General features: G+C 45.1%; 3 protein-coding genes across 10 annotated transcripts; 2 read left to right on the top strand and 1 right to left on the bottom strand.

Moving 5' to 3' along the window:
* Positions 1–22,586: 22,586 nt before the first annotated feature.
* LOC111155117 (collagen like tail subunit of asymmetric acetylcholinesterase) lies at positions 22,587–77,358 on the top strand. Of its 3 annotated transcripts, none has more exons than XM_022515179.1 (17): positions 22,587–22,692; positions 48,277–48,389; positions 49,533–49,634; positions 53,192–53,236; positions 53,570–53,596; positions 55,385–55,447; positions 56,856–56,918; positions 57,410–57,436; positions 58,074–58,118; positions 58,307–58,342; positions 61,323–61,403; positions 66,230–66,335; positions 72,019–72,158; positions 73,228–73,347; positions 73,769–73,889; positions 75,274–75,376; positions 77,289–77,358. In XM_022515179.1, the coding sequence occupies exons 1-17, from the start codon at positions 22,587–22,589 to the stop codon at positions 77,356–77,358; spliced, it is 1,368 nt and encodes a 455-aa protein (XP_022370887.1). The 3 variants fall into 3 exon arrangements, with proteins under 3 accessions (XP_022370887.1, XP_022370890.1, XP_022370888.1); XM_022515180.1 differs by lacking the exon at positions 22,587–22,692 and adding an exon at positions 42,536–42,611; XM_022515182.1 differs by lacking the exon at positions 49,533–49,634.
* An 8,348-nt stretch (positions 77,359–85,706) lies between these two features.
* On the bottom strand, positions 85,707–100,336 carry LOC111155036 (ELL associated factor 1). The gene is made up of 6 exons (XM_022515050.1): positions 99,967–100,336; positions 97,967–98,061; positions 95,999–96,135; positions 93,595–93,785; positions 91,725–91,958; positions 85,707–88,954 (listed from the first exon to the last, which is right to left on the bottom strand). Exons 1-6 carry the CDS (start codon positions 100,334–100,336, stop codon positions 88,908–88,910), a joined length of 1,074 nt encoding a protein of 357 aa, XP_022370758.1. The 3' UTR covers positions 85,707–88,907.
* A 25-nt stretch (positions 100,337–100,361) lies between these two features.
* LOC111155037 (methyltransferase like 6) lies at positions 100,362–114,868 on the top strand. 6 transcript variants are annotated; one of them, XM_022515052.1, is made up of 6 exons: positions 100,362–100,481; positions 101,231–101,654; positions 102,496–102,630; positions 108,678–108,848; positions 112,505–112,646; positions 114,505–114,812. In XM_022515052.1, exons 2-6 carry the CDS (start codon positions 101,430–101,432, stop codon positions 114,684–114,686), a joined length of 855 nt encoding a protein of 284 aa, XP_022370760.1. In that variant the 5' UTR covers positions 100,362–100,481; positions 101,231–101,429; the 3' UTR covers positions 114,687–114,812. The 6 variants fall into 6 exon arrangements, with proteins under 6 accessions (XP_022370760.1, XP_022370762.1, XP_022370764.1 ...); XM_022515054.1 differs by having other exon boundaries at positions 100,362–100,459; XM_022515056.1 differs by having other exon boundaries at positions 100,449–100,465.
* The last annotated feature ends 28,039 nt before the right edge of the window (positions 114,869–142,907 follow it).

The raw sequence follows: 142,907 nt of genomic DNA on the forward strand, positions 1-142,907 counted from the left end.
TAACTAAGAAAAATATTAATGTACTAATAGAAGAATGATCAAAGGGCTTGAATGTATAATTAACAGAAAAATACAATTTAAATGAGTATAAGTAAATGTGAAGGAGTATGAATAAATTTAAACATGTAAGTTAGACTAAAAAGCTTTATTTTTGCTTATCCACTTAGCAAAGCACTTTTAAAATTATGATTCTCAGAGAGGGTGTCAGTAAAATGAAGATGACATTGCTATGCTATGGTGGAAGTTGAAACTGGTAAATTTTCAGAGAGTAATTCCAGCAGTGTTTGTATTTGGAATCTTAAAAATGTTCATATGCCCTAACTTTTGATTCAGTGAGCCTATTTGGAGAGTGTATCCTAAAGACATAATAAAATAGTCAAATATTTACAAACAAAGCCATTCATCATAGTGTAGGAACAGTGCCAGTGTTTAATAGAAGACATTGTTTAGGTATATTATGATCTGTTGACCTGATAAAATAAAAATTGTGCCAAAGAGTATGTGTAAATGGAGGAATCATCACAGTATAATACTTGTGAAAAAGACAAGCTGCAGAATGGATGGATACAGGTCAGGGTGTACACCTATACTCTTGCACACATATGCACACAGAAGAGAAAAGATGGGGACAACAAAACCAAGATTTTAATATCCTTGGTGATGGAATTATAGGCAATTTTTATTTCTTCTATTTTTTTCCTTCTTTTACAGAATTTTAAAACTAATCATGTAATTTTTGTTATCAGAAAGACATTTTATTTTTTATTTTTTTAAATGGATTTTTTAAAAAAGATTTATTTATTTATTTATTTGACAGAGATCACAAGTAGGCAGAAAGGCAGGCAGAGAGAGAGGAAGGGAAGCAGGCTCCCCGCTGAGCAGGGAGCCCGATTCGGGGCTTGATCCCAGGACTCTGGGATCATGACCTGAGCCAAAGGCAGAGGCTTTAACTCACTGAGCCACCTAGGCGCCCCGAGAAAGACATTATTTTAAAAGAATATTAGAAATGGAAAAGTATCTTCAGGGTCATTCTTATTATCTGCAATTTTATATGAATTGGAGCACAGGACTTTATCTCAAAGTTCAGTGGGTTTGCGTCCTATGCATCAGACTTGTCTCCATTGGCTACTTAGGGGCATAAGTGACTTCTGCAGAGTGGACTCCAGCTCTGAGATGTCAGTCCAGGAGATACTTGTGGGGAGCTGTGGTTTTATGCAGCGAGCCCCTGAAATTGGGCCCAGGCAGCAGGTATTTTTTTTTTTTTATCTATTTGACATAGAAAGGCTATAAGACAGGGAGCAGCAGAGGGAGAGGGTCCGAAGCAGGCTCTCCACTGAGCAGAGAGTCCGATGTGGGGCTCAATCCGAGGACCCCAGGACCATGACCCGAGCCAAAGGCAAATGCTTAACTGACTGAGCCACCCAGGTGCCCTAGCAGCAGATGATCTTCTGTACTTCTGAGGTACACACTAGAGAGCCTGGGCTGCGTAAAAGCATAGAGCATATCAAGAGGAGTGTTGAGAGTGGGTAGATCCTATAAACCTCATCAGTGTCCTACTCTGCCCATGGACAGTTGCCTCTGGTGGCCAAGTGCAATACAGGATTCTGCTGCAAAAGAAGTGTGGAAGTTTTGATGAATAATCATGAATTGAATTATATAAATCTAACTACCAGATATAGTTTGGGGAAAATGCTTGCTCCCTAGCCATATTTAGCTCAAGAGGGGAAGAAAATAATGTGTTAGTGGACTATCCAGCAGAGGTCAGTCTGAGCATTTGAAGACCAGATTAATCTAGGAGCCCTCTGATCACACTGTCCACTGACTGCTTATTTTATAAAAGTAGTCTAGAAATTAGTCTCCTTTTAACAGTTTTCCCTGGGGTGCCTGGGTGGCTCAGTCAGTTAAGTGACTTCAGCTCAGGTCACGCATGATCTCAGGGTCTTAAGATCCAGCCCACAGTGGGCTCTGGCTCGGTGGGGAGTCTGCTTGTCCCTCTCCCTCTGTGCCTCCGCATGTGCATGCCCTCTCTCTCTAAAAAATTTTAATTGATTAATTAAATCTTGAAAAAAGAATTTTCCCTTAGAAGGATAAGATGTTGAAGAAGTCCTTCTAAGATGAATCTGTTGGTTGATAATCAAACTTACTTTGATAAAACATTTTTGCACTCCCTAGTCTAATAATTAACACTTAGGGGTCCCTGGGTGGCTCAGTTGGTTGAGTGTCTGATCTTGGTTTCATGCTCAGGGTCGTGAGATCAAGCCCTGCGTTGGACTTTTGGCTCAGTGGGGAGTCTGCTCTCCCTCTCCCTCTGCCCCTCTGCTTTTACTTCCTCCTTGTTTTGTTTTTTTTTAAGTTTATTTATTTAAGTAATCTCTACACCCAGTGTGGGGCTCAAACTCATGACCCCAAGAACAAGAGTCATATGCTCTTCCAACTGAGCCAGCCAGGTGCCCCAATTTTAGGTCTTTATATAGCCACCTGTTCTGCAAGTGTTCACTAAATAATAGTTGGATGAGAATTCATAATGGTTGGAAATAGCTCAGTGGATATTTTCTGTGGTTATTTAACACTTTGGCATTTGAAGTAGCTTAGCGTTATTATGTGAAGTGAGTCTCTTTTCCTTAGGAAAAAAATCTCAACTCTGTACAAAGCAACAGTAGGACTATTGCACACCAAAGGAAAATGAAAATATGGAATCCAGCAATGTTTTTGTTCCTTTACTGTTTGCAGCCACTTGGCTAGGCAATGGGGAAGTAGTGTGTTCCTATGTAGAGTGCCTCATGACTGAAACAAATGGAACTTAGAGTGACTAGGTTAGCATTTCATATGAATATATTAAGAAAGGTGGAAACTAGCTAAATTCTGGGTGGGAATTATGACCAAGAAACCCTGATCAAATGGACTCTGCTGACTGGAGAGTGAAAGGTTACAGAAATCAGAATCATCTGTTGATTCCTGGTTGCATTTGCTGCTGCTAATCTGAATAATGGAGTAATGTGGACAGAGGAAATTGAAGATCCTATTAATTCCTCCTGTAGATAAGGTACAAATAAAAGTATACCTTATTTGGATTCAGATTTGACAAGCAGTGATGTCTACACCACTGGTTTTCACTGGATTGTCTTAGATCTTTCCTCCTTTCCAAGGCCTTTTCCAGGAGAGAGGCTAGCCAGTCAGTGAACCCATAGTAAATCCAGGTTGAATGCTTACTCCAGTTAGGGAGCAGAGAAAGGCACACCCAGAAACCCCTGGATCTCCAGTGTTAAAGTTTAAGGAAGCACTTTAAATTTTGACTCAGGCCTGGAAATCACAGAGATGGCATTATCCACAATTTTGTTCTTTGTATCAGTGGTCACTAGAATAATCTGTGTGGTCTATGGAATGGTTAACCTACAGCCATGTGGCTCATGCCCTGGTTCCAGCATGTTGCTGGGAATTGCCCTTTTCCCTCCACTGAGGAAGGTGGGCTCAGGAAATCAGATTCAGTTTCACCTTAGCCTGAGTTTTGCTCACGCTGTTTCTACTATAGGGCCCTGTGTACACGTACCGATTTTTGCCATATGAAATCAGCTGTATCTTTCAACGTCTAGCGCAAAAGACATCTCTTCCATGGAAATGCCCTTCCTCCCTGCACTCCTACAGCACCCTGTGGTGCCTCTGTCACTACTCAGAATGTTCACAGTAAATTCCCATTTTTCTCCCCCACTCAGCTGAGTGTCTGTGTACCCAGATGTCACCCAACCCTCGTCTTCCAAGGCCTGTGCCCTCTTGCTCCTTTTTGACAGGCTCCTCTGTGAGTTCACTCTTGAAGAATCTACCTCCACATGGCATACAGCAATATAAACATCACAGACATTTTCTTGAAGAGGAGGTGACCCAGGGTGGGGTTTATATCACAAAAGCTGCAACAAAGAGCCTCCCAATTAGGACGCATGGTGGGTACAGCAGCTGCTCAGGCTCAGAAGCCCAGCCCTGATGCCTGGATATTAGCTAAGCCCAACGGTTCTTAGAGCAATGTGGGAGAGGGTGGTTGGGACCATGAGGCCCTGACATGACTGAATTAGTTTCCACCCTGGCAAAATGGAGGATAAAATTGAGTTGAATTACTAAAAATAAATATTTCTTTCACACTTGGGTACTTTGAACTGAAATTTATCCCCACCATGTTCATAAAGCCATTTCATAATACAGTGCTATCCCTGCCTCCCCCTACCCTTCACCAACCACTCCAGCTCTCTCTGCACTGCCCTATGTTATCATTTTTCAGAATTTTCATGGTTTTCTTCACTTGATTATTTTTGAATATTAACTTCACTAGCACATACACACACAAATCCACTGTGTGCTTTAAAATACAGTGTACTGGGACACCTGGGTGGCTCAGTTGGTTGGGCGGCTGCCTTCGGCTAGGGCGGCTAGGGTCGTGGTCCCGGCGTCCTGGGATTGAGTCCCACATCGGGCTCCTTGCTCGGCGGGGGGCCTGCTTCTCCCTCTGCCTCTGCCTGCCACTCTGTCTGCCTGTGCTCACTCTCTCTGACAAATAAATAAATAAAATCTTTTTAGTAAATAAATAAAATACAGTGTACGAATAGAAAAAGTTGAAGTTCAGTAAGGCCAACAGATCAGGAGATAATTATCTTGAGAAGATAGCTTCCTTTCTTTCTTTCTTTTTTTTTTTTTTTAAGATTTTATTTATTTATTTGACAGAGAGATCACAAGTAGGCAGAGAGGCAGGCAGAGAGAGAGGGGGAAGCAGGCTCCCTGTTGAGCAGAGAGCCTGATGCGGGGCTCTATCCCAGGACCCTGAGATCATGACCTGAGCCAAAGGCAGAGGCTTTAACCCACTGAGCCACCCAGGTGCTCCAGGAAGATAGCTTCTTACTCACAGTTCCTAAAAGGAGAATGCCACACCATTCCAGAAGTCACTGAGGTCGGTCTCAGGTGTAGGGAGAAAGGAACTAGCAGGCTGAAGCCTTTATTGTGGTCTCCTAGGGAAGAAAGAGGTGAGGCACAGTAAACAGGTTTAGGACTGGCCGGTTTGAATAATTTCCAAGAGCTCTGGGGTGAAGGGGCAGCCCTGGTTATCTGGTGCTGGTTCTGAGGTGGTTAGGGCAGGAGCATAGGGGAGTGTGAGAGTCTCTACAGACTGTGATAGGGAGGAGGGAGTGTGGGCTCCCAATTGGTTGGTTTGCATATGAAAGGAAAGTTTATTTGTTCTTTCTAGGAGTTAGCTAACCTGGGAGGGGCAGTCCCTGGAGACTCCTGGTGTCAAAGCATCAGAACTACAGAGAACAGAAAGACACAGCTAATAACAGAGTGGCATTAAATCACTATATGAAACTTGTTCATATGATATTTGGACGATTGAATTTTAAAGTATTGTTTCTATTCAATGCTAAGATATCTTTGGATTTTGGAAAATGTTTTGTTTGGTTGGTTTTTTTTGGTCCCTCAGTGAAGTTGTAATGTTTTCATCATATTAACCCTGCCCAATTTTTGTGAATTTTGTTCCTAGACGCCAATCTGTTTTGTGCTATTGTAAATTCTATATTTATAGTGAGTTACTGTTTGCATGTTTTGTGTATTAATTTCATACCTTAATGAATTCTCTTAAGTCTCTTCTTTCTTTCATAGAGAACTAACTGAATGTTACCAGAGCGGAAGGGTGATGGTGGGGGGTAGATAGGAGCAGGGAGGGGGTGAAATAGGGGATAGGGATTAAGGAGGGAACTTGTCCTAATAAGCACCAGTTGCTGTATGGAATTGTTAGATTGCTGTATGGTACACCTGAAACTAAGATAACACTACGTTAACTAATTAATTAAATGTAAACTTAAAAAGTAATAATTAGTCTAGAAAAGAAACACCTCTTCTTCCTCTCTTTTGTCTGGTGCTTTGCTGGTGCTTCTAGAACAATGCAAAATGATACTGGTGACTGTGGTTACGCACCACTTTCATTCTAGGTGTCTTAGAATCAGCATAGGTATGGCTTATCTCCTTTCTTTTTTCAGGAGGAGCAAAAGGTGACAAGAAAGTCTCCCTACAAGGAGTTACTAAGGATGTGGGGTTTGAATGTCTTCCCCCAAAGGATATAAAGTCGGAAAAGAATCCCCAGCCTTTCCACGTTAGTCCTTATGCTTGTGGACACCTGTAATAAAAGGTAACTTCTTAGCAAATGACTTAGGGCTAGTTGGGGTGCTAGTCAATCATTTGTTGCCTAGGCTGTCTTCCTTCACGGCACCAATACCACTGACAAGGGCAAACACACCGAGAAACCTGTTCCTCTGTAGACTTCACCTTCACAATCTCAGACCACGTTCCCCCAGAAAAGTTAGGAGAGGCTGACCTCCTTTCCCCCCACAGTGATGTGTATATGGCTGGGGGCACCAGTGGGGAGGGGCTTTGCATGGGATTAAACACATCGAAGATTTTATTCAGGGGACCACCCTTGTGAGCGTAAACAGGGAAGGAACAGGAAAAGGCTGGGGGAACCATCAGACTGCTGGGCAGACCTGACCCTGGGAAGGGAGGGAGGGAGAGGGAAGGTTGGGCGCAAGCATCCCCGATGCCCGCAGTCTGAGGAAGATGTGGCAAAGCTTCCGTCACAGTCCCAGGTCTCCCAGAAACAGGCCCCCTTCGTATCCGCCTGGGCACAGACATTGGAGAGGAGTGGCCTGGTGCCTGGGAGATGTGGCCTTGGCTCAGCTCAGGGATGGATTTCAGAGAGTAGCAGCTGGGCATCTTGGCCATTGGCCTCTCACGGCTGACACAGGCACTTCTGGAGGTCTCTTTGCTGCTGCCTTTAGACTGTTTGGGCTTAAAAATGGGGAGACAAATTCTGTTCAGCGGGGCTTAAAATCCAAGGATCAGATCCAAGTCCGTCCGCAGCTTGTTTTCAGCTTGAGGACTCAGCTGTCCCTCTTGGAAGAGTACAATGAGCCCGAGGTTCTATCCTAGCTCTGCATTGGTGGTTATACACTCTAAGTCTCAGTTTCCTCATCTCTATAGGGGGGATAATAGAATGCCTAACTCATAGAGTTTTCTGGAGCATATGCTGTTCATAGGAATGCATAGCACAAAAACCTGGCACAAAAGTACTCCTTGACACCTGTCAGCCCCTCTCCCTTCACTCCCTCTTCCTGCTTCAGGCACCCAATACTCACAGAACAAAGGGTCAGGAAAAAGCTAGCTTTGTCCCTCTGTGGAATCTTCTGGTAGGAGAAGTCCCCTCGTCTGTATAGTTATTGTGTGCTTTGGACAGCTGGGGAACTGACCGTGGTCAATATTGAGTATGGCTGCTTTCCTCCCACACCTCAGCACAGGCCTAGGCTGTCAGTGTAAACTCAGGAAAAGGCACATTCATTTGAGCCAAACTAAATTAACCAGAACAGTCGGTGGCCGGGAAGTCACGTGCTGCTTTCCCAAACCAAATAGAAATTATTTTTAGATTATTCACTGTTTGGTATTATCCATGCCACAGCTCCCTCCTATTAAGGCACATCAGAGAAAATTGGCGTCAGCCAATTAATGGATATTTTGCAAGCCATTTGTCAGTCTTGGGCCTCTGTTCTCATTTGTGCAAAGAGTGGTTGAAACTGACCAGCGGTTCTCAATCCTGACAGCAGATGGAAATCACCTGGGGGTCTTGAAATTCTTGAATCCTAGGCCATGCTCTGGCCCAATTATGTGAGAATCTCTAGGGTGGAATCCAGGCATCAGTAGACCCCCAGGTGATCCCAGTGTGCAATGCAGCTTGAGAACCAGTGGAAGAGGGTTTCAGAACTTCCTTCATCCTAGTTCCACGGATATGACCTTGAAGAGGTACAGTCTGCTTCTAATTTAATTCATAAAATAGGAACTCTGAGTGAATATGCCAGCAGTTTTATAATTTTATATTTTTAAATTCTCTGCTCACCATCACCTTCCTCTTTGGCATCTTGGTCTGTCCATGTTTAAATTCATAATTTTACTTTTTCCTTAATAAATTTTTGTTTACTTCATGCTTCTATTGTAATGTCTTATTTTCACCTATTAGTATGTTTGTGGCAGGTATATATTTCACAGAATTGGTTAACTTTTATTACTCTATAATAGAAATCAGCTGCTGAGCTCGACTTTTTTTTTAAGATTTTATTTATTTGTCAGGGAGAGAGGGTACGCACGCACACAAGCAGAGGGGAGCAGCAGGCAGAGGGCCCTAGGATCATGACGTGAACTGAAGGCAGAAGCTTACCCGACTGAGTCACCTAGGTGCCCCTATGTATTTATTTTTAAAGATTTTATTTATTTGAGAGCAAGAGAGAGAGTGAGCACAAGCAGCGGGGAGGAGTAGAGGGAAAGGGAAAAATAGGCTCTCCGCTGAGCAGAGAGCCCAACATGGGACTCGATCTCAGGACTCCGGGATCATGACCTCAGCAACAATAACATGTGGACCATGTGCAACTGAGGCTACTCCTCAAATTCCTGGCAACGCGATACTCAACAGGAGATCGTTTTCTTTTTTCTTTTTTTTTTTTTAACCACTTTTTTTTTTTTTTTTTAAGATTTTGTTTATTTGACAGACAGAGATCACAAGTAGGCAGAGAGGCAGACAGAGAGGAAGGGAAGCAGGCTCCCTGCTGAACAGAGAGCCTGATATGGGGCTCGATCCCAGGACCCTGGAATCATGACCCGAGGCGAAGGCAGAGGCTTTAACCCACTGAGCCACCTAGGCGCCCCAGGAGATCGTTTTCATAGGACCAGTAGACAAAAGGACACACGAGAGACTTTGGTGTAGGGGTGTTTGAAAATGGCTTCTCACTAGCTCTTTTAATTAATACAATTTGATTCTTCTTTAAACCATTGCATAGTAAACACTTTACATTCATTATTTTTTAAAAGCCATATTCCATTCTAAATAGACCACTGGCTGGCCAGAGAGAGAAAGAAGTAACAAAAAAAAAAGAAAAAAAAAACAATGGAATATATGGCCAATGTCAGAGAAATTGCTGCTTCTGTTCTCTTCTATGAGTTTTATGGTTTCAGGTCTCTAATCCATTTTGAGTTCATTTTTGTGTAGGTATGGTGTAAGAGAGTGGTCCCATTTCATTCTTTTGCATGTTGTTGTCCAGTTTTTCTAGAACCATTTGTTGAAGAGACTATCTTCCCCCATTGTATATTCTTGCCTTCTTTGTCATAGATTAATTTGAACATATAATCTTGGGTCCATCTCTGGGTTCTCTGTCTATTCCATTGATCTATGTGTCTGTTTTTGTACCAGTGCCATACGTTTTTGATTACTGCAGCTTTGTAGTATATCTTGAAATCTGGAATTGTTCTACCTCCAGTTTTTTTGTTCTTTCTCGAGATTGCTTTGGCTTTTTGGGGTCTTTTGTGGTTCCATACAAATTTTAGTTTTGTTCTTTAAAAAATCCTGTTGGTATTTTGATAGGGTTTGCATTGAATCTGTAGATTGCCTTGAGTAGTATGGACCTTTTAACAATATTAATTCTTCCAAACCATGAGTATGGAATATCTTTCCATTTGTTTATGTCATCTTCAATTTCTTTTATCAGTGTTTTATAGTTTTCAGAGTCTAGGTCTTTCCCCTCTTTGGTTAAGTTTATTCTTTTTGGTGCAGTTGTAAATGGAGTTCTTTTCATAATTTTCTGTTGCATCATTATAGAAATGCTGCCAGTTTCTGGGAACATATTATTTTCTTTTTCCTTTTTCTCTCAATATGTTTATAATTGCACACTGGGACTAACAAGTTTGAGCTATTTGAATATAAACCATTACAGCTTTCTTTGACAGTGTGACTCAACTTAGGCAAATAGGGTTGAAGATGATCCAGAGAAAAGTAGAAAAAATTGGCTATTTATGGAGCCAACTACTAATAGAAATGGAAATGCTTGTAGCACATGTTCTTTCCAGGAATCTCCCAGACTAACTGAAATAGGGCAAGAATAAAAATGGAAAATTATTTTAGAAGGTCATTTGCATATTGGATGCTACCACTTATTGGTTGCCTTGAGTATGTAGAGTTTCTAATTCAAGAACTGTTCAGTTTTAAAAATGGACTTCAAACTGAGATGTAAGGGGGGAATTGTAAAAGAAATTTGGGGCAAAAAAAAAAAAGTCATGAGATGTATTTTTAAATTGTCTTCAATTCAAAATATATCTTTGAATTTGCAAACCACAGACCTCTTCCAGAGAATTCTGCATTGATAAAGTGAAATATAATTACAAACTGGAATGTGAAAATATGGTTAGATATGTTTTTAGGGTAGATGTTCTATTTAAAGGGAGGGGAGGAACATGGAGAAGACGAGACAAGAAGAACACTGCTACAAATTAGAATTCTCTAGGGAAGTTATAAATTTGTCCAAAATTCCCTGCTGAAATGGTCATCTGGATAATTACACCACAATAATTCGATCACTGTGAATACCCTCATTTTGCTGACTGAACCCTTAGACCAGTGCTTCTTAAAGTGTGGTCCATGGACCAGCAGCCAGAGGACCTTGAGTTATAAGAAGTGCAAATCCCACCCAACTTCCAAGACATTCTGAGTTCGAAACAGAAATCCGTGTTCTGACAAACCCTCTGGGTGATCTGGTTACTAAAGTTAGACCTGTTTACTACAGATTCATAAGTTTTTAGTTTTAGGCATCCAAGAGAGAAAAATTTGGCCCATTTTTCTCCTGCCTAGGTGTGTGTGGACTTCTCGCCTCCAAATATGTGAGAAAATGCATTTGTTGCTGAAGCTCCTCAGTCTGTGGTCGTATGTTACCGCAGCCCTAGCAAACAAATACACCAGGTTCATGTGTTTTCCAGGCAGCATGTGGAGAATCACAGACGGTAATCAAGAGAAGATCAGTGTCGTCCTCTCTGAAGACTGTTTCTAGGGGTTGGTGGCATTTATTTCCCAAAGCCAGACGTGGGCGGAGCGCGGTGTTCAGATACCACGTGGTATCACTGACACGGGTGGGGTCTAGCATATCATGGAGAGAGCCTGGGGGAGGCAGATGGGAGCCAAGGCACTCACGAAGCCACCGATCAGAGAGGGCTCTCTGGAACCTCACATTTAAAGGTTGGACTATGTGCCAGCTGCTTTACATGTGTCATTTCATTCAAAGCTAACTCCCCTCAGCTGCATGAACTCACGGTTCCCTTGGCAAGAAACAAGTCTGTTCCGAGACATGACAAAGGGCATCTTGATCCAGTCAGAATTACTGTTCAGGTTTTAGATCCACTGCAGTGCAGTTTATCTATCTTGTGCGCACAATGCAAACCAACTCGTTAACTTCTTCAGCACTTTGAAGACCAGCTGTGTATCTGAATTGACACTTAGGGGGATAAAGGGATGAAGCAGTCATGAGCCTTGTGCTCAAGTAGTTAGTAATTCACTCAAATAAAATATAGCAAAGTCACATGTTACAAGGCTGAATACATAGACCAGAGCTACACTTATGTCTGCATATATACTTACACATGAAGTGTTCTTATTTCTGAAGAGTTTAGATTGCTCCTGTTAGATGAACTATGAGAGACTGTGGACTCTGAGAAACAAACTGAGGGTTTTGGACTGGCGTGGGGTGGACGGATGGGTGACCCCGGTGTGGGTATTAAGAGGGCACCTATTGCATGGAGCACCAGGTGTGGTGCATAAACAATGAATCTTGGAACACTAAAAAAGTAAAATAAAAAAAAAAAAGTATCACCAATACTCCAGAAACCCCTTCATACCCCTTTCAAGCCTTACTCCTCCCACAAAGGTAATCACTGTCCTGCTTCTATCAGCATGGCTTAGTTTTGCCTATTTTAATACTTTATATAAATAAAAGGGTACATTATACACTAAAAAAAAAAAAGGTTGTTCCTGTTATGTGGCGAGGCATTGTATAAAGCATTTTAGAAGTGGTATATCAAATCCATACTGTTAAAGAGGAGACCTCTCTCCCTACACTTCCACCCTGGGCCACTGTCTTGTAAGTTTATGTCCCCATGCCCTCCGGAAGGAAAGGAGTTATCAGTCTGATTAGTCAGAACCAAGGACATGAATTGGGCCATTTTCCCCATGAGCAGGGTCCCTCTAAAAGATCAGCTTTGTGGCAGATCCGCCAGTCTTTTTCCTGTACATGGGGTCAGAGGCTTCCTAGGAGCTGCTCATCTAGGTCTGGCATCTGTCCCATCTTCCTTACCCTATTTCTGTAGGGTAGGCAGCAGAAGCCCAAAGAAGCCTGGTCATCTTCATTCTTTTTGGGAAAGAAACAGGCAGTCTTCTGTGGCTTGCAGGCCTAGCCAACATCTTCCAACTCAGTCTTTGCAAGACTCTGCCTTGGTTGGTTACCACAATTAATTAAATGTTCCTGGGGCTCTTAGGTGGCTCAGTTGGTTGAGCTTCCAGCTCTTGATCTCAGCTCAGGTCTTGATCTCAGGGCTACAAGTTCAAGCCCAACACTGGGATCCATGCTGCATGTGACACCTACTTAAAAAAATAAAAATAGAGTGTTCCTGAATCCCACCTGGCTGCTATCAGGCTTTCATGGAGGCCCCTAACCAGGAGTCCTGAGGTTAAAGAGATGAGTCCTGAGATCTGGCTATTCCTAGTCCAAGGAAACTCAAGGTTAATTGCTTAAACTTCATAGAACATCCGGGAATGTTCTCTCTCGAGAACTCCTGAAGAGTTTCCCCATAGTGAGTGGCAGAGCCATGATTTGAACCAGCTACTGTCTGACTTTAAACCATAGCTCTTGCCACCACGCATACTGCCAAGAATGAAAATCAACGCACTAGGGAAACTCCCTAGCTGGGGGAGTCCCGGGGAGTGGGGGGACACATTCCTCCTGGCAAGCTCTTCGTGGAAAGGAAGCATTTGAACTTGGGAGAACTGGGAGCATTTGGACATGAAGGAGTGGGAGCATGGCCTTCCAGGAGGAAAGAAGCACAGGTATTCTGGAATAAGCTGTCAGGACAGGGAGAACACAAGGCAAACTGTCCCTGCCAGCAATTCCCAGCAGGAGCAGGAGCTGGAATGCTCCTGTAAAATATTCCCCAGTCACGTCACTGTCCAGTCGTTCACATTCGGAAGTGATCTTCTGCTATTCCAGGCTGCCAGAACATGCCTGTGTCTAACACCTAGGCTCAACTTGTTCTGTTTCTTCCCTCTGAGGACTCTGGCCCATGATGGTCCAAGTTCATGCCCACTCTGAGCCCTGGGCTGGAGCAGTTGCCCTCACCTGCCTCTTCCATTCCCTGAAGTGTTTGGACGGGGTGCTGACTAGTGCGGTGTGAAGAACCCAGGCTTTGGGGTATGTGGCCAACTTTGTACTTTAGCTCTGTGGCCTTGGGCAGGTGACCTAACTGCCCTATCAGCCCCTGTTTCTTCATGGAACACAGCAATAGTAGCACCTACCTCATGGGGTTGCTGTGAGGCTTCACAAAAATAACATATGTACTAGTATAATAGATGCTTAGTGAACAGGGGCTCAAATTGGTATTTCCATTCCTTAGGGTCAGAATTACCTCCAACTCTTTCGTAAATCCCTCCTGAGAACTAATTTCAAGACTCTTCGTTACCTCCTTCATTTCTTTACCTTTTTCCACCCTTCATGGAAGCCCTCTTGATCGATTATATCTTTCCATTATTCTCCCTTACATTGAATAACCCTGGACTTCTATCCTATATGTTTCTTGTCTGTCTTGAGACTCCCATGAGACTGTAGGTCCCTGAGGTCAAGAAATTTTACATTTGATTTGCACTGAATCCCCAACTCCTGGGTCTTTGCCTGGGGCACAGTAGGAACTGAGTAAATATTTGTTGAATGAATAAATGAATGCTTTGGCCCTCCCCTCATCTTCCTGAATCCTTCTTTTTCTGTTTCCATCTTCTCCAGTTTAGCCTTGTGCCTCCGCTTCCAGAGGACACAGGACGTTTTGTGAAAATGGTGCAGTTATGTTCAGTAACTCTGTGTGTCAGGAAGCAGGTAATCATGTAATCCATAACCAGGTGGAAAATTTTTCTCTCTAGTGCTTAAAAAAAAGTCACCTCTTCTTATCGTAGATTGTATAGGTAAACATTTGGCTTTGCAGACAAACCTTCCTTTTGTGGCTATTTTTAAAGGACTTTTAGACTTCAAGAAGTGGGTTACATACAGAACATACTGTGGCCCCTAGTTTGTGCTTGTTCCGCTATAGCCTTCAGGACAGAGAATCTCCTGGTTACAGGAACATGGACCCCAAAGAAGCATGTGTATACTCTCCTCTCTGTCATAGCTTATTGTTTCCTAAGAGTCTGTGATTCTAAAACACTCCTCAGTAGCTTCCAAGTATTGTTCATCTTGGCCAAGATCTCCCTTCCCAGAATGCGATTGGAGGATGTGTCATTATACGTGACACGGGCAGTGCCCTTTCCCACCCTTTACTTCAGAGCCTGGATCATAATGGGCCTATCAGTGTGTTAGGAATGGTCCTGTTCTAGGACCTTGCCATACAACACAGCCATGTGCCTTGACCTCTCCCTCTGGCTGTACAGACACAAATCATTTGAAAATGCTGCTTTGTCGGGGCACCTGGGTGGCTCGGTCTGTTAAGCACCTGACTCTTGGTTTTGGCTCAGGTCTTGAACTCAGGATTGTCAGATTGAGCCCTGCGTTGGCTCTGTGCTAAGATTCTCGCTCCTTCTGCCCCTCCCCTCAACTTGGCCCATGTGCACATGCACTCTCTTTCTCAAAAAAGAAAAAGAAATAATGCTTTGTCTTTACCGTGGACCAAATCAAATTGTGAGGTGGCCCTTCCTCTGTACTCCATTCAGTCTCGGAATACAAGAGTTACCACTGTCTCTAGGTGAGATTGTTGTAGAGGTGATGTGATGGGGCAGTGCGGTTGAGGTAAGGGGGAGGCAGTGGGGTTGAGGTGGTAATGTTCTTCCAATAAATACATAAAAATAGAATTTTGCAATGAATACATGGTAAATGCAAATAGCAATCAACTAGGAACATGCATTTGGACTGGCTAGAAGAGAATGTCAACTAAGCTTTTTGGAATTCACTCTAGCAGAAATTTGGGGCAAACTCAACCCACCTTCAAGAATGGGGCTAAGGTTTGTTATGACCTTTGGTGGCTTAACAATTATTTTGAAGGGGCACCTGGGTGACTTAGTTGGTTAAGTGTCTGCCTTTGGCCAAGGTCATGATCTGTGGTCCTAGGGATCAGCTCCACATCGGGCTCCCTGCTCAACAAGGAGCCTGCTTCTCCCTCTCTCACTGCAGCTTCCCCTGCTGGTACTTTCGCAGTCTTGCTCTTTCTCATATACATACATAAATAAAATCTTTTTTTTTTTTTTAAAGATTTTATTTATTTGACAGAGAGAGAGAGAGAGATCACAAATAGAGCAGCAGGCAGAGAGAGAAGGGGAAGTAGGCTCCCTGCTGAGCAGAGAGCCCAATGCGGGGCTTGATCCCAGGATCCTGGGATCACGACCCGAGCCGAAGGCAGAGGCTTAACCCACTGAGCCACCCAGGTGCCCCCATAAATAAAATCTTTAAAAAAAAAAACAATTATTTTGAGTTCGTATATTTCTATGATTCTTGAAATAAGCAACATCAGGAAACTGGTTTTGCTTGGGAATCAGGATGTTTTCCCTTCTTACAGGTTCAGTTCAAGAGTCATTGCTCTTTAGTTGTCGCAAGCCAGTTGGGGATCTCCTCTGAAGTGTCCAGCCCTCTCTCACTTCCTGCCATAAAAACTTTCCTGTCTCCCTACCAAGAATGTGGGTCTTGCCTCTTCAGAGCTGAACGATTCTTGAACTCCCACCGTTCTGAGGTCCAGTTTCAGGTAAAGACAAGTTTGACTGGGCGCCTGGGTGTCTCAGTGGGTTAAGCCGCTGCCTTCGGCTCAGGTCATGATCTCAGGGTCCTGGAATCGAGTCCCGCATCGGGCTCTCTACTCAGCAGGGAGCCTGCTTCCCTCTCTCTCTCTCTCTCTGCCTGCCTCTCTGTCTACTTGTGATCTCTCTCTGTCAAATAAATAAATAAAATCTTTAAAAAAAAAAAAAAAGACAAGTTTGACTGACATTCCTTTTTAGAGCAAGTCCAGATCTGGCAGCACTGATGGCATCTGGCTATGTGTACCAACATGAGGGCCTAGGTCCAGTCTTGCCAGTCATCACTCCACCTGCCTGATACCTGCTGCTATCCCCAGAGCCTCACATAAGCCTGTTTCCTTATCTGTAAAATGGGAATTATAAATATAGTTACACTTCTTCCATCATGGAAAAATCAAGGGGGAAAAATGATAAAAGGATTTTATAAAAAATCTAGCCCAACATAGTAATTATTTGTTTAGCACATCAGTAACGTGCTTGCTGTATAAAACATAGATAAAAAGGGGAAATCAAATAATAGGAATTACATAAAAATGGGTTTGAGAGTCAAATACATTTTCGAGGAAAAAACGAAGTTAGTAGGTTTATTTACCACAGAACTTCCCAATGGCTTTAGTATATACTGTAAATTCCCAAGAGGAACATAAAATAGACAGTGTTTCTCAATTTATGTGAAGTACTCTGCTTTTTAAAAATTGAGTGTCTCTTAAAATGTGTGTACCTCAAGCACAGTTTGGGAAACACTGAATTGGGTAAGATTATTGTTGCCATTATCGTGATTGCATCCAGGTAGTTCCAGGCCAGCTCAGTGCAAATCTCTTTCCTGAAAGTGAGCATGACCAAGCTCTCCGCCCTGGAGATGGAACCACAGGCTCAAGGCCTGGGGGCGTCTAATTGGTCTCATTATACTTTCTGCTAGTTCTTCTGGTTCTCCGGTGGGTCTTCCCATTGCATCCAGAGCTCCATGGGTTCTGGCTCTGATTTCAGCTTGAGTTGCCAGGAGCCAGGGAGCTTGTGAGGAGGGACTTTCCCTGGGCTTCTTAGTTGCCCAGTCTAATCTCTCTCCTGCTGATGCAGCCATCAGTGGGAGGTGGCCAGGGCCTCAGCATAACCAAATCATCCTTAATTCCAGGCCAGAACATGCTCAGAGCTCCATTCTCTGGCAGGACCAGTCAAAAATGGTCTGTTTGTGCCTCTCAGCACATTGGCAGGGACTTGTTGGACCTTATGCATGCAAAAAAGTCACCTTGTTTCCCCTTTTCTTTATCCCAAGAATTTGATTTTGTTAAGAAAATCATTTTTTGAATGACAGATTAAGGTATGTCCATTGTAAAAACTTCCAATAAGCCAAGTACGTATAAGATTAAAAAGGAAATTTCCCTCCTTCTTATCCCATATTCTTCCATGCCCAAGTGTGCAGTGTACGATCTTCTAGATCTTTCTCTCTGCACATATAAATAGTTGGTAAACAGAATTGCTTGTTCAGATGTTTGGTCAGATGTACTGCATCTTTCTAATTTTACTCAGTGATTCTCTATGGAGAGCCTTCCATGTCCAGGCATAAATGTGAACTATCTTTGCCTTTTTTTTTTTTTTTCAGTCAAGTTTATTGAGGGGATAATTCACATAAAACTCACCCTTTGTAAGAATACAGTTTGATGAGTTTTGACAAAGTAGACAAAAAACCACTCCAATAAAGGTAAAGAACATTTCCATCACCACCAGAAGTTCCCCTTGTAGCTGACTCTCATGACCATAACTGCTGGTTACCACTGAGCTGTTCTCCATCCCAGTAAGTTTTGCCTTTTCCAGAATGCCTTATAAATGAAGTTATGCATTCTGTAGCCTTTCGTGTTGGCTTTAGCATAACACATTTGAGATTCATCCATGATACTTGTTTCAGTAGTGTTGTTACATTTTATTGCCATGTGGTATTGCATTGTACACAAGTGGTTATACCAGCTGATAGCCATTTGGGTTGTTTCTAGTTTCTTGTTATTACAAACAAAATAGTTAGGAACATTCACGTACAAGTCTCTTTTGGTGGATATGGATTCATTTTTCTTGTATAAATACCAAAGAGCAGTATTGTTGTGTGGTATGATAAGTGTATATTTAACTTTACAAGAAACTGCCAAACTGTTTTCCAAAGTGGTTGTACCATTCTGCATATTCCCACTAGCAATGCGAGAGAGCTCCAGGAGCTCCACATCCTCACCAACACTTGGAATTGTCAGTCTTTTTAAACTGAACCATTCTAGTAATACATAGCAATGTTTCATTAAGATTTTAATTTAGATTTCCCTAATGACTAATGATGTTGAATATTTTTTCACGTGCTCATTTTGCCATTCATATACCTCCTTTGGTAAAGTATTGGTGTTTTGCCCTTTTCTTTTAATTGGGTTATTTGTTTCATTATTATTGAGTTGCAAAAGTTTTTTATAAATTCTGATTACACATCCTTTATCATATACATGTATTGCGAATCTATTCTCTTAGTCTTTGGTTTGTCTTTTGACTTAACATTATTTTTCAAAGAGCAGAAGTTTAAGCATTTTTATGAAGTCCAATTTAACACTCTCTTAAATGATTGGTGCCTTTTTGTCCTACTTAAAAAAGTTTTTTCATAGAGAGTCAAATGATTATCAGGGGTTAGAGAAGGTGGGGAAAGTGGAGGATTGGTCAAAGGGTAGTGGATTGGTCAAAGGATACAAAGTTTCAGTTATATAGGATGAATAATAATGGACAGCATGGTGGCTATAGTTAATAGTATTGTTTCATACAGTTGAAATTTTCTAAGAGACTAGTTTTTAAGCATTTCACTAGGAAAAAGGTAACCATAGGAGTTGACAGATATGTTAATTAGCTTGACTATAGTAGTCATTTCATGAAATACATGTGTATCAGAACATCATGATATATACTTTAAACATATACCATTTTTATTTAAGAAAAAAATTTTTAATTTAAAAGGAGAAATCTGGGCGCCTGGGTGGCTCAGTGGGTTAAGCCTCTGCCTTCAGCTCAGGTCATGATCTCAGGGTCCTGGGATCGAGTACCACATTGGGCTCTCTGCTCATTGGAGAGCCTGCTTCCCCCTTTCTCTCTGCCTGCCTCTCTGCCTACTTGTGATTTCTCTTTCTGTGTGTCAAATAAATAAATAAATAAAATCTTTTAAATAAAAAAAATAAAAAAATAAAAGGAGAAATCTTCGCCTAACCCAAGGTCACTAAACTTTTCTCATGTTTTCTTTTAGAAGTTTAACTAGTTTTCACTTTGACATTTAGGTCTATGATCTATTTTGAGCTAATTTTCACATATGAGGCAAAGTAAGAGTTAAGATTATTTTTGTTTTGCATATGGAGGACTCATTTTTCCAGCATCGTTTGTTGCAAAGACTACTTTATCCTTTGCAATGACTGTATAATGTTACACTGAAGAGAGGTCCCATGATTTATTCAATAATCTTATGTTCACAGAAAGTCAGGCTGTTTTAGATCTGAAGCTATAATGAACATTCTTGCACCTCAACCACTGGGCAGTTGAACGAGTATTTCTGTGGACTTTCTGGGTCAAATGACACGTGTAAGTTGTGTGTTGATGGTATCATCGGATTGTGCACCAGTATACATACACTCTTACCTCCATGGCCTGCAAGAGAAAGCTCAAGTTTTGATTGGTTTTATTGTTGTAAGCCTTTCACAGATCTCAAATAATTTCCTTCTGGATAATCTAGTAGCCTGTGTTATTAGATTCTGAAAGATTGAGAGCGCTTCAGGAGAGTTTGAAGAAAGATGATAACTTTTCAGTCAGGGCAACTCTGTAAGAAAAAGGCTCATAAAATAGACAATCCATGGGAAATGGAAATTTGCAGATCTGTTTCTTAAGTATTGGGGCTTATCAGTACCTGTGTTGTGCAACCTCCCGGAAGGGCAGAGGGGACTCACACCCCAGTGGCCTGAATGTATACATGTAGCCTCTCCTGGCAGGCCCTAACTCTTCGTGGCTGTCTGTCCACACTCCCTTTCACTTTCTCCCCATCCTCGCCAAAACCCTGTCTTGTACCAGACCCAGGCCAGCCAACTGTACGTGCAAAGGCACAAAGAGGGGGCTGGGAAATGCAATTGGCTCAGTGTGCCTGGAGCATAAGATCATGCCAGTTTTTCCACTTATCTTTTTATCCTATGGTGCTGTGTTTTGATTGAATTAACTGACATTGTTGAGGATGAGGTGACAAGGACCGTCTTGGGGTACACAGAGCTATGGGACAGTGTTCCGTCTTCAGGGACATTAATACAAGTTAAATAGCAATGCAAGGTAGTATAGAAGTAGCTCAAAAATTGTAGCAGAGGGTGTCACAGGACGGACATATTGATCTACCTTGTGCCGACTACACAGTCAATGGTGAGATCCAGGTATTAAGAGAAGAAAGAAATGAATTTGGTTTCACAGGAGGAATCTGAGCTGGATGGTGAAAGTTCAGATTTTTGGCACCAAGTCACTCAAGAGTTACCTTCCTCCTGGGTAGATCCCACCTTCTCCAGGCCACCAAACCCCATTGTTGGGACTACAGGTTTCAGGAGTTAAGGAGAACAAGCCTGAGAGTTTCCTGGTGGGTTCAGCCAGCAATCACAGATCCTTCCGTCAAATAGTTTGGGAACAGCTAAAGCTGTCCTGTTAATTTTGAATGTAACCCAAGTTTATTTTTCATGCTTTCGAAAGACTTTCTTGTAAACCCTTTGTCAGTTAGCTCTTGCTACATAACAAATCATCCTAAAACTGAGTAGCTTAAAACAACAGCCATTTTATATAGTCACGAATCTGTAGTCTGGGGTGGGTTCACCTTGGCAGTTCTTCAGCTGGTCTCGCCAGGGATAACTCCCGTGACTGCCTCTATCATCTGGAGACCTGCGTGGGACTGGCTGATTCCAGCTGTCCTTGCTCGTGTGGTCAGTGCCTCATCTGAGGTGGCCGGGCACCAGGGGCTGGATGCTTTCCCGTCCCTGTGGCCCGTCTGACCGCCCTGACTTCTTGTGTGGCAGTTTCTAAGAAAAGACAAAGGTAGAAGCTGCCAGGCTTAGTAAGGCCTCAGCCTGGAAATGGCACAGTCTCCCTTCTGCAACACTGTATGTGTCAAAGCCAACCCCAAGGCCAGCCCGATTCAGTGGGGAGGCAAGTGGACGCCACCTCTTGCTGGGAAGAATGGTAGGAACATACAGGGATGGGAGACTTTCAGTGGCCATCCCTGCGCTCAATCCACAGCTCCCTGGATTTCATTTTTGCTGTCTCTGTACACAGATTTTAACTCATGTCTGATTCATCCCATGTTACCTCATTTAACCTTCCCAACAAACCCTTAAAGGGAACATGGCCTCCATTTCATGATAAGAAAACTGAGGCTCAAAGATGTCAAATGTTTTGTCTGCTGTTACAGTGGTGCTGGGAGTCAGATGCACCTGGTGCAAGAAAGATCTGGGGAGTGTTGCCTTACACTCTGCCTTCCCCCTGGGATGAGGATCAGTGCTTTTCCCCCAGGAGGCCCAGCCCAGAGTCCAGTAACTACCAAACCATTTCTCAGTGAACTCCCATGAGACACTGGGAGGACATTATGTAAATTAAACTAAAATGGACAACTCTGTAGATTATTATTTTCATCATTTTAAAAACCTAGGGGTTGGGACGCCTGGGTGGCTCAGTTGGTTAAGCCGCTGCCTTCGGTTCAGGTCATGATTCCAGGGTCCTGGGATCGAGTCCCACATTGGGCTCCTTGCTCAGCAGGGAGCCTGCTTCTCTCTCCACCTCTGCCTGCTTGTGCGCATGCTTGCTCTCTCTCTGACAAATAAATAAATAAAATCTTTAAAAAAATAAAAAATAAATAAAAATCTAAGGGTCTCTGTAACAGGGTTTATAAGCTCATAAGAGGTATTCATTTAAGGATGCTGTAGTTTTTACTCGAATTTTGTCTAGCCACAGATCAAGTCATTGATGCCATTTCTCCAAATATAGTTTGATAATCATTCACTTTCTGTCTTTTCACTTATTTTGCTTTGGATGAGATAAAAGGTTGCTGCTTCTGGAGAGAGAATAAACATTTTTTCCTAGAGAAAAGGAGTATTTTAGAAAATATGCCTCCCCCATTTTTAACTGGATGATTAAAGAAAAAATAATCCAAGGTCCACTTTATGTTTGTCACCCAGTGGGTAAAAAAGTCACAGGCCAACAGTAGAGGGATTGATTGGTCTCTGTGGAAATTCAGTTTGAATCAGGAAAGCTGATTCTGTGATGCTGTAGGACATCTCAGTTCCAAGCAGGTAGCTGCTGGTGGATAATGAGGAAATCGGTCTGCCCTTTGAGGTCTGCTTCTAGAGAACATTTGAGGCTTGGCTGCCTTTTCATCAGCTCCTCAGTAGCCACTTACCTCAATGTCCAAAAGAGAAAATTCTGACATATTAATTTTAATGTGGGCATTTGATCCAGTGCTTGAGATAAATATAACCCTGTGGAGTACGGAGAAGGTTTAATGGGAAATGGTTGGCATTCTTTCTTGGTAAAGGCATGGAGAAAGGAGAGAGAGACAGGAGAGAGGGAGAGGGGGAGAGGGAGGGAGGGAGAGAGAGAGAGAGAGAGGCGCAAACAGCAGTAAGACAAAGGCAGAGATAAGAGAGGCTTCACGGCAGCCTTGCCTTGAGAACTTGACACTTGCCAGACCCCAGCCAGCATGGTTGTCCTGAATCCAGTGACTTTGGGAATTTATCTTCAGCTTTCCTTCCGCTTTATCATGTCTCAGCCTTCTTTCATCAACAGCGTCCTCCCCATTTCAGCAGGTAAATGATGACCACAACTTTCCTCTCTTCCATCTGTTGGGGGCAGGGGGAGGAAGGAAGGTTGTTTTGCAATGTGTCCTGATATTTTCCCCATTCTGCTCTCGGAGGAGGGAGGCTGGAGGGACACAGCCACCCCTGCAACTTCCTGTCACCCGAGCTGTCTCCGCAGCTCCCTCTATCCTTGTTCCAAACAGCCCCCACCCAGCTGCTCAAAGCCAGAGACCCTTTTTAAAATGACTTCTGCCTCTCCCACTTCTCCCCATTTGCTGCATGATTTCATTTTGACTGGGAATTGTAGTGAGCTTAAAAGAGGCACAGAGGAGTACAAGTGAGAGAAAGGAGTCCCAGACGTTTCTATGAATACATCCCCGACCCCTTCCAAAGGGGGCTTGACAGAAGGGGCACGTTGTGGGGCAAATACCCCTCTTCGGAGCTTGGGCAGTGTGTACCTCCAGGACCAGCCCACCAGAGGAAGGGGGAGTCCAGTGATTTTTCTGTGGGCCAGGGGTCCTTGGGAGGGATCTAGCAAGAATCACTGACCCTCTAGCCCTGCCTGCTTTCCTGTTGTGCTTTCTTCCCACTGAGAGCCTTCTATCCAAATAAGGCAGCTGGAGGTCCTAGGAGATGGGAGCTTTCTGGGGAGAGGTGGAGGGTTCCAGAGTGACAGCTTGGCCTGGAGTAGGCTGTGTCTGTCTGGTGTAGTAGGGCTGGGTGATTTGGGGCAGGGGGCTTTTTATGCCAGCCTGCCAAACTTCTCTAGGGTGTTGGGCACCAGGTTGCCCTTGTCCCGTCTGACCCAGAGCAGGGGAAGTATTGTGTTACTGGCAGGGCCTATTTAAACCTTTCTGAGGAAACTCAAATATTTCTGGAGGGCTTGAGGGAGGCAAGCTTGCTGCCTGTCCCTGCATAGCCCCCCTCCATTCACCTCCGCCACCCCTGGCTCCCCCGGCCCCCAGCAAAAGCAGTTTCAGTCATGCCCTCTAACTTGAGTCTCATACATACTTTCATGGAGGCAGAAATTTCACTTTCATGGCCTTTGCTGAAAACGCAGGTTTTCAGAGAGGACATATCTCTGAATCCAGTCCCCAACCTCTCTCTGTTCCTCAGTACAGTTTAGCAACAGGTTATGCTCCAGTGCCACCAGCATCTGTGGGCCCTGAGTGAGTGACTCGGAGAAGAGCACGGGGCTGATTAAGAGGGTGTGAGGAGCTAAAGGAGCAGGCCGGGGCGGGGTGGTGGTGGCAGGATCTGGGGAGATCTGGGGAGTGAGGAGTAGGCAGAAAAGGTGAATGGTTGTGTCACCATGGGTGTGTGACAGTATGCCCCCACAAATTTCACTTGAGAGCACCACACTTCCTCTGGAAGCTTGTGGGTCATTTTTCTTCTACTTGATGGGGAAGCTGGTAGTTAATTTGGTCTAATTCAGTGGACTCTTAACCTCATTTGGGCTACAGAGTCCTTTGAGAATCTGCTGAAGGTTCAGTACTCCATGTTCTGGTTCTAGCTCTGCCTCTGGTGGGCTCTGGCTTCTGGGAGACAGTCAGTGTTAGACTGTAGCGCTGTGCGGGCGGGGACTGTCCTGTACACCATCCCTGTTTCCCCGGGGTCTGAATAGTGCCTGGCACACGGTAGGTGCTCTGTAAATGTTTGATGAATGAATGAGTGAATGAAGGAATAGTAACTTTTCTCTTCTCATCTGTAGATTGAGGCTTGCCTTCATTTTGTATCACGTAATTTAGATAGAGCCAAATGGCTACTAAGTTCTGAAAGCTAGAGAGAAAAGAACCTCTAATTTTTTTCCGAACTCCTTGCCCTAGAGAGACCCCTGGTGCAGCTTAGACATTTCTTAAGTAGGACTTTATAGATTGTAGCAGTCAGGATAACAGCAGGAAAAAGAAGTACTTCAGATGAAAAGACTTAAACGAAGGGACCCCTTTCAGAGTGTGAGCGGGGTTAAGGGAACTGACAAGGAAAGTCGAGGAATTAGCAACCTTGCTGAGTCTTTACCACCCTTGTGCTTGAAAAGGTAAGAGGAAGAAATGGGGAAATTGATGCCAAGAAGATGTGGAACCTTAGAGGAGGGGCCACCTGAGGTACAGCTATGACCACAGAGGGACCCAAAGAAGGGAGAAAGGAGAGAAGAAATACCCCAACCTCTCTCCTTCAGTCCATGTACCTCTCGGCATTGCCTTTCATTAGCCAAACCCAGCCCAGAGCTGGAGGGCAGGGGTACCTCTGGATGCAGTCTGTGGGGTCAGCTTCTGGGGTGCAGAGTGAGGGGGAGCAGTGGGAATGTGGAATCGCTAGCCCAAGCAGCCATCGGCACTTCCTGAGGAATTTCTAAATCCAGACCTTCTGCTTGTGAATGTGGTCTTTAGAAATTTGGTAAAACAATGGGGATAGACTTAGGGGAATCACTAAGGTAGCAGCTCAACAGAGCCAAAAATACCTGCTTTCACCTGTAGAGTCCCTTGGCTTTGTTCCCACACTTAGTTGCCATGGCTTCTTCATAGCATGGTTCAGAAATAAACTCAGGACCCCAAATGGCAACTGTTCTGTGACACAGGACAACTTGAATCCCTCAAAAATATTTTCCAATAATTTGACGTGAAATGTTCTATATTCAGAAGCTTGTAAATTCTTACTCTGCTGAAGAAGGCAAGCCCAGTGCTCGTAGAAACCAGGGCGACCCGCCGTACCCTTGTGCGTGCCTGCTGTGTGCCAGGCACTGTTCTAAGGGCTACAGAGGACACAGAGACTAGTCGGATCCTGCCTCTGCCCTGGGGGATCAGTGGGCATCCGTTGCTAAAACACAGGCAGCATATGCTAACAGGCCCAGGAAGGCCATGATGGAGGAAGAGCTCCTACAGGCTTGGAGGGCAGTACTTTCCTTCATAGCTGAACCCGTCCTTCACTCTCTTCAGGAAGGACTGGATTCTCACAACTCCAGACACAGCACCAGCTGTCTAGATCAGAGGTTCATTACCTGGCAACCTCCACTGCCGGGTCCCACAAGAGAACCACAGAAGGGAGCAAAAAGCCTCAAAGAGGCCAAAAGTGATAATAGAAATCCTAGGACTAAAGCACATGCATTTGATACACAGGAAACTAGCTTGGGCCCTTACTCCAAATCTACTAACTGTTACTTTAGACAGCATTCTAGCAGACTTGCACAGCAGGTTTCTAGAAGGTTGGCAAATTAGGTGTGGGGCATTAGACTAGGGAGGGTGAGTTCCTGCTTACAATGGACACCAGGACAACAACAAAAAAAGACAGCTGACAAAGCTGATTATAAGAGAAATGACCAATGAGCAGGGACTAGTTCTGAGATCAAAAAGAATAGTAGACTGGAATTATTTCTAGAGCCCATGTTCTATAGGTATCAGCACTGACTTATAGCACAGTAATTGTTTTTCACTCTGTGAGTATGAATGACCCAGTGAAGACTGAGTTGTGTGCACTTAATTTTGCTTAAGAAGGCAGATAAGGGTCAGATATATTTTAGAATGATTTCTATTGAATATGGGCCTAATGTTTAAAATGTCTGGAGCTGTACTTTGGTACACTGTTTTAACTATTGCTCAGTAATGAACCATCCTAACACTCAGTGGCTTAAACAACAATCATTTATCATTGTAGTTCATGTGTTTGTGGGCCAACTAAGGTCAGCTGATCTAGCCTGGGTTTGGCAGGCCCTGGCTGGGCTCACTATGGGTCTGCGGATTGACTCAGCTCCAAGATCCATTCACAGATGTAGCTCAGTAGTTGTACAATTTCTAGAATGTGGTGGCACAGACCCAAGGACAATATTTATAGAAGGGCAGACCTTCCACACACTTCGATTTATGTAATTCTCACAGCACCTCTGGGATGGGTGTGGCATGACTTCCACTTTTCAGCTGAGGATGTGAAGGCTCAGAGAGGTTAAGTGACTTACTCAAGATCACAGAGCTAACATAAGATGGGGAGAGCTGGAGACTGGAAGCCCACCCTCGGACTTTAAGTCCAGGGCTTTTACTAAGGTAAACCAATATCCATGGACAAATAGTGATACTAGCTTTTCATGTCCTACAGATGATCTTCCTATCCTTCAGAAACTCTCCTCTAGATTCTTTATTCTCCATTCCCTCCAGCCTTCTCCTCAGCATTTCAACGCCGAAAGCTCTTAGCAAATGATTGAAGACTACCCTATACTAAAGTGTATAGGACCAGCCAGGGTACAACTTTATCCCTCTTTTGAAGGTATTTGTATTTTAATGGGGGACTTAAACTAAAGGATGCTCTAATAAAAGAGCTTCAGCCAAGGTATTTTCAGAGAGGAGACCTCCTGGAACCAGGGGAATACCACTACACAGACATTCTCTTCAGACACTCTGAGCCAACCTACTCTAGGCCCACCACAGAGACACATGGCTTCCCTTTTCTAATACAGGGTTTCCCAGCTAGGCAGGAGCTCCCCAGATGATGTTTGAGTCTACAGACCCAAACAGACCAGATGCTGAGAAGACCCAAATGTAGTCTGATAGAGTGAGATCATGTGGAAAGATGTGAATACTGTCTGGACACCAGAATCTTCTGTTGGCTGCTGGGATATGACCCAGAGCAGGAGTTTTGTAGCTGAAAAGACCTGCTGTCCAGTTCTGCACTCCCCTGCCTGGAAGCCAGCCAGGGTACCACTTGGGAACCTTTCATGTTCTGGACAGTAGATTATGGCCATTTATTTGTGTCTGATGTTGATCAGCCACTGTCTAATGTTCCATAATGCACTTCCAGCCATCTCTTCTGATTTAGCTTTTCCTATTTCCTCTGCATAATCCAATCAGAGAGGGCTCTTAAATTAGAGGACTCTCTGTGGGTGCCGGTGTCCTGCTTTCGCCTCCTCCCAAGCCTCTGAATAAAGCCATAGGTTCAGCTGCAGCTCACAGAGAGAGCTGGGTGTGAGATGGGAGGCTGTCCTTTCTGCTGTCCGGGGCCGGGCCTCTACATCACCACCTGCCACACTCATGCCTGCTTTCCCCAGATTCACAACCACACAAAAACAACGTAGCTCCGAAATGACTAGAAAGCCCCTCCAGCTTCAGTGAGTCACCAGATAAGCTGGCGTCCCATCTTCTTGACATGTAGTTCACATTGTAAGCACCGACTCGTGTTACTCTTTCGTTGGTATGAATTAGCCCCAAACCTCTCATTTTGCAAACCAATTTCACAGCTGCATTTGTATTGGCTCTTCACAGTAGTCCTTATGGGAGGGGTCCTGGGTTTGAATGCTGATCGAGCTGGTCATGAGCTAGTGATTGCTGGGAGGTCACTTCACTGCAGTGAGCTTCAATTTCCTCATCTGTCAATGGGTGTCAAAGTCTGTCTCACAGAAGGGCTAGAAGTATTCATTCAACAAACACTAAGTGCTAACCGTGTAACAGGACCTGGGATGCAGCAGTAAGCAAACAAGCCTATTGTCCCCCATGGAGCTCTGTGATCACCCTGAAAAGAACTTGGCCAGGCTGGCCCGCTGGGTCCCAGAGGGGAATGAAAGACACCCACGGCACAGATGGGGCTCAGAGACAGCCCAAGGGCCGAAACCAAGCTCCATGTTCAGCCATGTTCACACTTCATGTGGTAGATGTTGTCGTGCTTTGAAAAAGAGGAATTTTTTCATTGCCTTGTTTGCTAACATTTAAAATGGAGTGATTTAACATAAAAAAAAAAAGTTTCAGATGTCTCTTAATAAAAAACAACAACAACAACGACCCCTTGAGAAATCCAACGACCTGGCAGTCCTGAACCACCAACCATATTCTGATATGACAAGGATTGTTTGGAATGCAGTGCTGGGTGGCTGCTCAGCCCCAGCTCCTTGGATCCCCACTGCACCCCCTTGTCTTAGGCCTGGTCTACTTTCCTTATTACATTTACCTGTCTAACCCCCTCAGGGCATGTGACTTTTTGGCCTTTGGGACCAGAACCCCTGCTGGCTTGGACTCCGCCTCCTCCTTCTTGAGAAGTCTCAGGTTATTTTTCCAGAATTCCCAAGCTCAGCGGAGTTCAATTTGAAAGTCGGTGTTCCAGATCAGCGGTTCTCAAACTACAGCGCTGGTTCTCAGCCCTGGCTAGACCCAAGAGTCATTTGGGATGTTTGACAGAAACCCAGTGACCAGACTGAACAAACCAATTAAATCACTCTCTGGGACATGTGCTCAGGCATTGATACTGTTTAAAGCTCTCCAGATGGTCCAATGGCTAGCCATCGTTAACCACCGAACTGTAGCCAGCAAGCATCACCCGGAGGGCTCAGTAAAACCCAGACCACTGGACCCACCTCTGGAATTTCGGAGTCAGTAGCTCTGGGTCAGGCCCAAGAGTTTGCATTTCTAATAAGATCCCGGGCACTGCTGATGCTACGGGCCCAGGGACCACACTTTGAGAACACTGCCCAAGTTTGTCTTGGATCTACTATATTAGTTTCCTGTGGCCACTGGAACGAATCACCCCAAAGATAGTGCCTTAAACATTTATTCTCTTACAGTTCTGGAGGTCAGAATTTGAAATCATTTCACCTGGCAGAACTCAAGGTGCTGGCAAGGCTGTGCTTCCTCCATAGGCTCTCTGGCAAAATGTCTTATCTTTTCTAGTTTTAAGCTATGGTCGTTGCAATCTTTGGTTCCTGGCCCCTTTCTCCATCTTCCAAAACCAGTAGCATGGCATCTTACCTTCAGTGGTCATATTGCCTTCTTCTGTGTCAAGTCTTCTTCTGCCTCTCTCTCTGTTTTTTAAAGATTTTATTTATTTATTTAGAGAGCAAGAGACAGAGAGAGAGAGTGTGTGAGCAGAGGGAAGGCCAGAGGGAGGGGGAAAGACAGAACCTTAAGCAGGTTCCACGCCCAGCGCAGAGCTGGATGCAGGGCTTGATCTCACAACCCTGAGATCACGACCCTGAGATCATGACCTGAGCCATAATTAAGAGTAGGATGCTTACCCAACTGAGCCACCCTGACACCCCCTTCTGCCTCCCTCTTAAAGGACCACTTGTGATCACATTTAAGACCCACTGAGTTGATCACCTCATCGTAAACTTCTTAATTTAATCACATCTGCAGAGTTCCTTTTGCAATAGAAAGTAACATGTATAAGTTCTAGGGATCAGTCTGGACCTCTCTGGGACTTATTCAGTCTCCCATAGTTACCTTTTTGCCAGATAAAGTGTCCTATGAGTATTCATTAAGTAACATCAGAATCAAAGACGCAGGTGTCTACACTGTCTTCATTTGGATTCCTCCCAAAAGCAGACCCTGAGACAAGGATTTGGGTATCTAGGCAGTGATCCCAGTAGGGCATGGGGAGGTGAGACAGGGAAAGGAAGGTAGTCAGCATGGAGGGAGATTAGGAGCAGATTGGTGCTCTGGGTCTCCAGGGTTCAGTTCTCCTGAGACAGGGAGACAGAGAACTGGGATATTTACCCACCAACTCCTAGGGACATGCTTGCCCCAAACAACTTACATGGCTGGTGAAGCCTTCTGGCAGTCACAGGTATATGTGGTACAAGCCAGAAGCCCATAAGGCCTAATGGATGCTAGGGGATCTAGCAGGGAAGCAACTGTGTCCACCATTGCTCCCTTAGGAGAGCTGTACTAATACGGCTCTCTTGCACTGAGCACCCTCCCTTCGGTAGGCTCTTTACATATATGACTTCTGATCTTCACAGCAATTTCACAAGCCAGTAGTACCCCCATTTTACCAAAGAGGAAACTAACATTCAGGGAGGTGTGGTCACTTAGCTGAGGTCACACCGTGCCAAGGTCAAAATTCCAAATCAGAATTTACTGATCCCCAAACCACTGTAGAGTTAGAATATTCTGGTGGTTAGCGATAGGGCCTGTGATGCCATGCTGCCAGGGTTCAAACCTTGTGTTTTCTTTAGCTTTGTGATGTTGAGCAAGCAAATGGCCCTCTCTGTGCCTCAGTTTCCTCATGGGTAAAATGGGGCTAAAAGCAGGGTTTAACTCAGAGAGGAGCTGTGGAGATGAAGTGGGTTAATGGCAAATGTAAGGTACTTAAAATAGTGCCTCATATGTAAGGTGTCATTATTTCTGTCATTATTTCCAGAACCTCACAGTGTCTGTGCACATGCCAACAGGTCATGATTTCCCCTAAGATGCATTTGTGTTAAAGGCAAAAGTTTAAATACAACCCACACAATAACTTATTGCTTAAACTCTCTAGTGAGTTAAGGCAAAAAGAGGGACAAGGCTATTTTCTGTTTTGCATTTGTGAACCAGTCCCTAAAGCAGGAACACGTTGACCAGAGAAGAAGGCTCTTCTCGTGGTGACCAGCTTCCCCAGATGGCTTTAAAAATACACCTGGCCCTAGTCCATCTCCCAGCCTAGGAGCATTTAGCTCCATTCAAGCCCACACTTACGTTTCCACAGCAACCAACATAAGCACAAGCATGAGGTGTGTGTTGGGAGCTGGCAACAGCTGAAGGAGAGGCCTCAGGGCTGCTGAGGGCTTTGCACTCTAAACCAGCTGGGGGCTGAAAAAAGAGAGGAAAGCAAAGAAGGACACATGAATGTGAGTTGGACAGTCTCCTTCCCTCCCCAGGCCTCCCTACTCCTTTCCCCACTCATTCCACCCTGCTGATCACCTGGCCTTTTTTGGTATCTTTCTGAGAAGTCTGAGAAGAAGTAAACCCCAGGAGCTTTCCTGTTACAGCTACTAGTTCACTCTGGGGACACATGCTCCAGGGGGTACCTTCCACAGGTCTCAGGCCTAGCATGAGGCTTCTCAGGGACCCAGGAGGGTGGGGGATGCGGTGAGGATGGCCATCCTACCTATAGAGACCAGCCCATCCGCCTGGGGCTTTCTTACTTTATTGTGACTGGGGTTTTGTTCGAATGTTTCAACTTGTCCCCAGTAGGAAGTTTCTGTGGGGTGGATCACTGCTGAAAGTTAAAACTGGGCTGCCCTTTTGTACCCAAACAGAACTGGTTTAGTTTCTGAGGTCATCCATACTGGGGTGGACCTCACGGACTAGCTCCCAAAAGGCTTCCCAATTCTCTGTAGTCATTCAGAAACCAAATTCTGACCCATTGAGATTAGTGTTCAGGATTTGGGGGGCTCTGAGCAAGAACAACGGCCCTCCCCCCCCCCCCGGCACATCAGCAAGGTCGTGGTGGGGAAAGTGAACAGAGGAAAAGAGGAGTATCCTCTGTGTCCAGGGAGCACGAGGACCCAGAGAGAGCGGTGTCCTTTTGGGCGGCCCTCTCCTTCACGCTCCATGTCTGCCCACAGAAAGTGAGGAGTGGAAGGCTGAGATGGCTGTCTGGACAGTTTGGGTCCTAGAAATTCCCCAGAGTATGTGAGGAAAAGTGGGGTTTTTAAATTTTCTTCAGAAAAATTACCAGAGTCAGTTGCTCTGGCCTGCACTTTCTCCACTGGGAAGCCCTGAAGGAGCGCACCATGCGGTGACTGCTTCTAAGATTCTCTTGTTTGGGTCTAACCAGAAGGTGGTACAGGCACATTTAGTCAGCGGCTTCGGTAACTTGCCTGTTCACTGGTGTTCTTAGAGAGACCTTGCAGTGCAGTGCTGAGCCCTGGGGTAGAATTCAAGAAGCAGGTTATTTCTCTGGACCTGCCACGAACTCCTAGGACACATGTGTGGGGTTGGACAAGCTGTCTGCTGTCTGTGAGACTCCATTTCCTCCTCTATAAAGGAAGAGGTAGACCAGATTTCAATGCTGGAGACATTCTCTGACTTTGTGGCTAGTGAGTTGCTTGCTAATTTATGGAATTACCTCCACAGTGAAGGGATTTTGGCACGGTTACTCTTGGGAGCCCTGGCCCCTGAGAATCCATGGTGTGGGCATAAAGGGCATGGGGTTCGTGCTCAGACAGCTGTGGCCTTGAGTGACATCTTCGTGACCCATTAGCTGAATGGTGTTGGTTTGATATCTCAACTCCTCTGTTTCCACCTCTGTAAAATGGGGATAATGAGAGTACCTACCTTATTAGCTGGCAATGAGGACTAAATGAGCTAATAGGTACAGAGCTTTGCACCTGGAACATGGCTAAGCTCAGTTACTGGTTGCAACCATTATTCCAAATGGTGGTAAGAGGGTTGGAATCCAGGCTGCTTGCCTCCTCCTGGGAGGCCTCATTTCTATTATAATCCCATCTGCTTTTATTGAGGCTAGAGAGAATTGCTCATGGAGCTGAAGGTCTGTTTCAGAATTCTCAGTTCCCATCTAAAGCCAGAGGTTGAGGAGGGGACATCTCAGTGCATAGCATGGCTTTGGAATTGGAAGTCTGGGCTCAGAAGCCCTGCTCCAGGAGACCTTGAATGTCAGAGCCAGTTTTTCTCACCTGTAAACGGGGTAATTTGAGGGGCTGTTGGAGAATCAAAGGAGAAAGCATGGGAGGGCCGGGCTCTAAGCTGGTGGAGTATGTACTCAGGCACTGTCATGCCTCGAGGGGTGACACTAGACCTTCTAGACGTGGGGGACACAGGCTCACACTTGAGGACAGTGTCTCAGCATACTGGCTTCTCAGGGGAGAGGCCTACTGATGGGCAGAGTCCGCCACAGGCACCCTCCCTCCCCAGATGGAGGTGAGCTTCCTGGGAACCCCTGCAGGTCACCGCAGTCCTGAGAGTGTCCACCCTCTGGAAATTGTGCAATCCTGTGCGGAACCTAGCTGGTAAGACAAACCACTTCCTGTATCCAATTCATCCCTGTCAGGAGAAGGGGCCCTCCGTCTTTGTGGCATCTGCCTTATGTGGAGTGACAGTCTTGCCCCTTTCAAAATGGACGGTGGATGCCAAGTGAGAGGAAAGTTAGTAAGTATGAAATTTTCAAATAGAAGGCCAGCAAATGGTGGCTGATTTGACAAGATGCTCTATTTTCTTTCTTTCTTCCTTTCTTCCTTCCTTCCTTCCTTCCTTTTTTAAAAAAGATTTTATTTACTTATTTGACACACATAGAGAGAGAGCATGCGCACAAGCAGGGGCAGAGGGAGAGGGAGAAGCAGACTCCCTGCTGAGCAGAGAGCCCAAAAAGGGACTCCATCCCAGGACCCTGGGATCATGACCTGAGCCTAAGGTAGATGCTTAACTGACTGAGCCACCCAGGCGTCCCAAGATGTTCAATTTTCTGACCACATACTCATCTACCACCACTTTGCATTTTGTTCAGTTTTATTTTTCCAAATGGGGCAATAAAATCCACTTGAATTGATTCAAATTCTCTGTATTATTAATAGTAGTATGTTTAAATCTGCCTCCATCTCTAAATTAATTATGACAATTACTTGAGATATACAATTTTTGATATACTTCCCATAAACAGAAAGGCCAATATTTACTGCACCTCCTACTATGTACCGGACTGTTATAGTGAAGAAGAAGATTCATAAGACTAACTCTAGGAGCCCAGAGTCTGTCTATGATGTTAAAATAACACAAATAAAATGAGTAAGGAGTGGTGTCTCAGGCTACACAAACAGTTGGAATTTGTGTGAGAGCAGAGCAAGGAAATGACTGAGCTGGGTTCAAATTGTGACTCTGTCACTTACCTGGACACTTCTGTGAGCCTCAGTTTACTTTTCTGTCAAAAGGAGAAAATATTAATAATACTTAAGGTAATTGTGGGTTAGTGCTTAGCATATAGTCGGTGTTCTGTGCATGTTACTGAGTATGTTGATCATTGATTTTTCAGGCTATGTAAAGATTGTTTACAGAATGTTCTCCCTTTCTGCTTCAGGTAAAATGTTCCCAAATGAAGGAATATTATGCAGCCATAGAAAGGAATGTAGATACATTTTATGTAGTTATAGAGAATAATCTCTTAGAAATACTGTGAAGAAACCAGGAAGGAGTAGCATATGTATAATTGTATAATTAAGTAACCCCTTGAGGAAGAAGGGGAATATACTATACCTACCTATCTGTTTGTCTATGCATAAAATATTCCTGAAAGAATACACAGGAAACTAAACAATAATAAACAATAGAAATCAGGGATGCCCGGGTGGCTCGGTTGGTTAAGTGTCTGCCTTCGGCTCAGGTCATGATCCCAGGGTCGAGTTCTACATTAGGGCTCGAGTCCTACATCAGACTCCTTATTCAGCAGGGAACCTGCTTCTCCCTCTGCCTGCTGCTCCCCCTGCTTGTACTATCTGTCTCTCTCTCTGACAAAAAAATAAATAAAAAATCTTTAAAAAATAATTGAAACTGGTACAGAAGCAGGAGAGTTTTCATGTATGTTCACTTTACTTTCATTTCAGAATTTTGAATCACATGAATGTATTACCTATTCTAAACAATTAAACAAAATCCCACTTATGCACACAAAACAGAATCACTTATCTGGAGCACATAGGATGGGATTTTTCTGTCTTGAAAAGTCTTTTAGACCTAAAGTGGCAATAGAAATTGAGATTTCAGAATGGTAGTCACATAGTTACTTGCGGATAGCCTAAGGCTCATCTTCCCAGCTTGTTTGAGAAGCCCTATTGCTCAGTTGAGTCCAAAGTGGTTGCCTGAGATTCCCCCACTTTCTGGAATCCAGGGGTTTGAGTGATTCAGCGAGACCAATACGTAGAAGTTCTTGTGCTGAGGGGAGCCGGGGGCTCTGAGCGACCGTCTTCCGTCCTCCTCACTTGCTGTGGAAGCTCAGACAACAAATACCGAAGGCGGTGGGGGCAGGGATTGGGGGGGTTGTCTAGGGAAAGGGCTAAGTAAGCCAGGTGGTTTTGAATCACAAGTGTCAACAGAGCTAGAATGTCACCATGGAAGAATGAAGGTGTGGGAACATAGTGGCTAGAAACACAGGGTCTTTCCACTTGGACCCCGTTGTCAGTGGGTGTTGGAAATAACCCACTCACTGGGCCAATGTAGCTGAGGAGTTTTATCTCTGACCTATGGCCAGATCTCCTGAATAACTCTACAAACTTGGCCTTCCCTGTCAAGCTGTAGCAGAAGATTTAATAGTGCTTGCTGCTTCATGCTGGACACTATAATCAAATTCAGAGCCAAGGCGCAGCCAGTCTTGGGGAAGTTTCTTGATGTTCCCTTGGCTCCTAATAACATTGTCTCCTCCTTCCATTCTGTTTACCACATGCCATTTTGTCAAATTAGAACTTGAACTCAAAAAAACAGATGCCTTCCTTCAGATAAGGTCGAAAAATTCCCTTGTGGAAGGAAAGGGGGCTGGGTTTTCTCTTGAATCTTTGCACAATCCAAGGAGTCACCTTTGATATATGACTTACTGTAAAATAATGCCAAATATGAGAAGATTTTCTTGCATCCACCTAACTAGGGCAGACCTTCCTCCTTGAGGTGTCCTTACTGGCAGGGGAGGGGGCAGAAGAGAACATGTCCTTCATGGGGATTCGTTTTCCTGCTCAAAGTCTCCTAATGAGTTGCTGCAGGCTTCTCCAGGCAATGCTGGTGCCCTAGCTCTGACCCACCCCCAGTCCTAACCCTTGTGGAGGGTTCTTCTGGTTCTTCATTTCCTACTTAAAATTTTTTATTTTATTCTTTTTTATTATGAAAAATTTCAAACATTGAAATGAGTGGGAAAAATTGTCCAGGAAATGCCAAAATGCCCACATTTTGGGCTGAATTGTGTACCCTCCCAGATTCATATGTTGAAGCCCTAACCCCCAGGACCTCAGAATGTGACTGTATTTGGAGTTTGGGCCTTTAAATGAGGTGACTAAGGTTAAATGAGGCCTTAAGGGTGGGCCCTAACCTGATCTGACTGGTGTCCTTAAGAGGAGATTGGGATACCTAGAGACACCGGGGATGCTCAGACAGAAGACAGGCCATGTGAGGACATAGCCAGAAGGAGGTGGCCATCTGCCAGCCAAGGAGAGAGGCTTCCAAAGGAACCAAACTTCCCAACACCTTAATCTTGGACTTCTAGCTTCCAGAACTATGAAAAAAATTTCTGTTGGCTAAGTCACCCTGGTACTTTGTTATGGCAGCCTTAGCAAACAAATACACCCACCAAATAGATTCTGCCATTATTATCATTTTGCTGTATTTACTCTATCACATATCCCTTTGTCTTTCCTTCTTCTTCTTCCCTTCCTCCTTCTCCCCCTTCTTCTTCCTCTTCTGCTTCTTCTCCTCCTCCTCCTCCTCCTCCTCCTTCTTCTCCTTCTTCTGGATGGATTTCAAAATGCGTTGCAGATTCATTGCTCACTTTGAAGATTAAACTATTCAACAGAAAAGGTTGATGTTTGACTGAAGCCCACTAGCACACACCATTGAAGCTTCTGTGGCCATGATGGGGGGGAGCAACTAGGATTGTCTATTCATGTGAGTCTACAAACCAGGAAACTAGGGCCCAAATGGTTTGATTTAGGTTTGATTAGAAAGGCATGGAACAGGTGTTGGTAAACTTCTCCAAGCCCAGCTGGCTGAGACAACAACTGCCATTTTTTTCTAAGCTTCCCCGATCGTTCTGTCTGGCTGGTAGCTGGGGAGAGAGGTCACCACTTTGTGCTGGTAACAAAATCTCCAGAAGTCTCCAGTGTCAGACATCTGGATTCAGGCCTGGCCTACTACCTACTGGCTGTGTATGACCATAGGTGCATCCTTAAATGAGGATGATAATACTATTTTGTATGGTTGATATGGGAATCAAAGAAGGATAGTGAATGCTCACAGAATAGTTCCCATTGTTGATGTAATGTTATCTGCTATAATGAACAAGCACCAGCATTGTGGTGACTTCATCTAATCGAAATTTATTTTATGCTCACCTAACAGTCCAGTGTGCCTGGTTGGGGGCAGCTCACCTCCATGCTGGCGTTCAGGGATGCTGGTGCCTTCCATGTGTGCCTCCACTGTCCTCTAAGGTTTGAGTGCTCTGCACTCAGGCAGAACCGTTTGTAAGCACGGTCACAGTCTTGTGCCCCCAGCTCTTTACACTCCAGGGGGTTGGGAAGTACAGCCACCTCTCAGGGACAGCTCTGGCCTCTGGAAGGAGGAGCCCACATCTGGGAGAGTGCAAGCCTTCTCTGCACAGCCCCAACTCTGAGGAGGTCCTAGATGTAAAGTCAGTGGTGGGGAGTTAGGAGCCGAGTGAGCCTGCTAGCCAGGGTAGGGCCAGGTCAGAGGGAAACTGCCCTGCTCTACCAAGGCAGCAGTGAGAGAAGCAGGTGGGGCAGGAGGCATCTGCATGGAGAGCCATCCCTCAAAGACAGGGGAAGTTGGCCAACAAGAGGGCACCTTCTCACAGGGCTGTGTGCAAGATCCCTTTTGAACTCTGACTCCAGTTCTGTACGCTCTGTGTGGCCTGGGCCAAGTGATGGTCCAAGAGTTCTTTTCTCCTCTATAAAATGAGGATAGTGCTGCTTCAAAGATTAAATGCAGTGGTGCATGGAAGTGCAAGGTTGTCCTTGTTTCATGATGAGGATTTTGCTAAACCAGGGTCTATAAGTATGTAGCACAGGTGTCATGCCTTCCTCTGATCTCAGGGAGGCCAACACTGTTAAGTCATAACCCTCTTTCCTCAGAGTCCTTCTTAACACAGTGTTCCAGGAAATCTCTACCGATCAGTTCCCATTAGCAGATAGGTTGAAAACTCTGACCTCCAGAGGCTAGACCTTGGGCTTATTCATTTTTATATCCATTATCTATATTCATTTCTATATCCATAGCAATACATCCATTGCTATATCCATAGGCACATAGGGAGTGTTTGACAAATGGAGCAGAATGTGTTCTAGGGCTCTCTTGGAGGTGTTTACTTGTTGAGATGGTACAGAAGACTCTGTTCAAGACTGTTGCCCCAGATGGAGAACCAGTATCCCTTCTTTTCCCTTTGATGGGAAAGACATTGGACTCAATTCTGAATGCAGTAGGAACAAGTGGGGATTTATAGCCAAGGAACTATTTGGGGGGAGGGGATTGGTGGATAGAAAATTCCTAAGAGGAAACATCAGGGCTAGGGGGATTCTTGCTAAACCCAGTTAAGATAATTCTTGCTGAAGGGAGGCCAGGGTGCTAAGATATCAAGGGTAGGGGGATTGAGGAACTTGATCAGGTATCAAGGGTGGGGATTCATTCTCAGTGGACTTTGCTGGATTCTTGCTAAAACTGAACTCTTTATGGACAGACACAGAAACCCAAGTTCAAGGCCTTGTTAAGAACCTGAACAGGGGTGCCTGGGTGGCTCAGTGGGTTAAACCTCTGCCTTCAGCTCGGGTAATGATCTCAGGGTCCTGGGATCGAGCCCCGCATTGGGCTCTCTGCTCGGTGGGGAGCCTGCTTCCCCCCCTCCCCGCCTGCCTTTCTGCCTGCTTGTGATCTCTCTCTCTCTCTGTTAAATAAATAAATAAAATCTTAAAAAAAAAAAAAAAAAAAGAACCTGAACAAAGTTTGGTCAAGGAGAGAGTCTTTGTCCCTGGAAAGGTAGAACCCATATCGTCCAGTCTACTTCTCTGCCCATCTGGGTTTGGGGATGGGACAGCAGACTTGAGCTACCCTGGGGCTGGTGGGATCCTAGGCTGTGCCTTTAAACATTCAGGAGTTTTTGCCTCACACAGGGGACTCTGGGTCCTTGGGGAGGATGCTGACTTATCCAGGCTTCAGGGTGAGAGACACAGGGCGGTGGGGGAGACACACAGAGGACTCTGCTCTGGTCTAGGACAGCGGGGAACAGGTCTGCATGTGACAGCAGGGGGACAGGAACTTCTGGATCAGCGCCCAGGGAGGCGGCATTCCAGAAGTGGACTTCTGGCCTGGTTGATAAATACCAGAGCTGCAATTAAGACAAAATACTGTGAATATGACACCTGCTGACAGCTGCTGGAAGGCCCCGGAAACCTTTTTTATGAATTAGATTTTGCAGGCCATTCTGCTGGGGTGAGCTGGTGCCTGGGCCAAGGAACCAGATGGAACTCGGCAGGCCGGCTGCCTTGAGGGCACGGGATGGCTCACTGGGGGAGAAGGGGAAAGAATGATCTTCCATTCCTGTCCAGAGTCCTATGAAGGACCATTTAAGTCTCAGAAATCATAGCCCTTCAGAGACTGGCTGGAAAGGGCTTAGAGCTCATCTGGTCCAATTGCTCTCATTTTATATTTGGGGAAATCAAGGCCCAGAGGGGAAATGAGTTGTCTAAGGTCACACAGCAAGTTACTATCCCCACCAGGGTTGGAGGCCAGGATTCCAAATCCTAGGCTGGCATGCTTGGCTGCAGACCAGTTTACAGTAGTCAAGTGTACATCTAGGCATTTGATTCTAGGAGATTCATCTCTTAGTGCTTGGAGAGGCAGAGACAGAGAATGAGACAGAGTCAGAGACATAAAGACAAAGAATGAGATGGAGTCAGAGACATAGAGAGAAAGAATGAGACAGCAAAGAGAGTTGGAGGAGGAGAGCAACATGGAAGAGACAGAAAGAGACATTCATGGGCCTGAGTCGTCAGGTTCAAAATAGAGATTCGAAGAGCAGCATACTGGACAGGACCTCAAGGACCATCTAGGCCAGCCTCCTTCATTTTTACAATAATTAAAGTGCAGCTGAGTGGTTTACATGTGTAAACCATTTTAGGAACAGTTTGACATTGAATGGTAAAAAGGAAATGCCTTTGATTCTAAAAAGTGACAAAACTTCCATCTCCAAGGGTTTTTGAATGGGATTTGAAAAATGAAGCACTGTGGGAATATGACCCAGCACAGGGGCATTTGGGTATATGTGGTGCCACTGCTATTTCCACAACAGTCTGGGATTTAGGACTGAGCACTCCATGCCCTCCATGCTTTCTCTGAGGTCTTAGGCTCTGTGTTTCTGAGAACAGAGGGAAATGCTCTAGAGAAGGAACAGAGCCTAAACCCTTTCCTCCCTTACTCCTTTCATCTTGGTACCAACAAATCTTCTCTGCTTTCAAAGTTCAGCTCACTTCTTCCAGGAAGCTTTCTCTGATTCCTCACTTATATCCCTCCTCCAATTGGTACCCATCACTTCCTGCTCTAAATCCTTCCAGACATCCCCAGCCCTGTTAGCCACTTCTCTTTTTGCTTTTTAATGCAAAGTAGTTATTTCTGAAAATGTTAATTAAAGAGCCCCTATTCTATTCCAGGAACTCTGAAATCCTTAGCTCTCATCCTCACAATAAACTACCAAGGTGGGTTTTGCTTTACCCATTTTACAGATAAGAAGACTGATGGGCACCTAGGTGTCTCAGTCATTTAGGCATCTGCCTTCTGCTCAGGTCATGATCCTGGGGTCCTGGGATTGAGTCCCATGTCAGGGTCCCTGCTCAATGGGGAGCCTTATTCTCCATCTGCCTCTGTCCCTTCCCCTTGTTCCCAACCTGTGCTCTCTCTCCCTCATTCTCTCTCTCAAATAAATAAATAAAATTAAAAAAGAAAAGAAAAAGAAAATTGAGGCTGAGAGAGAGTGAAAAACTTCCTCAAGGTTATGGACCTAGTAAGTGGCAGCCTGAGTAACTCCAGGTTGGAGTTACCCAGGGGCCTATATTCTTTCCATGACACGGAATGACAGGAACTGTCTAGTCATTGAGTCTTGCATATATTTGGCATTCAATGTGTGCTTCTGAATGAATGAAACAGTAACGGAATGAATGCACACAAGGAATATCCTTTCTTCTGAAGGCTATAGCTCAGAGGCTTGCCGCCTACAGCCTGCAGGCCAAATCCAGCCGGCTTCCTGTTTTTGTAAGTACAAATTTAGTAGACACAACAACATTCCTTTATTGTGTTTGGTTGCTTTCGTATATAATAGTAGAGTTATGTTGTATCAGAGACCATGCAGCCCACAGAGCCTAAAATATTTGCTACCTGGCCCTTTCCAGAAAAAGTCTTTCGACTCCTGTAGAAGCTTATGATTTTTACTAGAATTGTGTGTGTGTGTGTGTGTGTGTGTGCGCGCGTGTGCGTGTGCGCGCGTGCACGTGCACGTGCACACGCTTGTGCACTGGGTATGTCTATAAAGTTATCAGGCAGATTCTACACGTATCTGGTACATGCCACTTCATTATTTTACACACCGGCTTCATCTAAAAAGGTTTGCTCCACCAGCCCTTTTGAAATTTTATATATATATATATAAAATATACATATATAAATATATATTGATTATATATTAACTAGAATTAAATTATTTATATATTTATATATTTATATATATTAATTATACATTTAAAATAATTGTCATTAATATATTTATGTATATAATATCATATATATCATTTATATGTGTATTTGTATACAAATACATATATATGTACAAATACAAATACAAATATATGTATTTGAAATTTGTATAATTTTAAAAGTTGAGTTTAGCTTGCTGGCAGCACCGTGGCACAAACATGATGCGAGCCAAGACCCTGATATCAGAGGTCTTCCCTGAAGTAGAGGAGGGCAGATTCCCCCAGAGCAGTCGCAGTGGGGGTGGACTTTGAGGCTTGCCAGAACAGTATTGACAGGGGCAGTTTCTGGCTAAATGAAAAGCAGCCTTTTAGACGGGTGACACTCCCATTTCCTCTTGGCTGGCAGGGATGATCAGGATTCTGGGCTCCCAACCTCACCTCCTTCCCTGGGACGGGGGCACTCTTCCTCCCGCTAGGGTCCCCCCACCCCCACACCACCAGTGCACTCTCTTGTGAAGCCAGAGCCCTGCCTACCTGTTCCTGCTCCTGGGAGCCGAGGACTGGCCTCTGGACCCCTGGCATCTGGGCGAGAAGCAACACCAAAGCAGGGATTGGCTGACTCCCACCCCAAATGCCCAGCTGGGAGTGCTCGGAGGCGTGACAAATCTCAGCCTGTCGCCAGCGTGTGTTCCCTGGCCAGTCCCTCCTTGGGCCTTGCCCACAATGACCGTTCTATCACTCAGCCTCACTCACCTGCTCACCGTCTCAGGATTGCTCCTTTCCTCAGCTTGCTGCTCCGGTGAGTTGTGTGTGTGTGTGTGTGTGTGTGTGTGTGTGTGTGTGTGTGTTGTATGCCTGCATATGTGATGTGTGCATGGTTTTAGAAAAAAGGCTTGAGAAGCAGGCTTGTTCTGGGTGCTTTTAGCCTTCTTAAAGTCTTAAACTTCTCGACCACTGCTAGAATTGCTCATAAAGGGGTTTGATGGTGGAGTTGGTGGGGACCTTGATATACACACCCATGTGTGTACATTTGTGTGTGCCCCTCTTGTGAGGGTGCAGCTGCTGTCTTCTTTGGCTTTGAAGTAACATCACATACTGTGGTCTGGGCCAGCCACGGTATTGGGTGGCTGAGACATTGTCCATTATTCTCCACGCTGATGACTTGGGTCATGTGGCTGCTGCTCCAGAGACAGTCGCCACCAAACTGCCAGATCATCTCCTCTGCAGGCTGTGCCTTCACCTGCTCCCCATGCCCACACAGGGCCCACTTGCAAGAGGGCAAATGCTTACCGTGGTCTTTCAGAGACATTCAAGTACTTTCAACTTGTAGCATCAGAATTTGCTTTTCAAGGTGTGTGGGATATGTGAGTGGGGGTTAGAGGAAACGCTTCTCTGGAATCAGTGAGTCGGGAAAAACTTGGGGCAAACTAAAGCCAGTTATCTTGAGAACTTCACTGCAGCTGAGACATCTGGCTCATGGTCAGGACACTCGGTGCCACTTGGAGCACGTGCCCTTCACCTCTTCTCTCTTCTCATTCTTCTGGTGCAAGTTCCAACAGAGAGGGAAAGGCCCCAGAGTGGGAGGAGGCAGAAGGAAGAAGTCGGGCACTCCCCCAACTTTGGGACAAAGTGCAGAATAGTTAGCAGACGGCTGCACCTAGAATTTTCCTACCCTACAAAGGCACGAGGCTTAGGTGATTTGGGTGGCTTCTTGGCACACATTTGCTTGATTGGGCAGGGTGTAGGCAATGCAAAAACGGGAGGCAGAAACAGAAAGGCTGTCTCTCATACACTATGGGGGTGCTGGTCTCGTGAGTGGGAGGTGCAGGCAGATGGAGTGGTGATCCTGGTGTCGTATGCACGAAAACAGAATGTGGAGATGATTTGGGCCAAACTCCTTAGGGTGTAGGAAAGGAACCTGTGTCTCAGAAATGAGTCGTAACTGGTCAGAGGGTCACTTGTCCCCAGACTCATACTCTTTGATCCAAGTCCCTGTATTTCCAGGAGTAAGTTCAAGTGAACCACACTTTCCAAGTGCCCCAGAGTCAAGTGGGTATTGAGGGCAAAGGGCAAAGGTGGCATCTACAATGGTAGACAAAACAGAAACGAAAACAAAAATCCAACATTCGCCACAGGTCTGCATTAGACCCAGCCTTATTTCTCCCCAGGAACGGGCGCTGCAGCAGTCACATACAGTATGACTTCAGTGTCTTTAAGTGAGGGCAAGTGGTCCTGAAATTCCTTGGGAGTTGGCATTTCCAAGGCAGCTGCCTGGGCCTGAGCCACGCGGCACACCCAGGCTCCTGCCGGCCCCGTGTTCACGCATATGTGGTTGTTTCCATTACCACAGAGCCCGCTGGGGCTTTTCCAAGCTGGACCCTGGGCTTAGACATGATTCCATGGAGGCAGCCTAGTCCTGAGTGAGACCTGCAGGCCATTCGGATGACACCAAAATAGACATGTGAAGTCCTGGCTTAGTTGACGGGAGCTGTTCCCGAGCACATCCACCTGATGGAAATACTCTGAGCTGGAATGAGCCGTAAATAAACTAGACTGTGCTAAAAACAAACATCTCCAGGGAGTCGGGGGGGTGGTGGGCAGAAATAGATGCTCTTCACCTGCTGAAATGAAGTCAAGGTCAAGGGGGAAAGGGCGAGGAGGAATGGGGAGAGGTGACCAATGCAGATGCCTCGGCGGGAAAAGCAACTGATAATTTGTGTTCAACGAAGAGTTCTCCAGTTTCCAGGAAGAAAGAAGAGAATGGCTTTAAATGATTCAGGGTCTCTCATCCAGGAAGACCACAGAGAATGTGGGGTAAAGGGAGGCCATATATGGTCTGGAAAGATCAATGGTGCACATTAGCCATGTGAATGCCAGGCTCTCAGGTGCTCCTGGCAAGCAGAGGCTTTGCAGAGAACCGCAGCCTCAGCCCTTAGCTGTCTGCTGAGGCCAAAGAGCAGCGAAGGAGAAAGTGCCGCTGGGGGCCGTTGAGAGGGTTCTGGCCACCTTCACCACCCACCCAGGGCAGGGATGCGCAATGGAAGCTGCCCGTCCCAGCTTACTCAACACGCCAGGAAAGACACTTGAAGGAATTTGAAGAGGAGTGTGATTGGCATTGATGTCAAGTCTTATAACAATATAGCTGTTGTATTTTTCCCCCTAAGAAAGAAAAAGCAGCCCGTGACAGATAGAATGGATCTGCCTCTCACCACTAGGCCATGGTGTTTTGTTGAATGAAAGCCATTTCATAGAACAGCATCAGACAAAGGCCAGTCTGGGACGGTGATGACCCAAGTTAAAAACAAGGCCACTGTGTCACCGTATAAGACACAAAAGACCACCATCCAACCAGAAAAATGGCCAGCCATCCCTTCGTCCTTGCTAATATGAGTGAATACTGCTGCTTTACTACCCACAGCTTCGGTCTCCCTGTGCTCTTCTCTTTTTCTGGATAAGAATCAAGGTAGTTACATACTAACTCTCGCTTCCCAACTGCATCCAGTCCAGAGCGAAGCCAGACTTGGCTTCCTCAAGAGTCTCTCCCAGCATCATATAGTGAATGCCCAACTCCCAGGACAAATCCTTTCTAACACCTTCTTATGAGATACTGCACAGTCCTCTGGGGTGCGTCCTCCCTCACAATGAGTCAGTAGGGCCAGTTTTGTGCAACTACACGTGTCCTCCTGATGCTGTTGGGTTGGAAGCCCTCGATACTATATATTTCAGGTAGTTGTTATGGGAGCCCCTTGCCTTCTTCCAAGCTCCTGACTTGTATTTCCACCCACATATGGAGGTGTGTGGAGATCAAGAGGAAGAACCCTAGAAACAGGCTGCCGGTTGTATGACCTTGGGCAAGTTGCTTCACCTCCTGGTCTCAGTTAACTGATCTATAAAGTGGGGATGATGACAATAGCATAAACTCTCAGGGTTGCTGTGAATTTGCACTGAAGTAAGTGTCTGAAGCACTTACTTCAGTGGTGCCTAAGCAAGCATGTAGTAAGTAGTTGGGTTTTTGAAAAGTTATTATTATGAATTCAGCAAGCATTTGTGGAATGTCTAGTGTATGTCAGGTACTGGGCTAGAACCTGGGGATTAAAAACTGGCTCCCATCCTCTCAGAAAGCACTGTAGTGAGTGAGAGACAAGGAACTGTTTCATCCCACAGGTAATAGTGAACATGGGGGTAAACCCAGAGAAAAACATGGCAGAACTCTCAACCTTGGCCTGGGAAGTCAAGGAAAGCTTCCTGGTGGAGGCAGCACTTGACAGTTCTTGATGAATGAGTAAGAGTCTCCAGGATTAGGCTAGGTCTGGGTGCAGGGGATGAGTGGGATATGCGCAGAAGGGCCTTGGCAGCCATTCCAGTTCCACAGGCCTTGCTGTCTGCGGGTCAGGAGCACCAGTCAGGCATCTTTCTGCACTCACCCACCCCCCTACCCCCGCCCACCACAGCCTGGTCCAGGCCTGGCAAAGCATGTGCTTCAATGAACAAATGTTTAACACCAAATTTGACAGCTTTCCCCACAAATCAGTGCCTCCTCTGACTTTTCCATCTCCTACTCTGATCACTGTGGTCCCAGGTCCCTGCAACCTCGAAACCATCCTTGACTCTCCCTCCTCTTATGCTCCTGTGACACATTGCCCCGCCTTCTGTTTCTTCCTCCTCAGTAATGTTTGCATCCGTCCCTTCCTTTTTGTCCTCACTGCTTCCCTGGCCCGGCCACGCCACCCCCACCTCTGGCTGCTGCAGGACTGTATTGATTGTTTAAATTGTGTGTGTTTGTTATATTTTTTTATGAATTGCATTTCAGGACAATGAAAGGGTCTTCACCAAATATTTCTTACAAAAGGAGGCACTGGGGTGGGGAGGGCCGAGGGCCACTGGCACAGGCTCGTGGAATGCTCCACCACTGGGGAGTGAGTGTGGGGGGGTGGTGCACGGAGCAGCCATTCCTGAGGAGCACCAACCAGCTGCCTGATGTCCATAGCCAGGTCCTAGAGCCCAGGGTGAAAACAGGAGGCAAGCATGGGCCCCAAAGAGATAAGACTGAAACTGGGTTCAGAACCGAGAGAAATGTGGTAAAGTGACCTGCCTGTTTCTGTGAGACCAGAGGTTTGATGAAGGGGTAGAGGTGAGGGTACCATCATGAGACCCAAACTGGGAACTGTAAGGTGACAGCTGGTGGCAATTATGGGCATTACTGCTGTGAATATTCTAGTACGTGTGTTTCAGTGAACATATACCCACTTATCTGTTGGTAAATACCTAGGAGTGACATTGCTGGGCTGTTGGGGATACCTGTATCCAGGAGACAATACCAAGCAGTTTTCCAAGGAGGTTGAACCAACTTACACTCCCCTTGGCCAATGTATGAGTTCTGTTTGTTCCACGGTCTTGCCAACATTTGTTATTTTCTGTCATTTTCAGTTTAGCCATTCTGGTGGCATATGTAGCAGCTACCAGTCCGATGTTCAGCAGCTGTGGATTGGATAAGTAGATTGTGGTGTAGTCACACGATGGAACTCTAGTCCACATCAACAGCCACAAGCAGCAAACGAATGACCCCCGCAAACGCTATGTTGAGCAAAAGAAACAAAACACAGGAGTTCGTATTGTCTGATTCCCTTTATAAAAAGTTCCAGAGTAGATACAGTGACTCCCTGGGGTTATAAGTCAGGATGCTGAAGAGGGAGGAGCGCAGAGATCAGGCAGGAGCTGATGGGGCTTGTGGATGCTGGGGAGTGATTGTGTGTTTTGATCTGGGGATGTGTTTCCAGGCTGTGTTCCTTTGCAGGAGTCTGTTGGGCCGTAGACTCATAGCCTGCATCCTTTCTGTAAGGTATGCTTCAACATTGAGCACACACTAGCATTGAACAAGGGCAAGACCCTACGTTCCATAAAGCTCTCAGGGGTCCAGGGCCCTCCTTTCATCTCCTCACACCCATGTATTGAGTCACTAGACTGTAAACTCTTTAGTCCCCATGTGACACCAACTGTGTGTGTCTAGAGTCAAATAGATGTTTTAAGTCAGGGCTCTGGGTCTCTTATAATCAACGGCACCTCGGGCCCTGGCAGCCGGCTCCCTGACCAATTCCCTCTGAGCCCACTGTCGAGATAATTACCAAGCACTTCCTTCTCCTCAGCTGTTAGAAGTGCATCATAAGTCTGAACTTTGCCTTCCTTGTCACATCTACAAAATGACAAGTCCGTCCCTGAAGAGGGAGAAACAGGCTTCTAATGATCACAGGGTCCATACCATCTGCTTGTTTATTAACCACCCCCATTCAGCGAAGGCTGGGGAGGGTTCCATCAAGTAGCAAACAGAAGGTGTGCTCACAGCTAGCGGGTTAGAAATCGGATTCAGAAATCTGGCGTGTCCACCTGGGTCTCTCCAGGGTCCCGTGGGCATGACAGAGGCCCCAGCAGTGCCCCCACGCTAATGAGCAGCAGTTTTCTCTGCACAGCTCTTCCCGGCCTGGATCAGAAGAAGCGTGGTGGCCACAGAGCATGCTGCCTCCTGACGCCCCCTCCCCCACCACTCTTCCCACCACCTTTCTTCAGAGGGAGCCGAAGTCTGGTGAGTACCTTAGAAATGCAGGCTCCCTAGTGCCCACTGCACAGCCCCTCCTGTCCCCCCACTTGAGGTGAGCGGCCTCCAGAGAATTCTTGAGGGATCCAGCCTTTCACTCTCACGCAGCAGGCTGACCCCTAGGATGGGCATTTTGCAGTTTCTGGTGTGTGTCCCTTCTCCCATTGTCTTAAATAAGTTATAGAGGGAGATTCTTCTCAGCAGGAAATTGGATTTGGCACAGTGTCCTGTCTTCCTGAGACCAATGAGGTAAATTTAGAACTTTGGAGGCTTCTTTCAGCTGCTCAGATACGGAATTTCTCCTTTCTTCCCAAGTGCTTATGAAATTCCCTTCCACCGCCCGTATTGAATGTAGGCTGTTTCTGTGAGGGGACATGGGAAATGGTTCCTCGGTAGCCATACTGAGGTGTGAGAGGGAACAGAATTTGGAAAGAGGGAAAGAGCAGGATTTGGGAAGCTGAGCTAGAAGACAACGGGCCAGGATATCCTAAGGACTTGGGATTCTCAAATTTTTCCAGAAATTCTAAGATATGTACTGCCCAGTGCAGGAGCCACTAGCCATACGTGACTTAAACACTTTTAATGCAGTTCGTTCCAGTTGGGATGTGCTGTCCGTATATAATACACACTGAATTTTGAAGACTTAGTATGAAAAAAGAATGTAAAATGACTCATTAGTAATTTTTAAATATCGAATGTATGTTGAAATGATAATATTTGGGGCATACTGGGTTAAATATATTATTGAAATTAATTTCACTTCTTTCTTTTTACCTTTCTTTATGTGGCTACCAGAAACTTTAAAACTACATATGTGGCTTGCACTGGTGGCTTCCCTTATATTTCTGTCGGACAGTGCTGTCCTAGACATTGGATAAAGGCCCCTGAAAATGAGCTTCCTAACTCCATCCAAAGTGGCTATTCTATCTCTATAATCCATTCAAGCCAGGTATGTCTCAAGAGAGAACAGGAACTTGGGGCCCAGAAGGTCTCTTCTTGGGACACCCTTTGGGGTGTCAGGGAACCACCAGCCTTAAGGACTGGACTGGGGAGCAGGTCTGTGTCCAGGGTGGTTACCCTTCTTCTGTGCCCCAAGTCTGACCCATCACCATGTGTTGCTTTGCATGGAAGCTTCTCTCCCCAGACATGAAGAATCTTATCCTGGAACTGGAGACTACGCCGTCCTCATGCGCGCAAGGATCGCTCGGCTCCCCTGGGCCGCCTGGCCCCCAGGTTGGTGCATTCCACCAGATCCTCTCCTGCTGTCTTCTGTTCAGAGCAGGGAAGCCTGCTGGAAAGAGTCTCTTGGCACTGCCCCTTTTAAAGTGATATGGGCACTGTTTTTCCTTCTCTCTCTCTCTTTTAGAAGATTTTATTTATTTATTTATTTATTTATTTGTCAGAGAGAGAGAGAGCACAAGCAGGGGAAGTGGTAGGCAGAGGGAGAAAAGGACTCACTGCTCAGCAGGACCCTGGGATCATGACCTGCGGCGAAGGCAGACGCCTAACCAACTGAGCCACCCAGACGCCCCTGTTTTTCCTTCTCTAGCTCCCCTCCAGCTCCAGGGCCATGTGGATAGCACACTGAGTTTTCCTCTCTGGGTGAATTTTGGCCTCACAGCCTCGATTGCCTCCTCTCTGCAATGGGGATAACAATTACCCCTGCAGTACTGGATATTGGTGGTGGTGAGGGTCCAAGCGAGCGGCCGCCTACGTGGATGTGATGGTTACTGTAATTACCATCAAACACTTGGTGACACTGGGTTGTTCCTTCTGTGACCATTGACCCTTGCAGTAGCCTGAGAAGTGCCTGCATTTGGTGCAGGAAAGTGGAGGTGATGGGGAACTTGTTACCCTGAACTTCATTTGGCCCCCAGATCCTACAGCCAGGCAGCCCACCACTCCCCACTGAAGCTAAGGGCAGTGTGAGGAACAGGCACAATGTTAGAGAAAGGATTTTCTAGGCAAACAGGAGTACCCTCCAGAGACCCTGTCTCACAGACCCTGGCTCCTCTGGCCTACCTGGGAGCAGGGGTCCATCAAGAAGGAACACCCCTGGCTGGGGCTTAGGGCCTGCCATGGGATGGGGAAAGAGGGTACAAGCAGCCGTCAGTTGCCCAGGTGCCTTCCAAATTCTGTCACCCCTTCCTTCCTTCCTGTGGCTTCCCATCATGGGACACTAAGCACCAAACTCCTCACCCTGGGTCCCAGAGCCTCCCGTCCCCCGGACGACCCTGCCTGTATCTCCTGCATCAGCTCAGACCACCAACATTGCCCAGCTGACGAGCATCTCCTGGGTCCTGATGCATGTCGAGCTCATTCCAGCCTTAGCGTCTTTGCGCTTGTGGCCCTGGCTGTGTGGAATGTTCTTCCTTCTGATTTTTACCTTAGAGACGCCTTCCTCAACCACTGGAGTAGACTTCCCCATCCCTTTCCGTCCCGATGGCTTGTTGTAATTCTCTGCATCATTTTCTCATCTTGTTATAGTGTTCTTATTGGTTTTGTTATTGTCCTTGGCCTCTTTGGTCTTCCCTTTGTAAAATACAAGCTCTCTGGCAAGGACTGACCAACTGTGGCCTACAGGTCCTGGTGGCCGTCTGTTTATGTAATCAAAGTTGTACCGTCTCGGGCTGCCTTTGTGCCGCCAGAGCAGAGGTAAGTGGTTGTGACAGAGATACTGTATCCGAGGCAGAGTCTATGAAATTTGCTATCTGCCTCTTAACAGAGACGGTTGGCCCAGCCCTGGTCTTGAGAGCAAGGACATCACCTATCTTGTTCACACATTGTGCCCAACTCACACCAGGGCACGGGTTGTCATAAACTTACCATAAACATTTGTCAAATGCAATATAAACAGGACTTGGGACCCAGTATTGTCCAGAGGCTGCCACAGAGGGGCTGGGAAGTTTGCAGAAAGGCAGGATGGGCCCTGAGAGGCACCTCTGCTGTGGGTCTCCATCTTCCTTCCTCTGGCAAACTCCACCCCATCTCAGTGCAGTGAGGACCACAGGGGATGGGAACGAAAGGGGGATTCTTTGCTCACTTCACACCAGGAGCTCTCCAGCCCTGCTTGCACATCTGGACCCTCGTGCAATCCCTTTGGGTCCTGCGGAGAATGTGCCGCCCAGCTGGGGTGGCGGGGACTGGATTTGTAGCCCCCTCTGTTGCCTTAGAACACAGCATAAAATGCTGTTCCCAAGTAAAGTGAGATCACCAGATGCATTGGCATCATCTGGGAGCTTCACACACACACCCCTACTATCAGAATCTGCATTTTAACAAGACCCCCTATTGAATTTCCTGCACATCGCAGCTTGAGAAGCTCTGAGCCAGAGCACAATGGCCTGATAATAAGAAATGAGGGAATGGAAGAGTATTCACTCATCCTGCCTGGCATGGGCATGGTCCTGGGGCCCTCTGTCACCCTGGGCTCCCGGGCTTTGGAGGAGCAGGGAACTTCTGCCCCGCTGAGTCACACTTTCTGGAAACACTGGTGCCCCCCCAGGCTTTGATCCTTGAGGATTTGTATACCCTGCACCTTGCACTATCCACCCAGCCTGGCCCACACAGCTCTGAAGTGAACGGGTGCAGCACCTAGGGTTAGATGGGGGGGCTGGTGCAGTCCTCAGTGGGTCCCTGGGTTGGGGGGCTGGGGAGGGAGGGTGGTGAGATCACCCTCCCAGGAAGCCATCTTTCCACACAAGGATGCCCAGACCAGGAGGAGTGGGGAGAGAGAGAAGGAGGGAGGAGGAAAAGGTTGAAAGGGAGGTTGAAAGAAGTGGTGAGATGGGGGAGGGGAGGGAGAGAAGGGGAAGAGTAAGAAAGGAAAGGAAATAACTCTCCCTACTTACCTCCCTTCCCCCAGACAGGAGAATAAACCAAGAGGGTGGTTCCCAAACTTATCTATTCATTCGAATCCCCTGGGAACTTCAAAAATCTCTGATGTCTGCGCCCCTCTCCTTGCACTTGTGATGGAATTGATCTGGGGTGTGCCATGGCCTTTGGGATTTTCAAAAGATCCTCAGGGAGTCTCAGGTGATAGGTGTGGGAGCTGCTGAGGGGGCTGTTTGGTATTTGTACAAGTCTCATAGGAATCAGATTTCAAACAGGCTTTGCGTTAGGCATGTCCACCTGTAGATCTTGGGGATGAAGTAGTGACCGGCTGGGGGTTGATGGATGTCCTCTCTGCTGTACTAGGGAATTTGGAAAGCAGTTAGCCAGCTGAGCATTTCGTAGACCATGTGAGCACAAAGTAGCTACATTCTGGCTGGGGGTGTGCCAAGCTTAGTGTAGTGGGTGCTAGAATCCCTGAGCTGGAATCAGCCCCACTCCCGTGGCTGGGCAGTGGGACAAAAATGCACCATTGCCCACGTTCTTAACATCTCAAGGAAGGCTTTCGCTGCACCTGGTGCCCATAGAGCCAGCACAGGAATTTCTAAGTTGGCTTTCCTGTGTGCAAAGCAGAATGTCACCCTTATCGGGGCCCCAGGAAAAGTTGGTGAAGGCAGCTAAAAAGATAAGAGAGGCCGTGAAGCCTCTTGCTTTCAGCAAACAGCATTTCTTTAGTTGTAACCATGGCACCACTGGAAACATAGAGAAAGCTGGAAGATGACAGGGAGACTGGGTTGGAGGACACAAGAGGGTCCTTCATGGGGTCCTTGGAGCCCTGAGTCTGCCCAGGAAACCAAACTGCTGGAGGATTCCAGTGCACTAAAGGCCTCCCTCCCAGCCCTGCCTCCCTCACCCACTGTCCTTATTTATTTCTTTCATTTCTTGTCTTGATGGTATAGGGTCCACCGGGACTTCCTGGCAAGATAGGACCAAAGGGAGAAAAGGTATGAGCCTCTATTTTCTTCAGTCCGCCTCTCCTTGGTAATTCCAGCCTGTATCCTGGGGATGCCACTGAGAATTTTCTGGTTGAGATTTCAAAGCATGTGCTAATTCTGCCTTAGTGCATGAGGATGGGCTCCATAATGATGGGGCTGCTGCTACAGGTGTGAGATCCCACTGGTGTGTTTCAGCTTGGCCCACTGACATGGCAGGGGTGCTGTGAGCGGCCAAGCAACCAAGCCACATGGTCATGCCCAGCCATCAGCCCTACTAAGCTCTGTGCTTCCAGAACTTCTCTTCCAAAGCAGCCTCTGCTTACCTGTCTTCTCCATCCACAGGGGGAGCTTGGCCTACCAGGAAGGAAGGTATGGTCCATGCTGTTCTGTCAGCATTATATGGGCAACTGTGCTTTGCGGGGGTTGGGGGGGTGTTGTATGCACACCTAGGGGTAGGGGGGACCAGCAATGCACTTCCTTGGGCCCCAGTTCCCAGGCGGACAATGATCACACTGCCATTCTGAGGATGACAGTGGGCTCTTTCTGCTTGTTCTTTTGCTAGCTCAAGCCTGCTACTACCAGACATTTGGACTTCTCCCAGGGGCTGCCAAGTCGGGCCAAATTTCCCCAACCTCAGACCATCTCATCCTGCCACCCATTAGAGAAACCCTCCACCCCAAGCTGTGGCACAAAATGACTCTCACTGTCTATTTAGTTATACTGGAACAAAATACAAAACAGAAACAAATGTCTTTTGCCTTTCGGCCCAGCTGAAATAAATGGGAGTCACTTAAGGTCACGGGCACTCTGAGTGAAGCAAACACATGTCATCAAGATTCTCATTCATGTCAGGAAAGAGTAAACCAGCAGCCATTCCCTGGGGTCAATGGATGTTGGTACTGAACCTGTGGTCTCAGAGATAGCAGAAGGGGCAAGACTTTGGCCAGAAAAGATGCTTATAATTCTAAACATAAATTACTATTTTTCTGGTTGAATGTTTTACTCAAATGGTTTCACTATCAACAAAAGCCTCAAACAGACCTTCGCAAAGCAAAATTTCATTCCCCCAGGGCTCAACTCATAGCTCCAGGGTAGGCACCGTGGATATCTGAAGTGCTGGGCTGCAAAGGATGCTGGGATGGTCTCCATGCTTAGAACTAACGAGGACCCTGATAGATCAGTGACATCTGCCATGAACATGGACGGCGAGAGGAGAAACCAGTACACATGCCAGCATTTGTGATCTCTGGTTTAGGGATTGAGCCTTCCACGTGTCTGGCTAGGCTAGCTGTGAAATTAGCCAATGAGTGCAGAGGTTGAGATGGACCCCAAGTCCCTGCTCCCTCTTTCTCTTCTAAGGCTAGCTCTTCCATAGCTTCTGGCTGAGGCTGGTTTCCCTAGAAGCAGAGGTGGAGGTCACATGTGCAAGTGAATGACTTATGGGCGCTCTCTCGGGTGGATCCTGAGGGGAAGGGCAGTTGGGTGGTGCAGGGGAAGAAGCCCAACCTGGGCACGGTGTCACAAGAAGTCCACCTTCAGCCTCATTCCTAGGGCAGTTTGTCCTGCCTTGAGGTAAGGGAGTTGGGCTTTTGGCTGCAGGGAGAACAGGTACATAAATTGTTGGGGATCCCAAATTGCCCATGGGCAAATTCCGCAGTTGCAGGTTGCAGGCGTGACTTGTGGCAGCAAGGCAGAGAGTCCCTGGGGAATGGACACAGCGAGCAAGGGGAAAAGCTTTTGGGGGAGTACCAACAGCATATGCCAGTGCACCCCAAACAAAATCCTATCCCATTCTACACTGTATCCTTGGGAAGAACCTATTGCAATGCAAGGAACATTTGGATGGGTGGAGTGATAAAGATCAAAAAGCCAAGAAGTTTAGAATCCCTTCTCTACCACCTTCCTTTTTCCCCCCACCTTCCATTTCTTGGATAGAATAAGATCTTCTGTGTTGACATAATGTGATACCGAGGACTTGAACTTACATCTATGTGACACAACTTCCGAGGCTACCAGTCTTTGGAGGGTGGGGATGAGGAACCCAGAGGCCATGTTTAGGGACCCCACAGTTCCCTTTGAGCCCACCAAACAAATCTCATTTCCTGGAAGGAGGGAAACAAACCCAGTCGTCCTGACTTTTGTTGTTCACTTTTGAAGGGTAGACCCGGCTCCCCGGGTGTTCCTGGCATGCCTGGGCCAGTCGGCCCTGAAGGACCCAGGGTAAGTTTGGTACAGTCTTGGGGCTCATGTGGTATCAGAACATGAGGGAAGAAAATATCAGCCTTCTTGGCCTTTGGCACATAGTGAAACTCATTTCCTTTGGAGGAAGGAGAATAGAAGATGAGCACTGCCCAGAGGTCCCCAAATACTTTCTCCTTCACTTGGACTACAAGGTCTTGGTCTCTCCAATAGCTCTGTGCCTGTTGGGGGCGGAAATGAGGGGCTGCTCCACTCTCTCACAGGGGCCCTGGTTCTCTTTTGTCCTCAGAGTTAGCATGCAGTTCTTTGGTTTCCCTGAGATGTTCACAAGAGGGGCTTGTGTCTGGAAAGCTGTTGGCAGGATACTGGGGGTTAAGGGATGGGCACTGACCTGCTGGAAAAACTGGAGTCCTACATTTAGACAGGGATTGCCTAATGCCAATGAAATCCCATTCTTCAGACAGATTATGGGAAGCTGACACATCCACATCCGTGCCTTTGTTTGTATTCTTCTCACTTTGGTCACAGACTGTTGGGTGCAGACTTGACCTGTAGAAATCAGGGATGGGCAGGCGAATGTCTATAGGCTCTGATTCACTTACCAGCTATATTTATTATGGGAGTAGAAAACTGTGTTCCCAGCCCTCTTAGGAAAAGTCCCAAGGAAATCTTAATAAAGATCAAATATTTTGGATGAAAATTTAATGCCTGAACTGAGATGTGATTTAAATGTAAAATACACAACAGATTTCAAATATTTATTATGAAAAACAGAATGTAAAATACCTTTTTAATTTTATAGTGATTATATGCTTGAAATGATAATCAGATCAAACAAAATGTTATTAAAGTTAATTTCACCTGTTTTAATGTGACTTCTAAAAAAATTCTAAATTAAGTTTAAGTATCTTATATTTCTACTTTTTAGCCCTGGTATGGAATTTTTAGCACAGACGGTTCAGAGCCTACCCATGAGTCTTAGTCCCCTGTCTCAGTAATGCAAGCTCAGAGGCTGATGTTCTCTCTATTTGGCTGCAAACCTAGAGTGAAAGTATATGGAAATGCCTGAAAGGCCGTCCGTCTGCAAAGAACAAAGCCGGTGAAGTTTTCAGGGGTGCTGACACTTAGGCTTTGAGGCCCCAGTGCCCCCAAGCTCTTTCCCCACCCTCTCACAAGCCACTCAGAACAGAGGGAGCATTTATAGCATTTTAGCATTTAGTTTGGAGATCTGCTCTCCCTGGGGCAATTTCATTTTATGTTTAATCTCAAATACCAGGATGAAGTGCAGCCTTGAACCCCTGGGAGTGAACAAGGGAGGATGTGGGGTCCTCAGATTCACCAGCCAGCCCTGATGGCCCTTGTTCCATCCTAATCCTGCCCATGATTCTCCAGTAAAAGTCACTGTAGGTCCTTTTTCCCTTCTTCACAGGGTGAAAAAGGTGACCTGGGTATGATGGGCTTGCCAGGGTCAAGAGGACCAATGGGCTCCAAGGTCAGTGTGTTGGTCCAGGTGGACATTCCCAGGTCTTCTCTCTAAGGTTCTGGAATAGCTGCTCTCCACAAAGATGGGGACTGGGTGGGGCTGCCGTCCCAGGTGTGGGGAACATCAGAGATATTGGAAAGCCCAGCACCAGAGTGCTTGCCTTTACCAGCCCTTTAGGGGACAGCATCCCTGGGACACGAGGCATAGAGATGTCTTTCCTGCTGTTCTCCTGGGCAGGGAGAGTCAAGCTCCTGAAACAACAAAGCAGATGGAAACCTTGTTCAGGCTTTTGTGAGTAAGAAAAACAATGTTCTTTTTAGGCCTGGGAGAAACATAACCCTCAGGGACATCTTTGTGTTTACTGTTAAAACCCCCACTAAAACTTGCAGCACGAGGTGGGGACACACCTCACCGTCACATTCAGGGATTCCTTCTACTCTTGCATCAAACCCAAAGGTCCTATAGAGCTGATCCTAAATGCACCTTTTGCTTTCTTTTAGGGCTACCCTGGATCCAGAGGGGAAAAGGTTAGTGTTTGTCTCTGATGGCTTCCCAGAACCTGGCCTGGGCTATTGGCTCTAGGGCCAATGATGAGCAGAGGACAGGCCCAGGTTTCTCTTAAGTTAGTGACTATAGTGACCATTCCTAGATATTCCCACAGCCTTTGTCATTGGGCTGAGAGAGCAGGGAGGGGTCTCCTGAGGCAGGGCATGTGGGCAAGGGAAGAGCTCCAGTGGAAGTAGGGCAGAAGAGCAGTTGAAAGTTGTGCCTGGTGGAGAGGGAACATTGCTTGCTTGAGGGATACTGGAGGATGATGGCTGACATGTGTCTTTAAGCTTCCATCACACAACCTTCTCATCTGCCAAAAACCAAACCAAACCAAATAAAAAACCCAGCCAGAACCTGGGGACCAATTTCCTACAAGATGAGAGAGGATCTGGGACACAGAATTTTCTGTGAGTTGTCTTTTATTAAAGCAAAAGGTCTTTGTGGTCCAAATAAAAGGTAGATCACAAAGCGTTCCTTCCTTGGGCAAGTCACCTAAACTCTGAGCCTACTTCTTGGCCTGTAAAACGAGGGTGTTGGCTTAGGGAGCTTTCATTGTGAAATGCTCCAATTTTCCCTCCCACGTATTAACTCTGACTCTCTGTGGTTTCCTCCTAGGGATCCAGAGGTGAAAGAGGTGACTTGGGTCCCAAAGGAGAAAAGGTAATGGCCTTTGCATAGAATGATAAACTACAACGAAGTCGTAGCCCCTTGTGGGCTGTCCAGCTTACTGGCTGGCTGGCTGACTGGCTGACTGGGCTCTTATCTTGAAAATGGCCAAGCACACTCTTCCACAACTCTCTTGGGCCCTCTCTCAGAGAGAATCACTCTGTGTGTTGCTCTCTTCACAGGGTTTCCCAGGATTTCCTGGAATGCTGGGGCAGAAAGTAAGTACTATAAGTAAAAATAGGCCTTGGTAAAAAAAAAAAAAAAAAAAAAAAAAAAAAAAAAAAAAATCAGACTTTCTACACACTACACAAAGAGCTCTGCCTCTCTGTCCAGAGAGAAAGTGGGTTTTGCCATGGAAGGTTCTGGTTTGGAAGAGGAGAAAGTTGCCGTGCACATTGATGAGAGAGAGTGCCAGTATGGTCTGAGACCACCCTCCAGTTCAGTGGGAGGGAGAAGACCCACCATCCGGGTAGAGAGGGCTTTCTATGTCTTCCTGACTGTTGGAGGGCCATGGTAATGTTCAGAAGCAGAAGGCATCATGACAGAGGGATCAGATCTGAGCTGTCATGATCAAGGGTCCCAGCGTGAGGCACAGGCATCTTTGGCCTATGGCCATTGCTGGTGACAGTCAACTCAGACCTTCTTTGAGAGCAGTACACAGAGTTATTTTAGCTGGGTGACAGCAAAAGTTTTTTTCATTTGATGGTTAATCTTTTTATTTAAACAGTTAAGTATTTAGTGGAATTTCATGGATATCTTGCTGGGAACAATGCTTGCTAAAAATGGAGTTCATTCAGTTGACTTAAAGAAAAAATATCTAGCAACTAACAATAGAGTGGTGTCCTGATATGACAAAAATTATGAAAGTAGCAATGGACTGGCAGATTTCTGGAAACTTCTATGTAGGGTTAGGGCCTGGGGAAGAATGGGGGGTTGGTGAGAGGAGGTGTCAGGATAAAGAGAGAGCGTGAGAGCATACCTAACTGGCCACTGAAAACTCCTTTATCTAACGTTTTAATGGTGGTTCCTCACGCTGAAAGCCATTGACCTTGGTGGGTGTCATTTTTCCTAAGCCTCAGAGCATAGTATTCTTCAAACATGCAAATGCATGCTTTCTTAGAATCCTAGTGGTTTTTTCAAGTTTACCTTAAAGTTTTCTTTTCCAAACTCAAATAAACAATTTTTATCTGACCTCCAGCCAGGAGAGCATATTTAAACAATTTCAGTCATCTCTTATTACTATTTATCACTGTCTTAAGCTGTCAAAAACTCTGTTCCTGTTATTCCCTAGCTGGAATGTTGGGTTAAAAATAAATAATTGCATAAGCAAGTTAAAGGAAACATTAAAAGGGAAAAAAATAATTTGATTAAAAAATATTTAGGCTAGGTTTTCATTCAGTGCAAGAGTGAACATCAAAGAATAATAAATTAATGTGGAATTAAGGATGACAACATCTTTGGCCTCTGCACCGTTTACTAGATTTGCCATCTAGAGTTCTCTTTCCCTTTCACAGCAGGCTGTTTTAAGACAAAGATGATATGATAACGATAATTAGGTCTTAGAAATTAGATCAAGAACTTACTGGCTGCTTCCAGTTGATGAAGAGAGGGGCCACACTTCCTTCTGCCAATCTTTAAAAAGAAACAAAAAATGAGGAGCGCCTGGGTGGCTCAGGAGGTTAAAGCCTCTGCCTTCAGCTCAGGTCATGATCTCAGGGTCCTGGGATCAAGCCCCTCTTCTGGCTCTCTGCTCCGCGAGGAGCCTGCTTCCTCTCTTCTCTCTCTCTCTCTCTCTGCCTGCCTCTCTGCCTACTTGTGATCTCTGTCTGTCAAATAAATAAATAAAATCTTTAAAAAAACAAACAAACAAAAAAAGAAAACAAAACCACTTATACCATTTATGCGGCTGTTTTCTCCAAGCCAGACAAAATACCCCATGACCCCCTCTAAACAGCCAAGGAAAATTGTACAACATAGAATCCATGTTATCCTCCCACACTTTCCCACTGCCTAGATGATGGAGGACATGACAGGCTGGAAAGAAAGCACAGGTTTAAGAACAGTTCTTGGTGTGGCAAGATGTTAGTGGCTTGGGTAGGGACAAATTTGTTACATTGGCCAAGTGACATAATTTCAGAGTTTATGCTTCATCCTTACTCTGTATTAGTGTGCACTGTATTATACTTCCTCTGACTTCCACGTGGAGAGCCTTCTGGGTGTTTATTGTTCTCTCTGAGTGCCTGGGGTAGCTTTTCATGGACACTAGCTGCTGACTAACAGAAACTCTCATGGTTGCTCTTTTAAACTTAACTTGCTGGTGGTGCATTCTGGGCTCCAGAGGGATAACTGGAGGCAGGAATGATGCTCTGTGGGGTCCCTGACCCAAAACAGCAGGTGGCCCTGGAATCCTAGAAGAACACGGGGAAGGAGAGAAACTATGATGGAGAAATGGGTTTGACAAAAGTTGGCCTGAAACTATGGAATTCTGCAATTGGTGCTTCTGGTTCTGATAGCTCAGAGTAGAGCTTTTCAATTAAGAGTATTGTTGACATTGCTTTTCCTGCCTTTTACAATCATTACATTGAGCATGTGGTTATATGTCTGGAACATTTTTCCCCACAGTTTTCATCTAACTCAAATGAAAATGAGCTGGAACCAAACAAGTTTCTACAGAAGAGTAGGGAAATTTATAACCCTAAATAAAGGTCATTACCTGAGCAGAAAATTTCCAAAGATGACATTTGTCAAAACTGTGTCCAGTCATTCAAAAACTCATTGATTGGAATTTGTGCAATAAACAAACAAAATACAACACACAATTTCCACTAAAAGAGAAAGCGTTTTTCCCTGGCAGTGTGCCATGTCACAGGCACACATGTGGCTGACATGCAGGAATGTCCTACTTTGGCCGTTTAGGATGGTGACTTGGCACACCAAAATGTGTGCTGCCCAGGAGCTGTCTCTCGCAGATAATAAATAACCCACCCAGGGTAACCTCCTCCTTTCCTTCCACTTACTTGAAAAACCTATCTACCTTTCACATGACCTCATCACTTTCCCAATCTCCCACATTGGCCAGTTGGAAGAGGTCTAGAATGATCAAGTGCACTGCCCTCATGACTGATGATTAGATGGACCTGCAGAGATGTGCCTTCCCCCATGCCTAATTCCTCTCTTGCTTCTCTTTCTTCTTTCCAGGGTGAAATGGGTCCAAAGGGTGAGCCTGGGTTTACAGGACCCAGAGGACCCAGGGGAAGACCAGGAAAACGAGGAAAGCCGGTAAGGCTCCTAGTGCTTACCACGCCCCTGAAGTCAGACCCTCCTGACAGGTAGGTGGGTGGTATAGAGAGACAGACAGGTGGAGCCCATCATAGATATTCCATAGCCACAGTCCCCAGCGTCCTCGAGACTGGTGGGCAGAAAGAACACCAATTCCAGCAGCTCCTGTTTCTCTAGGCTAACCAAGGGTTGAAGCAGCTGGAAGCGAACACCCCATTCAAACTGTGTTCAAGGCCAGAAGCAAGAGTGGATCCTTGGTTCATAAGAATGGGTCTGTCTTAACCAAAGCAACTGGGAGTAGAATCCAGATCTGGTTGTTCATCCAGAAAACTTGCTTTTTGCCTCAATGTCCCAGACACAAATGGAGTTTTGGAGGACAGCCCAAATATCTCCTTGCTGTTGAAGGGTTTTCTGGGTCTCAGCAATACAGTGGTTTTTCCCGAATCAGACCCGCAATTTGTAAGTGACTCCACTCTTTTTATGGGCGCTATTAAGGGCTTAGGGGAGTTGTTCATTCTGAACTCCCCCTGGTCAGCAGGCATTGGTGTCAAACCATGTGACGTGATAAGGAGAGGAAAGATGAAGGTACATTTGCCTTAGCTGGCTTTAGAGCTGTATTCAGTGCCTCAGAGAAACTTCTCATCTTTTCTCTAATGGACAGGCATTCCTTTACTTTTTTGGTTCAGTTTGTAAACTTTTCACTTCTTTTCCCATTATAAATGTAATATATGATCATCACAGAAAACTTGAAAAATTCAGAAAATAGGAGGGAAGTCATCTAAAGGCCTAACACCCAAACATAACCATTTCGGTGTACTTCCTTCCAGTGTTATTTCTTTGTGAACTTTCTAGTTGTTTGTGTCTTTTATATCCAATATGTAACTGCTGTATCCTAAAACTGTAACTTAAAGTCACAGCATACACATGTTTGCTCATTAGTGCACATACTCATTAAGAGTTTTTTTTAAAGATTTATTTTTTTTATTTGAGAGAGAGAGCACACATGCATGAGCAGGGAGAAGGGCAAAGGGGGCGAGAGAGGAAGAGAATCCCAAGCAGACTCCCCGCTGAGCACAGAGCCTGATACAGGGCTCAATCCCATAATCATGAGTCCAAGACCCAAGCCAAAACCAAGAGTCAGACACTCAACCAACTGAACCACCCAGGCACCCCTCATTAAGCATTTTTAAACATCTTTTTAAAATGTCTGCATCACATTTTGTAAATGAGTAAGCAGTAGATTGCTTGGACAAGAGAGGCCTAACCAAATTATATATAATGCTGAGAGGTGAACATCTTTGGGGTGCAAACCTTTCTCCATTCTTATGTTTTCATTCTTTCCTTAGGCTAGATCGGTGGTTCTCATCTAGAAGCTGGGGACAGATTAGATACAGGTTTTCTGCCTTGGGTGCAACGGTTGTAGTTCCAAGTTTGCCTCTCATCACCCCCAGTGCCTAGGCCCTACTTCCCAGATCATCTGATATAATTGACCTGGCATGGGGCTTCAGCATGGCTGGCTGCTTTTTAAAGCTCTCCACATGATTCTTTTTGGGTTTTTTTTTTTTTTTGAAGATTTTATTTATTTATTTGAGAGAGAGAGAAAGAGAGAGAGCGTGAACTGGAGGAGGGGCAGAGGCAGAAGGAGAAGCAGACTCCCCACTGAGCAGGGAGCCTAACATGGGGCTTGATCCCAGAACCCTCGAATCACGACCTGAGCTGAAGGCAGACACTTAACTGACTGAGCCACCCAGGCGCCCCTTCCCCATGATTCTAATATGTGGCCAGGGTCCAAAACAATGGTAACAGTATGAAACCAATTCTGGTCTTTTCCAAGTGAACTTGGGAATTACACGGGCTCCAACCTGGATAATACAAATTCCACTATAACTTCTGGAGTCGCAGTAGTCCAGTACAGTTTTTCAAAGTTTTAAATGGATGGCATGTCCATAACTTCACAGTGATGCCACAGTTCCCTAAAATCTTGGCTCAGGAAAAGGAGAAAAAAGGGAAAAATCTTTTTCTTCCCTACTGCTGATTTCACAGCTTGGGGTTCAAGAAGCCTGCTGGTGTCCATCCTTTTGGTGCTTTTCTTGGACAGTGTTTATCTTTTCCTGGTGAGGGCTTGAGCCAAGAAGGCTATTTCCTGAAATAATTCAATTGGAACAATCTTAAAACTACCCCAGGACCATGGGTAGGAGCTGAGAGAAATGGGTTCCTCCTTCCTACAGGATGTTATAAACAAGCTGAGCATGCTCCGAACCCTCTCTGCTGTCTAGTCAGCAGAGACTTTAGCTGTTAACCTTAGTAGACCACCATGGTCCTTTATTTTTTAAATCGTGAATTAGTTTCCTACCACAGAATCTTTTACATGGGATGTTGCTGGACCAGTGGTACTAAGAGTTTCTGGAGGTTATCATAAGTCAATCCAACTCCTGGAATCAGAGATCCAGCAGGGACTTCAGGAAATTAGAATTTCAGATCCAGAAGGATTTTAGAGATCATCTCATCTACTTCCCTCAGTCTAGCCATGAGGAAATTGAGGTCAGGGCAGTAGAGTGACCCCCTCAGACAAGCAAGCTTCAAAGGCAGTATTCGAACTTGGAGCGCTGAGAACTGCTTTTCCCCACATATCTCTCCTCACCTTCATGCTTCAGTACTTGCCCATCCTTTTGGTGCCCTTTCAACCGGCTTGGGAAAATGGCTCTCCACTCTTATTATAAATCTTCAGTGAAGATTTATAATAATATTCATAAGAACAACTTCCTTGAGAGGCATCACCAAGCTTTGTGGTAGGAAAGGAATAAAGAAGAATGCCTTTCCTGGAAAGCACTGCTCGGTGAGTCTTGCTCATAGGGACATGGCTTATTCTGATATACAGAATATTCCATCATTGTTTGGTGTCAGAATCAAGGAGTGCTTCCAGCTCCTTCAAGCTGAGGCACTTCCTGTACTCTAGTCAGCTGATGTGGTTTTTAGAAAAACAAGACTTAACTGTGGCTATATTAAGATGATGTGACCTCCTTTGCTATTCTGGGACCCATCTTAGTTACCATGAGCACCCTCCATCAGGATGGAATTGGAAATAAACTCTGATGTCACAGGTCCCATATTAAAAATTTTAGAACTCCTAAAAATAAATAAATGCGTACATACATAAATAAATAAGAATTTCAGAACCCCTTGGACATTGCCAGGAGAGACCGCAGAGCCACATTGACAAAGCGGCAGGTCATGCGTCACTGTTGTGATTGGAAAGGAGTGCCCTGCCCCCCTGCTTCCCAGACTTGGGGAAGATTATGTTTCATTACATGGGCAGGCCTGCCAAGGCACAAGTGTCGAAAGGGGATCCAGGTCAAAGATGTCGTGCATTAATCACTGTCCTGTTTAGGCCCAGCGCAAGAGCAGACAATTAGCAAATCATCTACAGACCTTGGTTTCTGGGGTCATTCCTCAGAGCAGCCCTAAGGAGGAAAGATTTGCTCTTGAGCCTCTCAGAACAGGCATCAAGGTAGACATCCTGTGTGGAATGGCTACAGCTCCAGGTATGGCTCTCTTTTAGAAATCAGATCTTTTCCAATCACGTGAAAAAGACGAAACCAAGCCAGTTGCTATCAATCATAGCTTGACCCCACCCCCAGCCCTTGCTTCTGCACAAACTACTTTTTCACCTCTAGGAGCTTTATTACTTTCACAACAAATGTGTGTGTTTAATGTAATGGCCCCATTTTATAAATGAGAAAAACTGACTTGCATGACTTGCATGACCCAGGGTCTCATGGGCAACATGAAAACCCAGGTCTCCTGACTTCCAGCTCAGCAGAACTACGTCTCCTCTGTGTTGTCAGCATCTTCCTCCTCCTCCATTTAGTCTGGGGAACAAGACAAATTCTGGTCCACAGGGAGCCTATGTCTCAGACAGAGACATCAATGAAAGGACCGCACACATAATGGTGTGTTTCTGATTTGGGTAAAGGCCGGGGAGGAAGGGGGCCTAGTTCTGAGAGCCTGTGACAAGGAGAACTCACTTGGTCTGGCAGAGTCTAGCAAGGTCCAGAAGGCTGTGCTGCAGTGACACTTTACCTGAGAGCTAATGGCTGGGAGGGAGTTAACCAGGCAGAGGCGTGGAAAGGGAGTTTGGGCAGGGAGGAGCAAAGTAAAAGGCAAGTTGTGCTCTTGAAGACCAAAAACACCAGAAGACTGGAAAGGCCAGCCATGCAGCACTTTGTAGGCTGAAATAAGGATCTGGGTCTTTATCCTGAGAGCAAGTGGGAGCCACTCATTTGATGGAAACGGCTCTTGTGGTAAAATAGAAAGGGTCTTGACGAGGAAGCAGAGGCCTGAGTCCTAGGCAACAAGTCTGTTGCCTCAGTGCTGGGTGCCTTGTGTGAATCTCTGCTCTTTCCTGAGCCTCTGTTTCCTCCTCTGTCTGGTGAGGGGAGAGGGTTGGATTGGTTCCTTTCAGCAGGCATGTGCCATGTGTTTCCTGGAGATAGCAAGAAGTAATGTCTGTAAACTTGTAACCATCACAATCTCAAATGTCACTTGCCCTGAGCTCTTTTTTTTTTTTTTTTAAATAGGCTCCACAGCCAAAGTACATAGGGCTTTGAACCCATGACCCTGAGATCAAGAGTCCTATACCCCACTGACTGACTCAGTCAAGTGCCCCTGCCTTGAGCTTTTTAGGAGCTTGATGGTCAAGGCCTCAGGAGCATCCTGCCCTGGGCTCCTGCTCCAAAATGCAAGGTGGTCTCTGATTTAGGCATAAATGGGGAAGGAAGTTTGCCATGTCATGTTATCATAACAGGCTCTGCCTTTCTCTCTGTCAGGGGCAGAAGGGAGATAGTGGAGTAATGGGCCCACCAGGCAAGCCTGGGCCTTCTGGTCAACCTGGCCGTCCAGGTCCCCCAGGCCCCCCGGGCCCCCCATCCGCAGGTAAGAGCTACTCTGCTTCACGTGATCTACAGTGTCACCCTCCTGGCCAGCCTCCCCAGAGAGGGCACAAGGAGATGCCTGCAGAGGTCTGTCTAGTGTTTTGAATTAGAAACTACTAGAGGCACTTTAATATATTCAGAATTTCTCCAGTTTGACTCTTTCTACTTCAGCACAAGAGAGGTAAATACCATCCTCATTCTGTTGTAGGATTTTAGAGAACTAATAGAGGAGAAAGCAGAGGGAGCCATGTTTACACTGGTGATGTCATTTATACTTCATGTGAAAAATAACCGGCACGTATTTCATCAACTAATTTCTTTTTCTAGAAAAACCTTCCACAACTCCAAGCAGTTCTCTTAAACCTAGAAGTAAATGTGGTGTGGCAGAGCTTCTATCTTATGTAGTTTTATCAAAGAGTACTTGTTAGTTTATTCTGAACACACAAAGAAATCATAAAAAGAAATCAAAGTCTACCATTGAAGAGGGCATAGTAGCACTGCTACCTTGTTTGCCTTGTTTAATTTGATGAGCTAAACCCTTTAATTAGTTTGTGCCTTCATCAGCTCCACATACGACCTTTCATGGCACATTGTCTGTATAAACACAGCATCACTGGGCCTGAGAAGACTGTTCACTCCATAGGGTCCTTTGTCCTCTGTTGTATGAAAGGAATCCAAGCAATTTTTATTACCTTTTTTTTTTTCTTAAGAAAACAAAGGCATTTTAAAATTCTACATTTCACTTTTCCTTCCTGTGTTTATAGGAATATATTCACAGCCCTGTCATGGGATGGTCAAGAAATGTCATAACTTGTTAGATCTTTTAAACCAAATTAAAGCTGGCTCTGAGATTCTAACCTGCTGGGTTGCCAGGAAAATGCAATCTCAGGCATTATTGGGGTTCTCTACACTCCTTCAGCTGCCAAAAAAAGAGTTGGGCAAAGAGTCTGGGGATTATGGCAGACAAACCTCAGAGGTTTTCCCTCCAGCCTTTGATCTGCCCTGTTCACCTCTGAAAGGCCTGCTCTCCAAGGGCACATGGTCCAAGGGGGCCTGGTGGCTGCCATCTTCATGCCATGCTTGGGTGTCAAAACATTTCCAAGACTGGTCCCACAACCATTCCTTCTGAGAACTTACCTCTTCACCAGGATGCAGGGGGTCCCCGTCACTCCATGTCTGGGGTCCCTGTCACTCCATGTCTGGGGTGATCTCCCCCCTTCCACCCTCCAGCCCCCTGGCTTGTCACACTCCTCCTATACTGCTACCCCAATTAGGAGCTTTTCTCTTCTGAGAACAGAGGGCAGAAAGGTACAGTCTTCACATCATATTTGTTTTCACCAAGGGCAAGAAAGCACAAAGTCTTGCTACCTCTTTGAAATCAGGAGAGGAAAAAGTAGTGGGAAAACAAACATCAATTGGTATAACAATAAGGTGTCTTATCACACCTGTTTCTATTCCTTAGGGGAAACAGGTGGAGACGACACCCGGCCCAGGTGTCCATGCCACATAATCTGTTTCTGTGAATTGACTGGATGATCCTTATGAGGGTCCTTCCAACTACGGTTGACCCTTGAATAATGTGGAGTTTAGGGGCGCTGATCCCAGTCAGTCGAAAATCCATGTATAACTTGTGACTCCCCCAAAACTTAACGACTACTAGTCTGCTGTTGACTGGGAGCCTTATGGATATCAAAGAGTCAATTAACGCATACTTTGTCAGTTCTATATGTCATGTACTGTACTCTTACAAGAAAGTAAGCTGGAGGGAAAAAATGTTAGGAGGAAAATCATAAGGAAGAGAAAATGCAACCACGGGACTGTACTATAAAAACTCTGCGTGTAAGTGGACTTGTGCAGTTCAAGCCCATGTTGTTCAAGTGTCCATCACTGTCCTCGTCCTCCTCGGTTCTGGCACATGTCATGTTCCCCTCAAACCCCGTGATCATGAGCTGCCAGGCCCAGGGACTGCGAACGTGGTGTGAGGACTGAGTTTTGTCTTCGGAAGGGACTCTCTTGGCCCTTGGGGTATCGAACAGCTCACAAAACTGAGGAGTTCCATCTTCCTGCTGGATGGCAGGTCCTTGAGGCCACTTCTGTGGCCAAGGCGGCTTTGCATCACCACAGTCCCGGGCAGGTGGGATGGACAGTCTATGGTCACAGGCCACTTGGGTTCTCAGTCTGTCTCCCCACATTACTGCATGGCAGTCAAGACAGATGCAGTCCATTTCTTTTTTTTTTTTTTTTTAAGATTTTATTTATTTATTTGACAGAGAGAGATCACAAGTAGGCAGAGAGGCAGGCAGAGAGAGAGGAAGGGATACGGGACTCGATCCCAGGACCCCGAGATCATGACCTGAGCCGAAGGCAGCGGCTTAACCCACTGAGCCACCCAGGCGCCTGATGCAGTCCATTTCTGATTCCTGTCCCCTTCCCGTGCCTTCTTTTGAGTCACTTCCTTTCTGGGGATCCTCTTAGTGAAGGGACTGAAGAAAATGGGGCAATAATCCTGCTCTTTGGGGTAGGGAAAGAAGAGGAAGGAGGAATTTAAAAGAGAACTTTCCTAAGCGTGGGGCCAGTTGGATTATTATCAAGAATGGGTTCAGGCCGCAAAAGTGATTCCTGAGACTACCTTTGAAAGCTGATAAAAGTCCCAAGCCCACTCAGGAGCAAAATCTGTCTATCTATATCCAAGATTCTGTACATTGCTTCACAGAGTTCTAGAACCCCTGCCCCAAATCCATCTTGGGATATGCTTGGGCTCTGTGGACCACAGGTCAAACAACCCTGGTCTTATCCAAACCACCCTTTCTAGAAAAGAACTTTGAACCTCAGAGAAGAGGGGCTTTCTCAAGGTCACAGAGGTGACTGGTGGCCTAGAGTCAGTCTGTGGCTCTTGGGCCTGAAACCTTTCCATTCAGCCATGTGGCCTCCGCAGAGGCAGAGTGGGACCTGGGGGTGATATGGAGATGTTTCTGTGGTGCCTCCTCTTTCTCCCAGATTTCCCGTCTCAGGCCCACTCCCACTGCACAGCCCATGGTGATGGGAGGCTCTCAGGGCAATGATGGCTACAAGGGATGATGGATCAGCCAGGCCCACTCAGCCCACTCTGAGAAGCCAGGCTGGGGAAGCTTGAGTCGCCATGCCCTTCAGTGCCTCCTGGCAGGAAACCAGCAGGCAGGGGTGACAGATGCCCTCCAACAGCTGAAAGGAAGCTGCAGGAAAACTGCAGTGGTGGCAGGAAGCGGGCACCCTGCCCCATCCTGTTGTCCTGTTGGGAGGCTGGCTCTGGTTCTGGTGCCCAGTGCTGGGGGGCAGGCCGGTGCTGGGGCTGGTGGAGAGGGCGGGAGCTCTTTAGTACCCAAGTTATAGAGAAAGAGATGCTGGGAGGCAGGGGAGGGAATTTAGACACAAAATGTGTCTAGGATGTAATTTGCAGTAACTGAATTACAAACTTGGCTGAGTCCTCCCAGCACCCAGACAGGGTCTAAGTGAATCATTGTGGTACCTGGGAATTGCCAGCTTCCTGCAGGCATCGATATTCTTGGATGTTTGTCTCTTGAATGGCATAGCGTTAAGTTGAACATGAATTCACATTTCAGCATTCCCACTTACTAGCTGGATAATGGGATGAATTCCTGAATTGCTCTGAGGCCACGGATCTGGAGGAACGGTTGGGGTCCCAGAGCCTGCTCCAGTGCTACTCTCACATCCTCCGCATTCTAGAAATCCCCACTTTGGTTTCCACACGTGACGACTACTCAGAGTATTCCTGGGCCGGTGGGGTCTCTGTCTCTCCGGGCTGTGCTGAGCTCCTCCTGCAGCATTGGATGCATGTTTCTTTTTCAAACAAACTACCACAACCTGGGATAAAATGTTGGCAAGCCTCCCTTCCTCCCTTGCTGGCATTATTCTGATCTTGGACCTATCTGTTCTGGAACGCTCAGGGTTGTGGGGAGAGTATTCCCATTGGGGTCTCATCCTCTAGCTGAAGCTGCTTCCTTGGAGCCTTGACGGGACCTCTCCCCTGGGGTCGTTTTATTTTCTGCCCTTCTGGGATCTGCCAACCGTGTCGCCTGTTGTTGGATAGCTGGAAGTTATACAACTTGAAAGCAATGACTGCCTGGTCTCCAGACTCCCCCTTACTTTCTCAGGAGGAGACATACGTCCTTTCTCCGTCTCCAGGAGTTCCCTCTCTTTCCTCTCTTCCTGTTGAATGGCTCTTGCTCTAGCTCTTTCCAGCCAACCTGATGGTGACTTTTAGCCTTTTCTGAAGACCAGTTAGTCTACATTCGTTCATCCAGTGAGGCAGTCTTCAAACATGTATCCTGCCCCTCCTGTGTGTCCAGTCGTGGTAAATGAACATGGGCACCAACCTTGCCCTTGTGGATCTTACATTCTACTGGGGGAGATTGCCCTTCGTCACATAATCTCACAAGGTACAAAAGTCACAAACAGAAGTGCTGTGAAGAAGAGGCATGGGGAGCTATGAAATTGTATCCAAGGTGAACGTGCCTGAGTGTGAGCATTCGGAAGCCTTCCCTGAGGAAGTGATGTTGCAACCCAGGTCAGGAGCAAGTTAGGAGGCACTTGGAGAGGGGGGCATAGAGGGTGAAGAGAGAACAATCTAGTGGGGGAATGGCTTGTGCAAAGACTGTTTCCTTAGACCAGCAGTTCTCAACCTCAGTGTATGTTGGTATCAGCTTGAGAGCTTTTAAAAGCACAGATGCCTGGATTCTATTCTCAGCATTCTTGATGGAATCAGTCTAGGCTCTGGCCTGGGCATTAGGGCCTTTGAAAGTCAGGGTGAAAACTTCTACCCTAGCAGGCCACCCACACTGCAGGGAGTAAATTTTCTGATCATATATGTTTAGGACGTTCTTCTCAGTACCAGGGGACAATGAGTAGGTGGAGCCTTTTCAAACATGCCATTTTCTTCCATAAAAAATCAAAGAAACCCACCTTCAGAAATTCCTTTATAAAGATCTTACATAGAAGAACAGAATAAAATGAATAAAAATAATAATAAGAGCTATCAATTAGCAATGTGTTCATCAGCAAGAAGTCCCTGTTAATAATAGTCTAAACAAAAAGGGGATTGTTTTTCTCACATAACAAAGAAGTCCAGAAGTGGACAACGGCTGGTGTCCATTCAGCCTCTAAGGGTCACTGTTAGGGTCCCATGTCCCATGAGCCACGGGTCTTTTCTGTGTGTGGTTTCTCTTCTCATACTTTTTACTTCATGGTTGCAGTATGGCTGCTGCAGCACCAGACATTTTCTCTGTCTTCTAGACAGGAATGAGAAGGAAACTATGTCTCTTACCAGCAATGTTTTTCCTGTATCAGGATAGACTTTCCCAGATGCCTACCCTTCTCCCGTCGCAGACCTTGAATGCAAGGTAGTCAGGGAAGTAGAATGTCTTACCTGTTTCTGAAGTATAGAGAAAGTGAAGGGAGGGACGTTTGGGAAAGGTGCTGCAACACCCAGCATGGTTAAGGGACCCACAGAGAACATCACCTCCTCCACACCTTGGAACAAGAGTCTCTTTGAACCTCTCCCCCGAGGCCTATCCTAAAATACTGTGGACTTTGACCTTCTTTCTGTTGGGAAGTTTGTTCAGGCCTCCCTGGGCTATTTGGTTTTTTCTTCCTTCACTCAAGTGACTCAGCAATCTGTTACTTCCTAGGACAACTTGTGATGGGACCCAAAGGGGACCGAGGATTTCCCGGGCCTCCAGGAAGCTGTCTTTGTGAAACCCCTACAAATGTGAATAACCCTTCCTATAGGGAATCCGTCTTTGGGCCCAGTTCGCCTCACGTTCCTGTGGTAAGGCTCCTGGGACAAATCTGGGCTGGTTATCCTTCAGGACCTCTCACCTGATCCTCTGAGAGCTTCTTAAGAGCCTTTTAATAAGATTGATTTCCCCATTATACTTGACAGATACTCATTATAGGAGATCGGAAAATAAAGGAAAATCAAAAGTAGGAAACCAAATTGTCCATTTGGTTGTAGGTGCATTTTGGAGTATTTTCTTTGTCTTTTTTTAGGAACAAAAAAATATTTAAAATTTTAAGTAAATACAAAAGTGGAACAAATAGTGTAATAAACCTCTATGTACCCTTCACCCAATTTCAACATTTATCAACTCCTGGCAACTCCTGTTTCCTCTTTACACCCACTCACTGCTGCCCACCCTCCCTTGGGTTATCTTGAGATAACCCTGGACATCAGTTCATCTTTTGAGTGGATGCATTAACATCCATCCAACACGCAGCTGTGCTGTGATTTATTTAACCAGCGTCCTATTTTCGGATACTTATAGGGCTCTCCCAAGCTTTTCAGTAATGTAAATAAAACCGTAACGAACACCTTCAAGTATAACAATTTCATTAAGAATCATTTCCAGATGTTGAATTACTTAATTAGATGATACTACCTTTTTATTTAAGTCTTACAAGCATTTTAAGTGTTTAAGTTTAAAAATTTAGGTCATGGATAGTCTTTTTTTTTTTAAAAAAAGATATTATTTATTTGAGAGAGAATGTACAGTGGGGTGTGGGGGTCAGAAGGAGAGAAAGAGAAGCAGGTTCCCCACTGAGCAGGGACCCTGATGTGAGGCTTGATCCCAGGACCCAGAGATCATGACCTGAGCTGAAGACAGATGCTTAACCCACTGAGCCACCCACGTGCCCCAAATCATGGATAGTCTTATTGCAAACTCAGGGAGCTGGAACTGGATTGAGAAGATGTGGGAATCAAGACCTTCCTCCCTATTTCAGGGAGGAACCAGGCTGTTAACCAGCCCAAGGATAGAGATTCTGTTTCCTCCTCCAGCTTTCCCCCTGCCCCCTATAGGAGTGTTTTCTGAAATCCTCCCCAATGTGTTCTCTGGCAGATTTTTGTAGTCAACAACCAGGAGGAGCTTGAAAAGCTGAACACCCAAAACGCCATTGCCTTCCGCAAAGACCAGAGATCTCTGTACTTCAAGGACAGCCTTGGCTGGCTCCCCATCCAGGTACCCTGAGGCAGACAATCCGGACATAGCCAAACCCAAAAGGGCACACAGCATTAGAGGAAAGAAGGGCCAACAGTTGGGCCTGGCACAGAGCTTTCTGCAGTCTGTTCCCATGGAAGGATTGGGCAACCTCCCTTGCTCTGCTTCTGAGCAGTTCTCTGTGTCCCTGCTCCCCACATGGAACCTCCTCTCTGAGCCAGGGTTCCAGATGGGCTCGATCTCCTCACTGCTAGGCTGCTGTCTTGATCTGTCCCACTTTCCTGTCAGCTGCAGAGCTCTGGGCAGCAGGAGAGGAGTGCCTCTTCCCACCCCAGGAGGAGGGCCCCACAGACCCAGAGCCTCTGGCCCCAGTACCAATGACGTCCTGCCTGCAGCTCTCACCATGCCATCCCTGGTCACTGTCATGTGTTTCTTTGGCCAGGTGACCCCTTTCTACCCTGTGGACTACACTGTAGACCACCGCGGCTCCTGTGGGGACGGGGTCCTACAACCCGGGGAGGAGTGTGACGACGGGAACAACAATGTGGACGATGACTGCATCAGTGAGTGGGGCCCATCTGGGGGGTTCTGAAGAGCAGAGTGCCACCGGGTGGGGAGAGGCTGAGAGCGAGCCCCTGGACAGTTCTAGAGCCAGAGGGGGAACACCTGGGCTGCTGTGGGGACAACATCCCCCCCCATTCAGGCCACATGTGGACTTCCACTGCCCAAGCATGTCAGTGGGGGTTAGTGTCAAGGACCTTGCCCCCAGAGAAGCCACCAGTTGCTCCCTTTTCCTGAATCCTACTTCTGGACAAAACCCACATTCCAGTCCACATTGTTTATCAAAAGATAAAGGTGATGCAGAGCGAAGGACTAAAGGGAGAAGCCAAGAATTTGAATCGGGTGGTGTTACCAGATGGAGCTGTAGTGGCAGAGCCCCTTTTCAGGGCAGCTGCCTTCAGGCTGATGGGATGCTACCGGGACAGGTGGGTGGCATAGCCCTGGAGGGTTTGCTTTTCTTCTATTTCCAGTCACACAACAAAAGCAGGAGGGGAGATAGAAAGCAGGAGATTTACAGTGAGACAGAACAGAGTTGGGATGCTCAGAGAGGAGGCTACCCAGTGAGCAGGGGACATAGAAGGTGGTTCACAGCTCCAGCTGTCGCTTTCCTCAACCAAAAAATGGGTATGACTGCTCAGGTTTTCAGAAATTCTGTGCGCTAATGTGCACTGGATCATCCAGGTAGAGTAAGGGTTCAACATCCCTCCACTGAAGTATTTTCCAGCCCCTGCTGTGCGGAGCCAGGCCCCAGCTCAGGGCTGGGGATGTGTAAATGCAAAGTCTCCTTCCTTGCTCAGGGAAGGCTGATGGGGTGGCATAGTGAGGACGGTGTGCACAGGGATGGATGTGGGGCGGAGAGGCAACTGGCGCCCTCTCGGTGGAGCTGTACTTCCCATGAGAGTCGCCGGGATGGTCCTCCCTGGCATGCCGGCTTTGCCTGGAGTCCCTTCTGCCCCTGGCGCAGATACTGTCTGATAGATCACACAGCAAGAAGGAACTGATGGGGTCTCAAAGCCCTGTAAAATGGGAGTGGGGCTTGGACTCCAAGATGCTTCCCTTGCGTGAGAACAGAGACCCCATTGAAGGAGGTAGTGTCCTCACTGCAGGCTTGAGGTAGGGATATGGAGGCTCAGAGAAGCCCAGTGGCCTGTTCTCTGTCTGTTGGCTAATGAGTCGCTGGAGTGGACTGGAGCCTGGGTCTCCTTATTCTCTGGTGTGGGATTTGGGGGTATGAGGGGCAGTCCATGGATGCACTAAAGCTTCATGGAAGTCCATTCAAGAGAGCACGTACTCTGCACGGACCCTTCAAGCCACACAGTCCTTACAGGTTGAGGTAAGCCTGTCCCACCCTGGCCCCTCTCAGGGCTACTTCCTTGTGTCCCTCAGGCTGTCACCGGGCCTACTGTGGAGATGGTCACCAGCACAAGGGCGTGGAGGACTGTGACGGCTCTGACTTTGGCTACCTGACGTGTGAGACCTATCTTCCTGGGTAGGGATCGCCTCACGTGCTATTATTACACCCTGTCTCCCTCTCTGCCTGCCTCCTCTTCTTTCCTTCACAAAGATTTTTTTAGTGCTTATGTTCCTTGTACTTTCTAAACACTGAGGTATGGTGACAGCTAACATGTGGTCCCTGCTCACCTAGGGGAGTCAGGCCATAAACACATAACCACCACGTGTCCTCCCAGAGTGTTTGAGTGCCACCACGGCTGAGCTGAGACGGTGACCAGCTCTGTCCTGGGCCCCTGGGGACCCCCTATTTCAGCAGTTGCCCCCAGGAAAAAAGCTCCCATCCCCAGTGGCTACCATGACCACATTAGTCTTCTGGAGAGTGGGTCTAGAGGAAGCCCAGTGGAGGCTGGAGAGACCAGGCCATTCCCAAGAATCTAATCATCTGTATAACCTGAATTCTCTTGGACAGCCCCTGACCCCTGAGGCTGTGGGTGCAAATGAGATCACACCAGCATTAATATCTAATTTTGCTGGCTCATGGCTCCTTCAGGAAAACCCCAGGAACTTAGTGTCTCCTTCAAGGACCTCTCTAGTTATATCTGGGACTCTCCGGTGGGTGTTCACATTGCTCAGAACAAGTATTCTAGTGTCTTGACCTCCACGTTGATGTCCCCGAAGTCAACTGAGAGTCATTGGCCACTGCTCCTAAGAAATGCAAAATGGTACCACATTCCCCTTAATCCTTACAACATCAGAATTGTATAGCATTCTAAGGGAAATGGGAAGACTGTTCCTCCCTCAGTTCCTGCTTCTCCCTTGGCTCCAGAGTGGATCACTGCCCCCTCACACCTTCTAAGTCCCTCAGGAGTCCAGTCTCTTTAGCATTCCTTTTCAGCCCTGTTCCTTGGACCCAGGCCAAGAGCTGAGAAACAGACACCAGGCCTGTTGTTCTGTCACCTTCTCTCTGCTCTCTCTTCCAAGGAGGTCTCCTCAATCCGCTCCCCAAACACACACTAACATATCAAGCCAGGCTGGGAGAACTACAGACCTATAGTCACCCCAAAACAAGCACTTTAGGCTTGGCCAGGACCCCCTCCTATATCTTTATGTACTTCCCTATCTCCAAAGTATGGAGGGCTCCCAACATACATCTCCAAAGTATGAAGGACTCCTTACCTGACAGAGCATTGGCAGGTTTGAGCTGGTTGGTTGATGGCTTCATGGAGACAACTCAATATAGACATTTGGACATGGAATTCAGGATTGTATAGAGCCCAGGGCTTACCCACTGGCTTGCTGTGATTACTCATCTAATTTCTAGATGCCTCAGAGAACGCTTGTGAATATGGTATAATGTATAACACATGGTCTCAGGGTTAGCAGTTTGGCTAATGGAAGTATAAACTACTGTCCAATATGGCGGCCCCCAGCCACATGTTGCTATTTAAATTTAAATTAATTAAAATTAAATAAAATTAAAAATCTAATTATTCAGTCATACCAATCTTATTTTAAGAGCTCAATAGCCACATATGGCTAGTTGCTACCATATTGGACTGCACAGAAATGGAACATTTGCATCACTACAGTATGATCTAATGGACAGCACTGGAAACCTTCCAGGTCTTGAGAAGGGAGTGATTCTCTCAGAGATGCTGTGTTAAGAACAAGGTTACCAACTCTTTCCACTCAGATCCCTCAGCTGGGCTTCTGGGCAAAAGCCCCCGAGGCGTGGACTTGACTGCCCCAAGCCTCTCACCCCAAACGAGAATGAGAACAGTCTCTCTGGAACCCTTAGAAAAGGTAGCAGCTGTGGCTGCTGTCTGATGAGCTTTGACCGAAAGTCACCAGAGGTGGCCTTTCAGAACCTGGCATGCTCATGAGGGCTGGGCAGGAGCTCTCCTGCCCACTGGCGCGTGTGCGCCCTGACCCCTGTCTGCCCCCCTCAGGTCGTATGGAGACCTGCAGTGCACCCCGTACTGCTACATCGACTCCACATCCTGCCGCTACTTCACCTGAGGGCCTGGAGGAAGAGGAGGAGGAGGAGGAGGGCTGTGTCCTACATCACCGGCAGCAGCTCCTCCCCCCTGGGCAAACTGACTTCACACCATCCCGGTCCAGTTTCCACCACCTTCGTGTGACAAAAACAAGGACAAACTCTTGATGATAAGACATGCTTGTAACTCAGTCCAACTGGAAGAATTTAGGACTACTGCATCCTGTCTTAATCCAAAGTCCCAGAAAACCTTCCACATGCCCGACCTGGGAACTGTTCCCCCTTGCTACCATCCTGCCCAATAGCCAAACCTACAGTGCCCTTTCTCTTCTGGAATGTTACTGACCCAGACCATGGACTTGGCTTAGAACTGTTAGCCCTGCCTAGACCTGCCGGGCCTTTCGAATTTGTTCTTATCCCACTTGGGGCATCTGGTATACAGGCCTCTACGCTCTTCTGACCTCTGGAAACATGGGCCTTCTCACCAAGGGCAGCCGGCCGTCAGGTGTCTCCAGGCCCGTGAACCATGAAGTGGGGAGGTGGGTCTGTTCTCTCGAAATGGCTCTCGGCTCGGACCCACTGAGGAACCCCTCAACCGGCTACAGCCCAGCACAGCCTTGTGTGGATACAGCTTCCCCAAGAAGAGACCCAACTGTGAAAACGTCCTGAGAAAGCCACCAAAATGGTGCTCTGGCCCTGGGAGAGGGTAGAGGCCCAGCTGGGGTGCTCAGCACATGAACAATAGTGGAACAATGGCCTTCTCCTTCTCAGTGTCTCCCAAAGGGGTAGCTCTTGTGGTTTCACTATCCCCAGTGCCATATTGACCTCGTGGCTCTCTGCGCCCTTGACCTCTGTCTTGTGAATGCCCCTTATGTCCGTTTCTTGTTCAGGAGATTGACTACCAGAAGGTGACCGCCAAAGTCTATACCTGGCTTTTGGTGTTTCCAGTCCTTAGGAAAGCACACCTCTGGGTTTCCCCCATGGGAGGGCCTCTGACTGAGTGCCTGTCCCAGGCAGAGACCATTTCTGTTCTGAGCTCCAGCTCCTGGCTGCCTGCTGACTCCTGTGTGCATCCTGGGACCTTCCCTTTGTGTCTCTGTAGTGCATAGTCTTGCCCTTGTGTCTGTGTGCCTGAGCCCTCCACGATTCTGCAGGCTCATTCACCAGGCTTTTGGTGAGCGGCCTTGTACCACCAACTTTCCTGAGTGGGGCTTAGCTTTGTTTTGGAAAGGTGTCTCCCCCACGGCAGACCTCAAGTGGGATTTGTCTATTTGTTACTAAATGGAGGGACACCTCGGGGCTTTTGTACGAAGCTATTTAGTGCGCCTGAGTCCTGGGGACTCAGTAGGCAGGGGCTTCTGGCCCAGCAGGCTGTCACTAGTGGTCTGCAGTAGATGGGATCAGCCCCAGGTGGGGCACACTGGTCAGCCCAGTTCCCTCAGCCTCTACTGCACACCATGGGGATGTAAAGCTACACCTTCATGCTGGGATCTCTGGATGGGAAATCAAGAAATACAAGCAGTTCGTTTCCCCAGTGTGGCTCTCTCTTCTGTTTGGAATGAGGGGTCTGAATTCACTGCCACCCAGGCTTTGCAAAGGGTTCCAGGATGTGGAGCAATACTACCCCCTTAGGGACAAGGGAGGAAACAGATGTTGAGAGTTATAGAGGGACTTACCTAAGGCCGCAAAGCCTGGTCTTGATAACCCAGCACCACTCCAGCCTTATTTTAGGACCACATTTAAAACCGGATGGAGCTCCAACACTGCCCTTAGTTGGACCTGGACACGAGAGGCCCTGTCCTGGGTCCCTTGCCATGAAGGGCACCAGTCTGGCCCTCCTCTGGCCATGACCCTCCCCAGAGGGCAGGAAGTCTATGAGGCCAAGGTGACCCGCCCACTGGAGCTTGTGCACCCCTCTCCCAGACCATGATCCAGGTACCCGGGAGACCACGGCTCCCAGCCAGGTGGTCCTGAACCTGAGCAGCCCTCTTCTGCATGTCTGAGTGTGACCTGCACACACCTGGGTGGCCAGGGACAAGCTGTGTTTAGGGGTTATAGATGGGGCTTGGATACGCAGGCTGGGATTTCCACACAGACACACATGAAGCCCCACTCTGTGTGGGCTGGTCCTTGCCTTCCTTGTGCCACCACGGAGCTTTGAGGAATCTAAATATTCCAGAATCAAACCCAGCCTTCCAGGTCTTATAAAAGTGGACTGTCAAGTAAGCAGAGAGACATATTTGGTAATAGTTTGTTAGATTCTAACGTAAGTACTTAGATATGTGGTATCTTGTAACCAGATCCCACAATATTTAGAGGTGGGCCTGTCTCTGACTATTGCAAAGGGTTTCTGAACGGCTCTGAAAATGAAAGGATTTAAAGCCACATGTTCAAAGTATATTTGTAATAATATAATCCTCCCCCTGTGGCACTGTCATTTTTTTTAACTTTAATTCAGTTCATTTCTATATAGTGTATTGGTTTCAGAGGTAGGGGTCAGTGATTCATCGGTCTTATATAACAACCAGCACTCATGACACCACATGCTGCCCTTACAGGGGCACCTGTAAGCAGGCCAGGTGGCCACAGAACAGGTAGCCGAATGTCTCCTGAGAGCATTTGCTGGCTCTGTGGAGAGCTGAGGTGCCACAGTGGGGAGGGAAGAGCACTGTACTGGGAGTCCTGCCACTAGGGCTCTGACTCGGTTTGTCACTTCTCACAGACTCCATCTCCTTACCTGGAAGAAACTATACATAAGGATTGAATTTTCTTCCAGCCCTAACAGCTTGTGGGTGGGGACTCTGTCCTCCAGTGGTGACAGGGGATGCCTAGGAGTGTGACGGATATCCTCACCTGCTCCTGAGGCTGTCAACGTGGAGTGGCTGAGACTATCTCTGGGTCTTCAGAGCTGCAGCTCAGTCACCAAAAAAGGGTATGTCGGTTTAGATGCTTTTGTTGGTAGGCAGTAGAAAATCCAACTTAAATATAAACCACAGGGTGGAATTTATTGGCTTATATAACTTAAGAATTCCATTGGCAGAGTGGAGATCAGGCATGGTTCAATCAAGGTTCCCACTCCATTTCTCTCTTGAGCTGTCCTATCTCCTGTTAGTTTGATCCTTGAGTAGTCACAAGCTGCCTATTGCAGTTTCAGGCTTATGTCTGTACCCTACAATATCCAGAGGAAGAGGTAACATCTATTCTATTCTATTTGAGATAACGTCTCAAATTTTTTTTTCCAGAAGCTCTCCCCAAGTCTTACCTTGAACATCATTGTCTATTTGAAGTCACATGCCCAATCATTTGTTATTGTCAGGAGAATGCCACCTGCTAATTGGATTATAGCTGGGCTTCTGAAACCATGGAGGCAAAAGGTATAAGATGACTCCTTGCCCATCCCTGGGGATTCTCCAGAAGCACATCTGCTGTGTAAGGAAGGGGTGGCTATTGGTCTATATCATGGGGAGCAGGTAAGGGGTAAATGGGTGCTGGGTACACACAGTGTCTACCACAGTGGCTGTCTCTGGTTTTGCTTTTCCTTTGGCAGGAATATGTGCTGAGCCTTTGGGGCGAACATTTAGGAAGACTCTTCACACCTAGAAAGCTCTTGGCTGATTCCAAGAGATCTACTCAAAAGAAGTTGACTTTCCTAGGGAGCCATAGGTTGTGAAAGAGGTGGTGTAGTTTGCTTTTGTGACAAAAAGAGAGGACTGGGTTCACCTATCTGGGTTTGAAGCCTGACTTCACCAACTCCCTGTTTAATTATCCTGCAAAATTTGCTTAACTTTTCTGTTTTTCTCATCTTTATACCGGGTTATTTCAGGGTTGTGTTGAATCTTAGTGATAATATGGTTAAAATTTCTGACACCCAGAAACTCTTTAGGGAGGGCTGGGTTTTGTCTGTCATTATTTGATGACTCAGGCCAAATCACTCACCTCTTTGGGACCTGGGGTTTTCTTCTTCCCCCTTTGAGGCTGGTAACAAGAGCTCACGTTCAACAGCAGTTTGGACCATAGCCTCTACCACAAACCAGTGAAAAAGAGCAGAGGTTCTCCAACTCCGCAGCACGTTAGCCCATTTGATGAATAGCACTGGGGATGAATCAACAAGCTTTGTGGACCAACAAGATTAGGTTTACTGACTTGTAGCAGGGAGACCAAACACCAGAGGTACAGTGGTTTGATGAGGGGCATCTCATCAAACCAAGAAAGACAAGATTATGGGAGGACTTGGGGAGGGGTGGAAGTGTAGGTAGAATATGAAAGAAGCATCATGGGGACAGGCTCAAAGCAAAGCAGGCTGTGTATAAAGGGGTCAAGATCAAGCCCAGACTGGGAAGTAGAGTCAGGTCCTGATCCCTTGAACTGCAAAGTTAAGGAAAAGCATGGACTGTTGGGCCTGAAAATCCCTATCAGGATTTCTGAATCTAGGGTAGAAGCTGCAGCTGCTTCTCTGTGTCAGAGTGACTCATGCAGCTCAGGTTTTCCAAGCAAGAGTGGAAAGTTTCTTTCTTACTGATAGGATTGCAGACTGCAAAATTCTGGCAGCCCAAGATTTTAGTCACAAAGGGTGACAGTGATTTTGGTTCAGGTGGCAGGAGTAAAATGCAAGGCTGGGGCTGTCACTGAAAAGAAAGCAGCAGTCACTCAAAGGCATGAGTGATTATGATACTGTAGGCTGCGGCGGTGACCTTGGGAGGATAGCTTCCTGTTAACTTTGCAGCTTTATCCGTGTCTGCTCTGGCAGTCTGATGAGTGACAGAGAATAGGGCTGACTTTTCCTCTGTCAGCCTGGACTGGTTTCTTACCCTTTCACTGGTAATGGAGGCCCAGGCTCTGCTCAACTGATCCCCGTCAATCCAGCCTGTGGCTAGGCTTCTCTAGGCCACCCCACAAGCTCCTAACATAACCAGGGAAGCGTGGGGATGGGCTTTGGCCCCAGAAGTCTTTATCCACCTGCAAAGCTATTTGAGTGACAAATTTGTGAGCAGAGTAAGGTCTTTAGAGGAACTTTGGTTATTAGTACTTAGGAAGATGGTAGAACAAATTTTCAAGCATCATGGGACAGGCACACTGGTCATCCATCACTCTAATATGGGCCTGAAGGATACATGGGTCAATTGCTTAAGAAATCTCCAGCCCGACTTTCCTCCCCTATGGTGGAGTGAACCAATTTCAGTGAAACTCAGATCTTGCATTCGTGTGGTAACAATGAGCGCACAGACCAAGGATCTTGGCAATTCATCAAGGAGACTTACACTTCAGCAACCCACAGTCACCACCCATGGGCCCAGAGGCTCCAGGAGTGTGGTTTCCATCTTCATTTGTAACCATTCCCAGAGATCGCAGATCACACAAAAGTAAGGGGTTAAGGACTCCCCACCCCATATCATCCAGTTCCTTTCTCTCCCCTGCCCCCAGGGTGGGGGTGGGAAATAGAAGAAGAGAACTCATACTGCTTTTATCACAGGGAATTCCTCTCTGGGGGTTCGCCTGGGTTCTTTGCAGCCCCAGAGAGTTGACTTTCGGAGTCAGACAGTTCTACAAGAAGAAACAACCTCACTAAAGGATAAATGGGCTATTCCCCCAGCCCTCTGGTCCCCTTTGCCCCACCCCCTTTACAGAAAGAAAAGGGGGCCCACGTAATAACGCAATCCGGCTGCCAAGATGCTGGGATCTCAAGAGAATTGGTGATTGTTTTGGTCTTGCCATCCTTCCACCCCCTCGACACCTCTTCTAGAATTTGGGTTTTAATGTTCCAGCTCCTAAGGAGTACCATTCCCCACTGCGTGTGCCACTCCAGGTTGCTCTCAATCCAGCACCTCGCGCGGGACATCGTAGGCGGTCACCATAGTCATGGGGCATCCATCACTCGAGGCTCATACAGGAGACTTTTCTTAGGGCAGAGGTTTAAAGCTTTAAGGTTTATAAGGATGATCTGAAGGCTTGTTGAAATAGACTACGGGGACCCACTTCAGAGTTTCCGATTCAGCAGGTCTGGGGTAGGGCCTGATAGTTTCTAATAAGGCCCCAGGGGATGCCCATGGTGCCAGCCCCAGGAACCACATTTTCAGAGCCACTACTCTGGGGAAATGTCTCATCTGAGAACAATGGCAGTAGACCAAATACTCCGGGGGAAAGGACTTTGGGTAGGTGGCTTTTTTTTATACCTTACATTAGGAGGTAGGGTCTTTGTCCCTTCCTTCTGAATCTAGGTGGGCTTTTGATTACCCGGACCAACAAAATACTGTGGATGTGATGCTGAGTGACTTTCCAGGCTAGGTCATCTACAGCCAAGCAGCTTCTTGGGACACTCATTCTAGGGTAAGCAGCCCTCATGTAAGAAGACCAACTACCTTGAGACTGCCATGTCAGACAGGCTCTGGTTGACAGTCCCTAATGAACCTGCTTCCAGCCATCCCCACCATGGTGCCAGACGTGTGAGTGAAGCCAGTTTGGATTCTCCGGTCCTGCCTCTCTGCTGTCCAGGTAACACTGAGCAACCTCAATTGAAGCCCCAGGGAGAATTGCCCAGCCAGGCTCTATCCTAAATCCTCATCAACAGATTCCAGGAAACAAAATGGTTGTTTTCAGCCACTAAGTTTTAGGGTAGTCTGTTACCTAGCAACAGGTAACAAACAGTGCTTTAGGTTGGAAAGGTTAGAAAGGAAGCAAACTACTCTGAACAGGGCAAAGTGCTAAGTCCAGAGTTGCTGCTAGCTTGGATTTGGTGCCCTCTGCAGGAACCATGAAGAGAAGCTGGCACTAACTCCTACATGAACTATTTTTCTGCCCAGGAGGAAAGTCAGACCAAGAGGGGCTGTAGTAGTTGTATGGCCCAGTGTTCTCAACCATGGTGGGGACGTGGGTATGTGGAGATAGTAGACTGACTGCAACAACTGCCTAATTCTCACACCGCCCAGTGTCCACACCTTTCCAACGTACTTTGCAATTCCTCCCATCGGCTGGTGGAAGGCACTATATTTGTCCAGCCCTTGATTCTGAACTTGACCCTGTGACTGCTTTGGCCAACGTGACACGTGAGCAGTTGTGACAGAGGCAGTGGTGTTTCCTCTCTCAGTCTGGCACTTCTGCCTTTGCCAAGACAATATGCCTATGCTAGACTGCTAGAGGCTAAGACACATGGAGCCCACCTGAACTGCCCTGGTTGGACTGGCCAAGGCCATCCCAGATCAGCTGAATCTGTCAAGTGTCAGGCGTACACAGCCCAGGCAAGACCGGACTATCCAGGCACTCCCAGTCTGAATCACCAGTCCAGACTTGTAAGCAAAATAAATGCTTATTTTAAGCCACTGAATACTGGGATGCTTTGTTACATATCACTGTAAAGGCAACAATTACTCAGGATCCAAGTCCCTTAAGTGTCATTGAATGCAAACTGCCACTTCCCCAGAGAGTCCTCGTTCAAGTCTAACTCCTAGTCCAACTGAGGAAATGGGAGCCAGTTGCAGAATAGGTAGCAGGGGATTCCTAGTCTAGTTCATTTTTTTTTTCAAGATTGCATTTATTTATTTGAGAGAGAGGGAGCACAAGCAGGGGGAGCAGTAGAGGGAGAGGGAGAAGCAGACTCCCTGCTAAGCAGGAAGTCCAGTGCAGGGCTTGATCCCACGGCCCTGGGATCATGACCTGAGCCGAAGGCAGACGTTTAACCAACTGAGCCACCCAGGCACCCCAGCCTAGTTCTCTTAATGCGTAATTATCGTCAGTCCAAGTATATGGAACACCCATTCAGTGAAAGACACCAGAGAATTAAAAGGGTCACTGCCCACCTAGAAGTTTATAGACTATCTGGAGCCAAGACCACAAGACTGATGTATGCACTGCTGTATGTGGCATGGAAGCAGGAGGCAGGATCACTTCCAGCCTGTGAGCGTCTGTGTGGCTGGATGAGTGGCATGACAGGGCAGGTGGAAGGAATTTGGTGAGCTAAAATGACTAGGCTATGTCCAGGCATTCAGTTTAACCCACGCATGGTTCTCAGATTCAAAGCTAAGCTGCCTTTCCAGACCAAGTAATGGCCTCAGATGCCATTTGGCTTGCTAAAGACAACCTTTGGTTTTGAACTTCACCTTTTAAAACTGAGGTGTTTATCCTAATGACCATAAACACCAAATTAAAAAGGAATCCATTTAGATAAGTAGGCGTAAGCATAAAGGATTCTTAATAGAACTCTACATTTTTCATTGATTTCTAGTAAGAAAATAAAATCCACCAAGTCATGGAGTGAATTGCTGACCTTTTTTTTTACTTAAATATAGTGATCTTTAAGAGAATAAACAACAAAAAAAAGACTTTACACAGCAAATATTTTACATAAATGTAAACATGCACATCTACTTCATAATTATGCAAAATAAACTTTTAGGCATGAGATTTTTAAAAATCATTAAAGAGTAAGACAACAAACCCAAGACAGATAGGACAGAAGCAACAAAAACACATTTCATAACGCTTCAATTGGTCTTGTCTTCCAACCTACTGGTTAAGGCCTGAGTTTCAGAATTTCAAATTCCTTGCCAAATGGAAACCTCCAACTTGGCTGTACCTAATATACATCCACATAACAGACTATTATCTTTCAAAATAATGTAATAAATATATCTATCTCTCTCACACACACATACACCCCCCCCCATACATACACCCTATTTAACCAGCCTCTCAATAAAGATAGCAAGGATTTTGGAATTTTCAAGTTTTCCCACCACTGAAGCACACACATATTAATACCACACACAGAAAACAATGATTCTGCTCTAGAAATAAAGTAGTTAATGAGTGGCATCATCACACATCTCTAGTTTGTATTACATTTCTCCAAATCACATCTTTACTGTGGCTTGCCATGGCTTCTTGGGTACCTCAGATTTAAGTCTTTATACCTTGCCTAAAGACCCACGGTATGGTAGAAGTTGTACAGGACAAAGAAAAGGCAATTTGAACAATTCAGTTAGAGACTTTGAAACCAAGAAAATCAGCATGGATCGTTTCCAGCTGTCTCCAAATGCTTGGAATGTTTTCTCTATGTCTACCTTCTGTACTCCACTGGTTGGTTTTCTCTCCCTCCTCCCCACCAGGCTATAAGCATCTGAATTATCTATTCCTGTGGACACCCCAAGGAACAGAGATGAGAAGGACAGTCCCTGCTTTTAAGGAGTGCACAGCAACCAGAGCTCAGGCAAGAGGAAGGTCAGTATGTCCACACAGCACTCTAGTGCGCAGAAACGAACAGAGGAAGAGTCCACGAGGATGGTATCTCCAGAGCGTCAGGATTGGGGCTTGGCGGGGGAGAGGGGAGGGAGAGATTGAGAAGGCACAGAGGCACAAAGACCAAGTCCAGTGAGGCTGGCATGAGGTTACTCATGAGAAGTGGTCTCTGAGGCCAAATTCTTGTTTTCTGAAAAGAAAAGATTCCTTGTTCTTGTTCTTGTTCTGGTGGGTGAAGCTAGAGGGCTGAGTGAGGGAACTGAGGGGGTTTTGTGCAGAGAACAAAATGGAAACAGGCTAGAGAAGAACCATGCAGTGTGAGACAGGATGGGTGACAGAGGAAAGGGTCTGAAGCCTAGAGAGCTCGAATCACCAAACCCTGTGCCACATGCAAGCATTTCCTATAGAAACAAACATCTTGACCCAACATACCAAAAACCACAATTCTGTCTGTATAAATCAAGACTTTGGGAGGAAAAAAAAGAGAGAGAGAGGTTTAAATAGATATTTTTAGTTCAAGTTCCTGGAACCTGCCCCAAGTTGAGCAAGTTAAGAGCTGTGAATCAATTCCAATATCCAGTAATAAGTCTCCCAGTCATGACTTTCACCTTCCCTGAGCTGTCATTACCAAGGAATTATAAAACAATTATCAATTCATTATAAATAAATTCCTACCTGCCATTAAACCCACTGAAACCTCATGATGGGTTAAGAACCCACCATAGAGTACTAGTGTGTTACCCTATTATCTGTACTGGTGGGGTGGTGTGATTGTGCCGCTGTATGATGGTGCCAGGCCCATATCTCCAGCTCACCCGGAGGCACTGTGTCCATCCAACAGGTGACTCTATAAGGTGCAACTCTCACCAGAGCCCCCACTGTGAATCATCTACTTCCTTCCCAGGTCCAGACTGCTTCCATCCACTAACAGAGGAAGCAGAGGCCATCTTTGAGTGGAGGAACCCAAGGAAGGAAAATCATTTTTAATGTTCTTGATACCCACTGAACCAAAGTAAATAGAAATTTCTCAGGACCTTCAAATTGTACTCATTCCAATTACAGAAATGGGCTATTCCATACTAATCACAGGACAATTTATCACACATTCACTCAATACGGAACATTTACTAGTGACCAGTTTCCTGTAAGATTCACGTGGAAACCGCACATGGCAAAAAGGCAATCTTGTGACTTTCTTATATCAAAAATACAGATCGATCAGGGACTCAGGCACAAACAGTGGTAGAAAAGCATGAACAGAAATGTCTTCTCAAAGAATGTGATCATTTCATATTGCAGAACTGCTTCCTATCTAGATTCTGGTTTTTGAAAACCTGCTGCTGGTTCTTTTGTTCAGAAAGGTTCCTTCAATACACCTCTCTTCCACTCCTACCTCCTCCTACTAGAATGCACTAAATAAAGAACCCTTAATATGGGTCTACATGGAACTAGGAGCCCCCATCTGACTGTACCTTGAGTGTCAGCATAGTGGCTGATGGTTTATTTAACCTGCTCACCCAGTCTCATGGAGTTAGGGACTTTCTGGATCAGAATCTGAGTCAGAAGTACCCAACACTTTTGTCTTTTAGAATCCAATAAAAGCTCCAATGTACAACTATCAGTGTCAAGTATAATAATCTCCAGTTCCAATAAATGAGATTCAAGGGAGGGAGCAGCAGGGAAAGCCTGGACTGGGGGCACGAGACTGGCGGTAGCCAACCGTGGGCTTCTCTTTCTTTATTTGTAAATGAGGGGGTTGAACTAGCAGAGCTCCAGGGTCCTGCCCGGCGGATGCTCTAGGACTCTCTCTCGAAGTCTGTTTCTACACAGCTTATCAGGTTGGGTCCGACAAAACTTCCTTACCACTTTGTCTCAACAGTGTAAAGTGGTTTTAACATACTTCAATGCTGCAGTTTGAGGTTTCCCTCCGTCTCCTACCCCTCAAAGACCAGGTTTCATTTCACTGGTGCAAACCACTTGGCCAAACAGGTGGCTGCTGAGGTTTAAAACGGAATCACTGGCCTGGTAGAGATAAAGGCCTTTGAATAACCTAGACCAGGGCACATTGGTCTGTTGTCCATGAACAGTGTTAATCAAATAGAAATATAATTCTGTTAGTTCTTCCACAGTTCTACTTTGCAACAGGAGATTGTTCGGAAATTATACGAGAAAATCACCCACCACCACTAAGTTAAAGACTTGAATATCTGAGACCTCCAGAGCCTCAAACTCCTACACAGTCACTGATCCACAGTGTGTCCCTCACAGCACGGGGCTCTGTGCGAGCGCAGCCGGGTCCAGCAGCACATCTGTGCACGAGAAGCTGATTTCGAAAGAGCCGCGTCTAGTCATCACTGTCACTGCCAGACTCACTCAACTGCAAGTCATTTCCTATAAAAAGAAAACAGAATCACACCAAAAGTACACAATTTCAAAAGGACTTCCCCACAGTTCTTTGTTTGACTGCCTCGGTTATCACACTACAGTAAAACCAGGCCAATTCCCCTTAATTAGGGAGGAAAATCAATTTGGCTCAGTGACAAAACTGATGCAATTGACGCTTTTAAAGAAATGCCATTCTTGGGAGCTGCAAACCACAGCGATGCTGCTTACTGGGATAGTACAGGCCAGAAGCAGGCCAGACAGCTTTTAAATGTGCTAATAAATAGCAAGCCAAGCATTTATAAATAACTGATTCACCATCTAGAATTGTCCATATTAAGTTGCTTTATAAAAGCTAAAATAACATGGAGTTAGGCTTCCTGGTAAGGAAGCTGAATATTGTTTATACCAGGAACACGCTAATCCAGGATTCCCTGTGGGACACCTCTGCCCAGGATATTCATGTTACTTTAAACCTCAACTCAACTAATGAGCTTTCATAAAGCCCCTGATCTTTGTTTAGTGTGCTGAATTTAGGTTTTAGAAGTGAAGAACAGAAGTACTCAACATTTCAGTCTCAGATGATAGTAAGAGTTAACAGAACCCCAGCTGACACCACAAAAGTGAACTACGACAAGAGCTAGGCCAGCTCTTTTCAAAGTCTGCTCTGAGGACCTGGGACCTTTCCGGAGGGTACTTTCTTTTCTACTTCACGTCTGTGTGATGCCTGATTTTCTTCACCTACATCAACCTGAACAACTTAACGGCATTAGACTGAATGCAGAAATGGGTGTAGAATCCGGCTTTCTACTAAGCCCGACGTTAGAGCTGTAATATTGTAAAGCAATGTTACTCTTCTTACTAAATATTTTCTGATTAGAAAATTTGTTCTTCATAAAAATGTTACTTTTGTTACCATGTGATGGTTATTATTGTTACTTTAATTGAATTACTGAAATATTTTAAATATTTCTCAGTTTTAATTTCTAATATGGTAAATATTGATAGATCTAAGCCACATACACAAAAGCCCTTTGGGGTCCTCAATAACTTTTAGAATTAAGAGGTCTGAGACCCAAGAATGTGACAACTAATGTTCTAAACTTAAGGAAGTCAGTGTGGGCCTGGCAGCCACTCCTGTCAGCTAAGCTGAGCACAACTGCTTACAAATAAGATGCGGTGTATTTAATAGGTCAGTGTAAATGGAACTGAAAAATCTAGTTTTGAAATTGCGTATGTAATTGATTTGATTCAGGTTCAAATTGATCCATTTATTCATTTTTGAGAAGAGAAAATATAACCTAGGTTACTACTCAGAAAAACAATATTATAATGACTCTATATATTTTTATATCAGGGTTAGCAAATTTGCATTATTTACTGTGATTTTAGGATTTATAAGTTGGTTCCAGTTGACAATCCTGGTTTAAATAACCCTACTATTTTACGGTCTGTGAGATATACCAAGTTAAGGAACTGCTATTTGAAGAATGAAGAACAGGGTAACTTGGAGCCATAAAGAACTAAAAGAATTTTAAGGCACTGGTAGGCAGGTAACACCCATGGCGCCATTTTTTTTGCTCTTTCTTTCTAAAAGGAAAGGGTAATTTAGCATTAACTGGGCAAAATTAAGAACTGACTTAAAGCCACAGTAGCTGTCTGGTACTTTTCCACTGTGAACACCAAACTCCCGATGTGAAACTCATCATTCCCCCAAGCCAACTGAGAAGAGCACCGAAGCACACCCTGATACCTAGAATGTAGGCCCACAGAACGGGAGAGTAGACAGGATCTTTCACTGGTAACCTAACAGTGCTGGACTCACTCAAGGAGAAAAGTAGGGCCTTGAGTAGTGTTTCTCTGGTGGGAGTGGTTTTGTCCCCCAGAGGACATCTGGAAATGTCTTGAGATATTCTGGGTTGATACAACTGGGGCAGAAGGGAGGAAGAAGGCCACCTAGTGGGTAGAGGCCAGGAATGCTCTTAGCCATCCTGCAATACATATGATTGCCCCTCCCCCAACAAAGATTTCTCTGGCCCACATCTCTAGTGCTGACGTTGAGAATCACCTTTCCTTGGTCCACAGTAGTAGGGTTAACTAAGTTAGCTTCCCCACTATTGCCTCCAGACCTTCCAGCCTCCTCCAAGGCAGTCACGCCAGGTGAGAGCATTCATTAGGATTCTGGAGAGAGGGGGGCATAGGAAGCAGCACTCGCCCCATGTCCAATAAAAGAAATTTGTGTTTGTTCTTGTTTTGCTCTTCTTTACTTTAGTACCAACTGCACTGAGAGCCACCCAGACACTGCAATGCCCCTTCCTCTCCTTTTTGCCAACGGCTGGTTGGTTTCCAAATACATCCTAATGGCTCAGGTTCCCAAGTCTGTGGGCTGTGGGCCACCAGTCTGGAGTTCTCGGGACTGTACAAAGATCTGGAGGCAGGGTGCAGTATGGTGGTAGGCAGCACCCCAAAAGCCTGGCAAATGCAAAAATATAGAGCCAAGATGTTCATGTTTCAGCATTTTCCAGACTTCACAAGACCTTATTTGTGCCGGTAGGGGAAAAAAGAGAAAAACAGACTTCTTAGTTTTGTACTTCCCTTTTTTTACTCTTTGGTAACTTACTCCTTTCTGCTTCAAATTTTCTTTGTCGGGATCCTTTCTTACGCCTTAAACCTCTTCTGGTGTATAGACTTGGATGTGAGATAAACAAAAGCCACAACTCTGGCCTGACATGAGCCATTCCCACCGCCCCAAAGCCAGAAAAAGGGAGCGCACACTTACTGAGTGTGTTCATGAGCTGGCTGCTGCCTTGTGGCCGGCTGGTTCCATTGGCAACGGCTGGCCTGATGCTGTAGGGCTGCTGGTGTGCAGGCTGCAGGGGGGACGCCGGGCCATTGTCCTCACCCCCACTGCTGGAGCTGTCGTCATCACTTCCTGACGAGCTCTCCGAGTCTGAGGAACTGCTCCCGCTGCTGCTGCTCATCTGTTCAATAATGTCAACTTCGGCCCTCAGCTCTGGAATAAAATGACATGACCGGGGTGAGCACAGCAACCCCTCTCAAGGCCACACATGGAACCTTCCGTAGACAGAGAAGTGGCAAGACCAACAGCAACGAGGAATAACTTAAAACTCCTGCTTAATTTCCTAAAAACGTACAAACAAAATGACTAAAACCAACACCAACAAAATAACACTGTGTCTTCAGAGAGACAAATAACCAAACAGAAAACCATTTCAGATAATGGCTGTTCTGTGTAAGAAATGAATCAAGTCTATTTGCCTTATCTACTTAAAAAAAAAAAAAGATTGTGAATTACAGGATTAAACACCAAGTAAGAAAAATATTATGCTAAGGGGTTGAAAAATATTTGATTAGGCACTGGAACATCTGGATGCTTGTTTTTGGAGCTACTTCTAACCAGCAATGAGACCTAGATGGTAGTCAATGAATTTTCCAAGACACTGAAAAAAATGAAAGGCCAGAGCAGGCGGCCTCTGAAGTCCTTTTCAGCTTTCTTATCCCACAAAGAAACTGAGGTGGGCAGGGGTAACCACAGTAACTGATGGAAAATGGGGAAATGACATTCTTCCTCTGCTCTCTTTCTATACTTCCCCGATAGCCAAGCCCGTCCGGTACTACATTTTCTACCAATGAACAGCAGGGAAGGAAAAACATGTTTCCCTTCCAGTGTCGCTGAGTACATTAAGGACACATCATAGGATACATTAAGATGCCAGATTTTCCTGTCCAAACATACCATGTGGTTTTAAACAAGTATGGTTCCTTTAGGCATAACTGGCAATAACCAACCACTCATAGTCCAATTCCTGCTCAGCTAAAGTGAAAACTTTGATAAACAGCATGAGGAAAACAGAAACAGCAGCTTAATGAATGTGCACTGCACAGAGAATGATTCTGTTTACTACGAGAGCACTTCTACAAGATAAAAAGGGAAGCTTTTTATCTTAAAGGACAACTCTTTATCTTTCCCTTTTTACCACTACTACAGATTTACTTCTGTTTCATAGAACTTTATAAATCTGGAAAACGACACTTAGTCTCGTAACTTCCTAAAGAGTCTGGACAATTAAAACCACCCACTCACTGTATGGGGAGAAAGCCAAGGTGATCCTGGCCTGGGGTCTAACTGGAGAGAGCCTGACCAGATCTCTAGGTCTTTCTAGGCTGTGTCCATTGCCAGGTCCCCATGGCACTTTCATGTTCACATACTTTGTGTTAGCACAAATCATTGGTCCTGGTATTTTCAATTGTTTTTCTGACCTAGATACTATACTAACATTGACAGACCTGGTTTTCACCCCAACACCTTGGAATTCTCTTCTCCCAAAGCTTTAAAGGCATGTTGTATAGACCTTCAGGGGGCAGTCATGCTTGTTTATATCCTGGACCTCTAAGCAGAAAGCTGCAAGACAGCCACAACTCCAGTCACTATTTCTGGACCCCCTTAATCCAATGAGGCAAGTGGTAACAGCCCCCATCTGCATCACCTCTGGAATGGTGAACTCTGCAGAAATTTCAATGGCAGAAAATGCCCATGCCGTCATGTCAATACAAGAGCCTTGTGATCGCCACAAAAACACCGAAGTCCCATTCCAAGTTGCTATCGTTTTCCAGAAAATGCTGCTTACCTCTTTTGATGTCATCCAGCTGGGGTTCAGGTGAGGGGTTATCTTTCAAGGGCGAAGTTTTGGGTCCTACTGGAGGCTTTGTCGGAGCTCTGAATGGCATAGGTGGTGGAGGTGGTGGTGGCTGTGGTGGCTGTGGGGGACGAGTGGGCTGCTGTTCCATGCGAGCTTGGATTTTACTGCTCCCCTCGGCTCTGAAATGAGATATCCATGAGATAGCCTCCATTAAATTGGAGGGGCAAAAACAGTACTCAAATCTGTTCAGGGGACCAAGTACCCATAGGTCTCTGCACATCCCTGTGCTCTTTAAAGACTACTTCAAGTCACTGATGTTTGTAATGTTCTCACGTGAGCTACCCATTCAACAACTGCCTGATTCCAGTACTGCACTGTGCACCAGACATACAGAGATGAATGAGACAGACATGCAATCCTCACGGGGCTCACGTTTAGTATGTAGGACACAAAGGGACTATGAGAACTCATAGACAACAGGATTATTCATTTGACCTGCGTACAATATAAAGTTACAGTCACAAGTATATGAGTTACTAAGTAAAACCAGCTCTTGAAATACTGGTTAGTTTGCACATTTTTGCATGAGCCATTACTGTTTGCTCATCTTGTCACATGCCAGCTCTTGCGGGCAGACAGGCAAAGCATTCCACCCCAAACGGAGAACATTTTATTCATTAACAATTTCTTTTGTAAATGGACTAGCCCAGCAAACTTTGGGTTTTTGAACTTTGGTGTGCACACAAATCACTGGGGAGCCATTAAAAGGCAGATTCTAACTCAGCAAGTCCTGAAATTCTACACTTTAAAAAAGCATCCAAGAGGTGCCAGGGTGGCTCAGGTCACCATCCCAGGACTGGGCTGGAGTGGGGCTCAGTGGGGAGTCTGCTTCTCTCTCCCTCTGCTCCGCCCCCTGCTTGTGCTCTCTCAAATAAAATCTTTAAAAAATTAAATTAAAAAATAAAAAAGCACCCAAGTGATAAAATGCTGCTAGTCCACAGATGACACTGAGTAGTGAGAGACATGTGCGCCACCATCAGCTTTTGGATGGTAACGGTGGCACTGGTTGGGGGAAGTAATTAACACAAATCTATCTCACGCGGGAGAGGAGCAGGAGCTTGGAAGTGGCATGCCTAGGGCAAGGCTCAGCTCTGGTGCTGACTCCATGGAGGTCACAAGCTCACTAGTAATCAGTCTCTTCATCTGTGTATTTTTTTTTTTTTTTTTTTTTTAAAAGGGTAACAACAGGGACGCCTGGGTGGCTCAGTCAGTTAAGCGGCTGCCTCCAGCTCAGGTCATGATCTCAGGGTCCTGGGATCAAGCCCCACATCGGGCTCTCTGCTCAGCAGGGAGCCTGCTTCCCGCCCCACCACCACCTACTTGTGATATCTCTGTCAAATAAATAAAATTAAATAAAAAAGAAGTGCTATATTTAAAAAAAAAAAGGGGGTGGGGTAACAATAGCATCTTTCTAAAAGTTATGTGTAAAGTTATGTAGAATAACACATGAAAGCATTTGGCATAGCATTCAGCAGGTGATAATCCCTCAAAAAACGGTAGCTACTTTGTGTAATGAGTACAGAAAAACGGCTTGAAAAAGCATAAACAGAAAACATCAATAAGGCTGTAGTTCACTCTAAGATTTTTAAATCTTAGCGTCCATTCTAAGATTTCATGACTCTATTACAATAATTGCTGTATCACAATGTGAAAAATAGAACCACTGGGTTGCTTCTACGGAATAAATTTTGACTTTAAAATCTAGTTGGCTTCATATTAGACATGTAATACCTGCTGAATTAAGTTTTAAAAGAGCTCGCTACTCAAAAAAAAAAAAAAATAGGCAAAACTTTATTTTGATATTATAAATACCTCAAATGCATCTTGTGAAAAAAATTTTTTTTTCTTAAAGGTTTTTATTTATTTGACAGACAGAGAGCCCCAACATGGGGCTCGATCCCACTGGGATCATGACCTGAGCCAAAGGCAGCCGTTTAACTGACTAAGCCACCCGAGTGCCTCCAATGTTTTCAATCTGAGAAAGAATAAATATCACTCTATGATTCTTTCATAATTACAAGTCTAGGAGTTTAAATCTTATCCCATTAGGTGGTATTATATCAACAATCATGAGATTAATAAAGTGGATTTAATTGTAAAGTACATCCTTTTCCCCAGTGACTTCCATGTTTCAGGTCTTAAAAGAATTATTTCTTTTTATTACATCTGAGGAAGTGGTATTTTACTGACTTGTCAAGAAGACAGAGGTAGAGCTGTTGAGATTACCAACAGGACACTGAGTACCCAGTGCTCACCTCCTTTTAAAATAAACTGATGGATAATGCAAAGATACAGAAACCCTGTATCAGTCTCTATCTGGTTATTCACATACCTTGTTTTCTTGACCTGAATGCTGCTACTGAGTTTCTCCAGCACATATTCACCAGTGTCATGATTAATGATAAGCACACAGTCTTTCTGATAAGGCCGTTTGTTCCCCTTGAACACAGTCATTGGTGGTGTAGATCCCTAAATGCCACAAAAGTGTAAGACGATCAATCCTGACACACCAGTTAAATATTTACAAATGACCACCTCATCAAATCTTTTATAGAGCTACTCAAATAACAGAATAAACAGATCTCTATTTTAATTCCTCTGGCTTTCTAGGCAAAAAGAAAGGGGAAATAATAATATAGCAAGAATCTGTAACTGTGCAACTGCTTCTCAGTAATCGAGAAAGATAATAAAAATTTGCAAAGTTACTATACATTTTTCTAAGGACTGAAGGTATGTTACAAATAATGGCAAGATGTGAACTGATAAAAATAGATTAGCCATTACTCAGTATTACACTGAGTAGAACTTTCACTATGAAAGTAAAACCAGTAAGTGATCTCTGTATTTCCTTATAATTTCAGAGCCCGGGGCTTCCCCTCAGGCCAAGTAACCAACAGAGCATTCTCTAAGGACAGCTCATTATTCTGCCTGGCTCAGAGTAATTATGCTACTCACCTCCCTAAGCCCTTCAACTGCTACCCTATTGCTCTGAGACCAAAAAATAAAATCTTTAAACCAGACACCTGGCCCTTCTGCCTCACCCTGGACCACTCAGCCCTCAGTTCTGCAGAATCCAGAGCAGAGGCGGCTGGCCTCTCTCCGAGTCTCAAGCTCTTTCTCACAGGGCTTTAATGAGGCTTCTGCCTACATCCTGCCCCTTATTCTCATTCAATTACTCAACCTTCAAATCTGCTCAAAGGTCACTTCCTTAGAGAAACCTTCCCTGATTTTCTGCTGTTTTTTTTATATTTAATTCTAGACCATAAGCTCCCCAAGGGCAAGAAAAGTACTTATGTTGCTTAAGACTGTATTCTCCGTGCTTAGTAAGGGGCCAGCACAGTAAGTGCTCAATTAATATCTGACATAAATAAAAATTAATATTTGACAACTATAGGATTTAATCTCTTATATAGAATAAAAGACTGCTTGGCTCTTTGACTCGCTATTCATAGAGACGGAAGGGACCTTAGAGACCATTTATCTAACCTCTTCATTTTACATTTTACATTTGGCAAACGAAGATCCAAAGGGAGATGATGTAACCTGCCAAAGGCAACAAGTAACAAAACAGCAGTTGGAACTGGCAGACAAGTAATCGTTCCTCCACGTGAAGCTTCTCATCCAGAGCCTTTTCATTCTATCACTGGTTACCAAGACCTTATTATGTTCCAGCACCAGACTGTGACATGCAGTGACACATGTTCATTAAGAGTATTCTGTTTGATCCTTCAGGCTTTCTGATTACAGTGTTGCCTTGGGCAAAGCTTCAAACAAATCTCTCTGCAAGGGATCTCAACTTAGCTTTTAACTGGGTTCCTCATCCCTAAATGAGCTGACTGCTCTGTTACTCTGGTGCTTGCTTGAAACCTTCAGCCTGGACTTCACCTTTTGCCAGATATTTGAAGTATGTCAATCCTGTTCCTGCCTGCCTTAACTCTTGACTTGCCTGTGCCATACTCCTAAACTGGTGTCGCTATAAATCAACATAGCATCTAGGGCTTTGCTCTTTTGGGGGTGGGGGGGAGAAGCTATGCAGATCTAAAAGAGGGGTCAGGGATCCAGAGAGGAACATCATCTACTTTGTAGCAAATGGGAGAAAAGGGAACTTGCGGAAAATGGCAAAGAATCATTTTTACTCAAGCACCTGGGAAGCATGAATTCCATCCAACCTCACCCCCAAAATCCCTTTTCCCCTTATGTTGGAACTTTAGAAATCTCAAGGTTTTCACATAGTAGGCAATTCAAATGGCAATACATAGAATATGAGGATTCACTGTGATTCCACAGTGCATAAACTTACAGGGATATGTGGCAGTGTAATTGTGACTTCATCTCCTTTGCCAACCTGAAGCTCTCCTTCACAAGAAGTATCTATAGATGCTGGCTTAAAGTCATCTAAAGGGAAAAGCAAAAGAGCATTTATCCAACAAGTTACTTATACTAAGCCTCCTGGGCATTCTTATTTAAAAAGTTAAAATTTTTGTTACTCCAGATAAATGGAAAATACAAATTTAGAATTAACAAAACAAAACAAAAAAAAACCTATTTCATTGTGGAAAACCCCACAAACACAAAAATGAGACAATAGTACAATGAGCCCCTGTGTATTGTCACCCGGCCTCAATAATTACCAACTCAGGGACAATCTTGTTTTATCTATACCTCCCACATACTTTTCCTCCCATCCCCACTAGATTGTTTTGAAGAATAAAAAAGCTAAAATTCATAAACCCATTAAGCAAAATACTCCCTTCTCCCAAGAGATAGATGAAAATGAATGCCTGATTATCCATAAGGTGTTTTATCAGGGTTGTATACAGGATCAAAAGTAACAGCATATTAAGAAGACTCTGTTACTGTTAAACCCTATATAAAACATGAAAGGTCACGGTATGACATAAGCTGATTTCATTTTGCATAGAAATTCAAAATTAGGATTTGCCACACTCAAGTTCCTAGCTTTAACAAAAATGCTCTTGTGAAAGTACAGAGCAGAACTATACCTCCAAAGGTTAATCTTGCCCTTCTCTCTCAGCTGCTGCTGAAGTACAACATGAATAGCCATCTTACCCCATTTTGACATACGCTAGCCTCAGACTGCAGGTCAGGTGCTTATGTGAAGTGTCCCAAATTCCACACTGCCCCTCATGCTACTAAACCATCAACTTAGGAAACTACTCAGGAAATGACGCTCTTATCATAAGCCCAATATCCTCCCTCTGAAAGAGCCGACCTGCTGTCAGTAGAAGACACAGTAATGATATGGCAGGTGACCACAGAAAGATGGAACTTCATTATCTAACACGCCCTCTTCCAATGTACTGAGTCACATTTATTAGCTCCTTAGACAAAAACAAGTCTTTGCCAGTATTAGCGCTACCAAGACGGGAAGCCAGGAGCTTGTGAATCACACAGGGAAGTTCAGTCAGCCAAACTTTACCCAGGACATAGACATGCCCTCCCTCAACAGACAGAGTCTGTAATCATGTGGAAAAGGAAGGTCCAGCATAATAACTATGTGGACGTTCTTTATGCCTCCTCTCTCCTCTGCTTCCAAACATAGCTCAAGCTTTAACTTATTCCAGGCTCAAGAATTCTAATTTTATTCTCCACCCACATGGGACTTGGAGCTGAGTTAAAGTCTGGGTAGTAGAGGTGACCTCAAAAGACAAAAAGCAGAGTCAAACGAGGCACGGAAAGCTGGAAGGGGAAGCCTCTGATGGAACGCACAGAGGATGCGAATTCTTTGGCTGCAGAGGGGAGTAAGCGCAAAATTAAGTGACCAGAACAAAGATGAAGGAGGAAGAAGGCTAAGGAAGACATGGAAGAAGAGAGTGGAATAGGAGGGAGTCGATGAGGCTCACAAGCAAACGGGAAAGACTCCTTTAAAAGTGGAGGACCCTGTAGGGTCATCAGAAAGGGGGATGGCTTAGAGAGAGAGCTGGAGTCTGACGTGGTGTCACAGTATTTAGGTAATAAAGAGGATTAAGTTTCGTATAAGGAAGGGTTGGGTGGGCGGACGAAAAAGAAGGGGCGAATAGCCTTCGGAAGAAGTATGTGGGATCACAAGACAGAAGAACAGTCGGGAGTGGCGAAAGGTTTGGTTGGGAGTGAGTTGGAAAAGGTCGGGGCGGGGGGGGGGGGGGGGGTGATCAAGATCCCGGACGATCTGGGGTAGGAGAGAAGGGAGTTGACGTAGGCAGGGGTTCCTGGGCTTTGGAGGGCCGAGGGAAGAGGAAAGTCAGGTTGGCTAGAGGCGGGAGCAGCGGCCGAAGGGAACAGAGGGGAGCGCGGGCTTACAGCGAATGGTGTGGAAAGAGGCCCGTGGCCGCTTCTCGAAGCTCTCTCCGAGCCGCAAGCAGTGCTCCTCGCGATCCAGCAGCGGGTTCACGGTCCCGTTCATGGCCCCGCACGAGCCTCGCGCCCGGACCAGCACTCTTCTGGCGCGCCCGCGGCCCGAGTTACCCGCGCCAACGTCCGGGGGAAAGACGCTCCCGAGACTGCGATCCGCTGCGCACGGCGAGCCCAGCCGGCGCCCAACCGGGGCCGGAAGCAGATCCTCTTCTCCGCGCCGGGTTGGGGGAGGTCGGCGCGGAAGCAGGGCCGCAGGACTTCCGGCGTCGGGGAGGGACCTCTGGCTTCGTGGCGGAAGTGGCGGGGGCGGTGCCATGGCAAAGAATTCCGCCCGCAGAGGATCTCCAGGCGGGTTTGTCCCCGCGCCGCGGCTTCCCCAGTCGGCTTCCGAGGCCGGGGCCGGGCTGAGGGCTGAGTGTGTCCGGTCCTGCCCGTCCAGGTGAATGTAAGAACTGATGACGGTGAGCCCGAGCGCGGCGAACTAGTTGAACACGGGTCTAAGAGCCAGGGTGGCCGGCTCTGCGCGGGCCCTGGCGGCCGGGGCGGCCTCGTTTCTCCCGAGCGCTCTGATCCCGACGGATCCTGCCCTGCGCGTCATTGGCCTCTTCTCCTTCACGCATTAATGGAGAAGCAAGAGCCTCAGCCCCTGGGAAGAGACGCCCACTCTGGTTCGTGAGCTTCTTGGGAGTGCGATCAGAGACGCAGGTCCCCGGGCTTAGCTCCTAATTCCCCTCCTCTCCCCATCCCACCTGCAAAGTGAGTGTCTGATTCTTGGGAAACGATGACCCCACTTGACCACCCATCCCCAGATCAGGGAGCTCTCGTCGTTGTAAGTCGCCCCTTTCACGGGCCCCGAAAATAGATGCGTTTTCTCCCCAAGGTTTCTCAGTCAATTCTTGGGCGTGTCTTTTTTATATCGGTTTAGTTCGTGGTGTCACAGTATTTCGGTAATAAAGAGGATTAAGTTTCTAATAGTTGATAAAATAGTTGACTTGTTCTGGTTTGAACTACAGTTCGGTGCGTGAGAGCGCTGGTCACTGAAGGTGAGCTCTCTGAAGGTAGGCACTATGTATGTCTTCATCTTTGTGACCGACCTCTTGTGTAATGGGCCTGGTTTAGTGTAGAGTCAGCGTCTAGTAAATGGTGAATTGAACTGTTTGGTGGAAGAACTGTTCTAGAACCACTAACCCAGGGTCTCAAAAACTTCTAGAACCAAGAACCGGAACCACCTCCTTTTTCTTGCAAAGCAACCGATGCTGCCTGAGGCTTGAACCCAGCCTGAGAAACCACATCTGAAAAACCCTGCCTGTGTCTGCAGTATCAGCTTGAATTCCTCAGGTTATTCTGGGATGGAGATTCTTCAGCAGTGTTAAATATTTTACCATAAATATTTACCATAAATTTAGGAGATGGCTTCTTTGCAAAGGAAAGGGCTGCAGGCAAGGATTCTCAGCTCTGAAGAAGAGGAGAAACTGAAAAGAGATCAGGCTTTGGTGTCTGATTTTAAGCAGCAAAAACTGGAAAAAGAGGCTCAGAAGAACTGGGACCTTTTTTACAAAAGAAATAGTACTAACTTCTTCAAAGATAGACACTGGACCACCAGAGAGTTTGAGGAGCTCAGATCATGTAGAGAGGTAAGCTAATTTGCACCTTATTTGAGTTGTTTTTCATTTAAAATGTGAAGAGGAACATTGGGGAGGGTATGTGTTTTGGTGAGTGCTGTGAAGTGTGTAAGCCTGACGATTCACAGACCTATACCCCTGGGGCAAATAATACATTATATGTTAATTTAAAAAAAATTTTTTTAAATGTAAACAGGAGTGTTTATTGCGTTCCAGAGGGGAATGTGAGGTAGAAAATTTACAAAGCTTGTCAAAATGCTTTGTTCCTTAGAAATACACTATTTGGTTTCAAGTAGTTTTAGCAGTTTCTGGGTTATATAATTCATAGGAAAGAGAGCTTTAGTAGATATTTTCTACTTCTTAAATTCAGTCTGAAAGTCGTAAATGTTAATTTCATACTGGGTGACTTCGGTGACAGATAGCTTCAGGATAAAGATGATCAACACTTTACCATGGCCCTTTTTTAGAACTTTAAATGTGTTCTCTAATTTAAGCCTTGTAAAAACACTGTTGAGGTAGGCATCATGATTATTTCCACTTGCCGGTGAAAGTGAAGCACAAGCTGTTTAAGTGATTTGGCCAGTGAGAGAACACAGGTTGGGGGAGGAGATTCCAGAGCAAGCAGTTTAGTCCCAGAGCCTGTTTTCTTAGCCTTTATGCTACCCAATGTTGGATGACAAGTGAGGTATCAGTATTAACTTTAGGTTATCAGTTCATTTGTTTACTGTCGATGGGTGGGCAGGGTGGGGGCAGACACCTTATCTCTCATGTTATGAGAGGTATTCTTAGAGTACACTTTGTTTCTCTGTGATGCAAATGTAGCGTGTTATGACTTTGGGTCCTCTTTCCTTAGTTTGAAGATCAAAAATTGACTATACTTGAAGCTGGCTGTGGTGTTGGGAACTGTTTATTCCCACTTTTAGAAGAAGATCTGAATATCTTTGCCTATGCCTGTGATTTTTCTCCAAGAGCGGTTGAATACGTCAAGGTTGGTGCTCCATCCATGTGTTCTGTTGTGTTGCTATTTTCTTAGATTTTTCTGACCTCCCACCTTTCTACTCATATGCCTAATTCCTGTCCTCTCTTTGAAGCTAACCAGCTGTGATCACCATGAATATGGTTTTCCTGATCACATACATATATAGTACCTGCAAAAACATAGCTTTTTTCAGAAAAGTAGAGTTACCAAAATGACACCCAGATTTACTGATTGCCAACATTTTGCCACATTTGCTTTATACACTTATTTCTTTGCTGAACTATTTTAAAGATTTTACTTATTTATTTGTTTAGAGATGGAAAGAGGGATAACATGCCCATGCAAGTGTAGGGAGGGACAGAGGAAGAGAGAGAGCTTTTTATTTATGTTTAAAAGGATTTTATTTATTTATTTGAGGGAGAGAGACCGCAAGAGAGGGAATACAAGCAGGGGGTGTGGGAGAGAGAGAAGCAGGCTTCCCACCAAGCTGGGAACCCAATAGGGGGCTCGATCCCAGGATGCTGGGATCACAACCTGAGCTGAAGGCGAAGGCTTAACCCACTGAGCCACCCAGGTGCCCCAGAGAGAGAACTTTTTAAACAAGACTCTGTGCTGAGTGCAGAGCACCACAAAGGGCTTGATCTCAATGATCCTCAGTCATGATCTGAGCGAAATCAAGAGTTGGACGCCTGACTGAGCCAGCCAGGTGCCTCTGCTGAACTATTTTAAAGTAAAGTAGGATGTCAGGACACTTCCCTCCTAAATATGTCTGCAAACATACTCAAAAAAATAAGGACTTTTTCTGTATGACTGCAATACACTTATTATATCTACCAAAAGTAATTATAACCTTCAAATGTCATTACAGTACAGATTCAGATTTACTCAAATAGTCCTAGGTGTATTTTTTTTTAATTATTTTATTTTATTTTTCCAGTGTTCCAAGATTCATTGTTTATGCACCACACTCAGTGCTCCATGCCATATGTGTCTTATAGCTGCATTTAGTCAAGGACTACATCTTGTACTTCTTAATGTACCTTAAATCTCCTTAGTCTAAAACGTTCCTGCCCTTGACCTTTTCCCCACTGGCATTGAGTTTTTGGAGAGCAAGCCATTTTCTGTAATGTGGTCCCACATTCCAAATTGGTCTGATTGTTTATTCATATCATTGTTCAACTTGTTTCTTTATCACCTGTATTTCCTGTAAACTAGAAGTTAGATTTAAATCAGGTAAAATATTTTTGGCAAAAATACTATATAGGTGATGTTGTATCTTTGATACTACATCTTGTCTGGAGGCATTCATGTCTGATAACCCCACTATAAGTGATGCTTTAGTGTTGATCATTGGGTTAAGGTAGTAACTACCTAATTCCTACCTAAAAGGTAGGTTCCTAAGGGGTACAAATATTTACCTTTGCCATTAACAAATATGTGGGGGATACTTTTTCAAATACTTAATTTTCCATCAACCTTTCATAGTTTTAGCATCCATTAGAAGTTTTGTTGTTTTTTAAGATTTTGTTTATGTACTTACTTTAGAGAGAAAGAAAGTTTGCAGGGGTGTTTGTGGTCAGAGGCAGATGCGGAAGGAGAGGAACATGCTAACTCCAATTGAGCATGGAGCCAAGTGTGGTACTGATCCCAAAAACCCCAAGATCATGACATGAGCCGAAATCAAAGAGTTGGACAATGAACCCACTGAGCCACCCAGGCTCCCCTAGAAGTTTTATTAATAATAGTATCACATTGTACTGTAACTTGCTTTCTGCACTCCACATCATATCTTAGTACATGTAGGTCTACCATATTTTATGTGTTGTAGTATTCCATAGGATGGATATACTATAACAGTTACCTGTTGGTATTTGTTTAAATCACTTCTAATTTTTTACTCTTACAAATAGAGTAATCAGCATTATGCACTGCTCTCCAAACACGTGTGTATACTTTTCTCTATGGTAATGGAAGAATTCCTTGGAGAGAAAGTATACACATTTAAATTTTAATGTTTCATATATGTTTTTTAAAATTTAATATATAGATTTTAACATATAGCTACCATTCTAGCTACGCCCTCAACATTTCTTTTTTAAAGATTTTATTTATTTGACAGCAAAAGAGAGCATGCACGCAGGACTTGTGCGGGGCTCAGAGTGATGGGGGGCATGGAGGCAGAGAAGAAGCAGGTTCCCCACTGAGCAGGGAGTGGGGGAGGAAGTAGGACTCAGTCCCCCCTGAGATCATAACCTGAGCTATAGGCAGATGCTTAACCTACTGAGCAGTTCAGGTACCCTTGCTCTCACCATTTGATACCAGTTTTTTTATATCTCCCAATCTTATGGGCAAAAAGTAATATTTCATATTTTAATGTTTATTCCTTATATATGTAACTAGGCATTAATTTTTCTTGTGATTGTGAGTTCTTTTATTCCACATATATTTATCGAGAGCCTCATATGTGCCAGTTTAAGGGGATTAAGTAGTAAACAAAACGCTGAGATTTAATAGTAAACAAAATACAAAAGAACCGCAGGTGGGGTTTGCATTATACAATGAATTGTCTCTTGTAACCTGTGCTCACTTTTCTGTCATTTTCTTATCTTTATGGTGTATTCTGAATATTGTTAGATTTTTTGCAAACATTTCTAGTTAGCATTTATGGTATTGTCTTTTTGTTTTTTAAAGATTTTATTTATTTGACACAGAGAGATCACATGTAGGCAGAGAGGCAGGCAGAGAGAGAAGCAGGCTCCCTGCTGAGCAGAAAGCCTGATGCGGGTGATCCCAGGACCTTGAGATCATGACCTGAGCTGAAGGCAGAGGCTTAACCTGCTGAGCCACCCAGGTGCCCTATGGTATTGTCTTTTGATAGAATTTAAATTATGTGCAAATTTATTAATCTTTTCCTTTCAAGGTTCTAAGCTTTTATGTCTTGTTTGGGAGTTTTGTAACTCTGTGTGTGTGTGTGTGTGTGTGTGTGTGTGTGTGTGTGTGTGTATTTTTTTTTTTTAAGTTTTGGTTATGTTTTTTAATTAATCTGGAAAAAAATTTTGGCCACTATTTCTTCAGCTCTGTTCTCTTTTCTTCGAAGATTCATTACATATATATTAAACTATTTGCTATTGTCCCACAGCTCTCGGATGGTGTTTTTTTTGTTTTTTGTTTTGTTTTGTTTTGTTTTTTAAGATTTTTTTTATTTATTTATTTGACAGAGAGAGATCACAAGTAGGCAGAGAGGCAGGCAGAGAGAGAGAGGAGGAAGCAGGCTCCCTGCCAAGCAGAGAGCCCGATGCGGGACTCGATCCCAGGACCCCAAGACCATGACCTGAGCCGAAGGCAGAGGCTTAACCCACTGAGCCACTCAGGCACCCTCGGGTGGTGTTTTGATGTTTTGTTTTGTTTTTTAATTTTTTTTCTCTTTGTATTTTCAGTTTGTATAATTTCTTTCATCCTGTCATCAAGTTCACGGTTTCCTTCTTAAGCAGTAAGCTTTGATGAACCTTTAGGCAGCATTCTTCATTTTTGTTACTATGTTTCTTATTTTTAGTATGTCTAATTGATTCTTTTTGTAGTTTCTATTTCTCTGCTGAAATTACCTATCTGATCTTGAATTTTATCTTTTTCATTAGAGCCTTTAATATTAATCACAGTTATTTTAAATCCTCAAACTTTAGTTCCTGTATCGATGTCATATTTGAGTCTGATTCTGATTATTGCTTTATCTCTTCAGACTGTTTTTTCTTGCCTTTTGGTATGCCTTGTAGTCTTTTGCTGAAAGCCAGATATGTTAGATAGGGCAGTGCGATACTGAGGTAATAAGGATTTGTAATAATCTAGACAGGAGTTGAGCTGTGTTTGAAATCTACTGTTGCTATAGTTACCTGTGAGGTTTATTGTTGTTATGGACACCAGAGACTTCAGACTTCTCTGGTGACTTGGTTCATGTCTCCCCTTTTGGCTTTGGGTCTTCTCATTATACTGTTCCTTGTAAAGAGCCAGTCTCTCACAGCTTTCCTAGCTGCAATCCACTATTGTCCAAGCACTGGACACTTGTTGGTAAGGTGTGGGAGAAGGGATTATTATCCGATTCTCAGTTTCTGAACTGCGTAGTGGGCCTGTGTCCCAGCATGTGATCTTTACACGTATGTCTGCTGCTCCACGGCTAGAGCTTTTCTCTCCCTTCCCTCCATCAGGAGGTATATACCTGTATCCTCCTTTCTGGTGTTGAGGTCATTTTCCCTTCAGATTAAGACTAGGTTTGGGGCACCTGGCTGGCTTAGTTAGAAGAGCATACAACTCCTGATCCTGGGGTTGTGAGCTGGAGCCCAATATTGGGTGTAGAGATTACTTAAAAAAATAAAAAAACAACAAAAAAACCCCCACCAACTTAGAAAAAAAGATTAAAACTGGGTCTGAGCAGAGTATTTTCCTTCCCCCAGTGGCATTCTATCAGTACCTTAAGGCTGTAGGCCTCAGATGACCTTTCCCCTGCATTTTAAGTCTTCTTCCTTAAAGGAGATGAGAAAGGCCATCCTCTTAGCAAGCCCCATGCTGTCCCCAGAGGAAACACCTATAAGAGGATGGGAACACCTCTGTTATTTCAGCCCCCAGGGACTTCACACTATAACAGCCACACTCAGTCTCCAGCAGTTTACCAAATTTCTAGTTTTATCTTTCCAGTGGGGAGGCCTCAGGGAAGCAAATGCCTAGGTTCTGTCTCACCCAGAAGGCACTTCTCTGTCTCCATATTTTAGGGTGGCTAGTGGTTCTTTGGCCTCTGTTCTTTGATGGGTTCACCAAAATGTCATTACTTCGCTGTCTGTCCATTTTTTTTCTTACTGTAAGGATGGGAGCTACATTTTTATACCGCTGTATATCTTTGAACTGAAACCAGAAGACCTTTAATTAATCTGGGTAACCAATCATCCTTTAACACAAGTGTGGAACTAGTTGTTCAAACACAATAAATTGAATAAGAAATTCATTTTCCTTTCCTGATAATTGCCACCTTTATTATCTATGTTTTTTGATATACTTGTCATCTTTGTCACGTGTCTTTTGTCATACGCAATACTAAATTCCTCTATATAGAGGGGCTCTGTGTTGGGAACTCTCTTCTGTCTCAGTGATTTATTTGTCCCCATTCTCAAACCTTACTGTTTTAGTACTACATTTTGTAATAAGTTTTGATGTCGGGAGTGTACCTCCTCCTTCAATTAGTTTAAAAGTTTTTTTGCTTCCAGATGAATTAAATTTGTCTTGTCAAGTTTCTAGAAATCTACTGGGATTCTGTTGAGATCATATTGGATTTAGAAGTGGAATTATAGGTGGAATTGACATCATTTCAGTATTGAATCTACCCATCCATTACCTTTGTGTTTATTCGAGTCCTTATTTATATTAAAGAAAAGATTAATATTTTTTATAATGCTCTTGTAACACCTTACACTTTGTGATACTCTTTCTTTATGATACTCTTATGTATTATCTTTTATTGTAATGCTCTTAAACCCACCATCCACCATGTACAGGAACACAGTTGTGGCAAAGGAAAAGAAAAGAAAAGTTAGGTTTACTTAGCTTGCTGCCTCAAGGGAAAATATGCCCAAAGAACTGTGGGAGCATCTTCGTGAGTAGATTTGGAAGGACTTGTGAGAGGATTTAGATTTGTAGAAGGTGATTCAAAGGAGGATTAAAGAAGCAATAGGTCAGTTTGCACTTATCATCCCTTTAGAAATATGTACTTCTAAAATGACCAGCTTTGAATATGTGATAGTTTGTGTCCTCTCCTCAGTTAAAGGTGATTTGTTAAAATGAAATCTTGCCCCTCATAGCGATATTGTCTACTACATGCTTTAGTGTACAAATGCTACATTACTCAGTTTTACCCAGTAACAAAGTGATATTTGATTTTTGTGCAACAGTGCACTAGTGGAAATAGGATCTTTTTTTATTTTTTTCCATTGAATCTCCTTTTGATGCTGTATTTTTCTGTGTGTGTCAACATGGATGTTGCATTAAAATTCCTTTACTTTCTCCCTCTTCTCTAGCAAAATCCTTTATACAACGCAGAAAGATGCAAGGTATTCCAGTGTGATCTAACCAAAGATGACCTTCTGGAACATGTGCCCTCAGAGTCTGTGGATGTTGTCTTGTTGATATTTGTACTCTCTGCTGTTCACCCTGATAAGATGCACCTTGTCTTAAAAAATATTTACCAGGTTAGTGATTTGGAGCCTAGAGGTTGGACATCCTGATATTTTTGCTTACCTCCCTTCTGAGGCTCATGCCTAGATTTACAGAGTCTCCTCATTCTCACTAGGGGTAGGCCATGTAGTCAGTATATGGCAGGAAAAATAGTATCCTCAGGGGACAGTCTGTTAGCATAAGAATCTGAATTCTGAAGAGGTGGATACCAGTGATGTCACTGATAAAGGGTTTCAGGGACTGGGAGAAGTTTGAGACAGGGAGAGAATAAGGAGTATTTAGAACTTTATGGAGATGAGAGGGCCTACTGTCAGTACTTCCTTTCAGGATTACAGGGAGGTCCTAATCAGCTCAAAAAGACAACAAAAAAAGATGGAGAAAAAAACAAGGATAAGAGACAAAACTCATTATTTGTAGATAATGTAATTTTCTGACTAGAAAATATTGAAAGACTACGAAAGTGTAAGATGAATATAATGTACTTATAAAACGTACTGAGCTATATACCTAAAAAAGAGTAACATGCATTGTGCAATTTTACTTTTCCATTTAGTATTATACATTTTATTAATTTTTTTGTTTGTCTGTTTTGGGGTTTTTTTGGTAGGGTGTTCCGTTCCCCCCCCCCACCCCCCTGCCAAGGAGATTGACAAACTGATTCTAAGTTGACTTGAAAGAACAAAGGGTCAGAACAGTCCTGACAAAGAATGAGATGGGAGAGATTGATACCCTACCAGATATACCAGATATAAGGACTTACTGTTGCAGTGATTAAGACAGAATAGTGTTGGCAGAGGGACAGACAAATTGAATGTGATAGCTTAAAAATCAATCCATCCATAAGTAGAAATTTGCTGTATGATGGAGGTGACGATGAAGATCACTGGAAAAAGGACTGTTGAGTGAGTGGCTACTGGGACCACTGAGTGTCCAGGCAGGAGAGAATGAGATTACCCTCCTCACATCCTCCACAAAAGTCATTTTCAGGTGAATTAAAGACTTAAATGGAAAAGATAAAAGTTTAAGTCTTTCAGAAGAAAATATAGGAAAGTATCTTTATGACCTCCGAGTGGGGAAAATTTTCTCAAGACCCGAAGCATTCTAAGCATAAATATGATTATAATAAAAAGTAGGAGTTTCTGTTCTTCAGAAGACAATATTATACAAAGGAATTTAAAAACAACTTGGGAAAAGTAATTTGAAGTCTGTAGAACTGATGAAAGATTAGTATCCAGAATATGTGAGGAATTCCTGTGTAAGAAAAGGAAGCAAATTAATAGAAGAGTGGCAGACATGAATAGTTGTTTTATTGAAGAGAACACACCTACGAAAAGATAACCTCAGTAACCCAGGAAATGTAAAATAAAACCCCAGTGAGACTCTGTTAGATTTGCCAGAATTAAATCTGACAAAGCCAAGTGTTGTTGAGGATATGCCTATTCTTGATTTAAATGAAAACATATCTATATTTTAATAGTAATGAAGTGTTAATATATATATTTTTAATTGAGATGATCTGTCTCAATCCACACTTGTCCCCTGGCCCTCATTCTAATCTTTCTTTAGTAGCAAATTCCATTTCAGCAATCCTTTCTATTTTTACCCCTAATAGAAATCTTTTTTCTGCTGATGTCGAATGAGTTCACAGCCTAGTGGATTGCCGGCTCTCTGCCTCGTGCATAGTGACTGGCTCGTTGATTTGAAATCGTGTGCTTCGTCAGGAAATTACCAGAAGGAGAAGCAATCTCTCAGCCTCTGACAATAATAAGACAGACACCCCTGGGGCAGCTCTGAAGCCTTGCATGAGCAACCACAGTAATAAGCTGTTTTAAGGTAGATGTGATTACTGTAGAGTGTTAACACCAGAGAATTTGTTAAACTACATAAGTTTAAACTGAAAGAGAACCTTCTGTCGTTTTGGAATAGAATAATGAAGTAAAAATAGACAAAATTCTGTCACCAGGAGACCTGGGTATTTGCCAATGCCACCAACTTGCCTTGAAACCTCAGGCAAGTCACTTTGACTCTGAGCCTTACTTGCTGTAAAGCAGGTGTAACAGACCTGCCGTACCCTACTTTTTGGGGGTGTTTGGAGAGTGAGGAAACATAACAGTGAGAAATTCCTGGTTAGCTATACAGCGCCAGGATTAAAGGAGGCATTAGTATCAAACTTTTTTACACACAGGAAAACTCAGGGATGAAATTACTTGCTCAAAGTCATTCAGCTAGTTATGGAAGAACAGGAATATGAATCCAGATTTCCAAATTCCTGAGCGAGTGCTCTTTCCGCTCTCCCTGTAGCCCTTTCTTCATTCTATAATTAAGAATAAGTCTTTTTCATATAAATTAAATTTTTCAGAATTTTCTTGGCAACTATTCACATTTTTTAAAATTTAGCATCTCAGACTAAGCTAAGGTAGGATGTATTTATCCAGGAGGCTCTTTATGGACAATATTTAAAACGCATGCTTGCATTGATAGAATTTACTAAATGAGAAAATCTGCAGCACACTTGGAAGTATTAGGTGCAGTCTTTCCTACTCTGTTCAGAAGAGGAAGTGCATCAAACTGCATCAAAAATCTGTTGTAATAGTATATGTCATGTCTTAAAAATCATCTTACTGATGTAATGAATCAGACTAAGATTCTGTAAAGTCCTCTCTTCCTTGGTAATGTTAATGTAGCTTGAAGGAATTCTCACATAAAAAGCAAATGTCTCAATGTGTACCCCTTTTCATTCTGAAAAGCATATGGTGTTTGCTTTGTAAGATAGAGGTGGTTGTACCTACATCCTGCTGAAGCCACCTCCCAGTTTTTGAGACACCTATCTCTGAAAGGCTTTAGTGAGGGACTCCCAGCTGGGCCTGCCACTGATCCCCTTCCCTGCACTACTGCACTGGCCTGAGGGTGTTCTACCAAGAAGCACAGTGCAAGAGAAGAATACTCTTGCAGTTACCCTTCCCCCCATAGCCTCTCTTTCTTGTCAATAGTTTGGATGGAATTGGAAATAACACGTCCCCCTACCCCTGTCCAGGTCCAGGGCTAAAAGATGTCTCTGATCTACAGTGTGTTGCCTTTTGACCCAAATGTGAGTCTTGACTCCCCCACTTAGTGGCCTCTATGAATCATGGATAAATCACTTACCTGGTGTCAATTTCCTCATCTCACATGAGGCTAATAGTCCTTCCTCCCTCCTGTCAGAGAAACTGCAGAGTGCTGTCAACTATTATTAGCAAGGTGGGCACGCTCTGCATAATTTTAGCACAGTGGACCCCATCTGAGACTCAGAATGAAGGAAGCCAACAAGAAGCCATAAGAAGACAAAATGACATATTTTTTTAAAGAGACAGTTTGCCTGCAGGGTCATATACTAGGAGATGATTAATAAAATGTTGGGAGAACATGTTTTAAAGAAGATAAGTCTATTTTCATTTAATGTCATTAACATTTTAATTCTGTGACACTAGACCTTGTAAGTGCTGAGAGGTATCTCTGCAATGTATGGGGCCCTGTAGGTGTTGCTATACCTTTAGGAGGCCCTTTTTCCTTCATACTATGGATAGTTCAGTCTGGTTCCTTGTAGGTTATTTTGATCCCTAAACAGTCAGATTTTATTTTAAGTTTTATTGAGCCATCAATATGTTAAGTGCCACCTGCTTTTGTTTCATAGGTATTAAAACCAGGCAAAAGCGTCTTGTTTCGGGACTATGGGCTGTATGATCATGCCATGCTTAGGTTTAGAGCTGGCAGCAAACTTGGAGAAAACTTCTATGCTAGACAAGATGGAACCAGATCATATTTTTTTACTGATGGTAAGGTTAATGAAATTTGCTTTTATTTCTGCATTATTTATTGCATGCATTATCACTGTGGTCCTGGTTGGGGTGGGCGCGGCATTGCAGAGCACACATGCACAGGGTCCTGGCTGGATCCATCTCCAGCACACACCACTCACCCAGCACCTGGGACGACAGGGACACAGCTCTCACCATGGTGTGCTCACAAGCCTCCTCTGGTGACGGTGTCCTGTTAGTGAGCCTGGGTTAATGGACTGGCTCTGACATGCCACGTGTATGCCCTATCAGGAAATGTGCTGGAAAAGGCGGAGGGCAAAGCAGGATTTTCAGATTGTTCAGTCACAAAACAAGTAGGACAGGGGCCCCTGGCTGACTTATTTGGAAGAGCATGCAACTTTTGATCTCAGGGTTATGAGTTCAAGCCCCATGTTGGGTGTAGAGATTACGTAAAAAAAAAAAAAAAAAAAAAAAAAGGAGGGCACCTGGGTGGCTCAGTCGTTAAGTGTCTGCCTTCACCTCAGATCACAAACTCAGGGTCCTGGGATCGAGGCCCACATCGGACTCCCTGCTCAGTGGGAAGCCTGCTTTGCCCTCTTCCAGTCCCCCTGCTTATGCTCCCTCTCTCTCTCTCTCTGTCAAATTAAAAAAAAAAAAAAATTAAAAAAAATAAATAAACTTGGAAACACTCACAGAAGTAGGATTGTATAATGTCTGGAAATTATTTTCCCAGGTCACAAAGGCAAGAAATCTTTGTCTATAAAGTTGTTAAGTACACAAATTTGCTATAAAGGGGTCTTTCAGAAGTCATTTTGATAAAAACATCAAAACACTGATCACCATTTCAGTCTTAATACTTGGTGTTTTAAGCCTGCGTAGTGATTTGGACCATAAAATACGTATCTTCTTAAACTCTATTTTTATAAACATTTATATGTCTTGAAATGAAATATTCTTCTGGGTTTAGAATGAAATAAAAAATGAGTGATTACCATTAAAATAACTCCGCAAAGTCACAAAAATGTCAGGTGAAAATTAAAAATTTGTTTTAATGTTTTTGATTCATGAAATCTGAGTCAACCAGTTGCAAGTAATTGAGAAGATGCAGTGATGTCTGCAGAGTGCTTTGGAGCACATTCTGCAGAGTAATGCTCTTACTAGGAGTATTTTCGTCACATAGCCATTCTATTTGTTTCATTTAACATGTAGTGATGGATTATTGAGGTTAAATAAAGTCACAAAAGTGTCGGGTTTCCCCACTCTGGTCACAGATGTTCCTCCGTCATTCAGATAGATGAGATGTTTGATGTAAACACATTGAACACATGAAGACTACGTATAAATATAGCCAGTTTGGAATTGTGTTTCTTTTTACTTGGACTTCTGTATTTGGGGTCTTATAATAAGAGGGTAAGGTGGCCATACTGCAGGTTGTCCTTAAACTTTTCTGATTAACTTATTTAGTTGGGGGTTTAAATTTGGGTGCAAGAAGACAAGTAGCAGTGTATCACTTTCCAAAACAACTCCTATAAATTTTAGCATGGGAGCTTTTTTTACATTAAAAAAAACGAAAAAACAAAAAAACAAAAAATCCACCTGGGTGGCTCAGTGGGTTAAAGCCTCTGCCTTTGGCTCAGGTCATGGTCCCAGGGTCCTGGGATCGGGTCCCATGTCCGGCTCTGCTTAGCAGGGAGCCTGCTTCCCCCTCCCTCTGCCGCCTGCCTCTCTGCCTACATGTGATCTCTGTCTGTCAAATAAATAAATAGAATCTTTAAAAAAAAAATTCCTTCCATCACCCCTGCCCTCCTCTTTACCACTGCAGAGCAAATGTAGTAGTATCAAGACTCTGAGCATTGTTGATCTGCTTGCCTTACAGAATTCCTGGCTCGGCTCTTTATGGACACAGGTTATGAAGAAGTGGTGAATGAGTACGTGTTTCGTGAAACGGTGAACAAAAAAGAAGGCCTGTGTGTGCCAAGAGTTTTCCTTCAGAGCAAATTCCGAAAGTGTCCTAAGAACCCATCTCTTGTGACCCTGGGCCTGGATCCCAAGTCCTGACTTTTCACGAGGTTGACGTTTATGCCTCCCCTCGTAGAGGAAAGCTTAAAGTCACACTTTATTTTGGATATTTTTATATTTTTTTAAAAATGAGGATGTGTAATTTTTATATTAAAAAGTAGCAAGTGTCTTGTGTGTGTTTTATAGAAATGCAAATAAAATTGCCAGGCCTGAAAAGTAAAGGAAGTTTTATGGTATGATGTAACGAAGCCATGCTCTCTGACTAAAATTCCATGAAGGAGGAAGCATAAGCACTTAGAGATCCTTGCTGTTAGTCCTGTGATTCGGTAAGTGTGTCTCCAGGCAGCATGTCAGGCAACCCTGTGGGAAAATGAGGTCAAATAGACTGAAATAACACATCCAAGTGTATTTTTAGCCTGAAGGATTGTTCTCTTTTGTTCTCTTCCCAGTGTCTCTCATTTGCCCATTTCTCCCTGCTTCAGTTCATTTATATGCCTCTTCAAGACCAGAGTTTCACAAATGCAGCTTTTCCTGTGACTTAAGAATCCACCATGGCTCCCTGCCTAATTCCTGAAAGGATAGTCCTACCCCTTAAAGGAGGGACTGCAGAGTTTTCACTTGGAATATTTGAAGTTGGCCTAGTGAGCTACTATCTACCTTGGACACTGAGCAAGGTAACCTCTCAGTGACCCACTTTAAAATACACTGGTTGTAAAATCTACTTAAATGAAGGATGTGACATATCTATCAGAGTTTTAGTTATGAGCCAATGGATTAGATGAAGAAACAACAAAAATAAGGCTAAGTATTATAAAAACAAGGCTTCAGTTTCACTGCTTCTGTGTCCCCCCGTTGATTCTCCCCAGGCAAACCTCTGTTATTGCTCCCCAGGTTAAGACAGTAGAACAGCAGGGATTTCCTTAGGTTGATACCCAGGGACGAGGAAAGCAAAGCCACAATTCAGTAGCAAAACTTGAACAGCGTTTGTTGAATCATAGACTACAGAGTTCACCAATATTGCCTTGTCTTCACAGACAGAAAGCAGCTCCAGAAAGGCAGTGAGTACTAATTAAAAATATTATAGGGGCATCTGGGTGGATCAGTCGTTGGGCGTCTGCCTTCAGCTCAGGTCATGATCCCAGGATCCTGGGATTGAGCCCCGCATCGGGCTCCCTGCTCAGCGGGAAACTTGCTTCTCCTCCCACACCCCCTGCTTGTGTTCCCTCTTGTCTCTCTCTGTCAAATAAAATCTTTTAAAAAAAAAATTATAGAAAATAGTGTAAGTACCATAGTATTATATGGTATATGTACTACAAAATATATATTACTGTACCATGTAGTATGAGGTACTTTTGAGTTTTTGGCATATACTACATACAGTAATGATAATAAATTTGTGTCATGTGATTTGGAAATCTGGGTTCAAGTTCAGAACTTTGCCTCCCACCAGTCACCAGCTCTTCGGAGCCTCAGCTTTCACATCTCTTAAGGCTGAGCTCTTGTGACCTATAGCACAGAGCAGCTGCCAGGACTGAATGAGATCATTCACTTGGGAGTGCTTTGTTTACTAAAAAGTGCCAGCCAGGTGCTAGTTATTTCTATTAGTTTGTATTCCCCAAGAAAATACCCTCTCCCATTGTTAAATCCTAATTCCTCTTCCAGACCACTATCTCTTTAAATCTTGCGGTCCTCAAAAGGGCCTGAGATTGGGATGTGTTGCCACAAGGTGGCGCTAAATGCTCAGTAATCCACTTGGCCTTTGCTTTTTTTTTTTTTTTTTAAAGAGTTTATTTATTTGACAGAGATCACAAGGCAGAGAGGTGGGCAGAGAGATAGAGGGAGGAAGCAGGCTCCCTGCTGAGCAGAGAGCCCGATGCGGGGCTCGATCCTAGGACCCTGAGATCATGACCTGAGCCGAAGGCAGAGGCTTTAACCCACTGTGCCACCCAGGTGCCCCCTTTGCTCCCATTTTTAATTCTGGTTCTAGCCGTGTCTGTTTTTATTATCATTGAAAAGAATGGAAAATGCTTACAAATGTGTTTTTGAGGTAAACTTTATCTTGTAAGATCAATTTTGGCCTCACTGTGGAAATGAGAAGTAAGGATACTTTTTTTTTTTTTTTAAGATTTTATTTATTTGACAGAGAGAGAGCACAAGTAAGCAGAGCGGCAGGCAGATGGAGAGAGAGAAGCAGGCTCTCCGCTAAGCAGGGAGCCCGATGCGGGGCTCGATCCCAGGACCCTGGAATCATGACCTGAGTTGAAGGCAGCTGCCTAACCAACTGAGCCACCCAGGTGCCCCAAGAAGTAAGGATACTTTTATGCAGCATTCAATCTACTTTACCTGCTGAAGGTAGTTTGCTTTCAGCTGAATTTGGGCAACATTTTAGGCAGTAGGCTCTGAGTGTGTCTGCAAGGCCCCCCACCCCTCTTTCATCCCTGAATGGTTCTGTGGATTGATTTTTACTGTTGCTAGGGATTAAAGCAAAGAAAAAGAAAGGACTGTAGCCTGGATCCTTGTTTGCCTCACACATTATTCATAGTCATCTTTGACAGCATTTGGTTTCCTATTTCACAGTAGTCAAGCAAGGAAGGGAAATTTGTGAAATAAATCATGGGCACCAAGAGAGTGAAGCGGGACCATGTTTGCTGTTGGGAAGCAAATATTTAGTATAAATTTAAATAGGCTCTGTCTCTGAGACCAAGTATTCCATTAGAAATAAAATTAGCTACTTTTCACTTTTCTGCCACCCTTAAATGTGTGGCATTTCACTAGATAGCGTTTGGTAAGTACTCACTGGAAACTGGGTGCGGTGGGGTCGCTCTGGCTGGAGTACAGGAATAGGGTGAGAAGATAGTGTGGATCCATGCCGAGAGGCAGGGAAGCAGCCCAACCATATCTTCACTAAACCAAAGTGTGACAGCTAGGAAGGCAAGCACAAACACTCCAAATATCAGAAGAAAGAAAAAGAGGAAGAGAAGCAATGGAAAACCTGAGGGTGGCAACTGTCACCCTCACTTGGAAAGACTATTTCCACAGTTGTCAGTAGAGACGTCATTTGCCCTGGTGTAGGACATAGCCATGGAGATGAGAATGTGACTCAGAGCTCCTTCAGTAACTTCCCAAACACGTCTAGAAAAATATCATGACTAGCAAAGTGAGATCATTCCTAGAGGAAACACAACTTCTAACAAAATGGGTCAGCTCTAGTTAGAAACAGTTATCTGGTTGAGACCCCCCTTCTTTACCTATCAAATGAATAAAACTTAAAAGCAGTAATACTTAATGCTGGTAAAAGGATGGAGGGATCAATCATGGAGATAAAAATGTATGGCTTCTCTAAAACAGCACTATCCACTGGAACTTTCCGAAGTGATGGAAATAATCTCTGCCTGCATTGTCCAATATGGTAACTACCAGCCATGTGTGATTACTAAGGACTAAGGTTAGTGGCCAGTGCAACAGAGGAACCAATTACATTTGAATATAAATGTAGCCACATGTAGTTAGTGGTTGGTTACCATATTGAACAATACTAATCTAGAACACAAGCATTGTGTAGCAAATTTCATAAATCTATACATAATCTTTGATCCAGTAGTCCCATGTTTGGGAATCCAATTTAAGGAAATATAGAGGTATTTATACAAACATTTTCATGAAAATGCTATTTAGAGCAGTGTAAAGGTGACAACAGCTTAAATATCTAAAAATAGAAGATTGGTTATATAAATTACACCATAAACTAAAATGTTGTACAGTCATTAAAAATAAGAAAATGCTCATCATATAATGTAAGTAAGCAGGAATATAAAAATGTAGAGAAGAATGGTTTCAATTATGTTTAATAATAAATATTATAAAAAATTAGATATATTAAAAAAAAACACCTAGGAAGGAACCAATTTAAAATGGTTAAAATATTTAGTTCAGCGTTGTTCAATTACAGCTGATACTTTTTCTTCGCTATACATTTCTGAAACTTTCATGTTTTCTGCAATCAGCATATACTGCTTTTACATTAAGGGGGAAAATGTGATTTAGCATCCTCAGAACTCCTTTCCAAAACTCACAAATTAACTAAGATCTTTGTGACAAATCTGCTAGAAATGCCATTTCAACCTTTAAGATTCTTACCCCTCAGAAGCTAGAGGACACCTCCAAAGAGAGAGTATCTTAGGATAGTCTTTTTGTTCCCAGTGCTCTGGAGTCATGGTGTGGGGTCTCAGATGGCAGGAGTTTTCATCTGTTGGGCTGGGCTCTCCATGGGCTCTGCTCTGAATCTGGAGATGCAAATCCCTCAGTTTGGGGAAATTTACTCAAATTATTTATAATGATTCCTCACCACTAGTAGCACACACACACAGAGGCTCATTCTCTTTCTGTAACTCTTATCATGAAAATGAACTTTCTGAACCAATACTATACTTTTACAACCTGTTCTCTCTTTCCCCACCATCTCTTTTATTTCATGTCTTGCTTTCTGGGAGATTTGATTCAGTCAGAATCCTCCACTGAGTTGTTAATTTCTGCTTTCGTATTTTTAAATTCCAAGAACACTTCTTTATTCTTTCAATGTTCATTATAAAAATAGCAACTTAGTCTTGCTTCGTAGATGCAGTGTCTTCTTTCTCTCTGTGAGGCATATGTTCTCCACGGGAGCACTTTTGTCTTCCAAGGGCACAAAAATTGGTTCTTTGGGGGTTGGCAAAAAACTTAGATATTACAATGATTTGTAATGACTTTTGATCTTCAAAACCCAACCTTATCTGACAAAATCATCTTCTTTAATTTCTCTCATTAGGGAAAATAAAATTGAATTCCAATTTTTCTCCTTAGAGTTATGACCTCAGTTTTCCTCTCCTTGCATAGTCTTCATGTATTAGTCTGGGTTCTCTGGAAAATCAGAACCAATTATACGGAGATAGATAGAAACAGAGATATATACATATGGTATATATCTTGAAAACCAGCCCCTTGGTTTGGGGAACCAACCGCTTGTGCAGTCAAAAACCTGCAATAACTTTTGACTCCCCAAAAACTTAACTACTGAAGCCTGCTGGTGACTGGAAGCCTTACTGATAACGAAGTCGATTAGCACATGTTTTGTATGTTCTCTGTATTCTATACTATTTTCTTACAGTAAAGTAAGCCAGAGAAAAAGTAAGTCAGGAAAATCATAAGAGAAAATACATTTACAGTACCGTGCTGTAAAAATCCGTATATAAACAGACCCGTGCAGTTCAAATCCGTGTTGTTCAAGTTGTGAGAGAGAGGGCTACTAAAAGGAATTGGTCCACACACTTACGAAGGCTAAGAAGTCTCAGAACTGCAGTCAGCAAGCTGGAGACTCCAAAGAGAGTGGTGTGCTTCCGGTCGGAGCCTGAAGGCCTAAGAAGCAGGGTTGTCAGGGGTTGAAGTTCTAGCCTGAGTCGGAAAGCAGGACAAGACCAGTGTCCAGAGTCAAGACAGGCAGAGAGAAAGAATTCGTCTTACTCAGGCTTTTATTCTATTCAGGCTCTCAACAAACTGGATGAGACCTACCCACAACGGGGAGGCCAACTTGCCTGACTCAGTCTACTGATTCAAACAGTAATCTCATCCAGAAATGTCCTCACAGACTCCCAGAAATGATGTTTAACCAGTAGTCTGAGGGTACTCTGAGGTCTAGTCAAATTGACACATTAAATTAATCACTAGAGGGTGCCTGGGTGGCACTATTAGTTAAGTGTCTGACGACTCTTGGTTTCAGCTCAGGTCCTGATCCCCGGGTCATGAGATCGAGCACCATGTCGGGCCCCCTCTCCCTTTGCCCCTCCAATCCCCGCTCTCTTTCTCTCTTTAAAATAAATAATTAAAATCTTTAAAAAATAAAATAAATTAACTATCACACTGTTTTCTTTTTTTCCTTTCCTGTTTTGGTCTCTATCTTTTGTTTTTAGGGGCTTTTCTCAGATGTGTGGTGATCCTTGGTTTTCCATTTATGTTTTAAAATGAGAGCTTAAAAGCTGTTAGGAAGCTCTGAGCATGAGGGGGAGTTGTCAATGTGGGCTTCCCCACGTGGTGATCTGACTAGGCTGTTGCTTTCTATAACCTATAGTTTGCTATCTTTAGATCTCTCCAGAAAATAATCTTCCAGCCCCTGCCAGGTGGATACCATCCTAGCTACCCGTGATCTGGGAGCCAAGCCAGTGTGGAGGGGGAAAAAATTTCAACATTTGGTATGAAAGCTTTCACTCAGTTTCCTGGGAAAGTTTCAGTGGAGGCTATTTACAGTATAGTTCTCCATCCGCAATTTTGCCTCATGTCCCCGTATCTAGAGATATTTTGTGTTTAGCCTCTAGTCTTGTTCTGGGGTGGGGGTCGTACCGTTGTCTGACATGTGGACATGGGGAGGGGGTTGGGGAGTGTAAGTGCTCCTTAAGGACTTTCAACCAGTCCTTCAATTTTCAATCCTATTCATACTGACACTTCTAGAAACAGCTGGTCCTGCCAAATCCTGAGCCATAAAAACTTTGGGAGTTCTCAACGCAAACCGAGTTGCTTCTTATCTTTCATCACCACTGGCTTAAGGTTCAGCTTCTCAAGTCCGCTAGGTGGGTTGCTATTCATCCTTCTGCTTTCAAGTCCCCCACATTTTGTCATGTCTCTATGACTTTATCCTGTTAAAAATCCTCTTGCTGTTATTTTAGTGGGGTTTCCAGAAGGAGCCGAAATAAGTGCGTGTACTTTAATCTGCCATCTTCAACCAGTGGGGCTGGGAAGGAAAAGGCGGCACCTAGACCAAGAGGGACCATTTGAGGAGGAAAGAGATTGGGATGACAGCTAAGTGCAAAGGGGCTGAAGGATCTGGAGGAATGGAGGCAGCTCGGGGGTGCTGAACTTGGTGGCATGTGCTTAGAACTAAAGAAAGAGTAGTTGCAGGCATTCCCTTGGGCAGAGCCCAGGACGTTGCTGAATCAGGGCCAGATCACTATTCAGAGAGCTACACCAGCCTGTGCAGTACAGATCAAGGACCTTAGCAATGGACAGACTTCTTCCCCCTTAACTTAATTTGTAGGATCCTTTCCTAGGAGAGACACTAACATATCTGTAAGAATTTCTTTACAAAGATGTTTATTAGCAGCAGTACTTGTGATACTAAATATTAGAAACAGTTTAAACCAGGGTCTAGGCACTAGGGCCTGTGGATCGAATCCTCCTATTTGGGAAAGTAAAGGTGCAGGGGCACAGCCGCACCCAAGTGCACATTGTTCATATCTCCTTTCATGCTGTAACAACAGAGACAACAGCCAGCAAAGCCTAGACTATTTACTCACTGGTCCTTTAAGAGAAAGTTTGTTGATTGCTGATCTAAATGATTAGTAAGAGAATGAATAAGCCAACTAAGGTACATCATATGACAAAATAGAATATAATCAGTGAACATTATATCTAGGAAAAAGTTTTGTTTTTTTTTAAACTGGCAAAAATATGCATAACATAAAATTTGCCATCAGCCTTTTTTTTTTAAATTTGGGGTGGGAGGGGCAGAGGGAGAGAGAGCATCCCAAGCAGGCTCCACACCCACTGTGGAGCCAGACACAGGGCTCCATCCCACAACGCCAAGATGATGACCTAAGCCAAAGTCAAGAGTCAGACACCCAACTGACTGAGCCACCCAGGCGCCCTTACCATCAACCATTTTTAAGTGTATAATGCTAAAAACATTTGGCGGTGTTAGTTATATTCACGTTGTTGTGAAACAGCTTCAGAACATTTGCTAATCTGAAATTCTATACCCACTAATAACATTTCCCTTTTCCTCTCCCCTCCCCAGGCTCTGGTAAGCACATTGTACTTTCTGTTTCTATGAATTTGACTCCTATAAGCAGAATCATATGCTTTTTGTCATTTTTGGTGACAGGCTTATTTTACTTAGTGTAAGTCCTCAAGGTTCATCTGTGGTGTAGCATGTGACAGAATTTCCTTCTTTAAAGCTGAATAAAATTCCATTTTGTGTATGTACCACAGTTTGCTTATACATTCACCTGTCAGGAGATATTTGGGTAGCTTCTACCCTTTGCTGCTGTGAACAGTGCTGCTGTGAACATAGCCATACAAATATTGTCGAGACCCTGCTTTCAACTCATTTGGCTATATACTCAGAAGTAGGATCGCTGGATAGTTTGGTAGTTCTAGTCTTGATTTTTTGGGGAACAGCAATGCCGTCTTCCATAGTAGTACGATTTTACGATCTTACCAATTAGAATAAGGGTTCCAATTTCTCCACATCCTCAGCCAACACTTGTTATTGTGTATATATTTGATAGTAGCATTCTAATGGGTATAAGGTGATACCTCATTGTGGTTTTGATTTGCGTTTCTCTGATGAGTAGTGAAGTTGAGCATCTTTTAATACAATTATTGACCATTCATATATCATCTTTAGAAAAATGTCTATTCCAGTCCTTTGCCATTTTTGTTCTTTGCCATTTGTTGTTGAGTTGTAGGAGTTCTATATGTACTCTAGCATCCCCACTCTTGCTAGAATCATTTCTTGATTTTACAAGGGCTTGGGTGTTGTAGTTTTCATCTGGTCTCTGCAGTTCTCACAGAGATATTCTGGTCCATACATGGGGTTAACTCTGTGTCTTTTTGCAGGGAGAAGAGCCTGGGTCTTCCTAATCTGTCATCTTGCTGATGGGACTGTCATAGGAAAATATTTTTAGCATTTTAATACAATGTTTATGTTTCCATGTTAAGTTTTAAAAAGATCCGAATATAAAATTACACAGTCTATTCTGAACTATATGAAAATATTCACAGAAAAAATACTGGTAAAAAATCAGGACAATAAAATGTTAATTCTTTTCTGTACACTCTAAACATTTAACAACAAATTTATATACTTTTATTATCAGGAGGGAGAAAGGCAATTTAAAAAAACAAGCACAGCGGTGCCTGGGTGGCTCAGTCAGTTAAACATCTAACTCTTGATTTCAGCTCAGGGTCACGATCTCTGGGTCCTGGGATCGAGGCCCACATCAGGCTCCCTGCTCATTGTGGAGTCTGCTTGAGACTCTCTCTCCCCCTGTCTCTCTGTCCCTCTCCCCACTCATGTGGGAGTGCTCGCTCTCTCTCAAATAAACAGACAAACAAAGAAAGAAATAAACAAATACAATCTTCAAAGAACAACAGCTAGAAGTTCAGAAGTAGACCAGGGGTGATAGGAAAGGAGTCTTACATTCAGAGACTCAAAAAGCAGAGAAACACATTCTGAAGGTGTGTGAGATAGAGTTAGAAAAAAGAGAACAGAACGATGCAAAGAGTTATAAATGAGTAGTAGTCAGGCAGCATCTATGGGAGGGTTGGGTGGGAAGAAAAGTCAACCAAGATGTCTGAGGAGCTGACCCTGCAACCTCCACATGAGATGCCTTCTTTGGACGGGAGGACTTCCTCCCATTGTGACATGACGTATACCCTTTAAACATAAGGGCCAGCATGGGGCATGGGAACCACAGGGGAAGAGAAAGGGGAAACACCAAGAATTTCAGTCCTTCATGTAACGACAGTCCAAGTTTGCCCAACATCAGGGAATTCCCAAAAGCAGGGTGACCATCCGTCCCAGTTTGCCAGGACCGCCCTGCCTCACAGGAAACTCCTTAGTGCCAGGTGAACCTGGACATTAGTTCCCCTACAAGCCACGCCCTATCATGCATGTGTGCGCGTGCGTGCACACACACACACACGTGTGCGCACACACACTGAGTTACCAAGCTTTGGCTGCCTTTGTGAGACAACCGAGAATGGATTCACCTTTTGTTTTTTTGTTTTTAATTTTAATCCCAGTGTAATACACATACAGTGTTATTTGAGTTTCACGTGGACGATATGGTGATTTGGCACTTCCATACATCACTCAGTGTTCATCATCATAAGTGTGCTCTTAATCCCCTTTACCTGTTTCTCCTGTCTCCCCCTCCCCCATAACCATCAGTATGTTCTCTAATTAAGACTCTGTTTCTTGGTTTCTCTCTCTCTCTCTTCTTTCCCCTTTGCTCATTTGTTTTGTTTCTTAAATTCTACACGTAAGTGAAATCATATGGTATTTGTCTTTTTCTGACTGGCTTATTTCAGCATAATACTCTCTGGCTCCATCCATGTTGTTGCAAATGGCAAGATCTCTTGCTTTTTTATGGCTGAGTAGTATTCCAGTGTACATATACACTACATGTTCTTTAACCATTTGTCCGTCAGTGGGCACTTGTGCTGCTTCCAGAATTTGAGAATGAATGAGTACTTTATGAAAAACAGAAAGCAGTTCTGCTCTGGGTAGATGCAGCTTGACCACAGCCTGGTGCAGCACTGTGTGGAAGGCACCTCTGGCAGACACAGCCCCCTGCCAGAGTATGCAGCTTGGCCAGCAGAGCCACAGCTGCTTTTCAGGTCCCCGTCCTTTGTGCAGTGCACAGACCACACCATCACTGGCAGCAGGCCTGGCCCTCAGGCTCCCAAGGAATTTGTTTCCTGTCCCAGACATCTCTAATATCAACAATGCCAGAATAAAGAAAACACTTTCTTATTCATTGAATTATATATTTTTGCCTAGAGACGATCTGCCATGTGTGTAAAATCCAAAATGGACACTGGATTTTTCTTTCATATAAGGACCTGCTAGAAACAAATGAAAAATAAATACATTAGGGCACCTGGGTGGCTCAGTTAAGTGATTGTCTTCGGCTCAGGTCATGATCCCGGAGTCCAAGGATCAAGTCCCATATTGGGCCCCCTGCTCAGCAGGGAGTCTACTTCTCACTCTGACCCTACCCTCCTCATGCCCTCTCACTCATTTTCTCTCTCAAATAAATAAATGAAAAATAAAATAAAATACATATTTTTGAATTATAGTTTTCATATCCTTTGGGTAAATACCCAATAGTGTGATTACTGGGTCATAGAATAGCTCTATTTTAATTTTTTTGAGGAACCTCCATACTGTTTTCCACAGTGGCTACAACAGTTTGCATTCCCACCGACAGTGCTCGAGGGTCCCTTTCCTTCCGCATCCTTGCCAACACTTGTTTCTTGTGTTTTTGATTTTAGTCATTCTGACAAATAGAATGAATGTACATTCATTATAGTTTTGCTTTGCATTTCCCTGATGGTGGGTGATGTTGAGCATCTTTTCCTGTGTCTGTTGGCCATCTGGATGTCTTCTTTGGGGAAATATCTGTTTCTGTCTTCTGCCCATTTAAAAATTTTTTTATTTTTGTTTATTCATTTATTTGCTTTTAGATTTTTATTTTTCTTTTATTCTTTTTGAGAGAGAGAAAGGCAGAGGGAGAAGCAGACTCCTCACTGAGCAGGGAGCCTGATGTGGGGCTCAATCGCATGACGTGAGCCAAAGACATACACTTAACCATCAGAACCACCCAGGTGCCTCATTTTATTTTTTTTAATATTTTATTTATTTATTTATTTGAGAGAGATATAGAGAAGAGAGAGAGCATGGGATGGAGGGGAGAGGGAGAAGCAGACTGCTCCTGAGCAGGGAGCCCAAGGTGGTACTTGATCCCAGGACCCGGAGATCATGACCTGAGCCGAAGGCAGATGCTTCATCTACTGAGCCACTCAGGTGTCCCTTTTGCCCATTTTTTTTATTAGATTATTTGGCTTTTTGGTATTGAGTTGTATGCATTCTATATATATTTCGGGATTCATCTTTCATCAGATACTTCTCCAGTGGACAGTTTGGATTCTCTAATTCTGTCTTCAGTTGTATTTCTTTTGCTGTTAAACTTATCCATTGAGGTTAGTAGGTATGTGTGTATGTATTTTGGTTATTGCATTTTTTTCCCCCTAAAAGTTATATTTAGTTCTGGGACAACTCTCTCACTAGCTACAGTTTCCTGTTCCTGAAGATGTCAACAAAGCTGCCTTGTTGAATTATTTGAGGCCTATTTGAACGTACCTTACTTCAAGAAGTATTTGCGTTTGCTTTTGTGATGTGATAGGAGCACTTAGAGTCTTGAAACACCTTAAATCAAGTTCAAGGATCGATAGTCCCTGCCCCAGACCATGGGCAGTGGCTATCATATTAAGAAATAAACCAGGAAAATCAACACACACACACAAACACACATTTATATGGAAGATGTGAACGCAGGCCTGCCTGAGGTTGTCCCTGGGGTTCCAGGCGCTAGGATGAACTTAGTATCTTCTCTGGGGAAGCAGCAATCGTGTCAGCAAGAGCAGGGAGAAGAGTGAACTCCCAGGAAAATACAGATGTGGTGGGAGCATAGCAGAGAGCAGTCAAGACCGTCCCAAACAGCAGGCAGAACAGCATCAACAGAAGTAAATAGTTGGGGCACCTCAGGTTCTCACCTGATGAGTTACAGCTACTAATGAGGCCCCCAAGGGCTCATGGAGTAGAAAGGTCAGCATCATCACGTGTTGTGGAAGTCTCAGGTGAACTGGCAAGTATGTCAGTCCATGGAAGGAAGGCTGTTTGCAAGTCAGGGGTAGGGGCTTAGGTTTGGGAGTTTTTTTGTTTTCTAAATGCTGTGTCATCTTAGGAGGACCGTTTCCTCTCTCTAGGCCTCGTTTTTCCAGCTGTGACCAACAGTTTTGTATTTCATCAGTGTTTCCCAAATTTTATTTTATTTTTTAAAGATTTTATTTGAGAGAGAGTGAGAGAGAACATGAGGGGAGTGGGGGCAGAGGGAGAGGGAGAAGGAGGCTCCCCGCTGAACAGGGAACTCAACATGGGGCTGGATCCCAGGACCCTGGGATCATGATCTGAGCCGAAGGTGGATGCTTAACCGACTGAGCCACCCAGGCACTCCTGTTTCCCAAATTTTAAGCCTCACACAGACTCCCTAGGGATCTTGTTAAATTGTGGATTTTGATTCAGTAAGTCTGGGATGGGCTCGGAGAGTCTGTTTCTGTCTAACGAGCTCCCAGCTGATTCTCATACTCCTGACCCAGAGGCCCAGACTTTAAGTAGAAACCTTGTACACAAACTTTCAGCTCCCTCCTTGATGGCTCTAGACAGATAGGGACATTTGAGAGCCTTTGGAGGCTTTCTGGTTAAACAAATCCCCTTCTCAAGTGAATAATTTCATTTCCTATTTGGGGACTGGGCTCCAGTTGTCTCCTCCTCCAAGAAGCCTTCCCTGGGATCTTTGTCTACATTGCCTCTCACCACCAGCCTGGGCTGGGAGCTGTCTTCTGGGCGCCTGTGCCCTAAGCACTGTGAGCTTGCCTCAGTCACTCTGCACTGTGCTCATCTGCCCGATGTCAGCATCCATGGCTCCAATACTAACAAAGCTCCTGGCACCGCTAACGCTTAATATTTTAGGATAAATGAACAGAAGGACAAATAAGGTTTAACTGGGGGGAAAGGGATGGGAGGGGGGGCGTGGACTCAGCAGATTCCTGACCACGGCTTAAAAGCCAGGTTGTCTGTTTTTTCTCAGAGTTGCAAATACCCACTTGGTTCCTGTTACGGACTGAATTATGCCCACCACGCTCCCCCTCCCAGTTTTTGCCTCAAGCCCTCATCCCCCGGGTGACTGTATTTGAAGATAGAGCTTTTAGAGAGGTAATGAAGGGTAAATGAGGCCATAAGGGTGGGCCCTAATCCAACAGGTCTGGTGTCTTTCTAAGAAGAGGAGGAAGCACCAGGAAGGTGTGGGCAGAGATAAGGAAGGGTGTGTGAGGACATAGCAAGAATCTGGCTTCTGTAAGCCAGGGAGAGAGGTCTCTGGAGAAACCAAACTTTCTGCCCCTTAAGCTTGACTTCCAGCCTCCAGAACTGTGTGAAAATAAACTATCTGTTGTTCCAGCTGCCCAGCCAGGACCTCCAGGTTCTGGGGCACATCTGCTTAACAGAATATTCCTAGCATAGAGCTCTCCCTCTGGGGGTCATCAGCAACCTCCTGTGGCCCCCTGAGGCCAGGAGAGGAGCATCTCCTCAGGGCTGGGTAGTTTTTCTGGAAAGACCAGGGAAGGGCCACACCAGATGGACTTTGCCTTACATCAGGGCTGCTGACGGTTACTTGGTGGGACATTTTGGAATTCCAAGACATGACTTTCAGATCCCACCCTCTCGCCTCACCCCTTCCTCTTGGTAGCTACCCCCGGATTATGGTCTGTGGCCCTTCAGCCTCATTCCTGCCTTTCCACATTTGTCTCGGTATCTCGGTGGCTGGTGGCCTGGAAATGGCATTTTCCAAACTTCCTTGCCAGCTGGATTCTGTGCCAGTTAGGTGCTGCTGATGTGGGGCACTCGTGTCACTTGGTTGGGAGGGCAGGAGGAAGGAGAAAAGCCTCACGTGCACTACCCTCCCCACCACCCCCGATGGTGGCATTCACAGCGGCTGTAGTAGGTGGTTGTGGGCTGCGCGCCAGCGGGGTCCTGGAGCAGGGGCAGCCATGGCGGCTAGGGGAACTGAGGCCTCCAGCAGCTCTGACATCAATGTCAATGGCACGAGCAGGTGGGCTTGGCTTTCTGCTCAGGGGAGAGGCTGACTTTAATGGTGGCAGCGGTGGTAGCATTACTCTGGAGGCAGGGGTGGTGAATGAGCCTGTGCTCGTGGGCTCTGGGACTAAATCCTCTCTTCGCCTTCAGGTTGTACGTAGGTCAGAATTTCCTTCCTTGTGAAGGCTGAGTAATAGTCCATTATGTGGATAGACCACATTTTGCTTATCCCTTCATATGTTGTTGGATACGTGGGTTGCTTCCCTGTTCTGGCTCTTGTGAATAACGCTGCTATGCACATGGGGGTTGCAAATAGCTCTTTGAGGCTCTGCTTTCTTGTATTTTGGATATATCCCCAGAAGTGTAGTTGCTGAATAATATGACAATTTTATTTTCAAGTTTTTGAGGAATTACCATACTCTTTTCCACAGTGGCTGTACCATTTTATGTTCCTACCAATGGTTCACGACAGTTCCAGTCATCGGTTTCTTAATAACATCACTTTCTCCTTGGGGCCATGGAAAAGGTGTGAATTTGACAAAATAGTCCAAATATCAAGGGCCTTGGGTGACAGATAAACACCGTGCCTTATACATCATTCACGTTTGCTAAACGTTCTTGAATTGTTGAACTGTAGGAGCCCTACTCAGGAAATAGTGTTGATATACCTCCTATCCCTGACTGGGTTCCTGGACATCCTGGGCACTGACTTTAATCTTTCCACTACAAGTGGATAAGTCATACACCTCTATGGACCTCAGTTTCTCCATCTGTAATATATGATTGAATTACAGGATGGTGAACTATAACCGGTTCTGGAATTGTTTCTGAGACTTACTCTCTAGTAACTATTTTAATGGAAACTTCTGGAGTCAGCAACAACTTAAAAGCCAGAGAAATGATGGAGTAATTGGGGGTCTTTGGCAGGATCTTGATTTGGAAGTCAAGGATCCATCAATCAATCACAGGTGTTGGGTTGATTGGCTTAATATTTTTTTTTAAGATTTTATTATTTATTTATTTATTTATTTGACAGACAGAGATCACAAGCAGGCAGAGAGGCAGGCGGGGGCGGGGCGGGGGGGAGCAGGCTCCCCGCCGAGCAGAGAGCCCGATGTGGGGCTTGATCCCAGGACCCTGAGATCATGACCTGAGCTGAAGGCAGAGGCTTTAACCCACTGAGCCACCCAGGGGCCCCTTGGCTTAATATTTTTTAAAACCTTTGAATTTGAATTATTATAGATACAGGAGACTTAAAATAGTAAGTCTCTTAAAATGATAAAAGACTATTAAACGTCAGTCTGTGGCAGTAAATTTGAAAACCTAGAAAAAATAAATTTCTTGAAAAATGCAAAATACAAATATAACACAGGAAAATGTAATAGATATAAATAAATCAATGACCACAGAAAAGATTAGAAAGGTATTGAGATTTGATGTTGAAAATGTATCAGGATGAAATGGCTGCATAACTAAATCTTATCTAACCTTTGAAATACAGATAATCAGATGACTCAAGATCTAAGGCTACTCAAAGTGTGGTCCATGACCCAGCAGCTTCAGCGTCACTGGCAGCTCATACATGCGGCTCTGTGTTGTTTAAGAAGCACTAGGCTAGGGCAGTGTTTCTTTCTTTTTTTTTTTTTTAAGATTGTATGTATTTATTTGACAGACAGAGATCACAAGTAGGCAGAGAGGCAGGCAGAGAGAGAGAGAGAAGGGGAAGCAGGCTCCCAGCTGAGCAGAGAGCCTGATGTGGGGCTCAATTCCAGGACCCTGGGATCATGACCTGAGCCAAAGGCAGAGGCTTTAAACCCACTGAGCCACCCAGGCACCCCAGGGTGCCTTGGCTGAACCTGGAAATTACCTTAACCTTGGCTGAACATGGGAATTACCTCAGGAGTTTAAAAAAATACTGGTGTTTGAGTCCCATCCCCAGAGAGTCTGATTTAATTAATCAGGTCCATGGCTTAGACAACTGCATTTTATTGATTGATTGATCAATTGCCTTCTGAAATAGTCCTCTATTAGGAGTGGTTTTTAAATTCAATTAATTAACATATAATATATTATTTGTTTTAGGGGTACAGATCTGTGAATCATCAGTCTTACATAATTCACAGCGCTCATCATAGCACATACCCTCCCAATGTCCATCTCCCAGCAACCCCATCTCTCCCACCCCCCTCCCCTCCAGCAACCCTCAGTTTGTTTCCTGAGATTGAGTCTCTTATGGTTTGTCTCTTTCTCTGGCTTCATCTTGGTTTTTTTCTCCCTCTCTTCCCCTAAGATACTCTTTTGTTTCTTAAATTCCACATATCGGTGAGATCATATGATAAAGATCTTTCTCTGAGTTATTTCATTTATCATAATACCTTCTAGTTCCATCCACATCATTGCAAATGGCAAGATTTCATTTTTTTGGCTGTGTAATATTCTTTTGTATATATATATATACCACATCTTCTTTATCCATTCATCTGTTGATGGACATCTAGGTTCTTTCCATAGTTTGGCTATTGTGGACATTGCTGCTATAAACATTCGGGTGCACGTGTCCCTTCGGATCACTAACTTTGTATCTTTGGGATAAATACCCAGTAGTGTGATTGCTGGATCGTAGGGTAGCTCTATTTTCAACTTTTTGAGGAACCTCCATGCTGTTTTCCAGGGTGGCTGCACCAGCTTGCATTCCCACCAATGGGCATCTGCATTTTAAAATACTCCTCAGATGATTGAAATCAGATTTAACCTGGGCCATAGAGAAACATGGAAAGCTGACAAAAAAGTACCCCCCCCAAATAAAAAAGAACTACAGACCAATTTCATTTATTATTAAAAATAAAATCCAGTAATGATTAAAAAATAATATAATAAGACCAAGTGCAGTTTATTTCAGGAATACAAGCTGTAGTGTTCTGGTTTAACAAGCAGCTTTCTGGGAAATTTTTTTAAAAAAGTCTAATTTGTAGCATTTGTCAATTCCCATGGTGTAAATACTCCCACCATGACTTATTGTAAGCGTAGTTAATTTTTTTTTAAAGATTTTATTTATTTATTTGACAGAGATCACAAGTAGATGGAGAGGCAGGCAGAGAGAGGGAGGGAGAGAGAGGGAAGCAGGCTCCCTGCTGAGCAGAGAGCCCGACGCGGGACTCGATCCCAGGGACCTGAGATCATGACCTGAGCCGAAGGCAGCGGCTTAACCCACTGAGCCACCCAGGCGCCCCAGCGTAGTTAATTTTTTCTTTTTAATTTTATTTTTTATAAACATATATTTTTATCCCCAGGGGTACAGGTCTGTGAATCGCCAGGTTTACACACTTCACAGCACTCACCATAGCACATACCCTCCCCAATGTCCATAATCCCACCCCCCCTCCCAACCCCCCGCCCCCCATCAACCCTCAGTTGTTTTGTGAGATTAAGAGTCACTTATGGTTTGTCTCCCTCCCAATTCCATCTTGTTTCATTTACTCTTCTCCTAACCCCCAGCGTAGTTAATTTTAAGCTAATTTTGCTTTTAGCGAAGAAGAGTGCTGCTTTTAAGCTACCAACATGACCTCAACCTGCTTGAAAACTCCTGAAAATTAAACAGTTGGCTCTCGTCAGCTGTCTCACACCACTAGAGGTTGATTCAAAGTTAGGAAAGCCACCAATGAATCCGTTCCACCAACACATTAGAGAGAGAAACCACTATATCATGGCACAAACACATTCAGGTAGAGGTTGGGGGGATGCCTTGCAGGGGAGGCTTGATCTCCACTTGGCAGAGCCGTCACCCCTCTGTGTTGTCTGCTCACCCGGCCAGCTTTACACATCCCCCTGACCCACCGGCCCCTGCAGGCATGTGACTTTGAGACACCTGCTTTGCTGCCAGCTCAGGCCTAGCCCAGACTTGCCGGGGCCACTTTGCCCTGTGGTCCTGGCAAGGCCCAGGCTTCATTGTATCGTTTGGAAGTAAATGACGAAGGTGTTGCCGTCACCTCTTCATTTTTCCATAGGCAGAGTTGGCAGGGGAAAGTGTGCTGCTTCCTTCATCTGGATATCCTGCCTCAGACAAGTTTGCCCTTTCTCAACCCTGGGAGGAGCAGAAGAGAGAAGGCCGGGGCCCACCTCCTGTGCCTGGGAAATGGGCAGGGTTTCCTTCCCCCGAACCGTTCAGGCCTGTGTTCCCATGCCCTGTGGCTCACCTGAGCTCTGCCTTGCATTTCCTTACTTCTTTGACTTAATCAGGCCAATCCCTCCATGGAACCATGAGCCTCTCCTATCTTTCCAGTAAATCCCTCTTTTGTTTCGATGTCCAGTGTCCATTTTCATTGCTACTGAACTATTCCTGAGCAACACATTACTCTGACCCAAGGGGGCTCACTAGTACGGGAATCCAAATGGGTGTTCAGCTGTGATGACGCACGTCACATGTCAGCTGTGATGACAGTGACCAAACAAATCCATTTTTCTGGGCGTTGTAACAGGATTGTAGGGCTCTGGGGTCATCGACACCTTCCAGATTCACCTGCTCATCCGGGTTGCTAGGTTTCTGGGATTCCTAAAGAGCTGCTGGGAATAGTCGTGCTGTGCAGGGTCATTGCCCCTCAGAGGTTAAGTTCCTGGGACGACACCGTGGCAGCCTGGAAGCGCCCTCCCCCAGACCCTTCCCTCTCCTGCCTGCAGCAACGGTACCATCTCCGCTCTCTAGCAAGTGATGGTGACAAGTTGGCAGAGATTGTGCCACAGGGAGCTTGTGTACTCTCTGTGGAAGAGAGTGTATTTATTTATCCACCAAATGAATAATTATTGAGCACCTGTTAAGGCCACTTCGTGCTGGGGACAGATGGATAGAAACCTCTACACCCCATATTTTATCAGGAGAGGGGGAAATGGACCGAAATAGCCCCAAAAGATAAAATAACAAGATGATTTTAGGTAGTCCTAAGTAACAAGTCTGCAGAGAAGCTGGGAGGGTGGGAGAGAGCCACTTAGCTCAGAAAGTCAGGAGAGGGCACCAGGAAAGGAAAGAGCCGAGGGCTGGGCAAGAGAAGAACCAGCCTGTGGAGAAGAGCAGGAGGAACTTTCCCAATGGAGGGAAGGACTCATGGAAAGGTCCTGGTGGTGGCATGGGCTTGGCACACCTGAGGAGCCATGGGAGCCCAGTGTGGCTGCACACAGTTTGGTGGCGGGGCGGGGGGGCGGGGCGGGGGGGGCGGGCGTCAGAGGGGTCAACAAGGGCTGCGCACAGGGGCTGGGACTAAGCACACAGGCCTTGGGACTTCTGTTTGCCTGGAAATAGGAATGGGAAGTGTTAAGCAGGGAGGTTCCCATGATCTGATCTGTGATTTGGAGAGGTCACTGCAGCCATGGTGTGGAGAACAGACCGTGCCGGGGCAATCCTGTGAGCAAGAGACAGGCAGGGAGCCTGCTGCTGCTGCTGAAGCCAGAGGCAGGAAACCCGCTGGTGATGCAAAGCCGACCTTAGTCATCCGAAGTCATTTCTCCAAGACATCTCCACAGCCACAACCTGCCGCTGCAACCCAGAAATACAGCAATTACGTGCCAGAAAAACAAACAAACATGTATTTATGCTCAAACAATGGTAATTGCAGGGCACCTCTTTCTCCTGCCTTCCCTGTGAATTTCTGACCGCCCTGACAATTAACCCCTGCAAGCCAGCCATCTCCTTAGCCCACCTGCTCTGGCACAACGGGATGCATGACCGTCTCAAGGTGCTGCCACCCTCTGCATGCCCCCCAACCCCGTGGGGGGGGGACTTCCACCACCAACTTGTTATTAGTGTCCCAGGTGTCGGGATCAGACAGGTTTGGGGATGTAAATTTCACATATTACAAATTATTGGATTACTGTGACATAATTTAGTTACCTCAAACCCTCCATCATTCTGGAGGGATGTCTTCACTCATTCCTTTGTCCATTTACTCACTCATTCACCAAACAGCTGGGTAGGAGCTAGAGATTCAGGTCTAGGGGCAGAGAGCCCACCCGCCAGTGGGGAGTGTTCATCTGCACCACACCCACCATGTCTTTTTATTAAGGTTTATTTATTTTTTTAGTAATCTCTACCCCCAATGTGGGGCTCAGACTCACAACCCCAAGACCAAGAGTGGTATGCTCTTCTGCCTGAGCCAGCCAGCCAGGCGCCCCACCACCGTGACTTGTTTTAAGCATCGTTCATTTTAAGCTCATTTTGCTTCTAGCAAAGAGAGATGCAAACTCTTAAGCTCTCAGATTTTATTGCTACTGGCTCTTCGTGAGGCACCAACCCCAGCCAGTTTCTTAGACCACAGAACTAGATACCGCCTCCTTCTAGTAAAAGGAAGGAAATGAAAATTCACATTTGTTGGGTATTTACCCTGTGCCTGGCTAGATATTAGATAGCCAGTGAGCTGCCGAACTAAAACTGAAACCAGCTCTCCCCTGACTCAAAACTCCATGCTTTCTCCACTCCTCGGTTTAAAGAAGTAGATCCAACTCAAGAGAGAAGGGAAGAACTTGGGAACGTGCTCAAGGCTCTCCTTAGTGAAAGAAAAGTGTGCCCTATAAAGATAAGAAGGAAGTCACATGTCAGAGATGATAAAATCGCAACAACAAGAGAATCCCCAAAACAGTAACAAAGGCAAAGAAAGAGACATCTTGGAAAAACCCAGCCAGCTGTTCCACTTCACAGAAGGAGTCATCCCTGAAAGGCGCTGGAGAAAGATTAGAAACTGGATAGGTTGTGGGATAATTACTCCTCTGAAGTGTTTGCTGGGAGGGGAGGCGGGCCAGATGCGGTGTACTTAGCATCCAGCTGCCTGGGGGCGAGGGGATGGGCTAGAGGTGTCTCCCGGATTTCCATTTAAAGTCAGCCAAGTGGAGCCCTCTCCTCTGGGGTCAGTAAGAGGAGCCTTCTAGGTCCCTGCCACTCAGCCGTGAGTGTACTGTACCCACGGGGTTTCTTGGCAGACCGGAGAGCACAAGATGCCACATGAGAGAGGGGACAGACTTTTTAGGAATGTCTATCATACTTAAAAATTTGAGCGATTTTTACTTAAATTTTGATAACAAACAACATATGATGCAAGAGGGAGCCAGTCTTCCACAAATATTTAAGATGACACAAGTCTTTAAGGAAATTTCATGATTTCGGTGGGACACATCAAACTTTGTTCCCAGACTCCCGAAGATCTGTGATCTTTGGTGGGAAATCCGGAGACATTCCATGAGAGTCTCAAACGTGTGTCAAAGGAACCACCCACCTCCCAACCTCAAATCAGTCTTAACCAATACTAACTGAACTCTCATCCTGGGCCAGATACTCTGTGGAGCCCTGTTTAAGATAGTGTTCGTGTAGGAGGCCCCAAGATACATCCACAATAACCACAATCAAGTGTGTTCATTGTGCTAGAGTGGAGGCATACGCAAAGAGTAATGGGCACTCAGAGGTGGAGTGATTACTTTTACCTGGGAGAAGGGCTATCATGGGAGACTGCAAAGAAGCTGAGGGGGAAGGACTCTGCCTTCAGGCTGTCACTCATTCCCGACAGAGGAAACAGGGAGACCCTGGAAGTGTGGGGTGCTTTGGGGAAGCAGGGAATTCACGGTGGCTCCGTGTAAGGAACGTGGGAGGCACTGTCGGTGGTGAGTGTGGTAAGCTATTGGATTCAGATCACACAGGCGCTGAATGCCATGAGGGCATTCGGATTTTATTCTGGGGACAATGGAGGATGGGCACTGAGAGGCTCAGAATTGGTGAAAAATACCATCAAACCTGTGTTTTAGAAAGTTAATGAAGGTGGGGACAGGTTTGGAGGGAAGAGGACTTGTAGTTCAGGTTTCTGGAGCCAACCATGGACCTCTATCCTGAGCCCAACCACTCGGGCAGCTCAGCCCTTTCCTGACATGGTCTAATGACAGAGATTCGACACATTTATGGAGCCCAGGGACAGAGATTACAACCGGTGGTGGTGTGATCACCTCATAGGATGAATGCCTAGATTGCTATGTCACAATTTGGGGCAGCATTTTGGTAAATGCATTTCAATGTCATTGGTTTCCTCTCTATAGTCCTGTGTTTTCTTTTATGTACTTACAAAAAATTATTCTGGGAAAGACTCCATGGACTTCACCAAAATACCCAAGGGGTTTACAGATCAAAGCCCTCAAACTGTTTGAAGATGTTAATAAACCATCTTCTTTCCTTTCACTACATGTGGTAATTCTCTGATCAAGCAAGCATTTTCTTTTTAAAGATTTTATTTATTTGTTTGAGAGAGAGCGAGAGAACAGGGGAAGGAGCAGAAGGAAAGGGACAAGCAGACTCTGTGCCCAGTGCAGAGTCTGATGTGGGGCTTGATTCCACAACCCCGAAATCAGGACGCGCATTGAAACTGAGGGTCGGAAGCTCAAAAGACTGAGCCACCCAGGGGCTCCCCTCCCCCTTTTTAAAGACTTGATATATTTTCAAGCAAGCATTTGTCAAACATGTCTCACGTGCTCAGGGCTGTGTCAGAGGCTATTCCTTGGGAATCTATAACCAGGCTGCCTGGGCTGGAATCCTGACTCCATCTTTTCTAGCTGTCTTACTTGGACCAAATGACTTGAATCTCCCAGTTTCCTCCTCTGTAAAAGGAGGACAATGACAGCACTCATTGCATAGAGGTGTTGTGAGAAAGCAAGCAGTTAATGTGACTGAAGTGTTGCATGGTATCCAGCCCCACAATGTGTTATTATTCGGGAGGCACGATAAGCTCAGGGGAGACTGCTTGAGAAGAGACCCACTCTTTGGTACAACTCTCATTATTTTGGTTCCTTTTCCTTGAGTCCTCCTAAGGATGACCCAGAAAATTCTGCTAAAAATTAGTAATAATTTTATTACTTTAAAGTCCATCCTTACCTAAAATTTTAGTAGATGTTTAAGTCGGATTTCCTCAAAAGTGGACTCTGAGGCAAAGGATTTGAGGTAAGTAGTATATTTGGGAAGTGATCCAGGAAGCAGAGGGAGAAAGTGGGGAAGGGAGCTGGGGAAGAGGGAAATGCGCAGGCTACGTTGGAGGGAGGCTGGGCCTCAGTCCTGCCAGGGTCCCTGTGAGAGGCTGCGTAGAACACACCTCCAAATGTCCCAGCACAGCTGAGGGGGCTGGTAGACTTATCCTCATCTCTCTCTCTCTCTCTCTCTCTTTTTTTTTTTTTTTTTTTTGGTGGGCAGCAAAGTTTATCGAGTGATAGTACAAAGCTCCCAAAGAGGGAGACAACCCAAAAGGGTTGCCCTTAAATATGAATTTATTTATTTTTTATTTTTTAAGTAGGCTCCCATGCCAAGCCTGGAGTCCAATGGGGGTTTGAGCTCATGAACCTGAGATCAAGATCTGAGCTGAGATCCAGAGTTGGCTGCCTACCCCGACGGAACCACCCTGGCAGCGTCCCTTATCCTGATCTCTTGAGGGCTGCCCTGAGGGTGCAACTCTGCTGCACTTCTGGCCAGCACACTGCCTGTGGCAGAAAAAGCCAGCAAACTTGGAGACACAGGTGCCTGAGGGGGGAAGCCAGTGGGCAGAAGGATTTTCTGCTAACAATGTCTGCTGCAGCAGGATGAGCGAGTTCAATGTACCTGGCCACGGTGAGCTAAAGACACAACACAGTTTCACTTTGACTTTATGTGATTAAAAATGCGATCGAAAGAGCCTGGACTTTCAACTTCTATCCCCCACCCCCACACTTGTCACAGTCTGTGATTTTCTCGGGTGGTTCCTGTAGCAACGTTTGTGTGATTCAGTCTTTAAGGGTGTGTTTATCAGAAATTCTCACCACCCACTCTTCCAAGTTCTCATATATTATGGGTAAACTTTTCAACGATTTGGGGAGGGGGCGGTGTCAGAAGATATACAATATTCTGGTACCTGCTTATTAACAAAGAATACTGAATTCTGGAGTGTTTCTCTTTACCTGTTTGTTAATCAAACAAACACCAGGACTTATGCTGCAAAATCTCAGGACTGAGGGATGTTAGACTCATCTGGTTAGATTTCAGTATAAGTGGAGCCATGGAAACTTGCAATTCTTTGAATACATGAATGACTGTCACTATGTTGACTTTGATGAAAAGCAATTACATCTGCTCAGTTTCCAGGTGAGAAAGCGTGGATTCCGGAGAGGACATTTATCATCATTATTTAGAAAATGTATTTGATGGTAAAGAAAATGTAGAATGCCACGTCTTTATCTACACCATGAGTGCAATAACATGTAAATGATGTAAGTTTATAGACAAGAACAGGAAGGTAAAATGGGGAAATGAATATTGTTTTGCCAATACAGTCAGTTTTCTTCTAAAAACAGAAGAGAGTGACATGAAATTTTTAGCATGCTTTTAGTTAGCTTTGGCAACTTTTCCAGGCTTAGACCAAGTTACTGAGGAATTTTCCCCAGATTTCCCCCCATGCATTTGAGTTTCCTCTAAAAGTAGGCCAAAAAAGGCGGGGGGGTGGGGGTTAGTAAGAGAAGCACTGTGAACATGGATACACCTCAAAAACAGTATGCTAAGGAAGCCAGACACAAAAGACCACTGTTGTACAATCCCATTTATATGCAATTTCTAAAAAAAAAAAAAAGCATAACTACATATATGGAAGTAGATCAATGGTGGTGGCTGGGAACAGTGATTGAATCTAAATGGGCATGAGAAAAGTTTCAGGGTGATGGAATTGTCCGAAAATTGGATTATGGTGATGGGTGCATAACTGTATAAATGTAGTGAAACTCCTCAGACTATGAGTATTACAATACATAAATTATACAATAGAACTATTAGATCCACTGCCACAGGGTTTCTCAAATGCAAGGACACGGCAGCAAAAACCATTTCTGGTTACTATGGGATAGAAAGTCTCCTTCCCTCATACATAACCTCCAGTAGCCCCCACAAATAAACCTCCCCAAACACACAGTGTAGGGGCTGTAGGGGAAAACTGCACTTGCTTTGCAAAGGAGCTTCAAGACAAGCCTCCTGACCTCCCTTCTAACAGATTGTCCTCCAGCAGCAGCCCCTCCTGCCCCCACTAGAGCCGCACCGTCCAGCGGAAATCCAGTGGGAGCCACACACCTATACTTCTGAGTTTTCTAGTAGACACAGTAGAATGTAAAAAGAAACAGGTGAAATTCATTTAAATATTTTCTTTAATTCGATGTCAAAATATTATCATTTCAGCATGTAATTGATATAAAAAGTTTACTGATGAGATGTTTTACATTTTTTTAAAGATTTTATTCATTTATTTGTCAGAGAGAGAACAAACAGGGAGGGTGGCAAACAGAAGGAGAAGCAGAGCAGAGAGCCCAATGCAGGGCTCTATCCCAGGACCCTGAGATCATGACCTGAGCTGAAGGCAGAGGCTTTAACCCACTGAGACACCCAGGCGCCCCACCTGAGCAATGTTTTAATGCACTCGATGGGTTTCATATTTAGGTGTTTGGCGGTTAAGTCCCTTTATTCCGCATAGACAGCCTTCTTTGAGATTAACACTGCAGAGCCATTCCAAGACCAGGAATTGAAACAAGAGTTTAGTTGAGATGAAAGGTTATATCCTTTATCAGGAAACTGTGGTCCTGTCCTCCCAAAGGAACAGCCATGATGATCTATAGTAATAGGTCTGTCTGGTTGTGAGAATTATTGACCTCTACCCACCAGCAGCCATCTAGAAATTCTAGCATCGCAGATGAAGACCTACGGCTTGGGAGAGTCTCAGGTGGGCTTGTTTGGCTGGGTGTGATTGGGGATAGGGTGGAGGTTGTCCACTTTGGGATAATACATCCACATGAAGTACTGTCAAGATTCTTATTCTACAAATGCATCGTTGTGTTCTGTGTCTCTATTACGGAGAATCTGATTTGTCCCACAGTATTCGCTGTTCCATTTTCATGCTTGTATCTGACCACCCAGCCTTCTTGTGGAACAAAAGCCATCCAGCTGTAGCACCTGGAAAAATATTTCTTTCCTCAGAAACACTCCATTGTCTCAGCAGACCTACAAATCCAAATGAAAAAGCAACCGCATAAAATCGGCAGGAAGGAAGGCAGGTGATTGAGTTCTCTGTTCTTGTTGATTGTTCTTGGAAATCCCCCTTTGCTCCTGGCGGTCTTGTCCTTCACTCTTCCTTTCCTATGGTTTAAAATAGTGCCCTCGGGACACGGGCGTCCCTATGGGCCCCAACGGCTTTTCATCCCTGTCTCCTCTTTATTTCCTCCCATACAGATAGACCCATAGCCCGGGAAGGTGCTGTTCTTAGAGTCTTGGGATTATTAGGGGCATTGGTCCCTGCTGGCATCTCACACAAATGTTGGGATGGGATAGAAGCTTTTACCTTGGCCTTCACCCTTGGTCCCTTGGTCTCTGACTCTGGAGCCTTGGTTTGGGCTTTCCAGGCCTCCATGCTCTGTTTTGGGTATTTATTTGTCTCTGTCTCCACCCCCAGCCTTTTCCTATTCATACATTCTGCCTCCAGCCCCCTGGACAGCGAAGAAGAAATACTTCCACACCCAGAATTCAGCCAGACTCCTCCTCCCCCAGCCACCAACAGATCCTGGCCTGTATTAGCGGTCAACTCCAAGGTTTAGTTAACTTTGTTACCAGCAGTCAGAACTGAGCTCCCAAGTCTCAGCTTCTAGGACAACTCCCTTTTCCAATAGCCACAGCTTGTCTTTTTGTTATTCAGCAAAGGAGTCCCTTTCTCTTTCTTTATGTTAAGGAAAAACAAACTTCCATCCCGCTCCTTGATGCCTGTCTTAGTTTAGGTTCTCTGCAAAACAAAAGCTCAGAGGGACTTGGGTCTTGGGTCCAGGTAGCCTTTTTGGGATGGGAGCCTGGGATGCCTGAGTGAGGGATCAGATGGGGTAAGAGAAGGAAAAAGCCAGTGAGGGATGTGTTAATCCACTGGTTATTGCTGTGAGTGACTGGGCTCACTCTTCCTGGGGACCCTCTGAAGAACTGGTAGAGAACACCCCCCACCCCCCAGCCCCAGAATTGTGCCTGTGAAGAACCAGAGACTGGGGCCGTGTTCCACTGAGTTTCCATCTCTCTAATGGTTGGGGGCTGCCCTGGGAGTGGTAACTGCCCCCCTCTACTCGGGGCTGCCAGTGTAAGGGCTAAGGGAACTATGGAAGCTTGACGTGAACCCTGTGGTGGAGAAGTGGAGGGACTCCACCAGCACTTGAGGTGGGTGTGGCCCGCGTGTGGAGAATGTACGCCCTGCCTCAGTCGGAATCCCAGAGGGGCTGGTGGGTATGGGCACAGAGAGCACCAACTACTATTCACGAATGGTAACGGAAAGCTATCCTCCTCACCGCCACCTCCCCCCTACCCCCATCAAGAAACAAAACCAAAATATACTGAAATGGAAATATCCCTAAGACCTGACATAACCTCTACAGCTCTTTCTTCAAGTCCAAGAAGAGGAGATCCTCAAAGACAGCCAGCTTCCATAAGGTCAGGTCAGGGCCAATGCAAGGGACCCTTTCACTGTAGTGCCTTGTCTCCCAGAGCCTGTGTGTTTCTATGTAGATGGGTTTCACCAGCTAAAGTCAGATGAAAAAGATGACCATCCCCAGCCCTGTTGTCACCCTCCGCCAGAGTCATCAAGGAGGCTGATTCAGAGGCGTGTGGGGCTTGGGGATAGAACCTTTCCCCTCCTCTGCAGTCTGAATGAGGCTTTGGAAACATTGAAAGGCTGCAAACTGCTAACTCTGGGATTCCCAAAGAATCAAGGTCATTCTAAACAGAGAGGGAATCTGGACCGTGAAGTAGGATA

This window comes from Enhydra lutris, unplaced genomic scaffold, assembly GCF_002288905.1.
Source record: "Enhydra lutris kenyoni isolate GAN:26980312 unplaced genomic scaffold, ASM228890v2 scaffoldscaffold39, whole genome shotgun sequence".
Lineage (NCBI taxonomy): Eukaryota > Metazoa > Chordata > Mammalia > Carnivora > Mustelidae > Enhydra > Enhydra lutris.

What these genes read in the sequence shown, in the direction of transcription:
- LOC111155036 (XM_022515050.1), bottom strand. Translation starts at nt 100,336, where the DNA reads ATGGCACCGCCCCCGCCACTTCCGCCACGAAGCCAGAGGTCCCTCCCC. An exon ending in CTCTTTCCACACCATTCGCT is followed by an intron (nt 98,062 to 99,966) that starts GTAAGCCCGCGC and finishes TTTTCCCTTTAG; the next exon opens with ATGACTTTAAGCCAGCATCT. An exon ending in GCTGGATGACATCAAAAGAG is followed by an intron (nt 91,959 to 93,594) that starts GTAAGCAGCATT and finishes ATTTTATTCCAG; the next exon opens with AGCTGAGGGCCGAAGTTGAC.
- LOC111155037 (XM_022515052.1), top strand. Translation starts at nt 101,430, where the DNA reads ATGGCTTCTTTGCAAAGGAAAGGGCTGCAGGCAAGGATTCTCAGCTCT. An exon ending in TCTTAAAAAATATTTACCAG is followed by an intron (nt 108,849 to 112,504) that starts GTTAGTGATTTG and finishes TTTGTTTCATAG; the next exon opens with GTATTAAAACCAGGCAAAAG. An exon ending in ATCATATTTTTTTACTGATG is followed by an intron (nt 112,647 to 114,504) that starts GTAAGGTTAATG and finishes CTTGCCTTACAG; the next exon opens with AATTCCTGGCTCGGCTCTTT.
- LOC111155117 (XM_022515179.1), top strand. Translation starts at nt 22,587, where the DNA reads ATGGTTGTCCTGAATCCAGTGACTTTGGGAATTTATCTTCAGCTTTCC. An exon ending in CAGGAAAACGAGGAAAGCCG is followed by an intron (nt 61,404 to 66,229) that starts GTAAGGCTCCTA and finishes TCTCTCTGTCAG; the next exon opens with GGGCAGAAGGGAGATAGTGG. An exon ending in CCCGGGCCCCCCATCCGCAG is followed by an intron (nt 66,336 to 72,018) that starts GTAAGAGCTACT and finishes GTTACTTCCTAG; the next exon opens with GACAACTTGTGATGGGACCC.